Raw genomic sequence first — 144,179 nt, forward strand, 5'->3', positions numbered from 1 at the left:
GTTGCAGTGAAGAGTGAAGCCCTTTACCAACTTTTTGGCGCAATATGTTGGTGATTCCGCATTTTTTGTGATACCACAAACATACTGGGGCATGAAGATCAGTCATCATTAGAAAAGAGTGTCTTTGTCTTAATTAACTTAATTAAGAAACTCTTATATTAAAGTGCTATACACTTCATTTAAGGCATCGCTTAGGAGCTCACGTTCGTGACCAGCCTTGCCTGTGCCAGAGTGTTATTTTATTAGTTGGTTCTGATCCCGCTGTGAAGAAATAATTTGTCTTGTAAGTAAATTGTTGCAGTTTAGTACTTTGGTTCTTGCTGCAAAAGGAGAGTGAGAATAGTGTGTTGCGTGAGCAAAGATTAGCTGTTACATGGCAGTCACTAGGCTATGACGTCTTAACATTGATTTGGTGGCGACTAGTACTATACGCCCTTCAGTGTGACAGTGTTAGCTTGATTGAGGGTAGCAACCATTGTTTGTTTCGATAAAAGAAATGACATGGTGTTTCTGGCCTTTAAAATAATTTGAACTCTTAGCATCAGTGTAATGCACATAACCCTGCCTTTCCTTTTTATCTTTCTGTTCTTAGATGTGTTGTTTTTAATGTTACTACAATAAAATAACTGCTAGTGGATCAATGTTGCAGTCGTAAAACGTTTTGTCAGTCAGAGTGGCATAACTTGATAATAAATTGCCAAGCTTGATAGCTGTTCTGGACTTCACATATACACACACAAGAGGTGATAGCAGCTGTGAAATAGTGCGCACATTAACATTTAACACATATACAGGCTTTTAGTTAAATGCTTCGGGTTGCACACAAAGCAAGAGGAATGTGCACAAACAGCTCTTAGGAAATGCAGAAGCAAAGTGACTGAATGCAGCCCCCCGTTGAATGACAGTTTGCTCTTCTTTCATGCAATATAGGAACGCTCTGCACATTTGCAGCAAGGATTTCCACCTGGAGGAAGAATTGTCAGTACGCTTTAGCGAAATATAAGCTGAAATCACCAGCAGAGAAGCGCTGCAGTGTGCATTTCAGTACTTACTGCTAACCACCTATCTCCAATAATACGGCAGCGGTGCTGCCACCTACGCAGCCCGATCTCGGGACACAATCACATCGACTTGTGTTTATTGTGTGTCCTAGTAATTCATTTTTATGAACCTCCAAAATGTCAAATGAGGCATCTACTATAGACGGCACACAGGACCCTGTGATATGCACAGCAACTGTGCTCTGCATTGGCTGCCTTCTCACTGCAGTGTAGTGGGCAATGTACAGCCACAATAAAAAATTTGGTGACCATAGCACCAGAAAAAACTTAAAATATATTCAAGCACAGGTGTATGGCCTGGAATTGGTTTAATACATTATGTTGGTCAAGCACGTGGTGATACATGCACGCTTTCGGTTTCAGCCGAAATGCTCAGGCTGTGGGGAAAAAAAAAATGTAGCCCCTTTGGTTCCCAAACTTTTAATTGCAACTGTACATGCAGACTACAGTGCTGATTCAGCGCACAACACTATAAAGATACATGCAATACCTTTCTCTGTAGGAGTCATGGATCAGCTTTGGCGCAGGGTTTTCCGTGGTATGTGCACCATGCAGTCTGGACTGATTTGAAAAAGCAGTGCAGATCTATTAGCACTTCCAAACTTATGTGCGAGTTTTGCATGCCACAAGGCCTTAACAGGCACAATAGGGCCATGTCTGCAAACTTAATCTGAACATGGCAAACACAAAGAATTTCCTGTATAAAATCAAACACATTAGGTCACAACCGTGCCCTGTGTACAAAGTGTGGGAAGATATAGCCCACCTATTCTGCACTTGCACGCTATATACACTAGAAAGTAGGGCCCGAATGTCCACGCTTGACATTCACCAACTGTCATCCTCTGAACTAAGAAACTTCCTTGGCCCATCAGCTAGAACTGCCTGTGTATCTCTTGCAATGAAGGCACCATCGTGTTTTCCAAAATACACAGGTCTCAAACAGTTGAGTTTTAGGTGCTGTGTTTTGTTTATGTTGTGTATCAGTTGTGCACTGTGCTCATAATTTCATTTTTAATTCTATTCATCTGGAGCAGCAAGCTAGGCATAGTTCCAGGCAAATATCTCCAGAATAAATTAACTTTCTCTCACTCTCCAGTTTACACAGGGACCTGTTAATGACAGTTTTGTCCGGTATGCATTCTCTATTGCAGGTGCAAAGAAAGTAAGCTAATGGCTTACTCCCATGTCTCCCAACTACTCGGACAACTTGGTCTTCCACTACGCTATGGTCACTTCATTTTTCACCGCTACAGTGGGGGACTGAACCGGATCACTGTTGACGACTATTTCTTTATCAGAGGTGTTCTGAACGTGTGCAGAGGCTTTCATGAAAACCATCAGGTGGATGGGGACAATGTACATGTCGCTGTTAGCTGGCTCGAGTTCTGCCAGCTAACGCTTGCTCTTTCATAAATGATTTATTTTATTTGTTATGTGTGTTTGTTTTTATTTGTACAAGGAAAAAAAATAAAGGAAGTCAGAGTTGGCTTGTGTTTTGCGAGGGTGTGGCTGGATAAAAGTATGCTCCCACTTAGGAGTGACACTGCCCAACCCCCACCTCCCCTCCCTTGCGGATGCGTTTGTTAGCGCTTTCCTAAATGCTGGGTTACCCAGTAGTGCAATTCTCTTTTCCTAGCGACAAGAAAAGGCCACAAGTACTAAACAGGTTTGTCAAAACTGAGGCACGCGACAGCCTACTTCATGTCTGTGTGGCCCGATTACCCCTTGCATGCAGTAATGGCACCAAATTATTTCCCATTCATCAATCCATGTGCGTGCATGATTTTAGCTCCCTATCGATGTGGGGTGTGGTCCAAGAGAAACACTTGAGGCAAGCAATGCAACCCAAAGGATATTGCTGGTGTGTCACTATTCTCTGCGGATACACAGAGGAGTGAAAGAAGACATTATTCTTAGCCGGATGAGTATTACTCAATGACATGATGTATATGTGTATCTGCATACATAAAAAGCCTTTATATGTTTTTATAAATGCCTGCCATTTGTCAACTGCTTATAAGGAACGCATTCGAGAACTAAGTAAACGGTTAAAACAACTTGTTCGGGAGAGCAATTTTGGCGCTATGTTGATCTTAAAGATAAGCGACCACACGTGGATGCGAGCCAAAATAACGATAAACAGGTTGACAGCTTTAGTGGTTTTTTCTTGTCTGTTTTTACGCAACATAACGGTACGGTTCTGCACTTTAGAGATGCGTCCGATAGTTTCCCAATAGAGGATATAGTAATTAGTGAAGAAGGAATTCTTGCTCCTCAACATTAATACAAAGAAATCGCCTTGACCAGATGAATTGCCCAACAAATTTTTATATAGGTGTGCAGAGTGGGTTTCAAAAAATCTTTCCATTATATTTCACTCGTCTATTACTACCGGCTGTTTCCCCAGTCCTTGGAAGCATGCCAAAATCTTGCCCATACACAAAGGCGGCGCAACAGCAGATGCCAACAACTACCGGCCAATTTCCCTCACCAGCGCGTGTTCAAAATTACTGGAGCATATTGTATCAAAACATTTAATTAAATATCTGGATTACCATGTGGTATTATTAAGCCGTCAATGTGGGTTCAGAAGAAAACTCTCCACGACAACTCAACTTACAGAAATTGTACATGACCTCTACCAAACCATCAATTCACGTGGCCAAACCGAGATAGTGTACCTAGACTTTGCAAGAGCGTTTGACAAAGTTTCTCATCCTAAGCTATTACACAAAATAGATGCCATATTTAAAAATCCCACAATCACGAAATGGTTCACGTGTTGCCTTCACTGCAGAGAGCAGTATGTTCAAATTGGAAACTGCCAGTCTGTACCCTCACTTGTATAGTCTGGTGTACCTCAGTGCACGGTACTAGGTCCACTCTTATTTCTCGTATTTGTTAATGATATGCCTAATGACATCACTGTACCGTTGCGCTTGTTTGCCAACGACTGCGTCATTTATAACAAAATTCAATGGAGACAAGACCAAGAACTTAACTCAAATCTACAAAAAATTTAAAAATGGTGCGACGATTGGCAAATGGTCATAAACCCTGAAAAATCAGTGTCTATGTCTATTTCACGTAAAAAACGTACCCTTAGCTACTCGTACTACATTGATGACAACAAACTCGAGAGAACGTTGAAAAACACAAATACTTGGGTTTAACTTTTACATCAGATTTACGCTGGAATACACACACAGAAAATGCGTGCATGAAATCGCTTAGAGCCCTGTGGTCTATGAGGCAGAACCTCAATTGGGCAACCCCTGAAATTAAATGTCTTGCTTACAAAACTCTAGTTAGACCAATTATTGAATATGGTAAAATCGTTTGGGACCCACACACCATAACTAACTGTTCTAAACTTGACCGAATACAGAGGCTAGCTGCCAGGTTTTTGTTTAATACATACTGTCGCATTCATTCTCCAACAGAGTTATGTCAGCTGATCTAGCACCACTTGAGCTCAGAACTAAATACGACAGATTAAGATTCCTCTTCGAAGTTATTCACAATCAAGTAGATATTAAACCAGATGATTATTTTGAGCTTCCTACGAACGCGTCAACGAGGCATCGTCATAGTATGTACATTCCTCCTCCACTCACCCGCAATGATTGCTTCAAGCTCAGTTTCTTTCCTAGGGCGATAAGAGACTGGAATCTGTTACCAGACTCTCTTGTAACCTCTATGTCCTCAACTACCTTTTTGGAAAGTCTTAAAAGCACAATTTTTGTAATAACACATAGTGAATTACCCAATATGTATGCATTTACTTTTACATGTGTGACTCTTATTGTGTCTATGACGATGCGGTGCCAAACTGAATGGTTTCTTTAGTACTTTTTCTTGTATGTTGTAGTTCATACTTTTCCATTCTAAGACAAGCTTTGAGAGTCAAAGCTTGTGACTCGGCCGCATTCTATGTTTCTTCTTGTCGTCTTTATTCTCCACTTCTGTAATAGCCCGATGAGGGCCGACAGTATCAATGAATGAATGAATGAATGAATCTCAACGCGTTTGATTGTTGCCCCAAGCATACTGCAGTCATGGAACTCTCGTCACTGGACAGTAGCTGTAAATTAGCAGGTTGTAGTTGTATTGTGGGGATAAATTATACGGAAATTAAGAAACAGCAGGAGTGTGTGAATAGTGAAAACTTTTGAGTGATCAATCTAACGTAACCCTATTCAAGTTTCAAATCTAACAGCCACTATTTGATTAGTCTTTGGCAATATTTGATTCGGTCTAAAATGTGACATTTCTAGCATTCCTACAAAAGGAGGTTGCATAGCATGCATGGTTAGGCTGTTTTATTGGGATAGAAATTACACACACCACTGGCGCACTAGTGCGGTTGCAGGTGTGGTGGTGCACCTGCTTTTTAGAGTGCCACATATTGAGGAAAATATATTTGCTCAAATCAATAAGTTGATTATCAAGCATGACTGTTAAAGAAAACCTTGCATCTACAGACATTTCTTCCTTGTTTTTAATTCTTTGTTCGCAAGAGGAAAAATAATGGTGCAACAAAAGCACTGGGTCTTCTAGTGTGTAGGTGTGTGTGCACATGCGTGTGTGTGTACACACACATTAAGGGTCCTGCATAATGATCATAACTATAGGATTCAGATGGGGCACATTAAGAGCATTGGCTGTATTCTTGCCCTTCGGTGCCCTTTTGCAAAGCGAAATATCCAAACGATGGTGGCTGTATTCATCACAGAGCAGCATTCTTCGGTGAAACCTGGCAACCGCTTTTCTGGCTGATGCAGTTGGGCTGATGCAGTTGGGCTGATCCGTGGCTGATGCAACATTAAAAAAATCTTGTGGAGTCTACCAGGCACAGCGCAGGTGCTCATCTTTGCGTGTTTCGAAATACTAAATACATGTGTGTTTACCAAACGGAATGAGCAGACGAGCGTTTCTCTTCTGCAACCAAAACGCTGAGCAGACGATCAGGAACACTGCATGATCCATGGTCGGAAATGTGCAAGCTTAGACGGCATTATTGATATATCCTAACAGTTCATATTTATTTTTTGTAAACTAATAATTTCAGTTGTGTTTTGAGAATTTTTTAGGTTATATAGTCAAGAGTGACAAAAGTTTGTCTGGTGAGGTAACACATGATAGAACATGCGGTCACCGACCAAGTCAAAGGGAAACTAAGATGTTTTGGGAGCATACGGGTTCTTTGATCACACCAAAACTGTGCAAGAGCAGCAAGTCATTTTTATGCCAAGATGAGATTTAGGGAACGAGTGTAGACAGCTATAAGATACCCTGCACAGACTGCAGCTGCGGTTACATTGGTGAAACCGGCTTATTTGTGAGAAAAAATATCTCCAACAAAGATTCAGAGCCCTTCCTACCCAAGCCCCCTCAGAGGTTTCGGGGGGGGGGGGGGGGTCAGAGCAATGCCGAAGCCTGCCCCCCCCCCCCCCTTCACCCTCCCTTAAAGTGTCATAACCAGTGTGTTCTGTCACCCACATCATTTCAGGATTCTTTTTGAGTTGCTTCTACCTTTTCACGAATACATGCAAAGTGCCTCGAGCGACCAGTTGCACAGCAATTTTGTGTGTATTCGCGGCCTCCTTTCAAGCTCAGAAAAACACTGGTACATAGCACATATTGATCAGCAGAAGACTGTATGGGGAGTTTTTCGTGTAATTGTAATATTTGAGAACTTGACTTATTTTATTTGTACATACTGCAGTCCTATTGGGCTATTGCAGGAGCGGGTGTGAAAAGCAGAACGACAAATAATAGAGGTAATGTGAACAATACAGACCAAATCAAAATACTAACTACCAATTCAATAGTAACCAAAAATAAGTTTAAAGGAAGAGCACGAGTAGGACCAGGCAAGAAATTCCAATATTCAATTACACAGCGAAAGAAGCTGTCACTAAGAATGTCCGTATGGGCAAAGTAAGGCACGATAATGAGGCGATATTTGAATCTGTCCCAGTGTTTGCTTTGATAGCAGGACTGCTTTTTCGACAGTATATATGCATGTATGAAAAGCAAAAAAGATAATTGCACATGGCATTTATGATGGCATATGCACATTGTCAATGTAATATATCTGTGTCCCGGCGTCAAATACTAAACACCTTCTGGAAATTAACACTTGGGTTGCGTCCTGCCTCTTCATCCCCACCTTACCACACACCATGTAGCCATCACAATGCCACACCTACTACACCAACCGTAAACATATTGCGCATCCTGCTGAACGTTTATTTCACAAAACATGCCTCAAAAAAGAATATGAATGCTACCATAACAAAATAAATTCACAGACATCTGGTTAGAAAGTGTATTTATTAGGCTTAAAATGCAGTGAGATTTGGAGAAACTGATGTACTTTTTGGATAATGGGCCCAGCCACAATAGTAATGACCCTCCGTTCTTTCTGAAGATACCAGTAACCTGCAAAATTCAGCGAATTGCTAATATTTTACACGCTTATACCCTTTTACAATGTAACCTACACGTGAAAAAATAAGGCATATGTCGAGCAGATCGGACATCGAATTCATAATATAAGTTTTTGCTTAATGAATAAAAAACATAGCCCTGCCCAAACAAAACAAGCTAAAAAGTGCCCATACAATGTAACCTTGCAAAAGAAAATAATCAAAAAACGTGGTGGACGTGATTATGAGTTGTACAATTAAACACTGATGGTAGCAGCAACACCGGCTTGGATAGCCAATATTCAGTGCCACAGCCAATTTAAGATGCCGATGCTTCAAGCTCAGTGGCAGGGGTCTCTTGCTCTTCGTCGTTGTAGATGTTCTCAGCCTAAAAAACAAATCATCAAGATAAATTTACATCACAAAGCAGATTATCTTTATGGCTTAAGAATATTCAAAAGGAAGCAGGAGGTATGTACAATGCCGTGTTCCCAGACATTTATTGGTTTTACGTGCACATGCCACTTCTCAATCTTTGGGCTTTGGACTTGTGGAAATGTAATTATGCAAGTGCATTTTTTAAAAATATCTATACATCGAAGACAATGAAAGCAACCAATTCGTGCCCCTACAATGCTAAAAGTGTCCAATCCTTAGGCCTATCCAGCAGAGCTCTCAGCTGTGTACTTAATCATTCCTTTAAAGCAAACTAGCATACATATCGATCATTGACAAGATTTGTGTGAACTTTGCTATGTTGGCTGTTGTATCAACACATTTGAAGCAGAGTAAGCACCTATTCCTTACAAGAAGACACGTAGGGCAGTTATTGTGTGTGATAACTTTAAAAGCTAGGCCAACTATTAGACCTATGCCAAGTTTCACATCATTCTGTTCTTGTGCAGAGCACATGTGCAAAATGTAACAAGTACACGGACACCTGTACACAACAAAAAGATTTTCACTATCTTTACAGCTCAGCAGAGAGCACAGATAAAAACTCAAATTTAATTGAACTGCACTGTTACAGACACTTACCATCTGCCAGACCTGCATGATGTTGTCCTCAGACACTGAACAGATGACCCATGGCTCGTTCGGATTCCAAGAAAAGTCCGATATCTTGGCTGTGTGGCCTCCGTGAATGAACTGCACGTGAAAATCCAAGCCACCAACATTTAGGTATTATGTACGCTACAGTCCATGTCCAATTTTGGGGCTTCCAAGGTGCCTCGGAAGCATTTGAAAGATTGGGTATTGTGAAAAAATGAATGCAAGCTTTTTACTGCCCCGAAGACTCAAATTGCCAGAAGTACGTCCGAAATAGCTCGTAAGGCTCACCAGTACACTTATTGGGAGTATCGGTGCCCATACTGTGACAGGAGACAGCAGGTGCATGCACATAAATTAACACATACTGTGTCCTGCAACAATGGCCTCTTTCCATTATTAGTATGCTTCACCACTGTATATTGAGTATGCTTTACTGCGTAACACCACTGTATTGCGATGAGGCTGACTTCAGGGAACCATGCTTTTCGAACTTCGACGCCATCAGCGAGGATGATGAAGGTGTAGTTGGCACCTATGCCGACAGCAGTGAATCCTTTAAATGAAAAGCACAGCACCACAAATAAATAAATAAACAAACAGCAGGAAGCCTAGTAGCTTGGTAGGCTTAGGTTTTCAAACGGTGGCTATGGCTATCAGCAGATCGGCATGTGAGAACGCTTGGTGGTGAATGTCGAAGCATCTAGGCCTAGCGTTGCCGTAGTGGGTATCGGTGCCAGCAGGGTCAGTGTGCGAGATCAGTGGTTTGAAGTTGCAAGATCATTTGCAAGATCATGCGCCAGTGGTGGCTTCAATTAATGCCGTTTCGGACTTACAACCACGGCAAAAAGTCACAAAAGTGAGACAGAGACAGGTTTCAGCATCTGAAATTTCAGTCCTTATACAGTGCCTCAATGGGATACGTTGCAATGCCGTGAAGGCGTCCGAATTATTGCGCATGTCCAAAAAGTTGGTTATTGACTGTGTATGCTTGTCTATGGCAGATATGCGGGTAATGTTGCGAGATTTTTCAATCCCTAAAGTTGCTTATACCAGGTCTTACACACTTGACTAAAATATTCCTCAGAATTTCGAGAACACATGTCATTAAACAACATTCACAGCGCATGTCTCATCTTAAATCTTCTCCGACTATCAAATGTTAATGAAAGTGCAAAACAATATCAGTGCTCATACCTGAAAGTGATGCAACTTTACTGGCGCGGAATAGCAGCATAGTGGCGCCTGTGCAATGTGATGTCATTACAAGTTTGGCACACCCGCGTACGTCCAGTTCATGTATACAGTGCAGTCCCCTTATAATGATATCAAGAACAAAAAGAAATCCCATCATTAAATCTGATCATCGCTATATGGACTGCGGAAAAAAGCTGCCAAACATACCTTCCTAGCTCCGAGACCAAATTAGTGAACAATAAAATGTTTAATAAAGGGAAAATCAGGCATCCACCTGTTCGTAGCAATTGCTACAAAGGAAACCCATACAGGTTCCTCGAAAGAAAAGCCTTGCAGTTGAACAAAAATTTGTCCTGGGAGGATGTCTGATGTACGAACGGGTGGATGTCTGATTTTCCCTTCATTAATTACTTCTCTTCACCTTGTGGGTTTCCGTAGAACTAGTACGTCAAATAGAATGTTTATTTATACCTCTAAACAGTGTGTCAAATGTTAGACAGACTGAAACAGTCCGAAATCTGCACTTGCTTTCACAGAAGTTTCAGGTTCACAACTGCGGTGTGCGTCGCGTCCAACTGCTACGCGAACGCTGGCGGCTATAATTTAGAGTGCACGAAATCAACGAGCGACTCGATCGACGACGGTGCACTTTGGGTAAGCATCGGAGTCGGTGTTGAACACAGGCCTTTGTCAATCTCGTCGTCACTGCTGCTGCTGTCGTTGCCTCCATTGCACAACACCGCCATCTGTCGCAACAATGATCGCTCTGTAGGAAATTTTTCACAGAACGAGGCAGCGCTATCTGCACTGAGAAACTCCTCCACCGAAGTACCACCTATTTTATCACCACTAGCGATGTACTCCACGAGTTCGGTAATGCAACGGCTTCCAACATATTGGTTTTACAGATGGGAGGTTTCGCCCTGGCACACAAAGCCTGCCTTTTCCATTGATTGGCATGGCCTTCATGATCTTGCCGCTCCCAGCTTCCAGAATCGTCAATATCATCGACTGCACAAGCTCGTACTTAAAGTCTTGCAAAATCTGCAGCTTTGTCTCAAGCGAGGCAGTTTTGTGCTTTGTCTGCACACCTACCTTAAGTTCCGCGCTTACCGAGAAAGAGAGGAAATTCTAGAAAGGGAAGGCAGGCACAACTCGCTTCTTGCCTTCTTTTTCCCCCTCAGATGCTTGCCAGCGACGCGGACGCCAAACAGCTGGCGCCATCTTGTAGCACAATGCGCCAACGAAAGCCATGCTCTCCATGGTTTTCGCAATCGGCTCGCAGGCGGGATGCGCTGCACGGTAATGGCAGCAGACAGGAACTCGCGTAGGCAAACTTTGTGCCCCGTCTCGGTTAAGGGGAACTTGGCAACGTAAATTTAACGATTATGCTGCACGGAAAACGCTGCTAAAAAGGCAGAAGTTAGCTCGTTATATCTGATATGCGGTGAATAACATGTTATATATGGGCTTTTTCTCATAGCCCTAATGCATACGTTGACACTCTTAAGTCGGCTCATCGTTATAACCGATGTGTTATCATATGTGGCATCGTTATAAGTGGATTGTACTGTAGTTAGAACACCGTCCGAGAAGTTCAAGCACAGCGCTAAACCTTGCTATCACAGTCAGTGCTTCACCCTTCAGGCAAAACTGACAATTTGTTGTTGTTTTTCTTTTTTCCATTGAACAAGTCACTTATCATTGTTGGAATGACTAGGATTTGGTCACAAGAAGTACACCCAAAGAAAGAGACATGTTTGGATGAAAATGTTTGCACACATCAGGTCCAAATCAGAAATGTTCGTACTTCATTATCTGAATCCAGGCTTTCCCAAAAAATTTGTGTTCAATCTCAAAATTTTACAACTCAAATGTTCCAGAAATCATGTTTTACTTCACCATAATAGTTAAGCTTCCAAGAAGCCTGCGCTTTCTGACCAGAGTACTAAGACTGCAACAGGAGCAGGGTTTGCACCCAACGGACGTATAGCAAGCAAACAAACCAGGAGCTCTGGAGGGCCATCCTCGGCGTCCTCAGCAGACTGCTCCTCCCCGATCTTGCTGAGGTCCCAGACGTGGAGTCGTCGATCGGTGCCGCTTGAGGCCAAAATGGTCTCATTGTGAGGCGACCACTGCACCTGGAAGATCTCGTCCTTATGTGACTCGAATGAGTGAAGCTTGAGCTTCAGATTCCGCAGATCCCACAGTGCCACCGTCTGTTGAAAAGAGAGTGATTCATCATTTACAGGGTGCCTGCACAACCTTTCTTTTTCCCCCATTGAAGTACATTAGAGCAGGGGCAATACACCAAGTACATTGTTTTTAGCCATTTAAAGCATGAAAAGGCATCAGTTTATAAAATGCAAGAACATCCTGTGCCAGAGTGTGCCAATACTGAGTGACCTGAAAAAAACAGCAACAACGAAAAGCATCATCCCTAAAGTATGTTTCACAAAGTCTAGAAGTAAGGTCCCTCCTTGATGTAATATGGTGGCCCTATGTACACAAAATATTCTATTTCCCATTTAGAAATATATATGTTGTGAAAAAGCTAACCTTACGTTCCTTCTGCACTCTTTAAAGGACACTATTTTGTCAAGTTAAATTATTGATTAATGCTTTAAAACGTCTAAGGTGTCAATGTTATCTCGACAGAGCTTTAGTAAGTGATGAATTAAGGTAAATTTAAGGTAAATGTAGCAAAAAGAAATTATAAAAAATTATGGGGTTTTACGTGCCAAAACCACTTTCTGATTATGAGGCACGCCGTAGTGGAGGACTCCGGAAATTTTGACCACCTGGGGTTCTTTAACGTGCACCTAAATCTAAGTACACGGGTGTTTTCGCATTTCGCCCCCATCGAAATGCGGCCGCCGTGGCCAGGATTCGATCCCGCGACCTGACAATTTGAGACTATTGGGATATTCTAGTGCTATCCTGATGACCTAAATGCCTCATTATGACTGTCATTAGTACTCAACCACTGATAAGATTATTGCATTGGATTATAAGATGAAAAGGAATGCTACTTGTCCATTTCTATTCGATTCTTAGAAAAAAGAACTCATTGAAGTTACCCAACCCTGTGCTGCCTTCGCTCTCATGTTTCGGTAGTTTTGGTATCACAGGGTGCTGAGCATGTTTCGCTGACTTGAAGACCTCGTACTAATAGCAACGAGCAGAGGATGCTTCGTCCATGTCATGTTTCTGATGGCCATGCTTTTCGCATTTTGCGCAAAACATAGTAGGGCTGGCTCTTGGCCGTCATTTCACTCATCGACAGCCAGTAAAGCTGGCATGATGCATACAGCATCACAACGGCTCGTTCATTGCAGGCAATCTGAATTGTACTAGAAGACTGTAACCTCTTCAGCTACGATATTCTCTGTAACTAGGTCCTTTCTCAGCACGAAACAAGTGCTTCGAGGTTTCCGGAATATTTGGCTTTGGAGTCCCTCAAGCTTTTGCCATTGCGTTTGTTAAGCAGCCCCAAAACAACAATGGGGCAGTAAGACACATGGTAGTGGGGGGATCCAGATTAATACGTTTTGACAGCACAGTGTTTCTAAACAAGCACCTAAATATAAGTACACAAGCGCTTTTTGAATTTTGACCACATCGAAATGCAACCATTATGGCCAGGAATTCAACCCACAACCTCATGATCAGCAGTAGAACATCATAGCCACTATAGCCTCTGTGGTGGGTCTGTGAATCTAAAGGAAACCCCATGTGTATCATTGCCATTTGTAACACCCAATGGAAAAATTAATTGGTGCATCACGTTGACACAAGAGGAGAATTATATCTTGATGAAGGCTTATGTGTAAACAACTAGGACTGTCTTTTTTTTTTATTTCTCCCAAACCAATACAGCATGACCTTTGAATAGCAGCAATTATTATTCAGTCGAAAGTTTAAGAACAGTAATTTGCTGTTGTGAGTAGCTGCTTTAGTAGACCCACATTATTTGAAGAACTAGAGATACTTCATATAGTTATAGGATATAGCTGGTACATTCTTGTATTAAACTATTACTGTTGTCCCATCTTGTGTATGCCTATGTACACCTTTGTCCTCACCCATTAAAGGGCCCCTCACCAGGCCCCATAGCAAATTTTGGTTATACGGTGGAAGTTGCTACACGTCCTCTAGGGAGAGTTCTGCAGAAAAAAAAATTTCAAATCGGCTCATTAATAACAGAGAAATATTTCAGTGGCGCGAACCCATGATTTCAGCAGGCGGGCTCCGCTACCAAGCAAGATGCTCTCTCCACTCGCCCTGTCTAGCCTCCGCAAGCAAAATTCCTTCCCTACATTCCCCCATACTGGACCTCGAGGATCGCGTGGCGCACACGTCACAAGCCCCTCTATTTCCTTTTTTTTTTCGGTGCTGCGCACTTCCACTGACCACTTTGTATGTCTTGAAGAGCCGTTCGTGTAGCATTTGACAGCATTCGACAGATGGTAAATGCAATCTTCATTAGCTAGAGTTGGCATACAACACATCGCTGCGGCAAGTTCGGGGTGCGATCATTACACAGGAAAATTAAAAAATCATTTTGACGACAAAATTCAGGGGTGCGATCACTATGCGAGTGCGATTATGCAAGTAAATATGGTACTAAAGTAGAACAAGCAGATCGCAGAGCATAATCGAGCACTGGAGCATGTTAGAAAATTGTGTACTTTCATTGTCCGTGCGTGCAACTGCACAACACGCAGGCAAAAGGGAAGTGTATCTCTCTTTATGCGGTGCGAAGTAAACCAAGAACACACAATCATTAGGCAGGCATTAGACTTTAGGCGTTTTATTAGTTATCTAAACTTTCACTCGTCTACTGAGGCAACAGATGACAGAAATAACAAATAATGCCTTGAAAAATTCTCGAAGTCACATGTCGGTACGAGCGATGTGACAGCAGTGCGATATACGTAGGCGCAATTGTGCGATGTACATCGACTCTCCAGCTCGGAGCGCCATGGCAAGTATCTATGTAATCCTTTGCAAACACGATCGTTAGTGCGCATTGTATGCTCTGCGCTTGTCAGCTCAAAATGGCCACACCTGGTGGGGGGCCCTTTAAGGAAAATAAGGGAAGGGACGGAGAGAAGGTATGCACACTTCTGTTCTATGAAAGACAGTGATTTGCTAGCTGGATGGCAATTAAATGCTACGCTGCAGCTGTCACAAAGTGCTGGCACCTAACTAAACTAACATTCATCAAGGAAGCACACGGCCACACTCCAAGAATCGCATCCTTTCATTTCACAGTGACTGTCAGCTCACTACTCTTTTGACTTGCACACAAGCGTCCTCTTCTTTTCACATTCTGTACACCCTTCAACAAACTTCAGTAGCCACCATTCATTACACGCTGACTTGCTTCCTTCCATAATTTCAATGAAGAAAAAAAAAGGCATGGCCACACGCACCTTGTCAGCTGAGCCTGTAGCCAGAATGAACTCGCTGTAGGGGTTGAAAGAGAGGCAGTTCACCTCAGCTGTGTGCGCATCAACTGTATGGCTTGGCTTGTTTGTGTTGTTTGAGCGGGTGTCCCAGCTGAAAAGACGTGAAAAGACTCAGTACGCATAAGGATACCTCAAATAGTGCAAGATGCTCAACTACTTTCACAGTCACCAGTCTCGTACTGCTCTACCTCACTGCATGGCAGAATGCAATCACGGTCGAGCCAAGACAAATATAATAATCCATTTCATACTTGGCATGCAACAGTGTGGAAGCTGTGCAAGTAGTCTGGCCATAGGAGTTTCACTACATGCAATTTACTGCTTATTTATTATTTATTTTTCAAGTACTGCAGCCCTATCCAGGGCTATTGCTGGAGTGAGATACAAGTACATACAAGCACAAAGGAAAAAGCAAGTACTAAAGCAGAATAAATAAGCAGTACAGTAAACTTAGACACGTGTTGGTATACAGTCAATGACTGAATTTTCGGACGCCCAAATTTTCGGACATGCCTGATATTTCAGACGTCTTCGCGGCACCGCCACGAGCCCCATAGAATCAATGTATAAGGACATCTGAAGTTTCGGACGCTCGAACCCCCCGCCGTCCAATTTTCCGGACTTTTTGACGCGACGGAAGGTCCTTTGGACCCTCGTGCAGCGCCCCTGAGCAGGAAATCGACTTGCAGCCGAAGCATATCACCGCTTTGAACCACAACTAGCCAAATCTAGCCATTACACACCGATTTGGTCTGGCCACGTTAGCTCTGTTCATCGCCGCACTTCCGCTTCCGCCTCCGGCGGAGTTTCCGGAGCGGCGCATGGCGGCGCCATTTCATTTGTTTGCATAGGCCACGTTTTGGCTAGCGTGGTGTGTGGTTGTGCTGTTGTGTCAAGTGTGCTCTGCAACGCTAGGCCTAGGTGCTTCAACGCTCGTCTGCGAACTCCACTGTTCGCAACTTGAGGATTTCGCTTGCCTTCGATGGCCCCCACTCCGTCTTCGTCGTCCTCGCCGATGGCATCGAAGCGCGGAAAGCAGTACCGTCGGTTAACGGTGGAGAAGAAAGCCGCCATTACTAAGCAAGTCGTGAGCGACCCATCGCAGGCTGACGTGAGCAAGGAGTTCGGCATGGAGCAAGGAGTCAGGCTGTGGGGGATTCAGAAGACTCCGATGTTGAAAATAAGGAGCCAATGCCTGCGCCGCCTACAAGCGCAGAGTTGACGCGAGCACTGTTGAATCTTTCATCGGTGTACAGTGCTGACATGACCCTTGCTCAGATCGAGGTGAATATGATCGCATGCAACTGGAACGCCGTCCAAACAACAATCAACAAGTTCTTCAAGTCACTGCAGCAATAAAACCGGCTGCCCGACGATGCACATGTACATAATAAACCGGCAGTCGGCTGCATACAGAGTATTTGAATGCGTTTTTTTATAGCCATTCCACTGATGCTTTGGCAGGGTTTCGGAATCCTGGTACTTAGCCCTTTACCTCTAGATCCGAGAAAAAAAGAAAAATAAAGCGCGTTTTTTGCATGCATTCATTTTTTCGGACTGCCTGACTTTTCGGACGTTTTTACATTCCCTAGAGGGTCCGAAAAATCGGTCGTTGACGTTATTGTACTGAGATGCACAATATCACCAGGGTGCCTCTAAAAATCACATGGTAGCAGTGCAAGAACAGAGCTGGATAACATGCAACAGAATTCGAGAACTCATGGGGAATGTGCATGTTTGAAGTTGAAAGCGAGTGCAAAGAAAGCCTCGAGGTTGTTACTGTGGCATCTTCTAGTTGAAAAAACACTGAGATGTGACACAATCAACAGCAGATAGTTGACAAGATGAATGAACATGGGGGTGTAGCAATTTCATAGAATCAACATGCCTCCTGATGCTTAGTACAGGCAAATTCAAGGAAGTCATGGAGAAAGAAGGGCGAAAATTTCTAACCATAGTGATGACAAATGAAACTAACAGTTGTTTTTTGATCTGCAACACTTTCCACAGAGCCACTTCATATACCACAACTTGCGAATGTAAAGTAACATAATATCTATTATTTATGCAGCTTTGCGATTCCGGTATGCGATGTACTATATTTTGGTCGCTAGTGCTGCACTGGCCGTTAGTAGCAGAAATGAGTCATTCCACTCATTTGGTCTGGTAGATAACTTCAGACCTCTTATTGCGTGACGCAAAAGTATGAGACTTAATGTTATGTCAAATTACATGGTGTGTAGACTACAAGAGAATCTCATTAATACTTTCTGAAAATACAAAAGAAGCAGGGAAAAAACGTACTAACCGAAAAAACATACAATCCAAAATGATTTTAAAATTTGACACTCTACTGTAGTTGACATCTACGTTGTAAAGCACTGCACAAATCATTGCACAATGGCACGAGGCGCGCATCGAGCTGGTAGGGCTTCGGCGGCCCGAAGTGCGCTTTGCTGTATTTCTATTGCGTAGTGTTTTCAGACGGCAATGGGAAACTGAAACGAAATCAAGCTGCTGGGCAACGCCAGATGCTACCAAAATGAAATGCGACTCTCACATCATACCACTTGCGGCAGGAAACAGCGGCACTACCTGCAGCACTACACACTGTAAGAAAGATGGATGAAGACACATTGCAATAGGTTTGGCGGTGATAACTGTGAATGCGGCACGCAATGACCCGGGAGGAGATTTTCTGATACCGGAATAAGAAACTGAGCGCGCACTGGCATTTTCATGTTAAACAGCCGGATGAGAATTGTATGGAAATTGATGTGGCATGCAACTACTGTTCTATACCATGCGTGCCTTGCGCCTTTTTTTTTTTGCTTACATAGGATCTAGCAGCCGGAACACAAATAAGATCGCCATCCACAGCTGGGAACAACTGCACCTTTGGGTTATCACCTATAAAAACCCCACTACGCTTGTAACAGCACCACGCACTGTGAAACAGATAGGCAAAGATGCTTATCACAACCAGATTGGTGGTGATGCGTGTGAATGCGGCGTGCAATGAACCTGGAGAAGATTTGCTGGTACTGGAATAAGAAACTGCGTGTGTGCAAGCATTTTCACATGAGACAGCCGGGCGAGTATTGCGGTGAAGCTGCCACGGCAGGTGGCATATACTGTTCTTGACCGCACACGCCTTGCGCATTTTCTTGTTTACATGGGATCTAGAGGCTGGAAAGCGTAACATACAAACACAGTTTGACGATTTACTGAACGTTGGTGCTGAAAAATCGTGCTTTCCAGGAACGTATGAACCAGTAAAAAATACATGTAACTCTACTGGGTCATTTTTGGGGTTCTCGATCACGAATGTTGGCACTGGGAAATTGTATGTAATGGGATCGTATCAATGAGGCTCTACTGTATATCTTATCTGACACACTACTTTTTGGTCTCGAATGCAACAACAAGAGAAGACTCCCCGGCCTTCAGTGTTGCCTGTTACATGTATGAAATGGAAAATAATGCATAGACATGTACAGTCACCATCCATAATTAGGACATGCTTGATTATTCAGACAGCTTCGCAGCAATGACAATGGCCCGACTTAATGCATAAGGAAGACCAACATTTCAGACACCTTATAGCGTGCTGTGCGATAATTTGGACTCCGACTACACAACCGCGTGCTAATTTGTCAACCAAGTCGAGCAGAAATACTGTATTCGAATATAGGTCAACCATTTTTTTCCAGAAATGCTACCCATAATTAACTATCGACCTATATTCGTGATCAAGGCTAGCAAAGTACTGAGCTAATGGAGTTCCAACGTGGAACAGAGCTGGAGCCGCAAAGGCCAAGTCCACAAACCAAAATCCCCTCCCATGCATGTCGATATCATACGTAAAAGCTGCAGTCGTGCAAATCGCAAATCACCTTATTTACTCCATTCTAATGTGCACCGATTGTAATGCACACCTGTACACTACTGCATACCCGTACAGTACAGTGCTAACTAAATAAACAAGCATGGTGTCACACACGCACAAGCAAAGATGAACACCTCTCACTTGATGACCGCGGAAACTCGCTGTCAAAACACAGGAGTGAGGAAGCGCGGCAGCAGCTGCCTCTCGCTTCAATGCGAACCATAAGTGGCAAAAACACAGTGCGCAGCAGGCTCTGTCCCCGTCGCAGATCGCTTTCAAGATAGGGCCGAGGCACTCGTATCGCCAAAGTGGATTGTCACGAATACGTCCTGCTTCGGTCCACTGTGTTGCTTTGCTGGCGAAAACCATCTGCTTCAGTTTGCGCCAGTCCCACATGCAAGCTTCGGGTACTCCGAACACCCATGATATGGCCTGCTTTCCGTCCATCTCCACACACAATCACTTTCCTTTTAAACGCTTCATCATGATGAACTCGGGAAACGCAGGAAACGGGAAGACAGGCGGTGGACTAACGCCTAAGCACACGTATAACAGCATATGGAGGAAGCTATGGCAGCTAGGCTCAAAGTGGGCACGAGGCGGCCATCTTGAAATGCCGATGGTGATACAGTAACGCAGATTTAGGGTCGTACTTGATTCTAACGTGCCAATAAGAGTGACCAGGAAAATGTCCGGCCTCTTCTAACAACACATTTTTCAAACTCTACATACCTAATGTGTTATTCTTTTTCCTGAGTTTCCCATTATTATTGTGCTACTATCCCTTAACTACTGTTTTGTTAAAGCCAAATATGTCCCACTCACTCTGCAATTCTATTGATTCTATTTTACTTTGTGAAAGTTTCTTGTTCACTGCCCTCTCACGTTCAAAAGCATTCAGTTTGACCTTTGTACAATTTTAACACCACATTACTGTATGTTAGCGCATCTCTTACACTGTATTTTTTGTATATGTATACACATATGGATTCTAATTATTGTACAATCTTTGAGTGTACTCTCCCCCCTTCACAATGCCTCTAGGGGTCTGCAAGGTATGTTTAAATAAATAAATAAATTCCAATGGGTTGAGCCATATGCAAATAATTTTTTTTAAATTTCTTGAACAGCACAATATATGGAGGCCGATCTATATTTGTGCTCAACCTATTTTCGAGTAAATACGGTAGTGACCTTTTGGTTTTGATATGCCGCAAACGCATACTGAAACTAGCGAAGCCTAGCCAATCTATTCGTTGCCGTCCACAGCTAAACCGCAGCCATAAGTCCCAAGTCGTAAAGGCTGCATTTGCAATTGACACAATTTGCTGTGCAAGTTCCATTATGCACATCCAGAGTTTGTTCATTCAAGTGTTAAATAATGACACGGTCCCAAGCAACTTCAAGCAGTTTCAAGTGGTGGACAATGAATGTCGCAAAAGAATGTGCTATCACTCGGCTGTCACAGCGTTGTTGACTTTTGTTCTGTTGTCGGGGGATGAAGATTCAGTGGATGCATGGACGGTACTTTCATCTCTGTGTAGCGACAGCCTGACAATGGTCAAGAGGTGGGCCGCCATTTAGCACTGATGTCTTCCGCTAGACTCTGTTGTGCTTATCATCTACCGTTCACAACCAGCCGATCCCAATTAATGTGGGCAGAGTGTTCCTCTGGCCACTGACTGATGAAGTGCGAAAAGCATGAAAAGCAATAACACAAGAAAAGGTGTCGCTACGAGAAGTGCATGCAGCAAGTTGCGTAATGAGTTGTCTGAACTGTATAAGAGTAAAAAAACTAGAAAGTACTTACATCATCAGTTTCTGGTCATCTGCTACCGATCCAAAAAGGCTCTCGTGGAGAAGGTGCCATGCCACATCCTGAGCACACACACAATGGATAAGAAAGAACCAACCAATATGAGAACAGATTCACTAAAACCCCTCTTCTTAACCAAATCGGAAAAAGCAGACAGCCCACTCACTTCAACAACGGCGGTGTGTCCAGTGAAGATGGTTTTAGCGTCAACCACTTTATTCTCTTTTGGAGTAGCATTGATGTCCCAGAGACAAATGGTCTGAAAAACGAAATGGCACATTGTGCAATACTACTCTTAACGACCTTTTGGTGAATTGCAATTGCACTTTTGAGGCATGAACAGAGCAACATTTTTATTCTCTAGGAACAAGGCCATTCTAGCGGCAGACTGGGGATTGGGAGTGCCGACCACACGTTCCAATGGCCGACCAAGAGCGCCTGTCAGGAAGAGATCCCTCCTGTGGGGTTCCTGAGGCTGCTCTATCAAAATGCATGAAGCATGGAACTTCACCGAGAGATTTAGGAATAGAACTAGCATACGTACTCTGTTGATGCCTTGATCTAGTGGCAGTGCTTGCAATCCAATTCTGCATTTTGAGGCCTATGCTCTGCCGGAAAGAGTTGTAGACACTGCTGTCTGTTGTTATTACTATTTCCTAGCATCCTAGTTGGCTCATTCGGTTGTGCGACTACACCAGAAAAACAGTGGTACTGGGTTTCATCCCAAGACCAGGAAGAATTTTTTTTTTTTTTTTCAAAGTTTATCTTCTGAGGAATTTTAATGGTTTTCCTCTATAACCTCACACTTTCAGGTGCAAACATGTGGCAAAAGTGACCCAAAATGCAATTGGCTACCGCGAATGGGTACTTCCAAGCTTCTTAATTTCTTCCCATTTTTCCGAGGTAAAATTTGTGCACACATAGAACACATAGCACAATAAAGTATTGCATTCAACTCACGTGGTCATCTGAGGCACTCAAGAGGTGGCCATTGAGATTAGGGTTCCAAGAAAGACCGTATCTGTCATGAAAATTACAAAAGAAACTCTGGTTAATATTAGGTGTGAAAATTCACCCACACACGTAAACAAACAAAACAGCACAGTTCTGTACAAATCGCAGAGCAACTCCGACTATAGTTGGAGAACTTAGCGCTTTGATTCTGTGCACGTATTATACAAGGGGGTGCCAAAAAAAAAAAAAGGAATACGTGTTAAAAGACTATGTATTTATCTTTTCTTACAAAACAACCTTATTACCTTCAAAGTACTCTCCATTATCCTTAACACTTTGGTCCAATCTGCGAGTCTTCTTGAAAATATTTTTAATACTTGTCTGTGTTTCGATGGCAATTTGTTTTTTTTTTTCTTCACCTTTTCTACGTCATGAAATCGTAGTCCTTTCGTGTTCATTTGAGGAAAAAAAAAGTCACGCGGAGTGAAGTCAGGTGAGTAAGGGGCGTGGGGCAACAGAGTGCTATATTTTGCCAAGAACTGGGGCACTGAGATGGCTACGTGACCTGGTACGTTGTCGTGGTCGAAAAACCAGTCTCATGAGTGCCACAAATCAGGCTTTTTGTTGCAGACTGTTACATAATCTTTTCAGTACCTCTAAATAAAAAGCTTGATTAACAGTCTGATCTGGTGTAATGAATTCTAAGTGCACTATCCCCCCCCCCCCCCCCAAAAAAAAGAGCATGGTTTTCATATTTGACTTCGTTTAATGTGCTTTCTTTGGGCAACGTGACAATGGCATTATCCACTGGCTTGATTTACGTTTGGTTTTGGGGTAGGAATAGCACCCTGTCTTGTCACCAGTAATAACCTTGGAAAGAAAGTCTGCGTGGCTTCGAAGCTAATCTTTCAAAGCGTGGCATGTTTCTACTCAATCTTTTTGCTGGTCTGTCTGAATTCCAGGCACAAACTTCACAGCAACTCTTTTTCAAATTCACTGAACCGAGCTCCAAAATGGTCCAGATAGGTTCTCCAGCTCTTCAATGGTCCGTCGTCGGTCTTCAAGCACAAGTGCATAAATCTTTTACATTTTCACCCGTTCGTGAAGTTGACGGACATTTAGAACGAATTTGTCCCAAATCAATGCTTTCCTCTTATTTTTTTAAGCAAGAAGGCCACCTGTACACTAGAGTTTTTTTTTCATAGCAAGCACCGTCCTTGTAAGCAGTGTTTACCATCTTAACAGTTTCTGCAGCATTTTTCCCAGGCAAGAAACTAAATTTCATAGCCGCGCGCTGTTCACTCAAATCGGCCATCACGACAAACTAGGAGTGTGCGAAACTACTTTCACACAAAAAACTCACTGTACCCGGAGAAAACCTTGCCGGAAGACGCCACTGGGCGCAACGATCTCAAAACAAGTTGCCCGATGCTTGCCTATTGGAAGAAATGTGTACTACGACAGCTCCGTCCAGCACAGACCTATTCCAGTTTCTTATAGGTGCCCCCGACATCTCATGAGGTAACCTAACACATACATTGAAGTGCCATGCAAGTACCATGTAAAATCTCACGAAAAGATAAGCAGACTGTTTCTTTAGGGTCTGAGGGATCCTTTAAGGGCCCCTCACAAGGCCATACAGCAAATTTTGGTTACACACTGAAAGTTATGTGCCCTATAGGGGGCATTCTACCACAAGAACTTTTCTTAATTAGTTCATTAGTAGCAGAGATAGAAATATTTGAAGCGCCGCAAACCCATGATTTAAGGCGGCAAGCGTAACTGCCAACATAGACACTCTCTCCATTTGCCCCATCTAGCCTCCTCAAGCGAAATTCCTTCACTGTGTTCTCCCATACCTGAGCCAAAGATAACATAACGAATACATCACGGGCATCGCCTTCTTTTTCTCTTTCTCCCTCTTGCATTTTCACTGAGCGTCGCCCTTCCAGCGATGGCCTCATGCGTGACCTGTTGCGTTTGTCTCGTTTGTGCAGCAGATGATGTTGCGTGCTCTGCACGAGAGCAGCTGATAAGCGGTATAAGTCGATCCCACAATCTCGAGCCCTGAGGCAAGCGCGAAAAGATGAAAGAGCATAATCCTGGCGCTGGAACACAGTAGAAAATGACAGTTTCGTTGCATGCATGCAAGATTGCACTACCTGGTAATAAGCAGACGAAACAGAAGTACATTTTGCTTGCTATGGTACGAAGTAAAACGAAAACACACAGACATTCATTCTGTATGTTTTATTATTTCTCTATCATTCACTTATAGAAGCAACAGATTAAACACATAGCTGATGCTGCCTTGAATAATTCTCAAACTCGTATGTCACTATGAGTGGCATCACAGCACTGCCATGTACGAATGCCACTTGCACAATTGACGTCGACTGTCCAGCTAGAAGCACAGCACCCGTGAGAAGGAAAAATAGCATTTGGTTTGAATTTTAAGCTTTTTCTGCGGTGCATAGGGATGCAGTACTTAGCAGACACACTCGTTAGCTTGCATTTTATGTACTGCGCTTGTTGGCTCACAATGGTCAGACCTGGTGAGAGGCCCTTTAAGTGAACTGACCGCAGAAGTGTCGGGCCCACATAGCTGTGAGGACCGCGGCATTTCGTCACAAATGACCGCATGGCACACACTCGCACAAATTGCAACAACCTATCAAGAACAAGTAAAAACTAAACTAAACACGCCTCTGCTCTTGCATAACAGCTTTGTTCGCGATCCCATTACGTGAAATAACATGTGGAGTATCTCTCAGGTGCCGTGCATGAAACCTCTAGAGATTGACAACTAAGCTTCGGAGCACCCACTTTTTTCATTGTGTTCTACAGTCAAAACCTGCAATAATAAAATCACGTGAATAGCAAATTCTCGCAACAAGATATTTTCGTATTCCCGGAGAAAGCCCATAGGATTCAATGCATTTTGTACTTCTCGGCAACGAAATATTGCTTTACTACAATCCCGCATCAACGAAATTGTCCGGAACATAACTCTGCATATTACCTACTCGTGCAAGGCTAGCAGGTTCCAAAATGTGCTAGCATGCTATTGCTTTGCACTAAAGCTGCACCAAATACCACCACATTACACTTGCATGAGTGCTGTCATTTTCGTTTACAAAAATAACGAAGCGCTGGAAGCGATCAAGCTGAAAACACATCATGGCCGCCATTTTGTTCATTGATCGCCCGTTTGAAGCGGCACACGTGTGGCTACCGACATGTGACGGCGGTTTTTGCACACCTAGTTCAGTGTATATCGATAAAAATGCAGCAAGAACAAGGAAATCCCCGTGCCACTGACATGGAATTGTTTATGGCACTTGAGATGGCAGTTGCAGCATGGAGTGCTACGGATTGAGCCGTGAGTGATCATCCGGGAATATGCATTCCTTGCTTCAAGAACGCTGGTTTGGTGCAACCTGACAGATATCGCGTGCGGATTCGACGCTGGACGTAAATTTGCGCTAAAGGTCCGTAATCTCGACCGACTTGCTTTGGGTATACGAGATACGATCACTTTTGCACCCAGCACCAGACGCGTTGGCGTCTAGGGCGTGCGCTGGAGAAACTCTGCTGCATGCGTGGAGCACTGTTGCTCTGCGTCCGGTGCCGAGTTACGCAACAGTGATCGTATATCCGAAAGCAATTGACCCAGAATACTGTTCCACAGCAGTGCTTCCACTGCTGATCGACGCATGCAGCGCACTTTGTACTGTTGGCAATGTGGTTCTATATCCTCGAGCAAGCTTGCCAAAGTAGGCTTATAAAATTTTGACAGTAAAGTTTTATTCTGCGACGCATTACCTCTGAGCCGTCTCATTTCACAACAACAAAATTCTCGCGAAAGCGAATTCTTTCGCATTCCCAGCCATTTTATTATTGTGTGGTTCAACTGTACCTTGAAGCTTACATCAAAGTTGGTCACACATTACCCGAGTTTTGTCAAGGGCGCCGAATGTGCTGGGACACCAAATAGTAGATCAGCGCGTATAGGTGCACCAATACCAAACACAATGGGCGCTCAGGCACACCATGACAAAGAAGGCACAACTAGAAGTACAGGTGTGCTACGAAAGCTGTGCTTGCAGAGGGCTTTTCTACTCGTACAATGCATCTTGCACTGCGTTCCGCTGCATGCAATGTTTCCGCTTGATAAAAAGGAAACACATGTAAAAAGTAACTTCTGGGAAAAAAATATTTGAAAAATTGCAGCCAAGTTGCAAGCACCCGACCCCAGTTACTACCCGACATGCGCCGAAATACCCAACGTCGTTTATGTTGCAGTAGTGCGAGTGAAAAACGAGCAGGAAGCAGGGGCGGGTAGTGGAGATGGTGCTACTTTTAAACACCGAGAGGCTTTAGTTAGGCCTAGCTGCATTTTGCTATCAAGCTTCCTGCTGTTTGGTGCCACATTTTTCATTTAAAGGATTCGCCGCTGCCTGCAATGGCACTAACTCTGCCTTTGTCATCCTCACGATGGCGTCACAAGTGCAAAAAGCACAGCAGGAATCTAATGCATAATGCTGGTTCCCAAAAGCGGTGATTAGGAGTCAAACATACACTCTGTATTGCAATGAAGCATGACAAGAGTGAAAAGGATCCACAGTCACGGGACTTGAAATGTGTCCCTGCACCCACTGTCTCCTATCACAGTACAAGCACCAAGACGCCTAATACTACTACTGACAGGATTCTAAGCTGTTTCGGATGTGGCTGTGGTAATTCGAGCCCTTGATGGCTGTTAAAGGCATGCATTTGTTTCCTTTTTGTTTGGGGGGGGGGGGGGGCTGCCCAATTTTGCAGACGTTTTCACAGTCCCTAGATAGTCCAACAAATGAGATGTTGACTGTATGTTGTATGCTGAGCTGTTAATCAGCATACTGGACGGTACTTTCACTGTTTGTCATGCATAAAACTTCCATGCTCACCCTTCCTTCTGATGACCGCGAAGTCTGAGATCAGGACTACATTCACCGTTGGGATCTGGGAAAAAGAAAGAAAGAAAGATGCATAAAAAAATCAAACAAAACAAGATACACTAATGTCAATATCATTGGGGGAAAAGGCAATGTCATGAGAAAAAGAAACAAAGGTTCAATATAAAAGGTTTATCTACACTCTCGGTAAATTCATTCATCTCTCATTTAAACACATTCAGCTAGATTGTCCATTTAGAAAGTTCCATTTCGGTTCACTAACAACTAAATGGCTCCTTCACAAAAGGGTGAAAACAAGGAAAGGAATGTTCACACTGCATACAATATATTTCTCTAGCAGTCACAGCACAAATACAACGTGTCCTGACAGCAAAACACTTTTGCGCAAGAGGAAGAAAATGAGATAGGGTGCCAGACCAGGCTTTGAGGGGTGCTTAGTGTAGTCGAAGATTAACACATCGCTCGAGGGGGTCTTCGTGGCGATGATGCACGGGTTTTGCGGCATGAAGCGCGCTCTGTTGACCTCCCCCTCGTGGTTGATCTTGATTTCAATATCAATCTTCCCACTGACAGATCCAAAACCACCAAACTCTGAAACAAGGAGACAGAGAAATGCACAATGTTATAACAGAAAGCACTGTTGCACTAACAACTTGCACCTTAAATGGTTCTAATTGCATGCCACTACCAATCTCCTCCCTCAGTGTCAACAGCCATGGGGACTTGTTAACCTCTGCAAACACTTGATGCAAATATGAATTTTCAGAATTTCAGACTTCATTTATTGCTAAAAGTACAGAAAATTACATGTGTGTAGTATACATAAGGATGTCCCATAGTCGAAGACTGTACTGGGACCTCCAAAAACTATGTACAAACACAATACAAACTAGGGAAACCTAGATGTTGACACCATGTGAAGTATGAAGACAACATCCCAGCAAGGTTCGATATTTTCTTTGACAGAAGCTCTACAGGCTTTGCACATAATTAAACACATGCTTGAATGTTTGGCTGCATTCATTCATGTACACAAAATGCGATGCCCAATTTTGCAACAAAATTTTCCAACCATCTAAAACATGCAATATGTTCCATCTTCCAAGCCAAAGCAATGCAATGGGAAGTAATGCAAGAATTACAATTATTTGTTTTTGCACTTTATGCCTGTTGCTACTGTTCCACATAGGGCACACAAGTTTTTGAAAGGCAGCCAGAATGCATGTGATCACTTTTTACTAAGCAATTACTTTAAAGTGCAATTTTCCTAAACTACCATATATTGCCGATCATAAGTCAACGTTTTTGCCATTAAGGGGGGACATGGGGATGAAAGCAAACTTTTTTATTTACCAGCCGATTTTGATGAAATTTTGCACAGGTGTTAATAACATCACATAAACAAAACTGTGAAAATATGGCTGCAATATCTGAAGTACTTTTTTGTTTACAAAATTTTTCTGCTTTCATTTTTGCAAAATGCCTGCACACCTGTATATTGATGGTAGGAGTTCAAGCAAACATTGATAGCACTCCTATATGTATCCTCCACACAGTGACATTCCTGTAATTTTTTTAGCCTAGCAGATTTTTTTTATATTCTCATTCCTTGGTAGCTACTTCAGTTGCATGAAAATCTCGACTGTGAAAACAAAAGATAACAAATTATTGAAGCTACTATTTTGAAAACAAAACATGTCACTGTGTGCAGTGGTGCACAATGAGTGTAACAAAACAAACGGTGTAAAAATATTCATAACAGCGGCTGAGATATTGGCTTTGCAAGTTGACCTTGGTGGTAGAAAAAAGTTTTGAGAAAAAGGTGTTCGAAGTTTTGAGCCATGTTTATTCGAGTAGAAACCACCGGCCTTGTAGGTGCAGGTGTCAGGTTGATCTCTTGGCTTCTTGGATCTTTTATGCTTGCTTTCATGTGCTTTTTGTGCCCTCTTCTTGCTCAAGGCATCTTTCTCAGCCGCTCGACTCGCTTGAGTCCGTCACCACCGAGCATGCTCCTCCCGCCGTAAACCCTATCTTCCGTTCGGTTGCCGGCACAGAACCAAGTGACGCGCGGACAGTGGCGGCGGTCATGTTCAACACCTCCGACAAGATGAATTGTGACTCAAGATGCGACTGTATGGTGCGACCGTTGCTGATGCACGGTTCGTTTTCACGGCCGGCAGACGCACGCGCTTGGACCGCACTTTCGTCGTTCATCTCGGTGACGGCGGTGGCACAATCGGGGTACGTCGCGGAGTATTTACGGGACGTCGCAGGCCCGGAAGCATCGGAAACGGCCGTTATTAGTTCGGTATCATCACCATTGGAGCTCAAGGCTGCAACAGCCTGCGAACTGCCCGGCAATGCGTCGACAGTCTCTCTTGCAAGCTAGCGCGCGGACACATCTCTGCTAGGACTACTTATCGTTCGGATGTTCGGCGGCTTGCGCTTGCGGCTGCCGAAGCGGTGCTTGGTCGCGTATTTCGTCGTCCACGTCCGCCCAGTCATGTTCGAAACCACAAAATGAAATAGAAAACTCAAATCGGAATAAAGCGATGAAGCGGCGGTGTACCTCGAATATCTAACACGTAAACAAAGGCGCAGCAGCCAGCGCGCGAAGAAACGGGAGAAGCAGACGCCGCAGCAGCTCGCTTCCAGACCCGGCCAATGGGGCGGCTCATAGAACGCACGTGACGGAGCAAGCCAATCGGCGGCCGTAACAAGCAGCTCCGCGACCTTCAGACTTTTTATGTTTTTATGCTTGCTCTTCTCTCTCTCAGGAAATGAAAGAGGGGCGTCAAAAGGCGAAGAGGCGCGCTTTTCAACGGTACCAGCATGGCCGCGCCGCGTACTGCCGTTCCGGAGCTAGGGGCGCTCGAAAACCGCGACTTTTCCACCGATTTTCACGAAATTTTCGCTGTATTGCCTGGTGTATATATTTATTTATGGTACTTAGCAGTCGTTTTCAGCGGAAATACTTGGAAAACTTATAGAAAAGGGGTCAGAGATTCGGAATCTGCAACTTTCTAAAAAGTGATTTTTGGGTCGTTTTTCCATAGTTGATCCCCGCGTCCCCCCTTAAATGACTTTCCAAAGTTCGGGGGTCAACCCATAATCAGAGTCGACCTATACGCATAACCGTAAGGTCCAAAGTAGTTTCAATCGAGCTGCAGGCAGTATCACACGCCGTGCGCACACAATTCCACAATAGCTATCAAACACTGTGCGAAAGCGGGCTGCTTAAAAAGAGGAACTTATCTCACAAAATGCCCATAGTTTTTGCTTTCATACAATAGAAACAGTTTGTTGACAAACCATGGGCATCCCACAAAACAGCTAGCAGCGCCGTGTGGGCTGGCAACACTTCACGGGGAACTAAACCACGGGACCAGTCACATGCGCCCACAAATATCTTTGTGTGTTTTTCCACTCTTTGCATGCCTGTTCACCATTTCCGCATTTCGCTTCGCTTGTGAACAGTGGTGTGCGCGATTTGTGTCGCTGCCCACAGATGCAAAGATGCTGCTAGATCATTGGCTGAAAATGAAATAAGTGATTTACGTTCACACGATATTGCGAGTACTGCGAAAAAAACTATGGCATTATGTTTTACAACCACTGCAAGTATTGCTTGACTATCACACCACCACGGGTGAGGTTTTGCAACCATGGGAATGACACAACAACATAGCAAGCATACGCCGTGCCAACAGCCTCGTGCAACTACAAAAGTGACACCACGGCCTCCGAGATTGTACCACATGCAGCCCAATCGCAGAAGTTATGGGAACGCCATCAACAAGCAGAGCAGGCTTAGCAACTGTGGCACATCGACTCCTGTTGATGTGTTGCTATTGGTGCCACCCTATGATTTCATGAGATAGTTAAATGTGGCATTGAGAGCTGTAAAAACTGGAATCGAATGCAACTCTCATTTTGTTTGTATATTGAACTTTCTCGACCGTTAACTTCAGTTTACGTGTGTTATTTATCACAACTTTTTTTTTGCCCTCTGTTCTTTGACACGCTGAGAATAGATCTAAAGCAGAAATGGTGGCTTGAAAAAACTTGCCAGGGCCCCTTAATGATATGCAAGCTTGTGGTTTAGGAAAAGCTACTGTGGTGGCACAAGGCAGGACCAGCTCTAGACAAGACTGCACAGTTTTGTAGCTACATCATCGCAAGGATTTTCACATGCCTGACAAGGTCACCATTTCAATGCAGATACTAATCCTTCCCTCCACTGCTACAATTTCACACCAGGAGAATGAGAACTGTCTTACCTCCTTTCTCGCTATCGTAGTGAGTTGCATCAAATTGAGCATCTTCACTTGGCAATTGTACGCTTGCTATGAGCAGGTGGTTCTGTTCATCAGATCTGATGAGCGGGAGATATTGCATGTAAGTGCAAAAAGTCATTTTCAAGCTTCAAAAATAGTGGCATTCAAGATTCTCGCTAAAGAAGGACAAAAAAGACCTACGTGTGTGTCCCCAGAATGAGCCTGTGGATGCTGTAGTCCCTTCCCTCAGGGCTGAGTAGGAAAAAGAAACAGAGCCTGTTAGCCGCTCTAAGGAAACAATTTCAGGTCTGATAAAATGCACAACATGGCTGCTGAACACGTCCATCCATTATGTAAGCCAGGTAACTGGCACCATCATGCATAGGGTATCAAGCAGCTGAAACAAACAAACCAAGGTGGACATGTGGAGTGACAAAAGTGTTTTTGTCAACTGCTACCAACAGGGAACAAACTACATTATCAAGAAGGCAATGAAGCAGCTAGAGAGTGGAAATTAGGCAGGCATCAGGAAGGCGAAAACAAGCTGTAAGATACCTGAACTGGTGTCAAAATTTCCATGAAAAGACTGAATTGCTGATGTTTTTGCTGACAGGCACTAAAACTGAAGAAGTGTGTTGTTTTCATATTGTTACGTCTCAACACCACCAAGGGTGTTAATTGAACGTATGCCACATGTCAAACCACCGCACCTCCTATCCAGACGTCAACGCGGCGTGGACAATGACTAAAAGCGCTCACTCCACCATTACCTGGAAAACTGAGAAAAGGATGAAAGCGAGGGAACCACAACATATTGAGAAGCGCAGTAATTGAACGTTTGCCACATGTCAAATCACCACACCTCCTATCCAGATGACAACGCAGCATGGGCACTGATAGTTGAAGTGCGCTCACCCCAACATTACCTGGAAACCTGAGCAAAGGATAAAAGGGAGGAAACCCTGACAACGTAGTGAGAAGCGCAGTAATTAGACGAGACAAATCACCACACATCCCTCGGCACTTATCCAGCCGTCAAGACATTGTGTACACCGGCCGTTGCAGGGTTCTATGAAAGGCCCTCAGCCCGCCCTTCACCTGGCAGCCAGAACGAAGAAGAAGGGGGGGTAATGGCAAACAAACTAGGTGTCGCCGGCCTATTTCTTTCCACAGATGCCAAACCAGTTCCTTTGGAGGTGGAGTTACAGCGGGTTATGACGAGCATGTGCGTGGTATTGCCACGCCCATGCTCGACGATGGCGATTTGCTGATGGACAGTCTTCAGAGTCCCTAGTCGACTCACTTAAGGAAGACGACGGCATTAAAACAGACTTTTCGAGAGTGAGGACAGGGTGTCCTGATGTGAACCGAAACGTTTAACTAGCTCCTGCATGGAGTGGACTTTCATACTGGAGCCGTGTAACTAAGCTAAATAAACCCTTTTTCCTTCATTTTCTACAACATGACGCAGTAGTCGATGGGCTTGGTAGATTCCATGCCCTGACCGCCACCCTAGCCGCAACAATATGTACTGCAAAGTATTTGAATCCGCATACCAGGCTGCAGAATTCTTTTTCTCAGATCCTCAGTCCCACAAACTGCGAATTAAAAGACTCACTCACTATTGAAGCAGAGCACATAGGGGCATTATTGTGGTGCAGAATCCAATTCCCCTCTTATGACAAATGTGGTCGCTTCAGGACCTCCATGTAAAAAACTGCACTGTCAGCCTGGCCTTTGGGTACAAAGTGATGGTGTATAATCTTATGCCAGTTAAAAAACACAATCAACATCGCCAATTTTTTTCTTTGTTATTCCGTGCTTTTTTTATGGCCTTGGCTCATGTTTTCCACTCCTTTGTCAGTGACTTAAGCTCGATGCTGTATTAATAAATTTACGTTTCATCATTCGTGAAGTTGCTTTGCAAGGATTTATTGCTGTTGTCTGAAGCTTACAAATCAATGCAATATTCAACATTCACTAGTCACAACTTTTACTCAGGAGTCTGCAGTTTCGGCACCATCTTGGCGCAACCCTTCTTCATTTACAAGTTTTCACTCAAAATCCCGTGAATGGATGACTTTCCTAAATCAAGTGCTTGTGATGTCATTCTAAACATCATTCAACAGTCAACACGCAGACGAGAATCCCACAATTTATGTTTTCATCTTTACACAAGGTCGAGGGATTTCCTGATGTTTTGTCCTTGGGCTCTTCACGGCATTCCAAATGCTGGACACATTAGAACACATTTCTTTCCTTTATGGCATCCTTTCCATGGGCCTGTTAGAACATTTGATGAATCTCTGCACCATTTTTGCTTAATTTCACAAGAAGTTTGACAATGATCCTTTGTTCTATCTGTTCAGTGATCTCTATTTCAACAGATGGGTCGCACAAAAAGTGTACACATAAAATTCTGCTTTGTCAAACAACAGTTCAGCTCATACTATAGGTCAACTGGGTCCTTTTGACTGGAGAAAGCAATACAGCAGCAGTGCTAGACCCTCTTCATCTACTTGGTGACTCACCACAAGAACATTTAGGAAGTCATAGGCTGGCACAATAGGAAGATACTTACTCACCAACATTGGTGCTAGTGAGCGAGTATGCCATCCTATAGCCTAAGTGCAGAAGGACAGAAGCACAACACACTATTTTAAGTAAGCACAAAAACTAATTTGGTGAAATTTTTGAAGGCACCATTGCCTTGAAACAAATACATGCACGATATAATTCAAACAAGCTTTACACCCCTGTTATGGCAAAAGAAATCAGAAGAAATTACAATGAGAAACAGAATCACAGCAGGAATCTCATGTGATGGTTTCATGGTTAGCAATGGCATTCTTGCTGCTGCAAGCTGCAAAAAAGAAAGGCAAAAGGAAAATCCAAACTATTGCCTTCTGCTTGCTTCAGTCATTAATCTGCCCATGTGCAAAAACTTGTTCATGCCACTTACCGAGTCACGTCTGGGAGCCACTGGGCCGTTAGGCTGGGCCACTCCAGCGCGTGCGTCATTACGAGGTCATAGAGAAAAGGAGTGTTCTTCTTCCATATCTTGTACTCCTCATTGATCACTCTCTCTTCAACTGCACACATAGAACACTGTTAGCAACCTCAACTAAGACACCCAAGATGCAACAACAAAATCATGAATGATTGCCCTGGCCTATTCTAATCATGCTTTCACATGTAAATGCCACTTTGCTTATGCGAGTTAATTGAAAGGCATTATCTGAATCACTGCAAAGAGGGTGTAATCAGACGGCACCATTTACAATGGCCCGTCTAGCAATTTTAACAGTGCAGTGCATTTTCAGTGGCACTAACAAATTTCATAAACCTCAACATAACAGGGCAATCGAGTAATGAGCAGTGCACCAGGCCTTTATCAAGACAACAGACTTCTAGTTCAGACATTGTGCTTGCATATGTTCAAAGCATTGAAAGAAATTCTGTGAAGGTGAGAACATTTCTGTGAATGAACAGAACATTTCCCAACATGTACTACGTACTCAACATTTTTTTTTTTTTTTTTCACTAGCCGCACCAAAAAAGCGACACCAAGCGAGTGACAGAAATAAATGAGAGAAAAGGCAGGAAGGTTAACGAGACTAAGTCGTGATGCACATCCGGTTTGCTACCCTGCACTGGGCCACGATATTGTAATGGTGCCTTTTTCCAATGCTAATGCCTTTCGGCGCTTTTCACGTTCATGAGCAGCCGCATTTGATGCTCCACCTGGGGTGGAGTATATCTAGGCCACGATCTAGTGAACTCCAGACCTGCACAGATCTCCCTGCTCCAGCACGCGTGGTCTATTTCGTGCCTTTTGCAGCTAGAGACAGAGCGTACAAGCAGAGTGGCGCTAGTTATAACCTGTTCACTGTCGTCTGCTTCTTCGATCTGTTCAGCGCTCGCGCTGCCATTTCGGCAGGTACAAAGTGCTTGTATTGGTGGTAGATGAATAAATTCACAAATATAAAAAGAAAACAAAAAATTGGTGAATGCTTTACGTTTGAATAGTGAAATTAAAGGAGGAAGAACAGTGCAAGAAAGGTCAGCAACAAGCATAGGCGGCAGCTGCAATGCTAGACGGCATAAATTTCCCTTTCCTAGCCTCCGTAAGAGACTGGCAAAATTGTTTCAAAAGATTCATAGGATAATCTAGCTTTTTTGAGTTGATTACAGATAGCCTAAGGTCATAGATGACATTAGGATTTACTGCTGTGTGCTGCAGTGAAAGGCAGATGAGCTGGTAAACATTTACAAGTAACTCCTGTGCCCGATATGTGCTACGTTGATCGATTCTGTTTCATGTAACAGTGAGCATAGCTTGTTTTTAATGTTGTTGGATGTCTAGCTCAGTAGAAAGCTTGCAAAAGCGATCCCACTGCTTTAAGACATGCTGCACTGCAGGCCTTGTGTCACGGAACTGTTCTCAAACTGCAAAGCTAGCTTTTCTGCATGGTGCAGCGGCAGCACAACAGTGGTACGAAAGACAAGTACGCAGTGAAGCTGTATGCATAATTCTCTTTTTGAACTTACGACGCATTCACGAACAACTTTTAGAAGTTAAAATGAGTAGTAAAGGCTCATTCACACCGGCGACTGACAGTGGTCGCGCGCCCAAGTTGGTCGCAAAGCGACCAGTCACAAATGGTCACCTTTCTCGAAAAGTGACCATTTTGGGCCAGTCGCTCACTGCTTGATTTTCCAGTCGCGCGACTGTGGTCGCAAAACTGATAAACCAATCAGCGACGCACCGGAAGTGATCTTTCATGTGTCTACACCCGGCCTGCTCCCGTGTCGTGGCAAATTCCGCGTAGATTATGAGAGTTCTCGCTGAGAACAATAATCTCCGGAATTGCAAGTTGCAGGTGGCGCTCAGCCGGGCTTGCCAGTGTGAACATCAGCCGCGTTCAGTCGCGCGACCTCCTCAAGTCGCCGGCGTCATTGAGCCTTAATCATTCTGTCCTTGAATGTTATGGAGGTTTCCCGTTTCTGAAGAGGGCAGAAGTGAACTTTACAACATATACAATGAAACTGTTGTGTACTTTACTAACTCTATAAACAATGCGACTTATAGTAATGCGCAAGATCTGTACGGCTTGCTACTGCCTGAAAAAGGCAATAGGAGCGACTACTTAACGCTATTTTAGAGAGCAGCAGACTACACCCACCAACATTTTTCAAGTTCAGGCAGTCAACTTTTGGAGCCGAGTGACCAATGAAAGCCTTGTGACATCGCTGTGACTGTGTTTGCAAAAATCAACTAGGCAAGCATTTCGTCACAACACAACAGCCGCCATACTAATTACAATGCCGCCCCCCTCAACCGTAGAGTAGCAGACGAACATGTTATAAATGCAACACCAACGGCCAACCGTTGAACGAGAGTGGCCGCAAGTGGCTCCCATAGAAGCCGGATATCTGTGCAGGTCTGGAGTTCCAGTAGGTCGTGCTCTTGACCACTCACGAACGCGAAAGGCATTACCATCGGAAAAAGGCATCACTGGGCAACCAAAATGCCGCACTGAAACAACGGAGTAAAATTTCACACGACCTCCATGTATAATTGAGCTGTCCTGCTTAAAACACTAGGAAAACTACGCCACCGCCGAAGTTACGAAGCCGTTACATGACGCAGTGCTACGTTAGAACTCGCAGTGGGGACTACTCCAGTAATACTGAGAACCACCCAGAGAACGTAAACATGAGAGCTAAATAGGAAACTGCCACTCCAGTCGGTTTTATTTGTGACAGATTCAGTAGCATGGATGTTTCAACAATACTAAAACAAGATGAATTTGCAATTAACATAAAAATTACGAAGGCGAATATGCAAGAAACTACGGTATCCCGAGACTGAAGCCACGATAGCTTAAAAGACAAACCACTACGGCCGACTAGGAGACGTGCTAAAGCAATGCACGAAACTGTACACCAACAACGACACGCGCACAATGCCAATTACGCCAGATACACGAAGGATACCTGGACGGCGTAGCCTAACATCTCCCAATGCCTCACAGATGCTGCATAAAACCTGAAACCATTATTTATGGTAATTTTCGAGAGTGCGTATGAAAGTAACCATTCAAATGCCGTACTCTTGGAGGGCAATAGCCTCAAACTTGAGCTACATGGCCTCCGCGCCACCGCCTCGACCAGTCATCTTAAACACACACAGCTCAGCGAGTAGGAGCTTGCAATCAACTCACCGGCGTCCTTGTCTGCCATTTCTGTGCCTCGAGATGCTGCTCAACAAAACAAACTGCGCTACAGTTGCTGATTAATGGTCCTAATTGTACCGACGAGTCCTTTTTTTTGACAAGTTTTCAGTAGGCGCCGGTTTCTTGCAGCGAGACAATGCCGGCTGACATGCGCATACCCTCGCCGACTCGCGCCAAATCCGCCAACCAGTCACAAAATCCCATCCGCGATTGGCTAATTGACGCAATTACCGGCTCATCATACCAGTTAATGTATTTTACGGGAAAATAAAGAAGTTATGTAATGTTATTTTCCTATATTCCGAGTTTGTCTTTGTCATCAATTTTTTGTTAGTACGACAACTACGACTAAAAAGATACAAGTGAATTTTTTACTACGGGCGAATGTCGGTCCCGACTCCGGTGTGGGCATGGTAGACGACGAAGGATGGGTTAGTCGCGCGGTGCTCGTTTTACGTCGTAAAATTCGGAAGGAAGGCTAACTGGTGACCAACTCCATGGCAGGCGAGGTACGACCCGTTCTTTTTGAGTCACCCTCGCAATCTCTGGTACCCTGTAACCTCCCGATAGCATGCGTAGGAGCCGAAATAGCCGGCAGAGACCGGATATCTAGGCCTACTATTTTTGTCATGCCATATGAGTGTTTGGCTCGTAATTGCCGTCAAGCGGTTCCGTTGTAGCTCTACGTATGTCGTTTTGTGATCCCACCTCCGTGAATTAAACGTCGACGCTCGGGCAACCGGTGGTGTGAAATAGAAGCCGAGTGCTCGAGACGTCACTTTTACCGCTTGCGGCGTTTTTATTTTTCGGGTCGAGCGTAACTGGTCGAACGATTCGCCAGATGTCCGGGTCCCCTACTTTTTCAGGGATGCTGACAGCGAGTATTTGATCGCGCATTCGTGCCGTTACAAGCACACAAGCTGTCAACCGCGATGGAGAACCCAGGGCTGAAACTGACCGATGCCGAGCAGCGCTATTTCGGCGAGCTGTTCTCTGCTTACGACGTCGACGGCCAAGAAAAAATATCTGGTTCCAAGGCATCTGAGCTGCTACTGGCAACACAGCTACCAACGGAAACGCTGCAGCAGGTAGGTGTGCATTTTACACCCTTAATTTTTTGTTTATGAGCGTTGTAAACTTTGTGACTGAGAAATACTTCTTTGGTCAATGACCCGCCTCACCGTGTAATCAAGCGATCAAGGCCGGCTATCTCGATACGTTTGTTCTCGTTCTTGCGTGTGGATTATTAACTGAAATGTCTTTCTGCTGGCTGTGCGTGTTTCTTGTTACATTGTAAGGGTACACCCGCGGCTGGCGGTGTCTCGCTGCGCTGTCTCTGACAGCTGTCGACGCAGCGTCAAGTCTTCCGCGGTTTGCATTTACATTCGCTGCCACTTGCCGAGCTGCTCAGCCAGCCGAAGAGTTTCGCGTCAGTAGCTGCTGGCGTCGGGAACATAAGCCTTGGTGCGTATTATGATAGTGTTTTCAGTTGCTTCCAGACTTTAGTTTACCTTTACCGCGCTCATGCCATGATTAACTCGTTCAGCACGGCACCCGCATAATCTGGAGCAATATCGGTGTTCTGTTGTGGTGAAGTAGCGCACTTATATGTGAGGCTCGATATCTTGTAAAAGCAATCTTTTCTTCCTCCTGCTTCGCCATTTTTTTCGTTGTCAAAGGCTCGACGAACATTCATTTGATTACCTAGCATGTTAGTATGAACGAAACGCAGAATCCGCGAGCAGTAAAACCGTACAGCACTATGTCGTTCGCAGGCCGGGAATCCAAATACCAGGCTATGTTCCGAATTTGCGGAGGTATTCAGCCTTTTTTCGAGATACTACGATCCGTAAAATTTTGCTGCCAAACATGAGTTGCGTCTTGCGCATTTGACCAGTCAACCTCGTCACGCGTTTTTGTTGTGAACAGGTGGCACTGAGTTTGATATTTTACTTTCTTTGAAGGAACGTACTTTTCTTATTATTTTGTGCAACTATACAATGCCAACAAATCCGGGCAGCTGAGATCCTAGCATCAAAGCAGTAGTTCACAAGATTGTTAGATTTTGCAGTATCTCGCTTGGGGAGTGCCACAGCAGTGAAAAATTTTCTTCTCGTATGTGCTTTAAGAAATGTTAATGCTTTCAAAGTACAGGCTAGTACAGTACAGGCAAGTATGGTTCTGTAGCAGTGCTTACGAAGTGTCCACTTGTTCTCGCGTAGTTGGCCAGTGCAACTTAATTTTTGTGAGCTGGAGTGTCAAGCTTTGGTAATTTATTGTGCTGGTAAGTGTGCAAGCACAGTGAAGTGGTAGTTTTGTTTTATTTACAAGTGATGCAACCCTGAGAGGATGCTCTCGTATTAGAGGACATGAATGCAGAGACAGGTGCAGTATTGTTTCTGATATGTGCATGCGGAGGGGTTCAATAAAAATAACAGCAGCAATAAGAATCAGGTTACAAGCAATAAACAAGCTTCAAAATACACATAATATATTTGCTGCAAAAGAGGAGTGAAGAAAGGAAAGATCATGAAATAACACTTGACTGTAAAAAAATGAAAGGACTATAGAGAAGTGTGTTTGTTAATCAAGATCATGCAACGCGAGAGAGCAAGGAGACATTCATTGCACTCTTGGTGGCCCAAGGTACAAACATGAATTCCCAGATTGGGAACGCACGTCATTTGATAATACATTGCACAGTTCTACAGAAAACAGGGCACTTGAAAAATGTGACGTGATAAAAATATTCTAGCACATTTAATATGGTTGGTCCTATCTCACAGTGACTGATGGCAAGGGGTTTTCATAGTAATCGATTTTGTTTATGAACATAAAATTGTGGTAATGAAGCCAAGGAAATGTTTCGTATGTTCTTTCACGTGCTGTATCAACAGTAGAAAAGCTGTCGGTCAATAACTGCAATTGTCTAGCTCAGTGCATATGGTAGGTTGGCTTTACTTTTGTCACAGCTAGAAAATACATGATAAAAGTGCACTTCCAAAAGCACTTGGAAGCATTTCAGAACACCTAACATACTTAAGTACAGTTATTTCTTTCCCCTTGAGACTACTAAACACTCCTTCTTCTTTGGCCTCAGACCCATTTGGTTGCATGGTTGGTTCTTCTAGATCTCAGCCAACAAAATGCATAAGAAAAAACAAGATAAAAAAATGTTAATTATGAAATTAAGTTATTGAACTGGAACTATCAAATGTTCATATCTGAAAATATTCTTGAGCACCATTGAATGCTCTCCATAACCTGCTCTTATAAAAGTATGTATTGCATTTTGAAGTTTGTACTGTTTTCATGACTTGTAATTATTTTTGTATGCATTGCTGTGTTTCCCTACCCCTGTGATAGCAGCGGCTGTAGTATTTGAATACAAAAGGGAGGAAAACTAAATAAGCTATCTGGAAAAACATGTTATATCGTTCTAATAGCATCGTGACAGTGCCATACAAAAAGACGATCCATCATGTTTTGACTTTGAAACTGTGTTATGTGGGACCTGTGCAAGTGCTAGTACAATCATAGATATCTAACGCATTGCTAATTTCTTGGTGAAATGGCTTCTGATAGGAACAACCTTATATATTTGAACAGTGCTTCTCCAACTGTGGGTCATCAGCTTTTTTTCTGGGGGTTATGGAGGGCCCACTACATGTATATTCTGCTTGCCAGAACAAAGATGAATGTTCAGTCTTAGTGCCCATACACTTTCAGTGCCGTTTTCCGCACGCGCGCGTGTGTGTGTGCGTGTGTGTGTGCGTGTGTGTGTGTGTGTTTGTGTGTGTGTGTGTGTGTGACTGTACAATTTGGGTTCAGCAAATATGGTTGTATCAAGAAAGCAAGTGCATACTTCTTATTAAAAGACATAATTAAATCAATCCTTGTTAAAAACATAAGCATTTTCGGTAGCTCACCCTGTTGTGCTTATCGTGTTTCGAATAAATTAAAATGTAAATGTATCCCCATGTTTGAAAAACAGCCAAATTTCAGAAGGCTTATAAGGGGTAAGGGAGAGAGTGCCTGTGTGTGGGGGCGGGGGGGGGGGGGGGGAGTTGTATCAAGAGAAGTTTGGTACAACTAAAAGGGGTCACACACTGGAAAACTTTGAAAAACATTGTATTAGAACTATAACTTATTGAGCTAATGTTGCTTCAAGTTTCATATTGTTAGCATTCTGCTTTGCTTTCGATATGTAATGTACTGTAGGCAGCATGGTGCAATAAGGAATGTGGGTCTAGCAATGTATCACTCTGCTTGGAGGGAATATGTTATATTGACTATAGCTTATGCAGACATGCCAAGTTGTGCATTCCTTTTTCATGCATTCATGTGGCACGTCCTATTTTTTGGTCATGATGCAGGCACTGATAAATGTATCTCTGGCCTCTGTGGTGTGGCCTTCTATGTGTGTAACTGATTATAGTAGTAGCTATCAACATACACAATAGCTTGAATATCAAACAGGGGCATATTGTGACTGTGTCATTGGAATGTTCTCTAATCAGCTGTTCTTGGCTGCATTTCTGAAAATAGATAATGTTTGAAATAACAAATTTTGAAGTTCTTCGCTTGTTAGGATGAAATTATTTGAATGTGTACATGAGATTGAGATTGTTGGAATGATTATAAGCTTTAAATATTGCTAGGCAACTCCGTCAACAAAAGATTATAGCTGGCAGCAATGGATGTCTTATGGAAAGGTTCAAATAAGTGATCTTGTGTAATGCCCACGCACACTTTTATATCCACACCTGTAAGCATGGTGTTATAAAGTGTTTCTGCGGTCTTTGAATGAAGAGTAACACATAATTTTTGCACTGGAAGTCAATGAAAAATGAAACAAACTTGCACAGGGGAGGGAGCTTGAACGAAGAATAACTATGTGCAGAGAGAAAAAAAAAGATTGCATAAACAACGAGGTGAAAGGGGCCCTACAACATTATTTTGACTCTAAGTTATTCCTATTCAAAGGATTCTTTGTCCAGTCCCAAGTTCAATGAAAAAATAATTACGGAGATTAGCACATGCAAACAACAGTTATTAGACTTCAAAATTCAAAAGAGAAGCAGATGAAAAGGAAAGTAGTAGTAGAAATCAGTTTGTTTAAATGAAATGAAGGAAGGTAAGGAAGTTACCGATGACTGCATTGTAACTGTCCTACTAAGCTGCTGTCAGCAGTGGGGAGGGAGTTGGGAGGGGTAGACTAGGTTGAAGAAAATTATTTACATAATGTACAGTGGGGTAAAAAAATATAAAATAAGGTGACGGCAACATGAAAAACCACAGGTCACTTGTGCTGTTACTTTGGCGAAGTGTTTGCAAACCCGGCCACACCCACCGGGACTGTTCAGTAAGAAAGAACCCTTGCATTTCACTCGCCTGTGATGTAATAAACTGCTACCAGTAAAAGTAGCGTACACCAGAAGTTTGCAATAGCAAGGTAGCATTGTCCCCACAACAGCTGCCTCAGTTTGCGTTGGGGATGCGTACCTACACTTAAGAAGTTAGGGACTGCGCAGCGAGTCATGGAATGAGAAATGTTGCACGTAACATTTAGAAATAGGAATACGGCAGTGTGGATTAAAAAGCAAATGGGGTTAACCAACATTCCAGTTAAAGAAGTAAAATATGTAGCTGGGCAGGCCATGTAATGCATAGGGCAGATAACTGGTGGTCTATCATAATTGTAGAATGGGTTCCAAGGGTACATAAGTGCAGTCAAGGATGCCACAGAATTGGGTGATGTGAGGAAATTAGGATAGAAGCAGACATAACTTGGAATCGCCTAGCACAAGACAGGGTAATTGGAGATCCCCGGGAGAAACCTCCATCCTGCAGTGATTAAAATAGGCTGATGATGAAGACCTACACTGATCTTAGCGTGTTCCTTTGTGAGAAAGAAGTAGCAGGCAACTGTTGGAAAACCAAGGGTCGCCTTGCCTCGAGTTCACGCAAATGGGGGAAGGGAGTGGGGCAGTGCTTGAGGGGGGTGGAGAGAAACGCTGGGGCATCTGGGAAACTCAAATTTTCTTTGAATTAAGGGGTGGGCGGCGTGTCTCCCCCACCTTTGTCACTATTTCATCCTTCGCATATTTTAATGCCTATTTTTGTGCTTTCAAAACTTCGTCACAGCGAAAAGCCTATCTAGTTGTATCTGCTGCCAAAACACACTGCCTCACTCTACTGAGGTTGGCGAGGAATGCATAATCTAGAGCAAGTAAAATGCTAACTACCCTGACACCAGTGCTCTCATTGCAGTTGAGGCATCATCAAGACCCATGCTGGCCTAACAGCAGTTACAAACCACATGCTCAATCTGCATCGCAGGCCACTTTAAGCAATGGTTGCGACAGTGCTGAGTTTATTGACTGCAGGGCTGCTGTTACCATGACATCTTGTCTGCTCTGACAAAGACAAATCCCCATGTTGAGATTTTGGCTACATGCTGAGGCTTCTCTTGTTTGCCCTTTGTTAATCGAGTCTACATCTTCCTGTGGCTGGCATCTCTTGTTTGGAACAACTTGCAGAGTACTGCAGTGGTGCACTGTTCACAGCTAAGCCTTTAAGCCCTTCCATGTTTTTGATGAGAGCAACTTGTCCATTACAGTTGGGCCTGCATTTTGTTGTTCACATCGGTTTGGTTCGTTGATGATAAATGACAGCACCATACTGTGCTGTATGAACCTACAAACCATACTGTGTTTGTAGTATAACTTTGAAAGGAATTTTAGTGGTATGCATTGATTTCTAATTGAGGCTAGCAGCTGTGACATTGCAAACAGGTGTGACATGTGCATGAAACCTGAAAAAAAGAAACTTTTTTAATGGTGTGGTTGTGTGCTGTTGCAGTTCTAATAATGGTAATTGTTAAATCTCCAATTGCAAAGCATGGTTAGTTCACTAGAGCTGAAATTCGGGCTAGTTGCTTATTCATGCGCTGTGTATGTCTCTTTACATTCATCCCTTGTTTTTTACACACCGGTGTTTGATAATCATGGTTAGTGCATGAATAGAATGTTCTCACCATTTCTGTTGCTTTTCAGGCACTTCTAATGGTGGGAAAGTCCCAAAGAAAACAAAATTGTATGACCAGAGCAATCATTGGTTGGGAGCAAGTGCAGCATGGCAAAATGCGCTTGTAGATTCGAAAGGGAGTCCATTGCAATTTGCCCACAGGTTGTGTCCACTCCTTTGTCATTATGCAAAGAGGGTTCTGAGAGAGCCAGCGTAGTTTGATGTGACGTTTGCCCTTCATGCCTTTTCAACTTAGCATTTGTAAATTTCTCGCCCAGATAACAGAGTTGTGTGGTGCCAAACGCCTGGGCCACTTTGGTCGTCCCCAGTTCTACCTGGCCATGAAACTGATAGCGGCTGCACAGGCTGGCCTTCCTCTCAAGATGGACATCTTCTCTTCGGGTGAGTCAAGTTCTAGGGGTTGCAGTCCAGGTGTTACTTCGGAAGATGGGCCTTCTTTTTATTTCTTTTTGCTGTAGTAGGCTGCCGATGTTCATCACTGTCCTACCAGCAATTTATAGGGAAGTGTATTGGTGAATCATTCATGGGGTGAAAAAGCAGAGATAAGAAGTAAAGATAGGACGAGAGAGCTGGAAGTAATAATCCAACTTCATTTTCTTCTTCTTCTTCTTCTTCTTCTTCTTCTTCTTATTATCTAATTGGGTCAATCTGAGCTGGAACAAGGGGCGGTATTCTGTAGGAGTCCACCTAGTGGACTGTCCATTTCAGCCGCTGCTGATTGGCTGGGGCCGCTCGTCTCCTCCTCGCTCGTACAGCTGCATCCACCCACTTATGACCTTTCTGACGTTTGCAAGTGGCTTCTTGTGATACCCTGCCATCTCCGTGACTTTATCTGCGACGCTTTCCACACAGACTCTCAGTGCACGCATGCCGGCCTCTTCATGACCTATGCTTGACATAGCCTCCGATTTTATTAGCGCAGCATGTATAACTACATCCGAAAGTTCATTCGCTCGTGTGCTCAGTGCCAACGCCGAAAATTACCTCCCAGACAAGCCTACCCGTCACAACTCCTTCCCTGCCCTAGTCGACCCTTTGATCATGTTGGTGTTGATATATATATGGACCGCTACCATCCACTCCAGCAGGCAACTGCTGGATTATTGTTGCAGTGGATCACTTGACCCACTATGCTGAAACAGCCGCTCTGCCGACGGCCACTGCCTGCGACATTGCATCACATCTGTTACATTTCATTCTGTGCCACGGTGCCCCTTGCGAACGTCTGAGCGATAGAGGCCGCACCTTTCTTTCTGATGCTTTGAAGGCACTACTCGACGAATGCCGAATCGTCCACTGCACCAGTACAGCATACCATCCGCAAACTAACGCCATGACTCAATGTATGTTGCCTCTGATCATTAAAGGGACCCTGAAACGATTTTGACGATTTTCTACAAACGTACTGAGTCGTTAGAGTAGGTCCTTTTGATCATTAATTGATGCATCTAAGTGCTCCGCGTAAAGCGTGTAATTTATTATAAGGTTTTAAAAATGCAGATAGCTGCCGATCGCAGCACACTGCTCGGCGGAATTTTAAGCCGCCCCTACCCATATGACGAAAATCACCCGCATGACGTCAGTGGGGCGAGCTATCCAATTGGCTGACCAGGGCGCATGATCGATAATTTTTCCAACTTTATGGTAAACAAATGATGTTTGTAATAGTTGGAATGTTAGTTAATTTGTTTTTAAAAAAAGAAAATAACATAAAGAGAATGCACAAGAAAATTTTCTCAGTACACTTAAGCACTTCCGGCACACAGCAAGTGTCGTCTGCTTGTGTTACAACGTGCTCATCTTTGACGAGAGCCCCGCTGTCAGTGTCGGTCTGTCTTTTCGCGAGCGCTATGATTAGGCTTTGTTGCGTTGTGGACTGCAAACTTAGCGACTGGCAATATGTCAAGCTGCGACATCGTATCCGTCTGCAAGCCAGTAGACGAGCGGACTGGCTGCAGCGCATTGGACTGCCGCTACCCGATGGGCGCCGGCATTTGCGCGATTGCGGCCGTCACTTTACACCAAAAGGTTACTAATACAATAGCGTTTCGCAAGTCCGGTATTAGGGTAAACTCAAGCGCCAGGGGACAGGGCCTGGCCGTGTCCCCTTGCATGTCGTTTCAGGGGATGAACAGAAGCGCAAATGTGAATGGTCTGCACGGTGCAGCCACCTGGTGGCATAGCATAGAGCTCAACCACACACAGTAGCAGTAACAAAATGTATTCTTTGCTGCTGGTGTAAATTTTTCGCAGGAGTGTAATCATTAACACGTTGTTTTTGTAAATTTTTACACTTGGTTAGAGCAATATTAGCTCTTTCTTTGGCTGGTTAAGCTCTATGTCAATGGGTAGCTGGACCGTGGAGACCGATCAGGCAGCTCACGTACTTCTACGCTAAAGTTCCTTCATCAGCTTGAGTTTATGCCTTCACCGTTCCGTCGAAACGTTCAGCTAGTGTGTGATTACCGGAATACCAGACATGTTCGGCGCAACGACAGAATGCTCGCAACGCACGCTGCTTCGATAGCTCTTGCTTGGGGTTGACGGCCAAGCCGCTAGCGGAGACGTTTCGCGCGGGCAGGGGCAGGCTCCAAAGCAATCGGAAGTGGATGATGTGACGTCGCATCGTGACGCAGAACCAGTGAAGGCAGAGCTTAGCCCCGATCACTCGGCGAACGAGTTGAGGAGGAAAAGCATGGCTAGGGAGGAGGGTAACTTGTAATCACTTGTAGCTCCATTAATACGTAACGCTTCACTTAAATTGTGGTGCAAACTTAAGTTGTACCCTATGCGTCTACAAAATTTGTCCGAACCGTTTCAGGGGCCCTTTAAAATTGGGACCAAGTACTCCCTTTCGTGACGTATGCGTACAATACTGTGGTCTATACCTATGATGAGGTGGGCTTGTCATTAGCCAAAAAGCGGAAAAAGCTTGTGGCAAGGTGAGGTCGTCAAAAACAGTGGCCAGAAATATGTGTTGCCAACAGCACTCATCAGTTTCCACTGAAAGAAGACACATTGAAGCCAGGTGACGCAACACCGTAGATGGGGCACCACAACCAGCGCCGCCCCGTTCTGTCACAGCTAAGGACGGGCAGGAGGAATAACAAAGACGACTACCATATTCATAGTATCTACGCTTGTGCTAGGTCTTATTGAAAAATTTCACAGTAATATATTCCCGAGAGACACGATACTCCTCCTAAGGAGTTCTTGAGGCTTAAAAGAAAGGTGATTATGGACCCTTTTATGGGGTACCTTTTATGGGACCCTTTTATGGGCACCACATCAAAACTTGGCTGAGATGTTCACAGCAGTGTATGCTACCTGCAGACTACGTTATTTCACTAAGCCCAAAGGGTGGTTCAGCGCCCCTTTAAGCCAATAAGCACCATTTTTACGTAGCACCCGAGAGTACCCTTGAGCGACCGTTGTGCCATTTTTGGGTACCGAAGTAAAAAGATTCAGCATCATGGTGCACCACTGTGTCACTATGAGAAAGGCAGTATGTTTAAAAAAATGGCCTGCTGGCATTTCATGAGCAGCTGTTAAACCTTGACTTGTACACACATTTCATTCTTTCCATTTCAGGTGTAGAAGTTCCCCTCCCAAGGTTCCATCGGACCACTGACCACGGTGAGTTGAAATAACGTTGACACACAGCAGCTTTCTTTTTTTCTGTCATTGGGGTCCTATCCCTATGGTTAGGTGGCTTGTTGCATGGTGCCAGTGAGTATGATGTGGTATGTTCAAATCCTGGCCATTGTGGCAGCAATTTTGTGAATTCAGTATGTGGAAATGCCAAAATATACTGATATTTTACATTAACAGAAAGGAGAACATAGGCACGGATTAGAGAGTACGCAGGGGTGGCTGATATTCTAGTTGTAATACGGGAAGGAAATGGCATTTTGAAGCCCATGTAATGCCGAAAGCATATAACCAGTGTTCTGTTAGAGTTGCAGAATAGGCACCAAGGGAAGAAAAATGTAGTCGAGGACAGAAGAGAACCTGGTGGCGCCTTGTGCACATGGGACTCTTAACCTATCTTGTCCTCTCTTCTTGGTGCCCAACAAAGAAATCAATTAGAACCACCAGCTTGTGCAGACCTACACTTTAGTACTTCATTTTCCTGACAGCCATGATGGCCGAGAGGCTGCGGGTGGCCTGCTTCTGAGCACAAGGTCAGAGGTTTGATTCTTGGCCACCGCAGTGGCATACTAATGAGGGCGGAATGTGAAAACGCTCGTGCACTAGGATTGGCTAGTTTTTTGCCCATAGCTAGTTTGTTGCTTTAGTACAAAGATACGTACTGCATTTTATCTTTTCTACTCATGCTGTTTCTTGAACTGCTGTACATTGTACTCAGTCCCATGTTATTGATCTGTATTTCATGGCGAGAATGTGGTTACCCATTTTTTATGTGTGTCTGTATTGTTTTTTCTTTGGTCTTCAATTGATTACATAATGTATTCTAAACCTACTCCTTCTTGAGGCCTGGCACTCAGGACGGCAGTAACCAATAAGTAGAATAAACAAAACTGCATAGCTTGATCTGATTTTCACTTTCCTTTGTCGTCTAGCTGGCCACCCAACTCAGCTGCCGCCACCACCATCAAAAAGCCACAACAAGGCAACCAGGCAGCCAAGCCTCAAGGACCTTGAACTGTCACCGCAACATCAGGTGCTTGTTTTGTGTAAAATAGTGGCCTACATGCATGTATGAGTGGGGGAGGGAGGTTGCAACATCAGGCTTAGCACCAGTGGACACCAGTTAAGTGCACTATGCCGAACTCGCAGCTTTGTGCACCCCAGAAATATAGCCTTCCTATAGTGGAACACTGTCTGGCTGCACCTGTCATTGGCCATTACTGGACCTTTATTGCTAATTGTGAAGCTGGCTTTTCTGTGAGGCACTTTTATTTATTTATACTTTTCTCCGAGTATAAAGTTACAATCTAGTGACTCCAGGAAATATTTTTTTTCTATTTCGGCTGCAAACGTTTTAGAAAAGTTCTAGAAAGTAGAAAAACTTCAAAAACTCGTGATGAAGTTGCAATCACTGACCAAATAGAGCTGAAAAACATATATTTCAGGACCCACATGGTTCCTTGTTCACAATTCACGGGTTTTTGGTCACAGTTGGCTGGGACCAAGGAACCTGTACAGGCTCCAAAATGTCTGTTTTTTACCTTGGCTCGGTCAGCGAATGCAGCTTCAGCATCATGTTATCTGACTAGACAAACTTTCGTAGAACCCTTGACTACATCTCATAAGGATTCAAAAACTCGTATATTAAGTTTACAAATTAGCAAAAAATTTGGAGGACGCTTAAGCTTTGCCTTTAAAAGTGGAATGTGATAGCATTGAAAGATCCCTGGATGCTTCTCACGCTTCCTGGAAACTGGCGCGTACGTAACTGTAATGTTTACGGGGAAACGCTGGTGGCGAACGCTATGCACGAATACGGGCTTTCTGGTAGAAACACTGCCTCTTGCATGGGCCGCGATGGATGGCTAGATGGATTTTATGAGCGTCCCTTTTCGAATGGGGCAGTGGGTTGCGCCGCCAAACTCTTGCTATTATACTGCCTAGTGTCCTACCTAGGTTAGAAGAAAAAAAAGATGAATTTCTATGACCAAATTTCTGACCCATAACAAATTTCTGAACTTTGTTTTTGTATGTCTCCGTTTTTTGTCGTTTCCCTGCTTTTCTTCCGCCAATCTTCAGTCGCCTCTTACTAATCTCTATTGCGGACATGTTTACTTTCCCCCTGCTCTCGCTAAACCCAAGGGCTTCAAGGAGGCCAGTGGTGCCTAAATTGATTGCTGGGTAGATATCTTCACATTCTAATAAAACGTGCTCCATTGTTTCCCTAGCTTTACCGCTGCAAGCACATGCTTCTTCTTCCTTCTTATATCTCGCTTTATAGGTGTGTGTTCTAAGGCATCCTGATCTCGCTTCGAAAAGTAATGAGCTTCCCTTCAAGTTATAAATTGTTTCTTTCCTGATTTCGTTTTTCCCTCTTAAGTAGTTACTCATGGCAGGTTTCTTTTCCATTGCCGCCACCCATGAGATTATTTCAGCCTCTCTGACTTTCCGCTTGATGTTCTTTGTTGCTGTGTTGCCCACCATACAGGCCTCATACTTGCTAGTAAGCTTCCTAGTTCCTTTCCTCCACTGTGAATCAGTGTTTTTCTGGTACAGATATCTTAACGCTCTCCCAGCCCATTTACTTTCTTCCGTTTTCCTCAGTCATTCTTCATAATCAATTTTACTGTGAACTTCCCTCACTTCAAAACTTGTCCAGCCCATATCACCCTGCACAGTTTTATTTGTAGTCTTCCCGTGGGTGTCCAATGTGAGGCGTCCCACTGATCTTTGGTTGCCATCGAGTCCTGATTGTACCCCTGATTTAAAGCAAACAACCACATTTCCAAATGTAAGTCCTAGAACCATTACACCTTTCCACATACCTCGGAACACCTTGTACTTATTGTGTCGCCATAGCGCTCTGTGTTTCATTATGGCTGCATTTCTCTTCCCCCTTACTGTTATTATTTTTTCCTGTGTTTCCATGTATATACAGTCAACGACTGAATTTTCGGACGCCCAAATTTTCGGACATGCCTGATATTTCGGACGTCTTCGCGGCACCGTCACGAGCCCCATAGAATCAATGTATAAGGACATCTGAAGTTTCGGACGCTCGAACCCTCCGCCGTCCAATTTTCCGGACTTTTTGACGAACGGAAGGAATTTTTGGCTCCTCGCGCAGCGCCCTTGAGAAGGAAATCCACTTGCAGCCGAAGCATATCACCGCTTTGAAGCACAACTAGCCGAATCTAGTCGTCACACACAGATTTGGTCTGGCCACGCTGGCAATGTTCATCGCCGCACTTCCGCCTCCGGCGGAGTTTCCGGAGCGGCGCCATTTTGTTTGTTTGTTTGCGCAGGCCACATTTTGGCTAGCGTGGTGTGTGGTTGTCTGTTGTGTCAAGTGTGCTCTGCGACGCTAGGCCTAGGTGCTTCGACGCTCGTGAGCGAACTCCACTGTTCGCAACTTCAGGATTTCGCTTGCCTTCAATGGCGCCCACTCCGTCTTCGTCGTCCTCGCCGGTGGCATCGAAGCGCGGAAAGCAGTACCGTCGGACGACGTGATCAACGACCTCCGCTCTGCTGGGGTTTCCATACCCACGGAAATAACTTTTGAACAGTTTATTGACGCTGACAACGAGCTCGATTTCCGCGCAGAACTGACTGACGAGGAAATAGTCCGTCGGGTTTTGGGGGATTCAGAAGACTCCGATGTTGAAAATGAGGAGCCAATGCCTGTGCCACCTACAGGCGCCGAGTTGACGCGAGCACTGTTGACGCTTTCATCGGTGTACAGTGCTGACATGACCCTTGCTCAGATCGAGGCGAATATGATCGCATGCAACCGGAACGCCGTCAAAACAACAATCGGCAAGTTCTTCAAGCCACTGCAGCAATAACACCGGCTGCCCGACGATGCACATGTACATAATAAACCGGCAGTCGGCTGCATACAGAGTTTTTGAACGCCTCTTTTTATAGCCACTTCACTGATGCTGTGGCAGGGTTTCGGAAGCCTGTTACTTCGCCCTTTACCTCTAGATCTGAGAAAAAAATAAAAAGGGTGCGTTTTTTTGCATGCATTCATTTTTTCGTACTGCCTGAATTTTCGGACGTTTTTACGTTCCCTAGAGGGTCCGAAAAATCGGACGTTGACTGTATTGCCTTCGTTTATCCCTATACCATGGTATTTATATTCTTTTACCCGAGGTGTATTTCCTGGCCCTGTATTGCCACTGTCTGTTCACTGTTTTCATTGAATACCATAACACCTGATTTTCTAATGCTAAATTTCTAATCTAAATTCTTGCCTTCCTGTCCACAGATATGATGCATAATGATCACACTCCTAAATTCTGACGTTAAAATTCAATTTCTTTTTCTTTCCCACGTAATAAACGCACCTCGAACTTGCCGCAGCGATATGTCGTGTGCAAAATCGAGCTAATGATGATCGCGCTTACAACTTTGAGTGCTACGCGAACAACTCTTCAAGACATACCAAGCGGTTTGTATGCACCAACCATGTTCTTGAGCAGATGCCCCATCTCATTCCTTACATAACTTTCAGCACTCCCATGAAAAAAAAAAAAACAATGCTACAACCAAACTTGCTTTGGCTTTAATATTTGTAGGCTCTATAATGGTTGTGGTCAACAAAACAACAACAAAAAAAGGCACCTTTCGATTCCTCTCGTCCGCACTCGTGGGCACGCAACAAATCGCAAGTGGAAACGATAGTAGCCATGTTTACACTGATACGTCAGAAGTACGTATACCCTTTTTATACGCTGGCGCTTCTAACACAGCTAAGATATTCGCCCACACTTAGCGGAAATGTGCCATATTAGGATAGTAGTGAAGACAAATGCCTCAGTTTTCGCAGCATGCCCGCCGTGGTTTCTATGTCACTGGCAGCCAAGCGTGCCCATCTGTTTCTGTCCCCTCAAATTGGAAATTGCTACGTTATTGCCGCAAACTTGCCGATATTAATATTATTGTTCACTGATAGGGAAGAAACTGTTTCAATGCATGAAATGTATTCACGAGAAAAAAAAAATCGCATTCGGCGGATTCGGCTTGCTCCACCAGCCGCCATTTTTGTTTTGGTGTCCTGCACTGTTACAGCGTCAGCCGCCTGTTTGTTGAAATGTTATCATCCCGCAGCAAAGGTGGGATGAAAAAATTTTTTTTTTATTTTCGCGGAAAATTTCGCCCGCATAGTGATTGCACTCCTGAATTTGCGTCAATTTTTGTTTACAAAAAAGTGTGATCATTATGCGAGTAAATACAGTATTAGCCAGACGTTGCAAATCACTTTACTTTTTAGCTAGCAACACAATGTCATCCGCATAAAATAAACCTGGAAGCTGCTGCTCTGCTACTGTACCTGCCTGTTTGTATGAGAGATTAAACCCTTTATTTCCTTCTAGTGCCCTCTCCACCTTCACCATGTACATCATAAACAGCAGTGGGGATAACAGGCACCCCTGCCTCAGTCTCTTGTTGATATCAACTTTCTCCTCATCCCTTCCCATTCAACGCAAACGGTATTTTCTAGGTAAATCTTTCTCAAAAGCTGTAAGCAATCGTCGCCTAGGCCTTCCGCTTCCAAAATATCCCACAAGATGTTGCGGTCTAAGTTGTCGTAGGCTACTGCAATGTCTAAAAAGGCCACATACAACGGTCTGATTTCTGCTTTTGATATTTCAATACACTGAGTAAGAACAAACAAGTTATTATCCATACGCCTACCTATTCTGAAGCCGTTCTGAAGTTCTCCCAAAATGCCATTATTCTCTGCCCATGCTTGCAGCTTTAATTTGATTGCCTGTATTGCTAACTTGTATATTACCGATGTAATGGTCAACGGTCTATACTAGTGAATCCTACCTTTTCCCCCTTTACCTTTATAAATTCATTCTACTTTGTCACCAACTGTCTAGTATTTGTTTGGTACAGTCGCCGACCGTTTATTCATACCTCATGGGGGGGGGGACTGCGGAAATGTCCGAAAAAGCAGATTAAGAAAAAAAACATCCTTTATTTCCACGCACTTATTCCGGCTCTGCAGTAGGGTTGAAGCAATCGTGAATGCGCCGTTGCACGCTGTTCCGTTTACGCGCAATCAGATAAGCCTGAATCTCTGAGAGGGTCGTACGGTCACTATAGGCGGCTGAAAGCACAGTCACTGCTTGTACACACTCCACATGCGACGGCAGCGTAGCACATGGTGCGTCATCTTCCAACTCAATCGTTGTCCGGCGGTGCAGCAGAAGCCTGACGAATGATCTCCCCGTCGTTGAGTTGTGGGCATGTCAGTACAGCAGTGTCAGCACCTGTGAAACTGTCAAATGAGACGGTGTCCAGAATCGCAATGCAACCACTGCGCAGGTCTCGGCAGAACATTTTCCACGTCAGTAGGGAGCACATCGGAAGGCGACAAATCCTAGGCCTCCCGGCACCCGCTTGCCGGCATTTCCCAGCGCAGTCTGCGCGGGCACTGTCGGCGCCATTAGACACTTGACGCGATGTTTCCGTATGCTGCGTTGAATCACTGGAACCTCGACACAGCACACAAAGCAAACACCACCATGCCGACACCACTCGCACAAACGAAAAATGGGGCCTACTCGCAGCGTCGTGTGCAAAGGAACGAATCAGCTGCTGGATTGTCTTGACATGGCTTACTAAGCTGAAACCGGAACTGCTGTAGAGCCACTCTATCTAACCAGGCAGAAACGGTGATGATGAGCGGGGATTTGCAGTAGCGCCACTTCGTGGGGCAGCAAGGAGGCTCCGTTCAAAACAAAAATGGCGTTCAGCAAGTCGAACCATGCACCGGTCAGAGTCGGTGCATGGTGCTGTCGATTGAGTTGGCTCAAGGAGTGTCCGAAAAATCAGACGAGAGGTTGCAAGGTGTCTGAACTTTCGGCAGTTGTTATACATTATGGTCTATGGGGAGAATGGCGGTGCCATGAAGCAGAACGAATAGTCAAGCATGTTAGAATTTTTGGAGTCCGAAAAATCAGTCGGCGGTTGTATTGAAATGACAATTCCACGATATCATGTCTGTAAGTAGTAAGTCTTACTTTGTGATTTTTCTACGTATTTTAGCTTGAGAAATTCAGTTTGTTCAGTAACTTCCTTGTGCCACATGGAGGACCTTGGTATGGAGGGTCCGAAAATCTCTTTCCGGAAATGACGTCCGACGCCGGATGTTTAACGCCAGACGTTCTGCTACACGGGGCCCTTAAAGGGCCCCTCCAGGTCTGGCCATTTTGAGCTGAGAAGTGCAAAGCATACATTGCACGATAACGATTGTTTATGCAAAGTATTAAATCGCTATGCGCCACAGAAAGATCTGAAATTTCAAACTGAACGCCGTTTTCCCTTCTCCTCACGGCCGCCACGTTCCAAGCCGGAGGAAGACATACACATGCTAGTGTGCCTGCATACACGTGTTTGTGCTGTGACGTCGTTCGTGGTGACACGTGACTTCGAGAATTATTGAAGGCAACATCTCTTATTTGTGTAATATGTTGCTTGAATAGACGAATTAAAGCTTAGAGAAATAATAAAACACACGAACTGAATGTTTGCATTTTTCTGTTTTCGCACTGCATCAAGAGACATGTACTTCCGTTTCGTCGGTTTGTTCCCACATTGTGCAGTCGCGCTAGCAGCCACTCAAACTAGGTCATTTTCCACCATGTTCCAGTGCGGGATCATGCTCTGTGATCTGGTTGTGTCTGCCTCGGTATTCCTCTAGCACTGACTTATACCACTAGTCAGCTATCCTCCTGTACAGCTCGCAAAATCGTGTGTTGCGCGAAATGAGACAATCACAACTGCTCACACGTGACGCCATCAGCAGAAGTGAGCCGCACCGCAAAAAGGCAAGGAGAAAAAAAGAAATGAAGGCGGGGCCCGTGACGTATATGTCACGCGATCCTCAAGGTCTGGTATGGGAGAATGCAGGGCAAGTGGAGAGAGTGTCTCGCTTGGTAGTGGAGCTCGTCTCTTGAAATCACAGGCTAGCGGCACTGAAATATTTCTATTTCGGCTATTAATGAGGCAATTTGAAAAATTTTTGCGGCACAACGCTCCCTAGAAGACACGCAAGAACTTCCAGCATATAACCAAAATTTGCTATGGGGCCTGGTGAGGGGCCTTTAACCCTGTCGCGTTAAAAACTTTGCAATAAGAAACAATGTCACAGTTCTGTAAACTGCACCTAATAATGCATCTAAAACAGACAAAATTGTAGTATTGTACACCATTTGAAGTACAGCTTAGACCACTTATAATGTAACTGCTTGTAGTGCATAACCAGCTATAATGTGGCCTTTTCTGACTCCCACTTACTCTCTGTAGAACATCTATGTGCTTACCGCTTATAGTGCAGTTGCGCGATACGATATAGCGGTTATAATGTCCCTTATGTGGGAAAATTCTGCACACGCTATTGCGTTTCTCAACAAATTGTGCCAGCCGATAGTAGAGCAGAGCAATAAAGGTGATGTGGAGGAGGAAGAGGAGATGCTGAGCGAACAAGCAAGGAGAGGGGGGGGGAAACGGCTGCAGCATGATGCGGGTGCACGGGGGTTGCGTATCAGCGGTGCGCCGTCCGCACTGAATGTGTGCTTTTGCCACTTTTGTCACTTTTTTTCACTTTTTGGTGGCATTGGCTCTTCAGTTTGTGTGCGTCTGCCGCTATGTGCATCGTCATGAAGTGCTGATATCGCGCTTGCAACCTTGGCTGCTGTCAGTTTAAGCGGTGTTCCACAAATTAGGAGTTTTAGGCTTTATGTCCACATGTGACTCTAGCAACTTATTCTGTAAGCGGTCTATGCTGTAGACCGCTAATTTCAGAGTTCTAGTACTTTACAAAAGCCTTGTAAACTGTTAAAAATTTCATGTAAGCTGGCAATTCATATTCATATCAAATTCATATCAAATTTGTCTGCTTTAGATGCTTTAACAGATGCACTTTACAGAACTGCAACATGTATTTGTTTTTGGTGCAGAGTTGTGTTTTTGTAAACCTAGTGCCTAATTTTCTTTTTCTGTATTAATTTTTGGATTTGTGGAAATTTTTACAAAAAATATTAGGCCTTAAGTTAAAATTCTGCTTTTTAGACCCTCTAAAATTTAAACTTCCTCTCAAGTACAAGAAATTTTATTCGAACTGGTCCAGCGGCCGCCTCATAAAAGCATTTCTGTGTTTTGCAATTTTCAAATAGGAATATTGGAGTCTGCTCTGAACTAAAGCTTCCTCTAAAGGAAATATAGGTCGAGAAAGTCAACAAGAATTTGTTGAGCCTAATGTAATCGGTGTAAACAAAGAAGGTCTTGCCTTCATTTTGGTGCTTTGATTTTGGTTTGTTATGGACTATACCAATTTTGGATTATGCAATTATATTTTGGTCCTGAGAAATTAACAAAATTTTGCTGTTCATTAAGTTTGCTTAGCTGTTCACTGCCTGTTAGTGCAAGTGCATAACAAAGCTTTCTCTATGGTGCAGCCGTATGGCCCAGCTGTGGCTGGCTACCCCCAGGTGCCCCCTAGGGAATCACGGGACTCTTCCCCTGAAGTGCACACGAGCTCCGACAAGACGTGGACCAAATTTAACCAGACAGGTGCGGTTTTTATTTCTGCCCTTGCTTTTCAAAAGCTCTTGGTGGCACCTAGTTTGATGATTGTGAAGATAGCACAATTGCGAAGCAAATAACTGTGGCATGGACTGCTAGAATTTTCAGTGCTACCTCAGGAGCATAAGTATAGAGACCATTAAAAGTTTTGACTATCATATGCCACAGCTGTGCAAAGTAAAATTCTTTCAGTACATTGCATTAGCAATGCGTGCGGACATGGGCTACCCATTTTCTTGCAGCATTTCTAGGCTGTGAAAAAAAAATTTCTTCCATTATCTGTGGTCTCTCAGGCTTGCCCTTGACTTGCTCTTGATTTGAAAACCAAGTATTCAAAATTGCTGAAACGTTAAATATGATGTGAACGTGCAAAACGAATTGAATATATGGCTGGCCGTGCAGGAGCAGATGTGATTCTCTGCGTTAGTTTTATCCAACCCGTGTGCCTAGTTTTAGGCCACTTGACCTGCTCCCGTCATGACGGAATCTAGTGCATAAGGTCAGCTCAGCCACCGGTCAACTGAGCTCTGCGAAAAAGCCAACCTCTCGGTGGCAAGGGGCACAGGTCTGCAAGCAGCAAAGACTTAGTATAGTGCAACACAAAGGAATTAGAGTGATTGTGAAAAAAAGGAGTCCAACTGCAATAAGAAGGCTTTTCTGGGAAATACATATAGGTCCTATGGGCCTATTCACAACAGTAATGTCCATCCACGCACCTTTGCTCTGCCAATGTGTCAGCTGCCTGCCGTGCACTCATCTGGCCCTTCAGTGCAAAGCAGCGCACACCTGTTATTTTAGCATAGAGTGATAGGCATTTCCTGATCGGCATTGCCGCGATTCCTGCACGCATCACACTATGCTAAAAGGGGCTACAGTTTAACCCTTCGATAACAAAATCGGCAGGGAAAGGGAAAAAAGTTTGCTTTCGCAGAAATTTCGTTGTTGGGAAATGAGACCGCACAGACAGTAAATGGAAAATTAAACTTTATTGTCAAAATTTCATTTGCCTGCATTCGCGATTTTTGATCGAGGCTATGGAACTACTTTCAAAGATCCGATCACTTTTGCAAGACTGCATAGCTGACCATCGGATGGATCTGCGTCTGTGTACAATAGCGTTCCGGACGAAAAGTTGACTTGCAAGGCCGCACTCTCGTTCAATTGCTTTCGGGGATATGGTCACATTTGCGAGATTTCGCATAGCTCGGCGCCGACGTGTCAACATCTAGTACAGGCAATGGTGTTGATATAACTTTCGGGAGATTTCACCTAACTTGGCACGAGACACGTTGGCATCTATGGATGACAGAATTGTTGCAGTCATTCTTGCACGATTTTCCATAAACTCGTCGGGCACATCTGCGGGCGACAGCGTTGATCACTGTTTCAAGATCACGGACAGCTCAGCCTCTATGTGCAACAGTGTTCCTCCAGTGCACGCTGTCTCCTATAGATATCAACACATCCTGTGCCAAGTTACGTAAAATCCTGCAAAAGTGATCGTAGCTGTGAAAGTGATCAACTGAGGATACAGCCCCACGGGCAAACCTACGTCCAGCGGCACCAAATCTGCACGCGGTGCCCGTTGGGTAATACTGAAATCAGCGTTCTTGGACAGGACGAAACCAGCACTTTGAAGCAGGGGAGATGTATTCTCTCATCTCAGTCATGGCTGGTGGCATGGCAGCATTGGGTGGGACATGGATTTTTTCGTTCTTGGTGGACTTCGTTTTCACCCGCAAATTATGAACTGCACATGGTATGCCAAACGCCATTGTCACATGTCGGTAGAGGTTGATGACGATGCAGCTGCGCCTGCCTTGCCATTTGAAATGGGAGATTTAAAAAAACAAAAGGGCGACTGTTTTGTACTTCCAGCACTAGCTATCGCTTTCTGTGCTTTGATGTTATTGTCACAAGTGGACTGCGACAATATTTTACTGAATTTAAATGGAGAGCAAATGCATTTGAGCGCTTTTTGTACTCTGCTAGCATCACTCCGGTTCGGGCAAATTTTGTGGATGCAGGATTGCAGTTCGGGAAGTTCTGTTGTAGAGAGATGCAAAATGCATTGAATTCTCTGGGCAGAGATATGAAAATATATTGTTCTAGCGAGAACATTGTCTCGCACTATTGTTATTGCGGGGTTCGACTGTATTTGAAACACACTTCTGTGTGTACTATGTTCAGACCTCGATATAATAAGCCTCAGTTTAACAAAATTCGCGATGTAGTAAACTACAGTGAAACCTCAGTGATACGATCATGGCTGGTACAAATTTCGGGGTGATATGAATTGATACGATTCCCTGTCCGAAGCACGCTGTATACTATGAGCCGCATTTTGGATGTCCCAAATGCTTCCCCATGCTGGTTCGTGTGATACAAATGAGATATCCAGGACCGCCATGACCACTGGCAGCAAAGTCGCAAGGAGGCTGCGCCGAGCACATCGAGGTTGGTTGGCAGAAGGCAGCTGATAACACAGCAGCAACTGCATGCACTGTACTGAATCGAAACGGTCCGGCAAATAAGCGAGCTGTGACGGCCGTGACCGCTGGCAGCAAAGTGCCAAGTAGGCTCCGCCTAGCACACCGAGGCCTGTCGGCAGGCGGACCGTTTCCATGTTCGCAACTCGGGGGAAGACCAGCAGAAGGCAGCCGATAACACAGCGGCAACTGAGCGCACTGTACGAAGTAAAAACGGTTTGGCACTGGCAGTCTCCCACGTATCGCCGCTCATGAGGCTCGCACTGTGCTGTATCCAATGTTCTCGCGGAGCCGGTTTTGTGAAGTTTGCGTATAACTTCCACAATTCACTACTGGTCGACCTGGCAAAGAAGAAAACCCAGAAGGACATCCGGGGCTTCTTCCATCATGGATAAATTTCAAAAAATGAGTTTCTGGCTTTTTAACATGCTAATTTCATTTGTTTCTTGGTGATAGGAATGTTTACGCAACCCCTTGAGATTTGTATCACCTAGGTTTTACTCTATTTTCATTTTGCAATCTTAGTTTCATTGAAAACAGTGTATTTTTACGTGATAAAGAAGCAATTTGTGACAACGAAGTTTTCGGCCATTTTAAGCACTTACTTGGAGCCTGTATGGCCAGTAAATCTAGCAAAATAAGCATAAAAATGTCGGCTGAGTTAAATAATTTCAAGTGTCCTTTCACTGGAAAAGCTTGAGCGGCAAAATCACCGTCAAAGCACGCTCTGGGATGCAGTAGGCAGGAAACACCATGGGTCGCACCACGGAGAAACAGGAGAGCTGATCATTCTTTCTGCGCAAGGATGATGGGGAGGGAGTGAACACGTGGTAACATGATCAAGCATGTGTTGGGGGGGCTGGGGGAGTAGAAACGCACACCTATCTGCCCTCTCTTCCTAGCACACGTAGGCAGGAAACACCATGGGGGCACGGAGAAACAGGAGAGCTCATCATTCTTTCTGCGCAAGGAGGATTGGGAGGGAGTGAACACTTGGTAACATGATCAAGCATGTGTTGGGGGGGCTGGGGGAGTAGAAACGCACACCTATCTGCCCTCTCTTCCTAGCGCACACGTCTTTTCCTCAGGCACATCCATAGGCAGGCGAGGCGCTGTGTCTTGGAGGTAACCTTTCCGCGGCAAGTGCAAAGGCCAAGCCAAGGCAGTTGGTACCATGATGTGCATTGGGTTCCCACACCATGTAGTGTTTGTGGTCGCATAATCTCAAGTTTCTGAGACATGGTGCCAAGCATCCACTGGCGTTGTGACAGCAAGTTCGTGGTCATCAAGTGAGATCTGTTCATGTTTGCCTGAGCACGCGTGACACTGATAAAACTACAAACCTTACGTCGTGAAGTTGTCTCTTTGCTATCGCCATCAATGCTCCGCCTTTCTAGCAAAACTGTGACCTTTTCCTTTTTGCTCAGCACGAATATTTGTATCTTTTTAGTTTTCTTTTTCATTTGTGGGCACCGGCTGTGGGCACTCTTAAGCGCCATCACTCATGGTGTCGAAGATTTACGGTGCCACGCAGTGCAACACATGCAAATCTGAGGCGCCGTGAGCCACATCGATGCATTGCTCTTCATGTGGTCTGCGTTGCACACACTGGCGCTGATTACCGCATTATTATGCCCTGACCTCCTTGCGATTTGCTTACAAGTGCTTACTAACAAGGTACTATCCACCTGGGATGCTCTGGGAACTTGTGAAGTTGGTTCTACTGCTGAAACTTTGATACCTCAAATTAATGAAATTTGCGATTTAACCAAGTTTTACTCTGCAAGTGCAACTTCATAATATTGAGCTTTGATATCGAGGTTTGACTATACATGCCTAGTTGGGGTTATAACCATGTTTTTTTCTTTCTTGTAAATAAGTTGAAAGTACTCTTATCCACTTCCACTCCCGGTGTCGTGTTGATGGTTACATTTGAATCTGTGAAGTGTGCGGTAGAGTTCCTACAGTTACGAAAGCATGTGTCAGTACTCCTTTGAATGATCTTCTCCGTATGGTGCAGGTGATGGGCAGCTAAACTGGAGCCACTTTGAAGAGCACCGGCAGCTACTGGGAAATGAGGAGGACAGCAGCGACCGGCATTCAAGCGACGATGACCACGACGTCTGGAGCATCGCAGACGACCAGCGTGACTACTACACTAACCAGTTTCAGCTCATGCAACCGGACCTGCGGGGGAAGATCACTGGTCAGTGCCCGAACTGAGGGCAATTTTGTCAGTGGTTTCTGCAAGGGTCCTTTGTTCATTTTTGCAGTTAGCAACTTGCATTTGCCGTGCTACCAGTAGGAAAATGTAGAGGCACTGTCAACAGCAAAGTTTCCCCACTCAGTACCAGATGTGTTATCGCACTACTTGAAATGCGAACCACTAACCACTTAGTTATTGCACAGCCTAGCTAACTGAAAATGGGCAGCAGGATTTGCGAACAACTCAATGTGTCGTGAGCCATGTTTGACATCTCATCATCCGATCGTGACTCCTCACGCCCACTTACTAGGCTGTGCAAGAAACATGTCTTCTACCAATGGCATTACAGTTTGTGCCGATTGTACCTATGCTCTGCTCTGTGCATTTATTGGCAACTAACCGTGTTGCAGAGTTTCTTCATTCCTAAACTGTTTCAAGCAATTTAGACACAGTTCGATAAATGCTAAAGCTCAGTGCACGTCACAGCATTTGGGAAGTCCAGGAGATATTGCCTTGCTAGAACATTGCCCACTTCAATTGCAAATACGTACATCAAAAGTTTATGTATGCTTGCTGAAGTGTAATAATTTTTTTATTAGATTTGGTTTTCTTACCAGTCTCTTGAAGTCTTATGACTTCTGAATGTTTTCAGGTGCAGTTGCCAAGGAGTTTTTTGAGAAGTCAAAGCTTCCTGTTCACGAGCTATCCAAAATATGGTAAGTGAATTCCTTGTTGTTGTGAAACACTATTACTTGTGAAGTACTGTCAAGAAATTTCTTGATAGTTTTTGGTCAAATGACAGAGGTGCCTCAGCAACCACAAAAAAAAAAATTCTTTAGTGACAGGCACACTCTAGTGTGCGTGCACAAGATAATTTACAGTAAAAGCTTGTTAATTTGAATTCCGCAGGGATGCTACAAAAATTTAAATTCTATGAAATTCGAACTAATAAAAGTCGCAGAAAAAATACTAGCTCAGTTAAGGCACATATATAATCCATCGTAGCCTGAGCATGCGTGCGCACACACTATGTCACATTGGCAAGAACAACATGTATAGTTCGGCGCACTGGTGCAGCCAACGTGGTCTGACGTGCCCGATTCGAGATGGCTCTTGCTCCATCCGCGTATTTGTCGCACCAACCCACAGTGCATGGCGCTGAGAAAAAAAGTGCCCATGCCGCTTTGCCAACAGTCACTGACAGCCGTTCAAAGCATAGCGTAGGTTGGGTATCATCGTACACATACTCCAAAGAGAGCAGGAGACAGCATTTCGGCTGGTGCACCACAAGCGGCATAATGTGACTGGACGCGCACCAAAAACATCAAACTATAAACACACCTTTGCACCACTGACACTCAATGTAGGAACAAGAGCTGCAATCTAAAATGCACTCGCGAAACGCACCAGAACCTGCTGCGACGTTCGTTTCCATTGTACTTTCATAGCTGCACTGACTGCACACTGCTGAGTTCTACTATACGTATAGGTGGCATCCAAACACGTAACCCAGCAATGCTTTCCTTTGCCTAATAGCCACAAATCTCAAAGGCTAAGCTTTTTGGTACTGCAAACGCCCATAAACGTCATGGCCACCATGTTTTAGGCATTACCTGGTGCCACTTCTTGGCAAAACGTCTCGTAGAGAAAGAGCATAGCCTCCAAGATGTAACATAAAAAAAGAAAGAAAAATGCATAGCCCTGCGTCCGCATCTTTATTTTGAAGGTCCTGACAGCGGGAGAGAACCGACCTGCAACGGAGGCATTGGCCATGCCTGGCCACGTGCAAACACGTCTCTGTCCAATAAGGCCTAAACAAAGGGCCGCAGATTAAAAGAGCAAATCTGCGCAACCCGCGCGGCGACGCCAGCATCGCCAACATGCTCCCACTAGCCTTAGCGCTCTCCCCATCCATGATGCCATGCAGTTCGAATTATCGGTGGCAGTGCGGATTTCAGTGTGAATTAGCAGGATGCGTTACATATTGCTTTCAATACATTGTTGGACGGACCTCGGCAGCTACTTCGAATTATCCAAAATTGCAAATTAATGAGCTTTTACATTATTACATTTAAGATCATATATGTGGCATTAAATTGCACCAATATTGCATAATTGTTTGGTGTAATGATTGGATACATGAAAACCTGCTTATTTGAGTACAGTGGAATCTCAATAAACGTAAATCACTTAAACGGAACTGCCTCTTAAACGGAACACCATTCTCATGGTTGGTTGGTTTTGTATTCATGCAATTGTATTCAGCTTTGTCTCTCAGTAAATGAAATTCCTAATAAGTGGAACCAATTTCCCTGGTCCCTTCAGATTCCGTTTAAAGAGCTCACTGTATTAGCACAAGGAACTTGAGAATGTTTTTCACTTCTAATGTGGCAGCACACTTGCTTACGCTTACGACGTCAAATTAGAAGCACACACATGCAGCCAAACTATTCACGTTGACAAGTAGAATGTGCATTACTTCTGCATTAGTAACCTGCTTTCCAAGTCTGTATGAAGCAAGTGCAAAGTTGCACAGTGCAAGACATCGCTGGTCTCCATATCATAACACCGTTAAATCTCGATAATTCAAATTTGAAGGGGCATGAAAATTTGTTGGAATTAAAAGAAGGACTTGTTTTCGAAGTATTCGTGCACCATAGCACGATGCACAAACAGTGTGAGTTGGAAATATCGCGGTGCGCAAGCGTACAGCTAGTGAGGACCATGAAAGTGCCCATGCAGGCGGGGCTAGCGGCGCCGGTGGATGAGGACCGTCGAAGATGAGGAAGTTCAGAGGGAGGGCGAGGGGAGCGTAGTTGCAAGGAAGGGCGGGAGGGAAGTAAATTTGCTTTCCTACCAGCTTGCTGGATGGCGCTGAGCAGCGGAGTTGCCGAGACCAAGACAGGGCCTCCGCTGTTGCTTCCCTCTGCGTGCTCGCGTGTCTTTTCCTTCATCTGGTGACAGATCGGCGCTGCGTTTACCTTCTTCGTCCTGCGTTCTCAACATGGATCATGTCTTATCAAGATGACGAAGTTGTTGCCACTGATCATAATCCTGTTGGTGTGCTCCCTTCTGTTGCAGCGTCGCCACATTCAAACGAGAATGAGGTACTGGATGTTGCCTTCGCGTCTTTGTATTCAGGGTCAGTCTTGTCGTATAGAATCATATGTGGCGCACTTTCTCCAACAACCTTTCCAGTGGGACATCTCGGTTTACATGCGTCATTGTAAAAAAACAAGCGTGAACAAGACCAACTAAGCCAACCAAAACAAGCACGAGCGAGGGCTGACATGAGCAGATGATAGTGCGAAACAAGCGGTCCGGCTGAACCAGACGAGAGTACGAATAGAGCAGTTGGGCGGGTCTACATGATACCAGTTTCCCGGGCATACATCACTGTAGGGCCCACTCTTGTTCATCTCCTCCACTCGTGGCTCGCTTGCCACCGTGGTGAGCCATTAAAAATCTGCTCCAATGGCGTACGTTTTGCTGCTAGTGTGGCTGTTGCATCATGGCACGGCGCAGAAATGGCCACCTTGCCATTTGAAAGAGGGTAAATGTTCCGCCACAGTTGTTTAGCACACGGCGTTGAGGGGTTTCTCCTAAGCCTTTCCTCTATGGCAGGGTCAGAGCAATGCTGTTTGAAGGCGCTGCCGCCTGATTTGGTCCGCTGTTGAGAGCATCTTCGGAGTGCGGTATGTTTGAATTAACCGTCGCAAATGCTTGAGTGTTAAAATGTCCGTGCGTTTTCGCCCATTGGAATGCGCATAACTTTGACGGCACCACGGCGTCAGTTCAAATAAACCGGAAGTTCGAATTAAGCGTGTTCAAATTAGCGAGATTCGACTGCATTGTTAGCCCCTGCGTAGAATTGTGTGGATTGTGCATGACCGAGAAACCGTGTCTGTATGCAGGCAACTGTCGGATGTAGACAAGGACGGTGCTCTGAGCATCGAGGAGTTCTGCACAGCGATGCACCTGGTGGTGCTGCGGAGGAACAACATAGAGCTTCCGGACACCCTGCCACCTTGTCTGGTCCCTAAGATGCCTCCAAAGGGTGTGGATGGTAAGGCACTGGCCCTACTGTTTTCTTCCATAATACAGTTGCACCTGATTACACAGATCGCATTTGACATGAAGATACATTTGTTATATTTGATGTGTGTTATTAGCTGACATGCTGATGTCAATGAAGAAAAAAGTTTGTTTGGTTTGTGTGAAAAAAATGCAAACGTGGTGCCTCCAGCTGGCCTGGAAAGGATCTTCTGTCGATTTTTATGACCTGTCAGCAGATTACTTGGTTGATACAAGGCAGGTGAACAATGTTCAATTACAAATACAGTCGAACCTCGATATATCGAACAGCGCGGTGATCGCAAAATAGTTCGATATAGCCAGAATTCGATATATAAAATCACGTAGAAAACGCGTCAAAAACTAGCACAAATCAATCAATGAACCAATCGTGGCGCAATAGATACTTACATGAAGCTTCAAACAAAGTATTTATTTTGTTCGCTGAAAGTACTGAAGCAGCGTAGCCTACTTCATATTGGCAACCGCGTGCTTGACCACGGCGTCCTCAACATAGTCCAAACGGTCCAGAAGAGACGGTCCAGTGCCTTCTATTGCGCCGCAGTAGCGGCGTACAACGGCCAAAGCAGCTACAGCCTCAGTTGCAGTCGGGAGCGGGGTAACATCAGCTCTTGCTGGATCAGCCTTGGCAGCGTCTTCGTTTGGCCGCTCAGCAGTCACTTCTGCCGCGATCTCACGTCTGTTAGGGCCGATTTACGCTCGAGCCGCCCATCGCCGCAAGCCGCACCGCACGCTTGCGGTCGCGCGAAAAATTGCACGTATCCAGCACTTGTGCACAAATTACCGTTTACACTGTGTGCACAGTGTATACCTTACACATCGTAAACCGAAATTTGTGCACAAGTGTTTGATACGTGCGATATTTCGCGCGACCGCACGCGTGCGGTGCGGCTTGCGGCGATGGGCGGCTCGAGCAAACTCCGCCACTGTTCCGGTGCTGTCGTCACCGCCAACGAAGTCCTCAATGCACATGCTGTGTGGCTCAGCACCGACAAAGCGCTCCAACTGGCTCCACGGCCGCCTCGATCACGCGCGCACGGCGGGGGCAAGCCGCCGCGTGTGTATGCCGCTACGTTCAAATGGCGCCCTCGGCGCAACCGATGTGGGCAGCTGTCGTACGCAGCCGTACGGAATAGGGTGCCTCGATGTCCTCCTCGCCCGCCGCTCCGGGCGAGGAGGACATCGAGGCACCCTAGTCCGGAAAGTCCGGAACGCCCATCGCGCCGCCGCTATCTTCGAGAGTGTTGCGGAAAGCTCGCCTCCTGTCAACAGAGCGCATTTGGTCTGGGGCGGCGGAGTTCGATATATCCATTTTACATCCGGCCCCGTTCGAAATAAAAAATTAAAAATGCATGCGATTTTCCACGTGATATAGAAAGTGTTCGATATGCGCAATAATTCGAAATATCCGTGTTCGATATATCGAGGTTTGACTGTACATGCTTCACACCGTCGAACCCTTTAACCCATGTATGCCTAAACTTTGACTAGGTAGAAACTTGAAAATATTGCATAAATATTCTTCGGGGCTTCAGAATGTAGAAAGCAATCTGTAACGCATCCCGCTAATTCACACTGAAATCCGCACCACCACCGATAATTCTAACTTCGCGCCATTGTGGTTGGGGAGAGCGCTAGTGTGTGGGAGCACGTGCACGAGCAAAAGCCATGTAGCTTTTCTCCTTCCATTTGCGGCCCTTTGTTTAGGCCTGACTGGAGAGAGATGCGTTTGCGCCTGGCCAGGCATGGCCAATGCCTCTGTTGCAAGTCTGTTCTCTCCCTCTCTGAAGACCTTAAAGATAAAAACATGGACGCGGTGCTATGTGGTTTCGTTTCTTTTTTTCTGTCTCTCTCTCTTTTAATCATGTTACATCTTGGAGGCTATGCTCATACTCTACGAGGTGTTCTGCTGAGAAGCGGCACCAGGTAATGTCTAAAACATGGTGGCCGTGACATTTATCGGCGCTCACAGTACCAAAAAGCATAGCCTTTGAGATTCATGGCTACTACTCAAAGGAAAGATCGCTGGGAGACATGTCTGGACGCCACCTATACGTATAGCGGAACTCAGCAGCGTGCAACCGGTGCAGCTATGAAAATATAATGGAAACCAATGTCGCAGCAGGCTGTGGTGTGTTTCGCGAGCGCATGTTAGAGCACAGCTCTTGTTCCTGCAGTGATCATCGACGGCGCAAAGGCTCGTTCATAGTGCGACATTATCGGCGCACGTCGCTTGCGACTAGTGAAAGTGCCATCCCCTCTAGACTTCGACGCGCAATCTGTCGCCCGCTCTCTTGGGAGCATGTGCAGAAGTATCCCCAACCCACACGCCACTTTGAACGGCTCTCTGTGACTGTCAGCGAAGTGGCATGGGCACCTTTTTTCTCTGCCCGGTGCATTGTGTGTTGGCACAGTCGCCGTTATAAACAAGCAGATGGAGCAAGAGCCATCTTGACATCGGGCACGTCGGACCGAGTTGGCCGCATCCGTTTATGTTGGCTGCACCAGTGCTTAGAGCTACAAACATTGTTGCTTTTGCCAACATGACGTAGCGTGTGCGTGCGCGCGCTCATGCTACATCGCACTATATACGTGCATTAACAGAGCGATCTTTTTCCGACTTTCATTAGTTCGAATTTCGTATAATTCAAGTTAACGAGCTTCTACTGTACCTGCAAAATGCTTTGCATAACCTAGATTCCCACAGTGAATTGGACCTGCTTGATTTCTCACACATTTTTTTATCTTTGAAGATCTTTGTAGTGTGACTGTGGTCGTGTGTCTGTCACTGCCTTGTGGCTGTACCTTCTAGAACTGGTGCTGCACGAAACAGTGTTGGCATGAGTAATAATGTGCTAGCTATCAATGTCACTTCTACAATGTCACAACGTACATCATGGAAAGTTCTGACTTTTTCTTTATTGCACATTGTAGCTGTGGATGCAACTGCCTACCAGGTTCCGCCGCATCCTGTTACCCAGCCGGTGCACATAGCCAGCCCCAAAGGCCACACACCGCCCCCTTCGAAAGAACCTCTCTCGCCACAGAACAAAGAAGTGAGCCTGGGTTTTGTCATCATTTCATCAACAGCGTGTAACGAGAGAACACAGTTTTGCCTTCTGTGATTGCCATGTGTCGTGCCATGTACCAAAAAAGTCTGGAAAGGACTGTATTGACACTTTTAAAGAATTCTTTGGCATACGCAAGGCGAGTACCAGAAAGAAGGTACAGTAGCATGAATAGATTGTTAGTCAACCGTCTGAAGCATTCAATGAGCATGTTTACCTAGGCCACGTAGGTGAAGATCTGGATCGTGAGAATGAAATACCCAGACAGACAAGAATAAAATGGCAGGCAGGCACTCTCGTGGCAGGCACTCTCGTGGCAGGCACTCTCAAGTTATGAATGACAGGTTACTGTTATCCTTGAAAAGAAATGTATGCAATTAGTGCATTGCGTCAGTACTGACATTTTGGGCTCGAACATTGTGCATAGCAGAGGTTTCGGAAACAGCTATGGACTGTGCAACACGCAATGGTATGAAAAAACAGCAGGTGTAAAGGTAAAGGCCAGTTACAACTAAATTTTGAACCGCATAAAAAGCCTAGTTTAAAGGGACACTAAAGCGAAACACTAGATCAGTTTAGACTCATGAAGCATTGTTTGGGAACCCCGCGGGCAATCATTTCAAAAAAATAGTTTGAATATTAGATGAGAAAATTAAGGTCAAAGTATCAGTATTTGAATTTCGCGCCGAAATCCCAGTGCCGGTACGTCAGCGTGACGTCAGGGATTCCAAAGTGTGTTCTCGCATTTGGGCTGCGTTGGCTGAATAAAGGTTCCCGAAACTTGCCATGTTTAATATTTGGTTCCTTTAGAACACAATGTAGCCAATCTGTACCGCTATATATAATTAGTAGGCCCTAGAAGATGCCATCAAAATCCATGACGTCACAGCCCCCAGGTGCGGGAACTTAGGTAGGCGTCGCCACCCGTATTTTTTTCTTGCGCTTTTTCTGGCTTACCAAACGTCTTATCGTTGGTAAGAGTGGTGTTTTTGGTGTTGTAGAACGGTAATTTACTGATGCAGAAGAAATCATTTTTCACTTTAGTGTCCCTTTAAGGTAATGTAATTATAGAGGAGCTTCCGGACAAAATTTGATGTTCAAAATATGAACTTCCCGAAAAGCTTGCAAAAATAGCTGTTTTTAATACTCAAACAAACAAACAAAAAAAAGCAGTGATGACCGCTTGCTGAAAGGGACTCTTAACATAAGTGTAGTTCCTTGTCATAATCCCACAATCTTGGAAGCCACAGTGCTGCATAGCATAGATACCACGGCCACCTCGAGCCCTCTATCCGTGTAAAACGCTCAGGCTACTGCATGCTCCAATTGGTCTCTGTGGTTCTCCAGGCGTGGCTATACGGGCCAGCTTTTAGCACCAGGCACCGGCAGCATGTTGGAACATATCTGAAGTGGCATGCCGGGCCTTGCATCACAGTGACACCACCAGGTGCATGCATTGTCCACTTAGCAGCTATTTTAATGCTGCTAACAAAAAAAAAATTATGCGATTGACAGCTCTGTGGCTTTACCAAGATTGATTCAGTGGTTTATACTACTTGTTTATAACAAATTTAGCCAAAGTGGAATTTAATTGCAGTTAGCCTTTTTGAAAGGCTGGAATAGGGCAGTATGGATTAGAGAGCGGACTCATATTATCGGATGTTGCAGTAGAGACTAAGGAAGAGAAGTGATATTGGGGGTAAGTTGTGCATTGTGTAGAGCTGGTAAGGGCGTATGTCCATTACTGGAACAGGATGGTTGCTAAAAGAGAACACAATTAAGCATGGCAAAGAATGAGGTGGTGTGACCAAATTCGGAAATTTTTGAGCATAGGATGCTGTCAGCTTGTGTAGGACACAGGTTACTGGAAATCGATGGAAAAGAGACCTTTGTTTTGCTGTGAACTTAAAAAAAAGGTTGATGGTGATGTTGAGCATGAGAAGAATAAGCTGAGTAAGGAGGGAACAGACGGAAATACATTCCTGGTCCCGTCATGCTACTGTACATGATGTTTCGTCTGTGCCAACTTAGTGTAGTTTTTTGCTTTGCCTAACTGTCATTACCATTGCATTGTGCACTCTCCCTTTGCTTTTGTGATTCTTGCAACCATGTTGATAAAACGAAGCATGTAACCACTATTGTACAGTTTGGTTATTAACAGATTGTGCTACGTATTGAGTAATAGTTAAGAATTGCCTTTGCGGCCACTGATCGAAAATTTAGGTTGAATGTGCAAGATGACATATAACTTGCATGGTATCCTTGTGCGTAAAACTGAAGTGAAGCAAATGTTTGGAGGTCAAATTGTTTTTGTTTTTTTTTTACATTTATATTGCCAAACTATGGTCCGTAGATTTAATATAACTAGCTCCAGCGGCAAAGCTCCCCGTAGAGCCCATGCATCAAAATCGGTAACCACAAGGGAGCCCCCACATTACTACTACATTGGGCAGGCATGCAGGCGCAGCCGACGAGATGCTATTCAGATGAGGTGTGCAGTCAATGCAATCCTGAGTGCCTCTCAGTATGGTGGCACCACCTAGGTCAGGCACCCTTAAACGCGTAAATTTTTCATATAAATTTTATAAGTAGCCATCAGATCTTTCTGAAAAATATCCAGAATGAGTTTTGCTCATTGTTTATACATACATGCTACATGTAAATATTTGGTTTTGTATAAATTTTTTTACTATTTTTAATGTTACAAGACTGTGAGGTAGCAACATGGCGGCGGTGTTAAGGTTGCCACTTTTGTTGCCCTGCTTTTCCTCCTAAGTTGGTATATAACTCTGCCATTGTCCCGGTGTGATCTCTCTTTTTGAGCTGTATAGCTGTAGTGGCTGTAAGCTTAGCTGCATAAGATCTGTTGTAATTGTAGTGTTATAGCGAAGCGAACCTTGTTAAATTGTTGCCGATGCCTTTTCCATTGCAAGTCTGAACTATTTTAACATTTGCAATCTTTATGCATTGTATTGGTACATCAGGTCAACCATTACTACTAATTGTGCATATTATATCTCGGGCTTCATCAAGGTTGCTAATTTGTAAAAGGGGTGTTAATGACATAGCACAATGACAAACCTTCAGAGCTGCTAAGCAATCAGTGGAACTTGTGTTTCCGCTTAGCAAAATTGATGGTGACAAAAACTGCTCCCACTTCAGATCGAATTGTTCTGATGGCTACGCTCTCTCTACTATATTGGTTGGCAATACAGTAGAATGTCGTTGATGTGATCCCACTACGTACAATTTCCCGGCGCCAGCGTTCCCAATCAATAACACAAAAAGATGACCCAATTGAGTTACGCTTATTTCTTACCGGTTCATATGTTCCCGAAAAACACGATCTCTCAACGCCATCGTTCGCTGCATTGCTAAACTGCAGTCATATGATACGTTTGCCAGCCGCTAGATCCCACATAAACAAGAAGAGGCGTGAGACTTGTGCACTCGAGAACAGTATCCATCCACCCACCCGTGTCATGTGAAAACGTGGGCACGCTCAGTTTCTTGTTCCAGTACCTGCACATCTCCATCCAGGTCATTGCATGCCACGTTCACAGCTATCGCTGCCACCCCTATTGCGATAAGCATCTTCACTTATCTGGTTCACAGTACATAGGGCACAGTGCCATTGGAAGCGTACTGCATGCTTTTAGTAGGCCATAGCCCCAACGCGCTGCCGTCACCTTCTTCAGGAGGCACGATGATGGTGTGATGTTTCACTCCAGTGGCATCCAGCATGGCCCAACAGCTCGATTTCGTTTCGCATTCCCATCGCAGTCTTAAAACGCTGCGCAATAAGAAAACAACACAACTTGGCTCGGGCCAACGAAGCCACCACCAGCCCAACGCACGTCGGCGTCTCGTGCCTCGTGTCGCAACAATTCGCACAATGCTTCGCATTAAGTAGATGTCAACTACAGTTGAGTCTGTCATATTTTTGGGTTACGATGGATGGTACGTTTTCCCGGTTAGTACGTTTTTCTTGTTTTTTTTTTTTTTTTTTCCCTATAACATATGAATGAGGTTCTACTGTAAATAAGAAAATTGGGCTTCACTTTCTCTCGGCTCACCTGAAGCGCTATTTATGAGTGCCTAAAGCTCCCACTTTGTGAGATCGTTGGTTGATTCTGACATTTGTACTCTTGAGACGCTTCGGCATAGAAACAGCTGGAGGTGCGCTGGAGGATTGTCTCCTCTTGGACAGGTTTGACACTGGGAACCAGATGCCACCCTGTCTTCTAGCAGTTTCTTTGTTTCGACTGTCCCAAAATATGCTTGTATTTAACATACATACGCTACGGAATGATTTTCTAAAACTGTCTAGTGTTTTGTTTTCAAGCCTTCAGGCACTAGGTGCTTTAATGCTTGAAATTGCTTTGCCGGACATTGCAAGTCCTTAAAAATCCTCTCCAAAATTGTTTTTTACACAAAAAGGCTGCTATGAACCCTTTTGGTGGGTGTTTGTTTCAGTGTGCTCCAGTGGCTTTCATGTGGACTTCTTAAAGCTTTTGATCAGTGCAATGTATCAGCCTAGCTAAACCTAGCGTGTGCCATTAGCATTCTTTTAACTTGCATCCACGCAGTAGCATTTAGTTTTTATTAACTGCCTTTAACATGCGTGTGTGTGTGTTGGTTAGCATGGCGACAGTGCATTTTTTTTTCCCTTTCCCCCTCCCTCGGCAGTGGACCAAGTTCAGCGACTCCCCTACTAGCACTGTGTCATCTCCCAGCATGAAGCCGGTGAATTTCGATTTCTCCACGGCCTCTGTTGAACAGGTTGCAGCTTCTGTGCTTCTTATTGGCATTTAGAAGGGGTGAGGGGGTGCACTATGCGATACCGCCATCATTTGGTCTGTGCTTGTAGCGTGTGCGCATGCAAATAGTGTGGCAAGCATTGCAAATCATGCATGTTTGTCTCTTTTGTCCTCTTTGTTAAAGCTCTTGCTGTAAACTTGGTTGCTGGTTTGTGAAAGAAAACACACTCATGATCAAACGTTGGCAAAAAACAATAAAAATTAATCTCTTATAGCTCTGCAATGGCTTCAATACATGGCATTGATTGAACAGGCTGTACTACCACATTATTTCAGACAGCAGGCCGAGGCTGCAAAGAGAAAAACAAATTTCATGGCACCATTGATCTCCAAACTTTTGCTCGTGACTGTACATTGAGAACTAATGCGAAAATGATCTGGGGCCTAGTTCATAGGGTTTTTAGTTGGCTCGCCAGATTCTCACTAATAATGTGTTAGTATCAGGATTGGCCAGTGCCTGTTCTTAAGAATAAAGTATAGCTTACGAACTGCTTTGTAGGTACAGGCAACATTTTTTTTTTCTTTTTTAACGAATGTACATTGTCCACATTCTGTAAATTTGACAAAACTTGCTGAAGAATTGAAAATTTTTCATTCATTCTGCAGCAGTACACTTTTCATGATACTGAAGGCAGAAGAAATGTGATGAAACTAAATTTTGAAAGGTCAGAAATTGTTGGCACCTAAAAGTGGTCACTAATTGACAAATTAATAGTAAAACAGGAAGTTAGTCGCTTGCTTTCCATCTTCAGACATCGTATTTTAAGATCTGGTACCCAACCAGCAGTGCCATCAGGACACTGGAAAGCTGCATGGGCTTAACCCTTTGAGGGTCAATGACGTAAATATACGGCGGCGCGAACAAGTCCAAAAATGGTCGATGCCGTATATTTACGGCGCCGTCTGTACATTTTAAAAGGGCGCCAATTTCCTACCTTTTTCTTTTCGGTCATGTGCTGCCACTATGTGGCAATACAGGGAATCTTTTTTTCACGCACCTCCCTCTCTCGGTTTTCGTTGCATGGTTTGCTTTAACGCTAGTTTGCCTCCGCGCATCTATATACTACCGCTCGCGCACGCTAGGGTGGGCAGCGGTTTGGGTTTTGTTCCGCGGGCGGTTTGGGCTTGCACTAGCAAAACTGGGCTATCTCGTTACTAATCGCTCAAAGGGCGACCGCTTGTTTCTCGCTCGTTTAGTGCTCACAGGGGTGCACATAGGAAGGATGCCGCCGTGCATGCGTTTCTGTTGCTCTTTTTTTTTTTTTTTTTTGACACTCGTGAGAACTAATTGCCTCTGGTTGGTGATAAGATGAAGATTAGCGGAAGTTTGTCACACGTTTTGCTTTTTTGACGGGCACACAACCACACAGTTTTCTTGAGTGCGTGCACCTAAGTAGTTCGATTACAGGATGGATGTACATATTAGCGTAAGAGCAGGAACATTCGAGTCTTGCGAAATATTCTCGTGTGCGCATTTTCAAAGCCTTGAACTACGTGTATAACAACGCATCAAATTTTAAATTCTTATAAGTTTATTTACTTCTTTATTGCTGTTATTCATCAATGAAGAGTACATATATATACCAACGCAAAATACTTTTTTCCCACTTTACGGTCACCCTAGAAAAATTACGGCAAATTTTTTTCGAAATAAGTCCCTAAGAAGTGGAATCTGCAATAAAAAAATCGACCCTGGGCGGTCGCATATGGCGAAAGAAATCGACCCTCAAAGGGTTAAAGGAATAACTGCCTTGCAATACAGTTGTAGGTAAGATGGTCTATGAAATTTGACTCCTCAGCACTCCAAATAACAAACATTCAACCAGCAGCCAAGTTTGTCAACTTTTGTGTTTGTTCATTTGGTTTTTATGCCTTTCTTTTGGTACATTGCATCATGCTTTTAAGCATTGCACATACGATGGGCCCTCTCCACGATTGCTCGGTTCACTTTGCCGCGTGGCACTCTCACGCACTCAACTTGATTTGCAGAAGAACACAAATGCTTGGCAGCCATGCATGCTAATGCTAGTGGGTGTTGTCACGGGAACCGTGCGAACATTTTTTCACCCTGTTAAATTTCACTGTGTGCATGCCCGCTGATTTGCCTCTACCGTCATTTGGTTGGCATAACACATTTGCAGGAAAGCAAGCTTAGAACTTTGGGAAGGGTCTGTTTCTGTTAACTAAGCAGCCTATCCTACCTTATTGCTGATTCTTCTTGGGAAGCCTGCTGCATAAATGTGTGGTATATTGGTGCATAAGGCACAGTGGTTTCTCTATTCAAAGGAGTGTTTGCACTTGCATGCCTACTGGTGAAGGGAGCTAGTCATATCAAATTAGCATTTGTTGGGTTAGCATTTGTTGGCAATGCCGCATTATGCATTTGTGTACCGAGGCTGCAGTTCTGTGAAGTGACTGAATATATGAAGTGCCTATGTGCTATGCTATGTGGCCGTGAAGTTGGTTGATTTTGTGGAAGAGAATTTCACACGAAACTTCTTTTTCTTCTTTTGCTGTACTTAAGTAGCTATGACCAGCGCAGCAGAAAAACCTCATAGGGAAGCTCAGTGAAAACCAGGGGCTATGAATGTAAACAGTGTAAACAAAGTGGAGTTCTTATGTCAGCGTCCTCAAAAACATAGAATTTTGGTCGTGAATTTTGCAGAAATGTATGTGCTTTGCATACCTGACCAGCATCATACCCATATTTAAAGGGATACTAAAGAGAAAAATGATTTCTTGGGCATCATTAAATTACCCTTCTTCAACAGCAAAAACACCAATCTTACCTCGATAAGACGCTTAGCAAGCAAGAAAAAGCGCAAAAGCGAAATACAGGTTGCAACGCCTCCTTGAAGTTCCAACACCAGGCCGCTGTGACGTCATGTGACGTCAGGGCCTATTTACTCATTTAGTGGTACAGATTGACTGTGTAGTTTTCTAAAGGAACCAAGTATTCGACATGGCAAGTTTGGGGAACCTTTACTGAGCCAATGCTGCCCAAATACGAAAACATACTTTGGAATCACCAACGTCACACTGACGTTCTGGCGTAGGGTTTTAGGCTCGAAATTCAAATATTGGTGCTTTAACCTTCATTTTCTCATCTAATATTCAAACTATGAGACAATAATACCTGCAGCATTGATGTGGAGGCAGACATGAGTACTGTTGCTGAAGGAAGCATTAAATGTAACTAAATAATGGTGGATTGTAAGCAGACTAATCTTAATAAAGAGCAAATAGCGGACTAAATTATGATTAAATTATTACCGGTAATGTTTGTCATACCAGTTTTTAGTGCCATTTTGTCATTAAACCTGCATATTTTAGCACGAGTTCACAACACCCAGCAAGCAAATGACTCTATTTTGAAAATTGCCTTTTACAGAAAACGCAGTAATATATTATTATGAATAGGGTCCATAGCAGTCAGTTCTGCGTGGCTTAATTTGCTCCCTGTGCCTTTTTAAGAAAATGAGGGAAGGCAGGCATGTTGAAGACCTTTGAAAAAGTGTCGTTCATCAATTGCGTAATGTGTTGATATTTACGTGCCAGCTCTGTTCATTCAGAAGCCCTTCTCAGCTGCCCTTGCAGTTAAGGTGGGTGACCCTGCCCATTCCCTCTCCCTCTCTGGGTGCTTGTGCATGCAGGATCCCAGGATACTGCACCCAGTTGCTCGTCGCGTGTCACCCGACGGGCATGCCCTCCCCTACAATGAGCAGGACAAGGCAGGCCTGTCTGCGGGTATGTACACATTTGCCTTGTGTGGAGTTTGCTTAACCCCACAAAACCTAAGCGTATTTTGCATGAAAGAAAATTTTAAAAACTTCTTGCCTCTATTTCTTGCCATGTGGAGTGTACATCTGTACCAAAAAGAAAACAAAAAAATGTTTTTGAGTCAATAATTAGTATAATTAGTCTTCTGAACTTCCCAATACTGAAAGCTCGCGCTAGCATATAAAAAAAAATGCCATTACTTATTAGGTTTGAGTTAACTCTCCCACACTTAAATAAGAGTTTCAAGGTGTCAAGTTGGGTGTATCAGACATTATACTTAGGCAGTGTATCATTAGGACTGCTAATGTGACATTTTTTTACCTGTCATTTTCTTATGCTGGCTGGAGGTCCACACCATCCTAATCTTAAAAAAGATACTGGCAAGTTCCACATGTTCCAGAAGAAAGTATGAATGACACTCAGTCTTTTTCATGGAGTGCCGCTGGGCATAGAATGCAACACTGGCGATACTGCACGGCCGGGTTTGCTTTGTAGAAAAGGGCTTTCCATAAACGGCATCCGAATCCCGGCTCGACCTCTGCTTGTACGGATCTTTACATTACAGTTGGAATGTAAGTGGGGGGCACGGGTTTTAAGGCTATCTTTTATTGCTTTAGAATCAAATTTAATAAAAGTTGCCATGCTTGTATAGTTTCTTCTCCTGCTTCTAAAAATGAAGTTATATTTTTCTGTAGGTTTATTGTTTCAAGAGACAATTAGACAAAGATTAAACAATGGACGAATAACCACTGTACAAAATTATACATATAGCACATGGATCAATACCAGAAAGCATAAGACATGCAATGATAGAAGCACTTTTATGATTGGGTCATTATTCCTTGTGTTATAACACCCTAAACTCCACTGTTTTGAACACATTCTCAAAGTAGTCTCACAAAAAATTAACTTCAAGAACTTATAGCAAAATTATTTTTAATCTGTTCCCTATATTGTATGCTCCAAACATCTAGCTCCATGCTGCAAAAAGAATAATTCTTGTATCTGTGATAAGTACTGGTGTATCACAGTAAAAAGTTTGCTGGGTGCACGAAATAATTATTTTGTGAAAATGAAGAAAAAAACAAATCACCTAACCTTTAGCTTTAAAATTAATATATTATGGTGGAAATATTAACGCATAAGATAAGACACTTGGCAGATGAAGAAAATAAAAGAAGCAGATTGCAAAAAAATGTTCTACAAATTAATTTTTTTGGTAATTTTTTACCTAAAGACTCCTGTCCCTCCTTAAAGAAACCACCACACGCCACATCCGCACTTTCTGGAAAGACCATGGCGACAGTTGCGCACAATATCACTGTGGGATTTGTGGGTCTGCGCTGAATGAGATTCATCCATGATCGTACGGTTACACATATTTAGGAATGGACTCGAACGTTCTGCAAGCTGGTAGCCACTTTCGAAACTAGCAGCCTGTGTGTTAGTGTTGGCAGTCACCGACGCAGGGGCCGAAGGGAGAGGGCCGGGAACGAAAGCATGTAGCGACTGCGAAGCATCGGAACACTGAGCGGCACGCAAGGAGAGGCGCACATACTTTTTAGGGCATTCGAGAAGAGAGGACAACTGGTTCCAACTGGAAGTCTGTTCTGAAACGCTACACAACAGTAGTCCACCTGGCTTGTTGTCCACGAATGAAAATTGGCCATTTAATTTAAACAGCACATTGTAATCGACACGTGGCCGGGCTTCTTCACACGTGATTCGCTGTACAAGTGGGGTGATGGCGGCACAATACGTATCGGAAATAGTTATGTAAAATATTCACACTGGATATGAAGTATGATGCACGTTCAACTCTATGCAAGTGGTTTAATGACACACTCGAAACCCTCAACAACGAAATTCTCGAGACGACGAAATGTTTTCGTATCCCCGGTGAACGGCCGTAGGATTCAATGCATTTCGTACCTCTCGACGACAAAATGACGCTTTACTACAATTCCACACCAACGAAATTTGCCTGAACGTAACCCCTCATATTACTCACTCGTGCAAGGTTGGCAGGCTCCGAAATGTGCTCAAATGCAATTGCTTTGCACCGAAATTGCATAAAATACCACCACATTACACTTGCAAGGGCACCGCCGTTTTTGTTTACAAAAAACAACCAAGCTCCGAAAGCAATCGCATGCACTGGACATACGTCATGGTCGCCATCTTGTTTGTTGATCACCTGTTTGAAATATGTTGCTGCAACATGCGACGACGGTTTCTGCACACCTAGTGCAGTGTGTAATGTGCACCTCGATCAGAAAAAATGCAGCAAGAATGAGGAAATGCACGTCCCATCGACGTGGAATTGTTTATGGCACTTGAGATGGCGGTTGCAGCATGGAGTGGCACACATCAAGCCGTTATTGAGCAATCGTCCGGGAATACGCATCCCTTGCTTCGAGAATGCCGGTTTTGGTGCCACCTGACAGGTACCATCGCGTGCAGATTTGGCACTGGGCGTAGATTTGCACGCAGGTGCCGTAATCTCGATCGATTGCCTTCGGGTATATGAGATACAATCACTTTCACGCTCAGCACCGGAGGCATCGGCGCCTACGGGTGACAGCGTGCGCTGGAGAAATGCTGCTGCATGCACGGAGCGCTGTTGTTCTGCGTCTGGTGCTGAGTTACGCAAAATCTCACAAAAGTTATCGCATCTCCGAAAACGCATGCGGCGCACTATGTACTGTCGGCAATGCGGTTCCATATTGACACGTACATTTGTATATCATTCCCGGTTGATCGCCTTTCATGTGTTAAATGTTATCGCTCAGCGCAAGACGTGCGTGCATGTATCAAAAGTTTCTTGAATGTGATCGATGGTACTAACCGTTGTCTGTCATCACGGAACCTTGTGTAATCTGATTGTATGCGCAACAAGAATTGTGTAGTGCTTTCTGGATTGGATTGGATTGGATTGGAGAAACTTTATTTATGCCTGCAGTTGGGCGCTCGCGCGCCCCGACGAGGGCCTACGTCATCCTCGAAGTTGCCGTTACTCGGCGCGGGTCTCCGCTCGCCGTTGCCGGCTCGCTGGGTCCGTGCCTTTCGAGCGCCTCGAGGACCTGCTGGACGGCCCAGAGCTGATCGTCTCGGTCGTAGCTCTTTGCGGCTGCCTCGAGCCGCGGTGGGAGTGTTCTTGATTTAGCGTCTTCTGGATATTTAATGCAGACCCACAAGATGTGCGTGTAGTCTGCGGTCTCCCTCCGGCAGACTCTGCACATATCTGTCTGATATGTCTCGGGGTACATGCGATTCATAAGTTTCGGGCTCGGTAGCGATCCGGTCTGGAGCTGTCTCAGTACTACCGCCTCCGCTCGACTCAGTCTCGGGTGCGGGGGTGGAAGAGTCCTGCGAGCCAAGCGGTAGGCCTTCGCGATTTCATTGTAATCCGTCATGCGGTCCTTAGTTCCGAACCACGTCGGACGGTCTGTCGCCGGGGCGCGGTTGGTTAGCGCTGGCGCCGCGGCGTGTGCCATCTCATTATGGTTCTCATTGCGTTCCGACGCGATGCCCGCGTGCGCCGGGAACCACTTGAGTCGTACTTTTCGTTGTCTAGTTTTACCGCTCGCAGTACGCGCTCAGCCTCCCTGCAGATTTGCCCTGTGGCGAAGTTTCGCACCGCCTGTCTTGAGTCACTCAGCACCGTGTGGCAATTTGCGTCGGCGATGGCCAGGGCGATGGCTACCTCCTCCGCTTGTTCCGCTTCGGTGCTTCTCACGCTCGCTGCCGTCCTCGTGGCGCCGGTTGACGCCTCTATGACGACCGCTGCGAAGGCGTTCCGTTGGTATTCGGCCGCGTCCACGTACCGCGCGTGTTCGTCGTTGGCATGCTGGTCGATGAGAGCCTTGGCCCTCGCCGCTCTTCTTCCCTTGTTGAACTCGGGATTCATGTTCTTCTGTATGGGGTCGATTCTGGTCTGGCGTCGGACCTCTTCGGGGACGGGGAGCTTCATCTCCACCTCGTTCGAGCGTCCTATTCCCAGATCGTCCAGTATCTTCCTCCCGGCTTTGGTCATGGACAGCCGCTCCAGTTGAGAGGTCCGTTGCGCTTCGGCTATTTCTTCGAGCGTATTGTGTAGCCTGAGTTGTAACAAGCGGGTCGTGCTTGTGGACTCGAACAGGCCCAGCGCCGTCTTGTACGCTCTTCTGATGAGCACGTTGATCTTGTTTCGTTCGTGTTGCAGCCATCTTTGGTAGGCTGCAACGTACGCGACGTGGCTGATGATGAAAGATTGGACGAACCTAATTAGGCTCTCCTCTCTCATGCCAGCCTTTCGGGAAGTGACTCGTTTGAGGAGTCGAATCGCGTTGGCTGCTTTTGCCTTGAGACGGGTGATGGTTTCGCCGTTCCTTCCGTGCTTTTCGATGACCATGCCTAGGATCCTAATTTTGCCGACCTCGGGGATCACGTTGCCGGATTTGGTCACGATTCTGATTTTTTCGTTTTCGCGTTGTCTGGTCTTGCCTCTGCTGTATTTGGTAGGTGGGAGTATGAGAAGCTCAGATTTGCTCGGCGAACATCTCAGTCCGGTGCCTTCCAGCTGGTCTTCTATTGCGTCGACGGCGGCTTGCAGCGCGCCCTCGATGTGGGCGTCGCTGCCACCGGTCACCCATATCGTGATATCGTCCGCGTAAATGGTGTGCCTGACGTCTTCGATGCGCCCGAGCTTTTCGGCCACTCCGATCATTACCAGGTTGAACAGCATCGGCGAAATGACCGATCCCTGCGGTGTTCCGGTGCTCCCGAGCTTCTTCTCTTGCGTCTGTAGGTCGCCTGCTCGTAGCTCGACGGTCCTGTCCGTGAGGAAGTCCTTGATGTAGTTGTAGGATCTTTCCCCCATGTTGAGCTTGGAGACTTGGGACAGAATCGCCGAGTGTTTCACCTTATCGAAGGCGCTCTGCAGGTCGAGCCCTAGGATGGCTTTGTTGTCGCGGGTGCTGCCACCATCATCGATGATTTGGTGTTTGAGCTGCAGCATCGCGTCCTGCGTGCTGAGATGCTGTCTGAAGCCGATCAAAGTGGCCGGGTACAGCCGGGTGAAGCCGATCAAAGTGGCCGGGTGCTTTCTGGAAGACACCCGGGTGGTAGCAATTGCACTTGAAGCCGACGCACTTGAACTGCTGATAATATTCCGGCGATCGACGGCTGTGTTCGCCGCTATCATTGTGCTTTGAGTGTAATTCGCTTTTGTGGGCCCAGGTTCACCCAATAAAAAGTTAGGTAAGCTATTAACACTTTTGCTGCTGTGTTTTTTCGCCATCACTACTACGTGACAATATCCTCGAGGAAGCTTGGTAAAGTAGGCCGATAGAATTTTGACTGTCAAGTATTGTTCTGCGATGCTTTATACATCTGTGCTGTCTCATTTCTCAACAACTAAATTCTTGCAAAAGCAAATCTTTTCACATTCCCCGCCATTTTGCTATTGCGAGGTTCAGCTGTTTTCATTCCGTCAGCCTTTGAGAAAACTGATGCCAATTCAGTCTACTCGACTGTTGAGTCACCACAGAGGATGAAAAATGTCAGTGCATTTCAAGTAGCATGAGATGACGAATATCTAGGATGTTGCCATCAACATGCCAACCCACTACACAATTTTAACATCTTCATCGCTGTGTTCAGGCAAAGAAAACTGGTTTTTAGCATGACAAACATAGAGATATATTTGCTTCACCCATGTACATTGCGCCACTGTTATCTGCATCTAACCTTGCTAGTTAAACAAAAAATCGGTTTTTCATGTTGGTGCCATACTTTGGGTAATAACAGATCACTGTAAAGTGATTATGTCCCCGAGCTATTCCTAAATAACTTGCAGCTGGCTGAATGTATTTCTCTGTTTCTAATTTCACAACATTTAGTGAAATCAGCGTGATTTTAGTTTCTCGCTTACTTTGGGTCCTGCACTATCATTCGTGACCTTTGACCTGATAAGTTGCGGTGCAAGATTGTGCTCTTGGGTTACTACCTGTAATGGGTGTTCTACTTTATAATGTTTCGTTCACACTTCATTTGACCATGATAGTACATTCCTTGGTTTGTATTTACTTTTGCTTAGGTATTTAACTTTGTAATCCGAGAACGGAATGCTGTCTGCATGGTATACATGGCTTGAAAGTTGTCGTCGTAGTTAAACTTCCATGGCCATTGCACTAGCAGTTACGCTAAATAGAACTAAGAACACAAACCTGGACAAAAGACTTGGACGGTAAAGTACAAAGTAACTCAAGGTGAAACTATGATCAGAACTTTGCTGCCATCGTTTATCAATCACCCTCCTTTCTGGCAAATTTTGTGAATGGTAAGCATCGTAGTCAAGTTCGCTTTCCATTGCGTAACTCTTGTTAGCGTCCATGTTTTGTCTGGCTTAGTTTAACTGTAACTGCTAGTGCAAGGCCTAGCAGTTAACCAAATGAACCATGTGTCAGACTCCAGACAGTGCTGGAGGAGCTACACAAATAGTCCTGCCATAGAGGTCTCACTTCATGCTTTTCACTGTGCAATTGTTCTTGATTTGCAACGTTTTTTACCGAATAATTATTTCATGCATTACAGTTAACACTTGTGGAAAACTTGCTATGTCAAATCACATTGTTTTGTGCCCCTTTGTACTTGCAATATGTGACATATGTACTATGTTTTGGTCACAAGCGCGAGTGGTGCACTCTGGCCGCTTTTCACAAGAACATGTTACTCCGCTCGTCTGGTGGCAAGTAGAATGAAATATGCGGCACCTTTTGTGTAATAATCACATCATATTTTGCGATATGAAAGTGTGCGTTTAATGGTACACCAAATTATGTGACGCATACTGCACCTTTCTTTTCACTTGTGATGCACTATTTCTTTTATAGCGAATGCAAGCAGTGGTAGAATGCTTTGTAATGTTGCTTTCTAGTGCTTTCTAATGATTATAATATCAGCTGATAGTCACTTATTTTTTTTTTTTTTTTTCATTGCAGATGCATGTGGTGATTGCAGGTCTGGAGCAGCACCAAAGAACATAGTGAAAAGGCTTTCTGGTAAGTAGGGATGCAGTTAACCTCATTTAAGTGTGGTTGGAGATGCATTTACTTTATTACAAATTTGTTTGTGCCATGTTGCTTAATTTACGTATGACGGAAACATGGATATGTGCACGATATCAGCTGCATGATAGAAGATACCTCTCGTCAGCCAGCGCTTGAACCTGGGTCTGCCACTTTGGGCCAAGCACTGCGCTGTGAAATTAATCCCACAGATCACAAATTCCCTTGGAAATTGTTGTAGCTGGCTTCAATATTTCAAGCAAGATCTCTGGTGTGGCAAGTTGCTCCGCACTACGCATCTTGGAAGCGCCTATATTTGCACTGGTGAGCTATGTTGCAATCACTGTGTGTCGCCACGGTGTTGCATATTTTAGGGCCACACGAAAATAGATTCAAGTCTCTCCTCATCATTGGTGCATTGAAATTAGAAATGTCTTTGAAAAATTGACTGGTTGGGAGCAAGCCAAGAAATGATGGAAGAAATGCAAGGGCAGGCTATTTGCTTTCTAAGATGTGTGCTTTGCTAAATATTTGCGCAGATCTGGGGGAGTGTTCTTTTTTTTTTTGCTTTTTTTGTCATAGGCGCTTCAACATATCTTATTTATTCGATTATACGGCTAGGACAGTTTGGAGACTCAAGAAAAAGAAAATACGAATGCACATTAATATAAGGCAATATACAGTAGCTGATGGATTATTCACTCATTGAAGGTTTCCCAAAATACTCAGTATGATAAAAAGCCCCCAAAGAAACGAATTTACCAGAACAAAAGAAAAATTTATTTAACAAGTGGTCAAGAAAGCTGGTGAATGCAATGCTCTGGGCTCATGTTTACATGCGATTGGGTGAGTGCATTTGTGCTAATGCAATGCTATCAGGGTAAAGTATGGTTGCAGATTAAATCTAATTTTAATCTGCTAGTCACATGGAGCACTTTACCGCTTTCCCTTAGCAGAACGACCGCGAGTATGCAACTGTCATTGTGGCCCACATAGGCACAGACAGTAAGGCTAATGGATACGAGCAAAAAGAACTTGTAAAAGAAGACAAGAACCTCTCTCGCTGGGTTGTGCAAAACTGAGAGAACACGACAACTTCCTTTAAAAACTTCGACTGTCAGTTTCTTTTTGCCTTGTGGCCTACACTTGTGTGGGCAATCCATTTCACACTTGGGACTGGAATTACAGCCAGTCATATTATGTGTTGACTCGTATTGTGTGTTGACTGTTAAACATACAGTAGAATCCTGAATAGTAAACTAGTTGGGACTGAGCAAAGTGTTTGCCTTGTATATTGGGAGCTTCACTTTAGGAGGAGTTACTCCAAACCCATATTTCAGTCGACAGAATAGCCAGCAGTTCGCATCATTGCATGCTTAAAAACTGCAGTGCTGCAAATCTTGAACTTAACTGGCAGCGGCCGCTGACAGAGAGCTGCTGCTTGTTTTGGGGTGGGTGTCTGAAGCTAACATCAGTTCTACACATGTATAAGTAAGTTTAGTTAATGATGTTGGTTAAAAGAAAAGTTTGCAAAAGGCTGCTGCATTTTTTGGGGTTGTGTCACTAGCTAAAACCCACAGCTCTGACTTCAGGCCGGTGGTTAGTGTGCAAGATCGTCTATGGCTACTAACAGTGCCTCCAAGGCTGCTTGGTGTTTACTATAACTTTTTTTTTTTGACTTGATAGTTGAGTACTTCACGTTTCTTGCCTCCAAAAGTGTACAATATCTTTTGGGAGCAGTGTGTGTTTGTGCTCATTTGTTCAATAATATAAGCAAATTTTTGCTATATTTAGAGTTGACTATTATGCTGTAACAGGGTTCAGCTGTCGGTTGCTAGCATTGGGGCCAAACACTTCAAAATGAGCACACTTCAACAAGAGGTAACTTGTGATGTGTTCTTTGGGGTTAAATTTAGTGGGCCATAATTCGTTTTTCATGTTGTCGCCTTCTTTTTTTGCCTAAAATACTGCCTTTCCTTTTCTTCATTTTGTATGCCATCTAAGGACATTCATTAGCAGAACATGGCAAGGAAGCCTCTTCATGTTATTAAACATTTTCTTTTTTTCTTTTGAAGGCCCTGTTGTGCCTACAGCTCCTCAGCAGACATTGGCTTATGTTGTCACAACTGAAGTCTCGGGAGACAATGCTGCAAAGTAAGTTGACCATCTCTTGCAATGCTTTATGCCATACCTTTTTCTCTTCTGCAGTATTCTCAGAAGCTGTTAACTTGAGCATCGTAGCATGTTGACTGTTTGTTACTGGAAAAATATATATACATACACACACATATATTTATTTACGAACGAGAATTAAGCAATCTTAGGGGCGCGATTTTTATTCGTTTTATGCTAATGTATGTGCTGTTTACTTTGCTTTGTTGAGCAATTTTAGCCTTAGTCTTACAGGGGTATGAGCCATTGCATTTTTTGCTTGCTTACGGGGGGATATGAGCTATGGAGAAGGTCACAGGACTTTTTTTTTTTTTTTTTTTTACAACTCAACTAGACGCTGCATTTCGGTACATTGTATGCATGATTGCAATGAATGTATGCACTGTATGCTTCTTTGCTGATCACTTGTAGCCTATGCATTATGAGAGGGATAACCCATTGCATTTTTTGCTTGCTTAGGGAGGCTATGATCCATTGGTGATGATAGTTTTCGTACTATTAAACCGGGCAACATGTCTCTTTTTTTTTTTTTTTTTTCGAGGCCATTGGTGTATAAGCCACTTAAGGCTTTTGCCTTAACAAACGTAAATGAAAGTTGATGAAAAAAACAGCTGGCCACAGGTGAATTACAAACCCATATCTTCGCATTACGTGTGTGATGCTCTTACCAATTGAGCTACCATGGCGCCATTTTCCGATCCACTTTCTGGGCTATCTATGTTTATCTTTTAGCAAAGAAGAGGAACGCTATCGTGAGCCAGCCTCTCCAACGCTTTTGCTCGTGGAACGCTGCTTATGCTGAGAGTCTGTGCCCTGTTCTGACAGTCGGCCCAAAGGCTGGTGACTGATAAACACCTTTGCAATCTATTAAATGTAACCCTAGGAAGTGCTAGCCAGTGCCACCACTCACGACCCCGTAGGCGGAGGTAGAACATGCTTTCTGCTGCAGGCGTCACGTCTACATGAACTTTTTGGGTGAAGGCCACTGGGCAATAAACCCACACATGCTGCCTGAAGGCATCAAAGCAGCTGCATTCGAGACCCTCGCTATGCAATGTAACATTCCACATCCACCTCCAAGGCCATGTGCGGTGGCACTGGCCAACACTCTCAGGGTTGGTTCTAGTAGATAAACATAAATACCCGGAAAGTAGAGGAGAAAACCCATGAGACTCAGTTTCTCCATGGCCGTGCATTTACATTTTACGCAAAAGACCGTAGCGCCGTCTGTCAGGCGCCGTTTTACTCACTGACGGCAGTAAAGGGCGCTGATGGCATATGCAACGTCACCACTCCCCCTCTCGGGTCGGGGATGGTTGGTTTGAATCGCGCTAAACGTCTGCAGATCCCTCAAATGTGATTTTCTTTCATACTAAGTCTTTTCCTGGCACAAAACAAGCCTGCATGGCTTCTGGAATGGCATTTGAACACTGCACGTACAGTAGTACAGTAGAACCTAGTTCATACGTTTTGGAAAAAACCACAAGAAAAAAAACGTGCTAACCAGGTAACGTACTATCCGAAGTGACTAAATTATTTTGGCAGACTGAACTGTTGTTGACATCTGCATAATGCGAAGTGTCGTGCAGATCGGATCGTTATGGGCGCCGACGCGTGTCCAGCTGGTGGTGCTCCGGCGGCCAAGATGTTTTTGTTGTTTTCTTATTACGTGGTGTTTTGAGAGGGCGATGGTAAACCGAAGCGAAATCGAGCTGGTGGGCAACACCGGATGCCGCTGAAGCGAAACATGATAGCCACATCATGCGGCCTGTGGCAGGGAACGGCGGTGTATTTAGATTATCGCCTACTAAACGCGTGCAGTACACTACCAAAGGCACTATGCACCATGCGCTGTAAGAGATAGGTGAAGATGCTTATCGCAGTAGGTTTGGTGGCGATAGCTGCGAATGCCGCGTGCAACGACCTGGGTGGAGATTTGCTCGTATCGTAATAAAAAACTTTGTGCCGTCGTTTTCACACGTGATGGGCGGCTGTACACTGCTCTCGATCGCACGCTCCTCGCGCCTTTTCTTGTTCGCATGGGATATGGCGGCTGGAACTGCGGCGCGTTTCGGTTACCGCCTGTAAATGCGTGCGCTACGATTCCGACGGCACCACATGCGGTGAAACAGGTGAGCGAAAATGCTTATCGCAATAGGATTGGCGGTGATAGCTGTGAATGCCGCGTGCGACGCGCCTGGAGAAGATGTACTGGTACCGAAATGAGAAATTGAGTGCGCTCCGGCATTTTCACGCCAAACAGGCGGGCGAGTATTGCGGTGAGGCTGCCGCGGCGCACAGCTATATACTTTCCTGGATCGCAGCCGCCTCGCGCATTTTCTTGCTTACATGGGATCTAGCGGCCGGAAAATGTATTGTATGGTCGGAATTTGGCGACGCGTTGGTGCCAGAAAATCATGTGTTCTGGGAACGTATGCACCGGTAATAAATAAGCGTAACTCTATTGGGTCATTTTTTATGTTCTCGATTGTGAACGTTAGCAGCGGGAAAACGTACGTAACGGGAACGTATCAACGAGGTTCTACTGTAGTTTGTGCCGCTATAGAAAGACGATGTGGCGAGAAGAGGAAGATGATGTGGTGTTGACATCGATCAGTGGTATCACCCTGCCCTGTGGTTTCGAGCTATGCATTCTCTCTGTATGTCTATCCCCTGTAAATATCCTTCCCCGTAAAAATATTTGCCTTTTGTGACCAACAGAGCTGCTTAATGATGCAGCTGCCCCACTATAAACCTAAAACCTTACATCCAAACTTCTTTTTAACTGTTTATGCTAACAAGGGATCTGAGACGAAGGTAAGAATTCTTGACTTTAGTTTGGCAAGCACTCTTAGTTACCATATTTCCTGCCCATTTGATTTGCCACTTTAAATAACTTGCACCATCATTCACAAACCTTGGAGAAGGAAAGAAACGGAAATCTACGCATATTCGTAAACACTTTTGCATTGTGTGTTCTGACTGCCCCCTTCCATTGCTGCTATTTGTTGATGCGTAGTGCTGCATCTTTGCGGCCTGAAGCGCATTTTTATCTAAATATTGCCTTTTAGTGAGGGCTTCACGGCAATGCACCAGCATTGCTGTGAAGGCACAGTTGAAGGCAAAGTTTGTGTATGCCGTTTACTGCCATTTTTCTTAATTTTTCTGTGTTTCCTGAAATTTCCTTAATTTTTGGCAAGGATTATAAGTGAAAATACAGTACACATAATTTCCTACTACCTGTTAGGTTACTGGAAAGTTCCAGTTACCCTGTGGCATTTGAAGTGCTGCAAACGATTATTGGCGGGTTTGCTTAAAAGGAACCTCAGGAAATTTCCAGTGGTATTGTAACACCTGGTAGAGGTCACATGCCATGTGGTCTTTCGAAATTTCAGGTACATCTCGAAGACAAGAGCACCCAATCATGGCAGCAACCATCAGTACCTGAAATTAACGTGCATATTTTGTCTATATGGTCCTTCCTTGTTCAAAAAGAGCCTTTTTTTTTTGTTCCTTTGATGAAAACATAGTCACTAATTAAGAGTCTCGTGGTCAATAGCCTTGAATTCTCATTGCAAGGACGGCGAGGAAAACATGTGGCTACCATTTGCAGATTTTTTTTTATTGCATGACTACCATTCACGCAAGCCGGCTGTAGGCTCTGGTATGTAAAAATCGCTGGCTTCCATTACGTTGAGGTAGTACTTGAAGACGCTGAGCAGAAATGGTCGGGAGAGCAGCCCTCATCTGTGCCCATGTGTGTGTATCCAACACAGCTCGTTCTCGGGGGCAACGGGTGCGGTGCCAGTCGGCTCCCAGGGCCAACTGCCGCCCAAGAAGGAGCCCCCTCCGCCGCCACCTCCAAGGCCCAAGCGCAACCACACCCGCAGCTCCTCGCTCGACCTCAACCACCTGGGTGCGTGCGCCCTTTTCAGATGTCTTGAATCATCTCAACACAGTCGGTTATTTCATGTCTCGTTGCCTCGGGAGGTTTCTCTATTAGCCTTAGCTGAGCATTCGCGGTGCACTCCAGTCATAGTGGGGTATCCTAACAAGTTGCACGTAGCAGCTTGGCGGGATTGCCATTGCATACGCGCACGAAGCTCTTGCAGGCAGTGGCAAGTAGAGCGCTAGCCTGGCTCTGCTGCAAAGCCGACTGAGCGCAGTATGCTCCTGCATTCACTTGGCTTCTTTGTTGTTTGCAGTCAAAGTCAGTGCTAGAATAGTGAGTAGAGTGGACCATAAGTGATGCTAGACTGAAGCTGTTTATTGGAACACTTGAAAAACAAAGCAAAAAAAGATGCTTACAGTGGCAAGGAATGATGCAGCATGAGCGCTAACCAACATTTGTATTTGTTGCGTCGTACAATGAATAATCTTGTTGTTTTGTGTATTGTCATAGTTGCCTGGTGTTTTCTGGCAAATCACAGGTATTTACAGTACTTATTTACTGTGCATGCAGTAATGAGTTTAGTTATCACACTATGCAGTAACGAGTTGTACTAGCCCGCGTCTCGATTTCTGGCACCCGTCTCGGCCGTGGCTGCACACGGCTGTAAGTGCGGCTGAGCGCATACACATCCGCACACCCTGCTTTAGAGGTAATCTGCTGCATGTGCAAAAGAGCGGGCATGCCGAGACGGCGTGGCACCATGTAAGCTGTCTTATCGCACGTTTAGTATTAGAGGTTGCGGAATCTCGTGTTTTGGTGACTTGGAGCGATAGCAGATGAAGCAATTGCTCCCTGCTGTCGACGTCTTTTATGATACTGTCGTGCCAGTGTGGGCAATGCTATCAGCTGCGGGGGCAGAGTGCAAACGGAAGCACGGCTGGCTTCACTTAATTCGTGCTGCCAAAAAGGTATTGTCGACGTACGTGGCACGAACCCGCATCATTTGTTGCCGACTCCCAAATTTATCAAAATTAATTTTAAAAATAAAAGTAAATAAGTTTTCTTTTTCAAATGTGCTTTTTTTGATTGCCCAATAATTTGGAAAATTCTGCGGGCCCCTTCCTGTGTAAGAAAAATCGATCGGTAACTGTACTTGCTTGCGTAAAAGGTTGAACTTCCATAAAACAAAATTTCGATATAAGGAAGCAAATCGCCATATTTACTTACTTCGTTATATTAAGGTTTATTAACATACACACAAAAATATGGTATTCACCCTGTATTTGTTTTTCCTAGCAATGAAATACATTGCAACTTTAGCACTGGAAATAATGTTTGAGTTACTTTTTCTTTTAAAATATTTATGGCGGCAACTCTCACATAATGTGCAAGAATTTCATGAATGAAAAAGGTTATTTTCGCTATATATATGCTTCAAATCAGCACACAAGAAATATAAGGCTGTTTTACTTTTTATAAGCCTACTGTGATTGTGTTGTTTCGATCAAAAAATACAGTTAGGTTGTTCCGTGAGGCAAGCATTAATTGCTGTATTATATATGACACAGCATGCTGTTATGTGTTGTTTTGTGGAGTACAGTAAAGATACGTTTTCTCACAAAAGAGTACATCTGGCAGCAAGATTTATTGTTTGCATGAGCTATACATCTTCTAACCATTATTGGTGCAGATTAGTTAAGAAAACAAGAATGCCAGCAGTGTTTACAATAAGGAAGATAGCGTGGAGCCTGCTTGGTGGCAAGTGCTAATAATAATACAGTAAAACCTCGTTAAACCGTACCCACTTAAACAGTAGTTTTGTTTTAAAAGTAGTGAAGTCAAATCCCCGACTCAGTGGCCATTGAACATAATGCGTTTTGTATCCGCATAAACCGTACCAGCTTGCGTGAGTATCGTTTAACACGTAGTGTTTCCACTTATCGTCGCGCAAACACGGCGGTGCGTCCTCTCCATTGGGCAGCCTGGCAGAAGAACAAGCCTTAGAGATCAGAACAACGGCCTCCAAGCGCCCTGTGCGTTTGCGCGTGAAGCCACGTCAACATCATTTCGGTGCCATGCCAGAGAGTGTTGTGGCATCGTGCAAGCGAGAATTCGTGTCATGTCGAAACTTGGATAAAAAGACGCCAGGTGCTCAGCATAGAAGAAAAATTATACATTGTTCATGCTATCGAACGTGACATGAAAAATCGGCGCAGGCACACGATGTGGGTCTGCTGTTGACTACAGTGTGTGGCATTTGGAATGCAAAGAAGTTGCTCGGCAGCGCTGCTGCGACCGCGAAGAGATGTCGACTACAAGGTTCAACTTCTCGCCATCGTTGCCTCTGTGCCGCCTAGCGACAGTGATAAGGACGACACGGAAAGCGACAGCACAGGTGATTCAGGCACGACAGTGGCAGAAGCTGCGCGTTATGTCAGCCTTATGAATGTAATCGTCGCGACGAGAACAGCACCCCGCAATGAAAAGGCGGCCCGCGACTTCTGCAACGCTACCGCGCCTGTGCACAAAGAACATGCAACGCCAACGAGCAATCTGCCGTGTGAGTGTTTGCTGAGAAGAGGGGGCTGGCTGGAAAGCTGGCTCACAGCTTCAAGTTTGAGGCTGCTGTTGTCGCTGCTAGGCCGCGGCGGCATCAAACGAAAATAACAGGTTTATCGCGAAGTAAATAAATACTGCATGTTCTTTCCCCTTTCTTCGCACTCTCTCAGCTTCGTTTTTGACAGGTAAGTGGCCAATGTCGTACTATTTCGGTTAAGCAGTACTACCTTTTAGTATGTACATTTTCCGAGCCCCGGTCAACTACGGTTTAACGAGTTTTCACTGTAGAAGCAACTAATGACTTGGAAGAAGAGGAACATTTTCTTTTGATTTCTGCCAAACTCAAAAGCTGTGCAAAGCAAAAATAAAGCCAAGGTATGTAAATGATTCAGCCTAGATATTGAAAGTACGAATAGTCAAAGATAGCATCATGAAATTTTAATGAAATTTGAAATGTGAAAACTATGCCCCTCCCCCCTCCCCTTTATGTTTGTTATTTTCTTTCTTCATGTTTTCTGCAATTCAAATGTCATTTTGCATAGTCAGAAATATACCCCTATCTGCGTGCTGTATCAATTGTGATACTAGACTATTTTTGCTCTCAAATTTGCAACTGAGAGTTTGAAAAGTGAGGCTGGTTAGGTATATCTGGCCTAGCCAAAGGCTTCATTTTTTCTCATGAAAATAAAAATTCATGCACTAAGGGTTTTGTATAGCACACCTCAAATCACAGCTGCCCTGCAGCATAGTTGCCGATGGTTTCAGCAGCTACGATTACTTTTCTTTTAAAAATAGCCGAACACTGCTTTCGCAATTCCGACATCATGCAAAGCGTGGCCGTTGCAAAGTCAGGGTGGTTACAAAGGCGACTGACGATGGCGCAAGAACCTGATGATAATAGCACCGAGCAGTACCGAATGTGGCGGCTATGGCATATCAAAATTCACTGCAAGGCTGGTAACCGCTCCTAGGCTTCACATATGGGGGTACAATTTAGTGAGAAATTTGCGGTGTGACAGCTATCAATGTGTAAAGCATGTGTTAACATGCACACAAAGAGAATACATTTTCTGCCTCACTTGCATTGCAGGCAAGGCAAACCCACAGGGTTTGGGAGCCCCACCTGCTGTTCCCCCAAGGATCTCTCCAGGAAATGTATGCACACATCGTTGCCGTTTTTTTTATTACTGTACTTGATTCTGAAGCCATGTTTAGACTTTGTTCATAATGTCCACATAATGTTCATTTGTCATATTGCCTGTAGTGGGTGTTAGTGATGCTACGATTGTGAACACTACTGGTCGTTCGCATTTGCTCTTGTCTCACAGTATGGATGACCGGCCAATGATATTACAAGGTTGTCGATCAGCATCTGCACAGTCATGGTAGCCACAAGAAAAAGAATGAGTGCCAACGCAGCGCATACACAAAAAATACCAGGCAAGCAGAAGCACTACACACAGAGCTGCTGCTTGTAAAAAGCTCACACTGCTTCTGCTGAAAAAAGAAAACCAAACCTGTGGCGCTCATTACCCACATATGAATCGCTATGTCCGGATCTGACAAAGTAGGAGGCCTCTCAACAGGTAGTTTGTCTATTGTGAAGGTCATGCTGTTGAAGCTCCATTGAACAAAATAGTTGGGCTTTTTGTGTCTGCTTCCATCGAAATATCTGTGCAATGCGTACATAGTCTGAACATAGCCGGAGATGCAGATAGAACTGGTGGCCTTAATCACATTGTCAACACAGGGCCGTCTTTGTCCTGATTTACTTGTTTTTGACTCTCAGGAACAGGAGAATGAAGACAATGAGGAGGTTGTAAGTGCTCAGGCTTGCAGAGGCTTTTTCACAGCTTACTTTTTGTACCTTTGTTTGATGTTGTGTTTTGCTATGGACTAGGCAAGTGTTGTGACCTGGAATAGATACGTTTTAAAGTTGCAAGCGAATAATACAAATGAGGTAGTAGCATTCTGGTCTTCTGTATTTTGACCCATCAAATTTACTTCTTGTGTTGTGTTGTAACAACATAACCCCCTCCGCCCCCCCCCCCCCCCCCCAAAAGAGGAAGTATTTTGGTTGGGACGTACGTAGACAAATTTCACAGCTCGAAAAATTGGCCCATTGTATTATATTGAAGCTCTTATTATATGTGGGATTTTGCAGTAGATTTATGTGGTAGTCTGGTTATTGTGCTGCAAAGGTACAGTCGCACTAGCGGGAAGACATGCGAAGTATCGTTCACGTACGTTGCTGCGTCGCGGCTCCGGGGTTGATGATCAGTTGAGCCGTACTTGCTGCCTGATTAGCTACTGGATTCTAGCAGTAAAAGTAGCTTTGTCCAAGACACGGCTTCCACCGTAATTGTCTGCCGCAATATGTGGCGCCCGAACTGAATGGCCCGCTCTTCGTCGTCTGCTGGCACGCATTGCACGACAGGATCGCACCAAATTCCACCAATGATCTCAACTGTGGCACGGTTGCGAGCACATGTATCGTGCTTGTCTGAGTCAAATGTGCCCCACTAGTACATGATCAGATGATCATGTACTCAGATGATCGTGCAGCACCACGCGAGGGTGCTAAAAACACCAAGTGCTGTCGGCTGGAAGTGCCAGATTTGATTGGGCATGTCTGCTTCATCTCCTTCTCATCATCTTCATCTGGTGCTCAGCTTCTTTTTTTTTTTTTTCACATGTTTACTGGATGGCGCCAACATCATCTTGTCTTCTTCAAGGATAGCGTGAAGCCTATTAATTGGTAACTCAAACATAAATTTGAGAAAAGCCAAACGAATTCGGTAATAAGAAATGTAAGAGTTGTTTTAGTAGAAAGGAGTAGATAAGTATGAATAGGTAGGAGGAGGAAGAAAAGCTGAGTCTTTCCACTTCACTACTGCCAACTGCAACTTCCACAAACAAATATGACTCACACTTCTCGTCAGGATATTGCTCGCTTGCGAATATAGTCACTTCAACTGCATGAAACAGTTTAAAGACTCACTGGGCACATTTTGCCAACTATCACATCACTGCTTTGCCGTTATGGGCAAAAATTTCATTTTGCTAGTGCGGCTGTCACCTAACACCATAAAGACCAAACACCATTCCATATCAAGGACAATTAAAACAACTTTTTTGCCTCTATTTATGATTGTGAAGTGTACATTTGTTTCAAATATATAATGAAATCTTATTCGAGTGAAATTAGTGATCACTTTTCTGAATTGCCACGCAACTATGTGCTTTGCATTAAGTTTCTGATGCTTAAATCAGCATTTTAAGGTATCAAACTTGGATTATCAAAGCTGATATGTTGAGCTTTGTCGGGTTATCTGTGGGAACATATTAGAAGCTGGTTGGTTGTGATTGTTGCAGCGACTAGTCATGTGTTGGATGGCACGCAATTTTGCACATTCGACCTATATGCGCGGGAAGGCACACACGTGCTGTAATGTGAACATGGGGGTGTTCGCGCTATCGTGCTCCTGATTTCATAGCACTGGTTGTAGCCATTGCTCTAATGCAGTAGTCGTATGCAGTATAGCTCAGCAGGGACGACAGGAGTTGTCATCTACATCTCGTGGTGAAATTGCTATAGTATTTGCTTCCCTTCCAAACGCTGTGCATTGTGACGTGTCAATGAGTTTGTGCACTTGCAGGCTACGAAGAGCTTCACGGGAGATATTCCTCGAGCACTAGACTTTGCAGACTTTGACCAGTTTGCTGAATCGCGCAGCGATGTTGCAAGCGGTCCGGTTCAGCAACTTCAGGTAACAATCTCCTTGTGTCTTGAATGTTTAACCTCAATATGCTCAAAATAGTTGCGATCATGTGACCATGTTTATTTTCTGTTGCAACTAATGCTGATTTAGATTTTCTTTATTGCCTTGTGCACCTTGTCTGCAACTCGGTAGAGATTTAAAGCTTTAGTTATATAGTTAAAGCTCAGCGGTTTTATGGGCCAGCGGGCGAGTGAAGACATCCCTGTGCACGTGCGAATGCGCTGGGGCGACCAGCTTGTTTACGGAGCGGCTCGCTCGCTCCCTGGCTTTGCATTAAGTTTCCGATGCTTAAATGAGCATTTCAAGGTATCGAACTTGGGTTATCAAATCTGATATGTCAAGCTTTATCGGGTTATCTGTGGGAACATGTTAGAAGCTGGTTGGTTGTGGTTGTTACAGCGGAGTATGCGCAGCGGACTAGCGCGTTTGTGAAACAAACATGCCGACCACGCCCTCAAACAGCCGCATGTTGTTGGCGTCGTCTTAAACGCAGTACTGGCTTGCCTACAGACGAAAAAGCCTCGGAGGTGTTTCACCACTGAAGAGGACCTCTGTATCTTGCAACAAGGCCATTTGGCAACGATTTAAGGTGGATGACCGCGATCGAGAACCTGAAGCGAGCGTACTGATATTTTCACTGTAACTTCCAACCTTTTTTGACATGTGCTGCAGCAAAGCACTCTGCTCGATTGAGCGAGGGATCGCTGAGCTAAAACTCTTACCTTTCGTGTGGCGCTCTGCTCCTGTCTCCACTCTCCCATTGTGCCCGCTAGGCCCATAAACCTGCTGAGCCATAACTCTCTATTGTTTGTTCACTATTTTCCTATCACCACTACATCTTATCTTCAGTTTGTAATGCCCTAATACTTATTCTTTTTTCTTATTATTGGACCCCTTGCATAACTCAGAGAGGAGTTCTGGGGTCCTGCCTGTATATAACTTCCTTTGTAAATAATTAATGATGATGATGATTACCGTATCTACTAGAATTTAGGCCAGCCCCGATTCTAAGCCAACCCCTGAAAGTCTGAAGCCAGGAAAAAGAAAAAAACTCAAATGTAGGCCGAGTAAGAAAGTGAGGACAACGTTGACAAAATGAAAACAGCATTTATTGAATATGAATATGCCGTGCTCGTTCTACGTCATCCTCGTTGCGGCGCACGTAAAAAGCATCTCCGGTTGCCTCCTCCAACGACGGACGTGTTTCTTATCAATGCCGAAGTCCCGCCCGGCTTGAACGTTTGACAATGCCTCTGCGGCTAGCACAACTTTTCATTTGGAAGCGGCTTTATAGTGGCATCGCCTGTTTGGTGCCATTGCAATAATTCCATGCCGCACGCCGATAGGACACAGGTCAAAATGGCAACATCGCTCGTTTACTTCAGTTGGCTGCTGGCACGGCTAGTGGCAACTGCAATACTGACTTTTCTAGACGACATTAGCTATACACCACACTTTTCAATTTCAATTCAAAACTGATGTGTTGTTTTATATCCTCAAATGTAAGCAGATGCTAAAAAAACTGTTGGGCTAGATTCCAGTATATACGCTAGTAAAGTGAAGATGCTGGTTGCGTGCGTCTGGTATCTAATCTTATGTCCTTCTTGGCATTGGTATATAGCATTTACAGTCTGTTCAACGACAAAAAAAGTACAGTAAAAGCTTGTTAATTCACAGCTCGTTAATTCGAAATTTCGTATAACTCGAAGTAGCCGCCGCAGTCTGTCCAGCAACGTATTGAAAGCAATATGCGACACACCTCTCTAATTCACACTGAAATCCGCACCGCCACCGATAATTCGAACTCCGCGTTATCTTGTATAGGGAGAGTGCCAGCACGCAAGAGCACGTTGGCGACGCTGGCGTCACCATGCGGGCCATGCAGCGTTGCTTTTTCCATCTGCAGCCCTTTGTTTAGGCTTGAGTGGAGAGAAAGACGTTTGTGCCTGGCCACGCATGGCCAACGCCTATGTTGCAGGTCGCTTCTCTCCCAGCAGCTTCAGTATAAAGAAAGCGTGTGAAGGTGAGCCGGTGAGCGCAGCTCAATCTCGCGTGCTCGAGCGAGGAAGGGGGCACAGATGCGCATACACCCTCTTCTGTCGTGTGCGTGAGGCACAGGGGTGAGGCGGAGTATGGATGGGGGAGGACATTTTTTTCAGGTGGTGGCTTCTGCTTACAGCTGTACCTTGAAAGCGATCAGCGACATGGCCCAAGTGCGCTCGCGTGGGGGCCTCATCTTCAAAGTGATCTGCGATGTGTGCAGAGTGCGCGTACTGCCATTTGCGTTAAGTGAGAGCTGTACGAAGGTCAATTCACGCACTGCCACTACCACGATTCCTCACTCCAACATTTTTCAGCGAATTTCTGCGGTCATCGAGCGAGATGTCTTCATGTTTACCTGTGCGCGCATTACACCGTACTTGTTAATTTAGTTAGTAAGCGAATGTTTACAAGCTTGTAAAGCCTATAAAACTACTATTCTTACTTCATATAGCTATCTACTAATTTGATATCGTAATCGATGCTTCGCTTTTCGGGCGAAACTGCGGCAGTTGTTTTTTTTTCTCCGCACCAGTCGGCGTGACGAATGTGCTGATGGAGTAAGAGCCATCTCGACGTCGGGCACGTTGGACCGCGTTGGCCGCGTCCAGTTATGCTGGCTGCGCCAATGCTTCGAAGTATAGACCTTGTTGTTCACACCAACATGCTGATGCCTTGTCAGACTATATGCGCACCTTAACCGAGTGATTTTTTTTTTCTGACTTTCGTTAGTTCGAATTTTGCATAATTCTCATTTCTGTAGCGTCCCTGCACAATTCAAATTAACAAGCTTTTACTGTAGTACTATACCCACTGCTTACCACTACGCCTCTGCAGTCTTGGCCACTTGCCTGTTCTGGTATTGCAAAAAGTTCAGACCTTGTAAAGCCCTTGATACTCTCGAAGGGGGGTCTTTGGCACGATAAGGAATTACCTCATGAGTCTTTTCTAACGTAAACTGTTTGAATGTGTCTTGTACGAGTGAGCTGTCCCTGCCAAACCTACACAGTCATCTCCCTCCTTTTTGTCATTTGTACTCCACTCACTGCCTTGCTGCAGTGGGGCAATGTGGAGCGATGCCTACATTGCACCACCCATCATGGCGCTAAACATTGGTATCGGCATGGCCTCCAAGATCGATATGTCATGCCACTTCATCTTGGAAGACCATAGCATTAGCACAGTGGTACTGTTCTCCACCACAAAGTGATGCCACTGCCTTATCTGATTTCTCTGGTTTTGGTACTGCGGGTAAGCAGTGCATAATTATGAAGCCTAGAGAAATTTGGCCAATGGGTCGTTGTGATTATCAGTGTGCCATAATTAGTGCAGGAAGTGGCAGGGATGTCGAGCAGTGAAGGGTTAGCAAAAGGTCTTCACAGTGTGAAATTTTAAGCTCCCATCTGCGTGCATTAAAATAATTGGCCGATATGATTGTGCAAATGGGTAGGTTAATTTACCATGTTACTAAAAGTTCTGTAGGATTCTTCAAAGCAAGTTGGTGCTAGCCACTGCAGCATGGCCACAAGGCCTTATGGCAACTTCTGTCATGGTCACAGTGGGCTAACCATATTCATTTTTTGGTAGACACTGTACTCATCCCTATTTCTTTCTTGTATTTATGCTGCTGCAACAACTCCTTTCTTAGTGTTTCTGATCTTGTTGCAATTTATGTAGCCTTGTAAACTGCTGTTCCTTTCTTTCTTTTTCTTTCTTTATACAGTGTAATCCTGTTGATACGTCCCTCGCTGTTGCATTTTCCCAGCTGCTACGTCATGTTTTGGCGGTACCCACCTAAAGCTCATTGACTTCTATGTATTATGTTCCCATTTGATACATCGTCATTCTGTAACATTTCCGCATGTTACATTGCATTCGAATACATCATCACATAAATGTAGCAGTGCAGAGGCAAATTCGGATGTACAAATTGCCAGAAGTATGCGATCGTCAGTCCCGGTAAATGAGGCACAGCGTGGTTGTAGTTCTTGTTGGCTCCGTAGGGTCAGCTTCGCCACGATGCAGATATGTTATGTGGTGAAGCTTTTTAGGAGTTGCTGTAGTCACGAAACATGGTATGTTTTAGGTGCTGTGGCCATGTGAGGCCTTTGTCACTGTTATGTTTTCCCAGCCGTTACGTTTTCTTTAGAGTACAGCCGTTAGGTGCCCATTCCTACGGCGAGCATCGGCAGCCAAGCAAATGAGCCTAGTGAACGATGAAAGTGAGCGCGGAGCGCAGCGGGGCATGAAAAACGCAAGGAGGAAAGCGGCGAGGAGGGTGCAGTGGAACCGTGAGGCGGAAAGCGGAGGAGGGCATGGCGAAAGCGTGAGAAGAAAAGCGTAGTGCAGTGACAACGGCTACAAGATGGCGCTAGAGTATCGCGCATCGTCTGGCGGCGACTGCTGTGAATCGCGCCCGCGCGTCACCCACACACTGGCTCTTGCAATCTCCGGATTAGCAAGGCAGTCGCTCCGCACTTCACTTTTCAATGTGCCGCATGAGACAGATTGCCTGCGGCAGCCAATATATCGTGAAATGAAAACACGTATAGAGCTGCGCTCAAATTTCGCATTAGTGAGTATCATAATTTTCGGTGATTTTCTTTTTTTCTGTGGTCCCTTAAAAAAAACGTATCAACAAGGTTCTCTGCTGTACATATTTTTGTCTAGGTACTTTCATTTGGTAGCTTGATTCAAGGCATCATTGTTTTTTGTTTTTTCCATCAGCCTGGTGCATTTGAGGTCTACAAGAAGCCTTCGGCTGAATACAGTGAGTAGCCACATGTTGCATTAGTTCAGAGCCTTCTAGTGCGACAAACTTCCATAGAAGCAGCCTTCTTTGCTGCAGTTCTAGTATACTTTGTAATATTGTACGACTGATGAGTCTGTCACATTTTGTAAGTTTTCACTCTCTCCTCGCAAGATAAGAAAGTGTGATGCATCTTAGCTTCCCTTCTCTTTTTCAGTGTTGCCATCACCATATTCGTCGGAGTCTGAGTATTCTGATGAGGTACGATCCCCTCTTTCATATTTTTTTTTTTTTTTACTCTTTTAAGTACCGAGACATTATTTATTTTATTGATATGGTGGTCCGAGCACTACAAGCCGTAAAAGAAAGTAGTGGAAAAAATCAGAGTGCCCAAATGAATTTGATTCAATACTTGTTCAATGAACTGGTTTTGATATTGAGAAAAAGGGTGCATCTTGATGGGGTCACACACTGGCTCGCTCTGTCCCTGTAATATTCTGCACTTTGTCATAACGATGACGTCACAGTGTGGACTCCAGTGCTGGAGTTTCAAGACCAACTTTTGTATCAAATTATTGTATCCTATAAGTACAACCTTTTACTATATGTGGTATCCTTTTTTGTGTGAGCACCATGTTGTAGAGTTGCTACAGCTTTGAAAATAGGTGTCAGTACTCCTTTAGCTTTAAATTCAGTTCTAAAGCTTTAGGTTGGGTGATAGGCATTGTTACCTGGAAGATTAGGCTGCAGATGTCATAAGCTTCAAAAGGAAAATATAAGCAGCATGTGGAAATCAATGGCACATTATAATTTGGATTTGGAGCTTTATACACACACACACACACAAGTGGTGAAAGTCACGTGGCAATAAATTCCAAGTTTATTTTAAAATGTAAGCACTGATAAAACGCCATTAGAATTTTTGGAAAGTTATATGCTGAAATATCTCATCTCTCTCTGCAGTGCTTGAACAAGGCCTTCTATGTCACTTTGTGCAGACATATTCAATAAACACACACATGTTTCGGCTCTTTATGCACTCACACAAAGCTTTGCTGTGTATACATTCCAACTTATTGGAGGTGGTGCATTTTTGTAATATGGTGACTCGGTTTTCAGTGCTTCGCTGATTGTTTTCTTGGCGCTGTTTTGCTAGAGATGATCAGGCTATGTATGGTACTTCTCCAGAGTGGTTTTCTGGAAGTGATCCTCATCCTGCATCTCAGGTGTTTTTACAAGCTGTTGCAAAGTGCCAGAGATAAGAATTGAAGAATCATTCTAGTAACGGTCATTTCACTGCTCTGACTCATCGGGAGTAGGATGACACAAAGTGGTGTTTTGTCCATTGAAGCATTTGTACTGCAAGATGACTTCATCGTGCAGTGACACTCCTCGAGTTTGACGGCTGTGTTCAGTGTCATCGGGACGGAAAGCTCATGCCACACACTTCACTGCCTTCTTCAGTAACACTTCTGGTAGCTGCTTGCCATGTGCTCCCCAAACTCCCGGAACATTTCCGAGCGCAGGTCTTGGGCGCTTGTTCCTGCGGTGAGCGTCGGTGGCATAGTTGAGCGAACAAGCACAGCGAAAGATGAATGAGTGAACACAGAGTGGAATATGAAAGACGCAAACCACAAATAGTGGAGAGCAGCCCCTTCAGTGACATGCGTGTGGGAGACTGGGATCATGCAGACCCACCCAACCGCTCATTTCGTGCTATCGTCGTCTGCTCGCGTCAGCTCTCGGTCGCGCTTGATTGGGTTGTTTGGTTTGGTCTCATTCGCGCTCATTTCGATTGTCATGGTTTGTGATTATGATCTGCTTGTATGCGCAAGACAAATTGTGTAGTACTTTCTGGAAGCCACGCGCGGCACCAGGTGTTACACTGAAACCTTCGACGAGTCATGCATAAAAGCCGACGCGCTTGACCCCCAGATCAGATTTTTGCCAATCGCTGACTATGCTACATGTCTCTCTGAATTCTTGGCCTCATTAAATCTCAAAATGAAAACACGTATGGAGCTGCACTGAAAGTTCACATTAGGGAGTATCGTAATTGTCAGTGAATTTTTTTAAACTCTGCAGAGTGATACTTGTAGCAGCGTTCTGCACAAAACCATTTCTAAAGTAACTGTACCTTAGAAACTCCATGTAAAGTGCACCCAACGTCAGATACGTCTGCCTCAGAAAAGGTGTAATTTGAAAATTAGCAAGAAATATCTTTGGTAGTACTATTGTCATCAAACATTCATTTTTCAGCTTCATACTTCAGGATATTTGGGAAAGTGAGAAATTTCAATAATGGCCGGTTGAAAGACACCGCACCTCTTTGCCGAGGCTGCTTTAAGATTCATAAACGTGGATGCCAAACTTTGGCATTGCCTGCATCATTCTGCTTGTCACATGAATAAAATAAACTATTATGCCTTCGCGTAACCTTATTTTAGTAAGTAAATCTGAATATTTTGCATCGCAATTTTTGTTACGAGAGACACCATTAAAAAAAAGGAAGAGGTACTTACTGTTCATTTCATAAGACATTGCAACATTAACTTTCCCACACTTGTGTGTTCACGGGATTGCCACCTCATATCTGTTTGACAAACCGAAGGGAAATTTTCCATATTCTTCTACACTGCTTTCAGTAAAGTTTTCACTCACTCTAGACTGCTTTCTTTAGTTGCAAATTTTATAGTAGAGGCCCTTCAAGTTGGTGTAGACGAATGTGGACAGAATCTGTTCACCTGTGTGTTAATTTTAAGGTATGAAGCATCACTATTTTGAAATTTTGGGTGCTGTGTGGCATAGATGGTTGATTTATTGCACTTGTCACATTTCTTGCCAATCGCACCACCAACTTGCCAATTGCGCCACTGGCAATTTACTCATTAAAAAAATGGTTCTTTTGATGATAGCATTATGTTGCAAATGCTTTTCATTATAGCTTGCAAATTTGTAACCTGTTTTAACACAGATTGTGTGTGCTATATTCTGACTGAGTTTTTTTTCCTTTCCGACTTTCAGTTCCTCGATGACTTGGTAATGAAACCCTAATTTCTTGTGTGTGTGCATGTGTGCTTGCATGTGCATAATGCAGGGTTTGCTATTGACTCAGTATTGCTAATTAACTTATTGGCATCTGTGTGTAGGGTACCAATAAGTTAATGTGTTGTTTAATACATGCGAGCATTTAGTAACGCTGGATGTGTTACCTAAGAACCAAGATTTCATAAGAAGGCTCAATTCAGAGAAGGTAATATTTGCTCATTAATGACCAGTTTCGAGGTGTCCAGCCACATTCAACACACGCTGAACTTATCCCAGCATTCTCATAGTATCGCAAAACCATTTGAAAGATTTGCATGGATGGTAGCGCTGAATTTTTGCCTAGGGACCATTCTAAAAAGTAATGGCATGTACTTTCCCTTAGCCTTAATTTCTTGTCGAATAATCCCTAGTTGCATCTATAGGGAAGGCGCAAAGACTGGTTGATTGTTGCCTGCAACGGCATGATCATTATTATCATTAGCCAATGTCAAGTCCACTACAGGCCAAAGGCCTCTCCCAGGGGCCACTATTATCCCTGTCCTGCATAAGCCAACCACGTCCTATGGCTCCAAATTTCCTAGTTTTCATCGCTATCTGTCTACTGCCGCTACTGTCTAAACTCTACTGCACCTTGGCACCTGTTCTTTTACTTTAATGGACCACTGGTTATGTGTTGGGTGTATTATACAATGGGTTGAGCTCTGCTGGTTTTTACTAATCTTAACAAAAAACAGGCTGTTTTCTGCCTGTGTGTGATCTCTAACCTGTACTGACATCTTTCTACATTTCAGTGTTACATCTATAATATTCGTTGATTTGTCGACATCAGCTTTTGTTCTACCTTTTTTGTCTTCAACAGTGTGCCATGTTCTTGCTTCGGCTCCCTCTTTTAGGACTCTAGTCCAGCTCCCACTGATGACAGTGCAATGCTACTAGTCGACCAGACTGATGACGCCAGCGAGAAAAAGAAACGACGCAAGGCACCGCCAGCCATGGCAGCCACTGAAATGAAGTGAGTCGATAAGCCCCAATTCGTTACTGAGCGAAACTATTTCGGCTCTGCAGTGCACAGGAAATAGCAATTCGAGATAGTGTGTAGGAACATGTGTTTGGGTGTCGGTAGAATGAAAACATGAAACCCTTAGAAGTGAAAGGCGTTGCATTTGCCACTGCCAAGCCTTGTGGCTATGTCTGTTTTGAAAGGCCCTCTTGTTCATGTCCCCCCCCCCCCCCCCCTTCTTTTTTCTTGTATTGCACTTGCATACTCATTTTCGCACATTGAGACCAGGAGTACTGTCTGGAAGTCATTTACGTAAAAATGCACGAGTCTTTCTAAAGGAAAAGCCTACACAACAGAATACAGTCAAACCCTGCAATAACAAAAGCCTGAGACAATGAAATTCTTGCCACAATAAAATACTTTCGTATCTCTTGACAATGAAACATGATTAAACTACAATCGTACATTGACAGAATTTTTTGGAACCTTTTTAGTCCCCATATTGTCAACCTATGCAAGGCTAACAGAGTCCAGAAAGTGCACAAATGTATTTTCTGCCAATTAAAATGCATAAAATACCACCACATTCCAGTAGCTTAGCCACCACCATTGGCTTAAAGCTCGCCACAAATCCAGCAGAGGTTGGACATGTTCATGTAACTGAAGAGTTTGTGCAGTGGTGGTCCAATTGCACCATTTGCGCCATTTTGCTACAATTCGACTTGCCTGCTCCTGGCTGCACCCACTCAAGTGTCATTTGCGCCAACAGTGCAGAAGTGCGGCATTTTCACGTTTTTACGGCACTGCAATGTTTTCAGTAGGGTTATGCAAGCAGCAGCTATACGTACTCGACCACAAATCGATTTGTGAACATTCAAATACAGTCAAAGATTAACTTATTGGACATGACCGAAAATTCGGACGCATTCGCTGCATCGCCACCTACCCAGAGTAAATGTATATGAACGTCTAAAATTTCGGACGCTAAAAACCTTAGCCGTCTGATATTCTGGACTTTTTGATATGACCGCAGGTACGAAACGGCATTAATAGAAGCCTCGAACCGGCGCTCTCGCACGCAGATCCGCTGGCAGCCGTAGCCACAACCGCGGCAACTCTAGGCCTAGCTACTTCGGTGTTAGCTACCAAGCTTGATGTGCGGCGCAGTGTTTTTCATTGAAACGATTCGCCATTGTTAGCAATGGCGCCGACACTGCCTTTGTAATCCTTCAGAAGTACATGTTGCTGGGCTAGTTGGTTCATATCGCTGAGTAGACCATAAATACGATCGTTTGGCACAAACAAGGAAGGACAGAAGGGAAGGAGTTGCTCTCTCTGTTCCCTTCCATCCTCCCTTGTTTTCGCCAAGCGATCATATTTATGTTCTCAGCAATTTGTAATCCTCGCCAATGGCATCGAAGCTCGGAAAGTACGGCGCGTTGCATAATGCCAGTTCTCGAAAGTCAGCTTCGCCTCATTACAGCACTGTTACGCGGTGAAGCATACCAAAAGTGGTAAGGGGCACTGATACGAGCACCGATACGCCTAATAAGGGTACCGGCAGGTCTTTAGAGTTATTTAGAGCTTTAGGTGCATATCTTTGTTAGCTTGCAAAATTTTATTATTTACAAAATTAAGTTCCTTGCCTACCCAAATAAAGATGTTTGCAACATAGCATGCAGTGGGAAGCTTAACTTGTTGCTGTTAGCTTTGTGCTTTGCTTCACTGTTGAACAGCACTTACTGATTGCACAGTAATAACAAGCATCGCCAAGAGGCTGCAGATTACTGCTGTACTACTCTAGGTGTTCCAAAAAGCCCTTTTTTTTCCTGCTCCGTAACTGCCCCAAGATGCTGGTGTGGCTGTTCCTAAACTGCACCAAAATGTTATTTTTTCTGCTCCAAAGCTTGCTCCAAATGCTAAACTGGCTGGACCACCACTGTTTGTGCAACTTCCTTGGTGCATCTACTAGCAACTAAAATATAGTGCGAGAAATACTGGACTACGTGCTGGACATCTGGTCTAGGAAGGTGGCTTTCTAATATTACATTCCCATGCCGCAGGACCATTCCAAACGAGAAGTATGGCTTGCAACAGGCAGTGCGGGCCCACCGCGAGCGGAACAACATGCTCATGCTCCTCAACACCGAGCTGAACCAGGAGTTGGTAGAGGCCACTGAGGAAAGACTCTCACTCGAGCTACAGCTGGAGAACCTCAAGCCCTTCTCTTGCTGATGCAAGCAGCAGCATTTGAAGAGAACGCCCCATCACTCCCATGTCTACACCTTCCCCCTCGGCACTCCTAACACTGCTGGAGGACCGCTCAATTTGTCAGAATCCCTCCCCCCTCTCCTGGTTTTAAAATCCTCTCCTTTTACTTTACTGGAAGGTTAAAAAAAAGGATAACAAATTGAAATTTGGTGTCGAGAAAGAGTGAGAGAGGGCCAGCAAGGTAACAAAAGTTCCGTGGAGCATGTGTTAGCCAATCGCGGTTAAATAAAGCCCGTCGCCACTGCAGCTGGTCACAGCTGTCAATTTGTGCCTGGCAGCAGACCTGGGCGGGTGTTACTGCAGTCTGCTTTCTTTTTTTCTTTTTCCTGTCTTATTACCCCATTGCTTTTTCACCTGTGTTCACTCTTTCTTTTTTCCTTTTTTTTTTTTTTTTTTTTTTTTTTTTTTTTTTTTTATGAAAGGCCAACTGCAACAAAATTTCACTTTGTTTTTCACACGAAATTTTCCTTTGTGTGCCACTTTCACACGAAAGTAGTACAGTGTCGAAGCAATCTTGGCAAAGCTGCAGGGCTGGTAATTGTCTACCATATTATTATTATTATTATTATTATTATTATTATTATTATTATTATTATTAACAACAACCTTTAAATAGCCCCTTAGCTGATGACACAGGGGTTTAGCAAATGCCACAACATGGCCTCCGAGACCTTCGGCATGCTGCAAGTGCTCCCCAATCACTGAGGTGGCACCACACTGGTTCCAAGCGTTGTCTGCCAGCATTGTTTTTGGGAAGCATTTATGGCGTTGTCTGTCTTTCTGGTGTCAAACATTCCAGTTTGCTAACTCTTTGGGGCATCCACTGATGCTTCACTTAGAAAATTGTGCACGGAGGCTGCTTTATATTGGCGCTACTGAAACTGGGCTTTTTAGTCTGCCCATAATTGCATTGCATTTTCCCTTTGAAGAGAAACAGCATGCTCCTGCTAAATAATCTGGCATTTAATCTTTCATTTGTCAGTTCTTGTGAGCGTATAATTTCAAAGGCATTCACGCCACCTCACTGCGTAAAGCTCTGGAGAGGTTTCACTGTTATGCGCATTTCCTGTCGCATAATGCTGGCATTGCTGTGGTTAAAAGAAGCAGAACTGTGTATGTATAATTTATTGTGAGCCAAGTGGCTCACTCTACGGCTGCTTCTGGATTGCAATTGCTTATTTTGTCATGACTTTTGACCTCCTGCTTGGCATAGTGTGGTGCACATCTCTGTATGCAATGTCAGCTTAATGTAAAAAAATATATGTTTGCTGTTTTACATAGCACGAATGCCGTTTTGCCCCTTTCATGTGGGAAAATTTGGTGTCATTTGTAGTCAGTAACATTTGTGTTTAATGTTACCAGGTCTCTCCTGCACGGGTGTACATAAGACAAAAAAAACATTCACAATCGATACATGTGGGGATAACACATTCGAATGTGTTTAATTTGGTGCATCCATTAGAAAAGAAGTACACTAATGAAAAGAAATAAGGATGATGCAAATGATGATCTTCTCATTTTTAAAATGGTGTTTTACTTCCTTGAATACAAAACTGCTGTTCATTTTACCTGGTCATTCACTGATAGATTTCCTCGCATTAATCATGCTCTGCCATTTCAGCCACATTGTTGACAACTTACTGGATCCATGTTGTGCTTGAGTCTTGTTCTAACTTTCAATGTAATATGTACAGTTTGATCACTTATAATACTCTAAAGCTAAGGCTAATCAAAATTTGCATGCATTTTTTTTTTTTTTTTTTCACAGGTGACCTTTGTGTCTTATATTCTGGCACAATGTCACCACCTCGCATAGCAGACATCACTTTTGCCATTTAGCACCCTGTGGAACTTGACATGATTTGAAGTATCAAATGTCATTTACAGAAAACTATGTTAAATGTTCCCACGTGATAGGGGTATTTGGAGAATTAGCTTCACTATCGGTGTTTACGAAGTTACGACTATTAAGCCACATTGAAACCTTTATTCTGACGCAGCACCAGAGCAAAATCATGACTCTGACTAAGCAGAGCCATTGTTCACCAATGCCATTCAAACACCGCTTCAGCGCATAGCTGGGAATGCCAGTGAGAAGAGGTGTGGTGTTCTTAAGGATTGTCACTTGCAGCTACTTCAGAACTGTTGTGCGTTAATTGGTTCAATGCCTTAGGATAATTGTTTCTGCTGCATAGCTAAGAACATAAAAAATTAGGCAAGCAATGTCATGATTTGCAAAAACAGCAAATTTGCCAAGTCTGACCTTGATTCAGCTTTTGTGGATGGTCATGCAAGTACAACTGACTTGCGATGACTTGAATTTGTGGGGACTACAGGCATATTGTCCTTTTAGTTTGAGTCTGGTTGTTCAGAAATGTTTTGAACATATAGTGGGCAAACTATAGTATATAATTGTTTTAATTCACTGAAACAGTAGGTTATTGCAAGTTTGCTTACATATAGTGTACTGCTTTAGCATTTTCATGCCATGTTTGAAACTCAATATGTGCATCTATGCTTGCATGCATGGATGGGCATTCGCCTCCTAAAATGCTTATTTGCGTGGGGCCTGTCTATTTTGTACAAAACATTGCGGTAATGGTGTCCGAGTGCATACGAGTCTTTTCTATCCACTGGGCAACTTTTCGATGGCAGTTGACAGAAGACATGTCGAGTCGTACCAGCCAGTTTGCACTCTTTGTGCGTTTGGCACCCTGTTTACCCAAACCCGAATGCACATCTCTTCTAAAGCACTCCTTGCAAACATTGTACCTGGGACTAGAGATGCATCAAAGTTCAGCAGTGCTTACAGGCTTACAGCAGGCTTACAGGTTTGGCTTGTTCACGTATGGCTACTTTTGTTACCACCTAGTGGCTTTAGGAGGTATGGTTAGGACGAGTTGTCACATTATCTGTCCAAAAACTGAGTCAAGTTCTCTTGCCTCTGTCTTGCTCCCACCCACACGGTGAGCTGAAACCGCTTTTTCATTTCTACACTGGGATTATAATGGATGCGTAGGTGTTTTCTCGACTCATCTGAACAGAGAAAAAATTAATTCAACTCACTTGTGAAAACTAGGTCATGCAAAAGCAAGTGGAATTGTCCAACTTGCACAGCTGCATGAAGAATCTTTAGAATGTGTTGCGGCACACATCAACAAATTGAACCAATATAGTGGGATACCTGTAGCATTCTTCTTGCAAAAAGCCCGAATTGTTTCAGAGAGTACTTGGAAGGCGTAAATTTCAAACCATTCAACGCAAGCTATTACACTTTTTAGCCTTTCTTTCCTGAAATTGGGTTGGATTATGCGACTTGAGTGCTACTTTGACCCAGTATGCAGGCATTGTAATGAGCATGCGGGGGGGGGGGGGGGGGGGGGTTGGAGATAAGGGCATACTCATAACTTGTTGGGTGTACAATGATATCTCATATTACGTAGAACACTTGGATGACAATAAAAGATAGGTAATTCATAACAGTATGATTTGTGCATGATGTAAGCCATTTACATTAAGGATACTGGATTTTGGTGTTATCTTGCTGCTGATATACTCTTCTTCATACCATCTAAATTTGCCACCAATTAATGTTTCGCAATACTTCCCACTAATTTGCCCAGTTTTCTTGTTTTCAGGCTGTCACTGTACTTTGCAGCTGGTGTAGCATTGGGGCGCTTTCACCTAACTTAACTGCCGTTTCCACCTTAAAATCTGGTAAGGTGGAGCAACTGAACTGCAAGTTCTCTGCTCCATTGCCTCTCTTTTTTTAGTAGATGGCAACAGCTGTGCATTAGTCTAATTTGTTCTCCGTCCATGGCTAGGTTTGTAAACGGCAGTAATTGCCTGTGGAATTTCGTTAAACGAGGCAGCTGCCAGAGGCAAATGTTTTACTGGAGAGCTTTAGCCTCTCTGTGTAATATAATCGACTACTGGCATCAGTGAAACCATCATCCGATACAGAGTTCAGCCACAGCGCACAGAGCACTTATTGCAACTTTAGTCTGTGCTACCTAGTGTCTTGCCCAAGTATTAAAATATCGTAGCTCTTCTTTTCTCCTTCGATGAGATCAGTCATGGAACACAAGACTTGAAATGCATTATGGCTGAACAAAGTGCCACAGGATGCCATTTCCTGGCATAGTTGCTGCTGGCTGCCTCTCTGGTGCCCCAGAATTCTTTATTAAACAATAATATGGATACAAGCAAACCAAAACATTCTACTAAATACAGTAGACTTCCAATAATTCGACCCTGACGGGACCGACTAAATTGTTTGAATTATCTGGCTGGTCGTATTAAACGATATGCAGAAATAACGCAAAAACACGCTAATTCATTTGGCAGTATTTGCCTGATCCTAACACGCCCCCGAATCAAACGCGCACACACTTTCGATGTATCCAAAGTAGTAAACTGACGTAGAAATAGTATTAAAGCTCCTTAACAAAACATAAACCTAGTGCGCACACTATCTTTTGTGGGAAAAATTGTTAGCTTCGCCGCACGGTATTTTAAAGTCAGCTTCGCCGCTTTACAGTAACGTTGTGCGGTAAAGCATGCAAACGTTGCGAAGATGGTTTTGATTTCTTGTCCGAGTGCACTGCGCGGGCAATGTTCAGTACAATTTTCTTTTATAGAAAAAAAAGGCAAGCATTAAAATCGGGTAAATACTGTAGTCAAGCTTTGTGAGCTGTGGTTATCGCTTGAAAATCTTCCTAGGGCGCGCCAAAAAATAGGTATTTTCGACGAGAAATGACATGTGCTTAACACATTTCCTATCCCCTAAGCTCTGCCGAGACGGACACTGTTACTAATAGGATCACTATCGGGGTCACCGTATGGGTCAGGCGCATGCGTGCTAACTGGTCAAATTCAAATTATCCTGTGAAGGCCAACTGGTCGGGACCTTCAGCTGGGATCGAAGTGACGGAAGCATGCTGTAGAACATTCTTAAGTCCATTTCTGTGCGAAACCTTGGGCGAGAACAAATTGGGATATGCACAGAAAGTTAAATCTGTTGGCTACATGTGCAAGTCCCCGTATGTTTATTGTATTGGTGATTTGAACAGTTAGTCGTTGGTGACGACGTTGGTGGCTGCTTTGAGTAACATTCATCAATGCTTCACTGCTTCCTTGCCAGACTTAGCCCTGTGTTTTGGAAGACTCTTGTAAGATTATCTCCAGGTGATAAATTTGGTGTTCTTGCTTCTGTGGTCTTAAAAGAATTTGCCAGTTGTTTGCTGTTACAGTTGTGAGAGAGCTTTGCACATCTTGTATAGTCTGACGAGTTGTTTGCATACAGTGTGGCACTTATGCTTTTCGTCTCGGTACAGCTCTTGGTACAATGTTTGTCCTTTGCAGTTCTTTTCGTTCTTGGTCATTGACCCACAAACTGCTCTTGTCTGTTGGATTGGCCACTCCACGTGATGGGTGATGACATATGAGAAGCAGTCGAAGGAAAATAATTGTTACAATAGACAGCCCTTGACGGGTACTCTTACTCTTTCTCTCAGTGTTGAGGCTTGTTACTGGATGAATTTTAAGCATGTTATTTATTGAACATGGGTGTGGCCTATCTTTTTTAATCGAGCATTTTTTTGAGGCTGAAAGTAATCAGCAGTACATTCATTGCCCTGCCGCATTCAGCGTGTGTGGCTTGTCCAGTTGTCCTTGGGCAGTCGTCGAAGCATTTTATGTTCTCATTGAGAGTTTGATACGGATTGTGGGTGTTGTGCCAAGGGTGTTTAGTAGAAGTAAAGCAACATCAGCAGTTCCACGCATGGGGTCTTGCACACTAAGCACAAGTGCAACTTCTGCAACCGTATGAGTTGAAGCTGCCGATTTCGCTGTGTAGTTGATTACAATTGCATTGGTAAAGATGGATGATATCATTTTATTTTTAACAACGGGGTTAAGGCAAGTCTGAATCTGACTCTTCCGTGTGCACCTTTGTACTTTACACCTATCTGCTTTAGTTGCAAGCTGTTGAGGCGTCGAGCTGCTTGTGATCGGTCAGTGCGTAGCACTCGTTTTGTAGCACTGGTTACCCGAAAGCCACAGACATCTGTCGGCTTTGTGCGCCGGGGCCTCCTCACTTTCATTTGGCACCTGTGTACAATGGTAGACCAAGGCGTGCCATGTCGGAACTGTGTTTTTGTCAAGCAGTAAGGTTTTTCCTTGGCCGTGCGCCAGGTCTGGAAATGGGGGCTCCCTAGAGAGAGAGTAGTGATATGTACATAATTTAGTCTTGTACAAAGCAAGGGAAAGTGGAAGAAGAGATAGCAACCCGAGAGCCTCCATCCTGTCTGGCATATATGCAACTGTGTTGATGTGCATATAGGTTGTAAAGTGGTATATATATATATATATACATATGTGTGAATGCGTGTATAAATATTTTCATTCACACATGGCATATGTTGAAATGGCGTGTTATCCCGTTGTCATATCCTTCTGGCAGCTTATCATGCATGCAGGGGCCACCCCCTGCACTTGTAAAGCATCCGGAGGAAAATGTTGGCAGTAGCCGTACGTTTTGGCACTGACACGAAATGTGATGGATCTGGGATTTGAAGAAACAGAAAGCAGACTTGAAGCCAATGCCAAAGTACTTCGAGTCTAATTTTTGATGGCCACTGCCACATTTTCCTCCGGCTGAAAACGGCATCGCGTGAAGCCGTTTTGTGCTTCTTGAGCGGCCAGCCACCCCGAGGAAGTTGTTTTAGAAGCAAATATTTTTCATAGTGTTCATGCAGACACTTGCTCGACGTTGTTTGGAGGTTGTTGCAGGTGTCCAGTGTTTTTGTTTTCTCGAGATTGTCAATGGCCCCGCCATTTTATTTTCTCTCCTTAGCGGGGCTTGATAATTTGAGTGCATTGTTGAGCCTGTCTGTCTGCTAAGAGCGTCTCGGCTGCAGACAGATTGAGTAGTGTGCAAATCTTGTTAGTGTTTCAGGTGAACACCACTACACACCCGCGGATGGTCTTTTCTACACGCCAAAATATATTCGTGCAAAGCTAACGAGAGCCCAGTAATGATCTCTCGCATAAAAAGCAATTGCGATTGTGTCTGTGGTTGTGGAGCCAAGGTGTGGAAATAAAAAAAAAAAAGTTGTTCATGCCCATGCTGCGTTGTTCACTGTGGAACCGTCTTGCACCTCAGGGTTGTGCCAGGCTCCTTTTTATATTTTCAGTGTAGTAATAGGTGTAAATGAAATGTGCTGTGCCTGGTAGTGGTTTATAAGCGATTGTGTCTATCATGGTTTATGGAGGACTGTTGACAAATGTGCCAGAGTTAAATAGTTTTATGTCAAAGCACTGCAGACACCACTGCAAGAAAGTCAAGGTAGGGGGATGCTTTGCGATTATGAATACTCGCTCAAAAATATCCAACGTAATGCAATATTGATTTACTTTACAGTTAATCGTACCACGCTTTCATCATACATAGATGCAGTCACGTGCACCAAACACATAAGCATTATTGATTGCTAGCACTACATGACGGGAAGAAGTTGACGGTCACTTTAGCCTGCACTAAAGAGGATGAAGGCAAAGCCTGCACGCTTGCAAGACATTCATTAAATTACTGTGACATTCTCATTAGAATGCGTTATTTCCTACTGTTTTCTCTTTACTTGTTTTTCTTTTTTTTCGGTCACCTAGACATGGCCACTGGTTCTTTGTGGTTAATGGCACATTAGGACGGTTGTGGCAAATCTGTGAATACCATTTAGAGACGTATGCAGGTTCACTGAATGAATTTTTATTTTAACACTTTATTCGACTAGGGTAGCTATATGAGCTTGTATATATGGTGCCTTGTAATTTCTTGTTGTGCAGGCAGAATGAGAGGAGCACAGAAAGGCAAATTGCACAAACATGCAGCGCTAACTACCCACCATGGTTGCTTAGTGGCTATGGTGTTGGGCTGCTAAGCACTTAATGAGAGCAGCATTCCAGGCAAGTTGGTAATCCATTACTTAAATGATATTGCGCAACACACTTGCGCTACGTGTGTCGTCTTCTCTCACGTCCGTGTCGCTTTTTGCCGCGCAATATCATTTAAGCGCTGCTAAGCACAAGGTCGCAAGATTGAATCCGGGCCATGGCAGCCGCATTCAAATGGGGACAAAGTGCAAAAATGCCTGTTTACTTAGATTTAGGTACACGTTAAAGAACCCCAGGTGGTCTAAATTTCCGGAGCCCCCTTACTACAGATAATCGGCAAGTGGTATTGGCACGTAAAGCCCCATAATTTAAAAATATAGAGCGCTAACTTTCAACAACAGCTTTATTTCCAGTTCTCACAGGCGTACTTCACTCCTCAATACGTCTTAAGACACGTGTACATTGCTCGGCAAATATGAGCAAAACTGAGGTAACCACACGCAGACGCTTCTGGCCACACTGGTCATTTACAAGGGTGTCCGTTCAATGTGAATAGAGATAAACTATTGATAGCGAAATTGATGGTTTACTGGCGCATGCACTTGAATTTTGGTGCCATAAAGCCGGATGACTATTGGATTTTTCGACCCATGAGCCATCTAAGACTGTTGTCCTAATAAGAAAATGTAGGCAGTTTGCACTAGTGGTGCAAGGCTGGGACGCAGCGGAGCTAATTTATTCCGGTTTGCTAAGTATTGCTAGGTTTTGCTACATTTTTCGAGGTTATGCATGGCTTGGCTAGACTCGTACCAAGCGTTGCTAGTTTTTGCTAAGTCTTGCGAGGTTATGCATGACTTAACTATGCTCACAGATTTGCTAAGTTTCGCCAAGTTATTGCGAGGACATACACGGCCAGGCCGGTAAGTCACACAAGCTGAGGCTTGTGTGACTTAAGTCGCACGCATGCAAGCCACAGTATCTGCATCACAATTTATTATGTACAGTGCTTCAGTACCAGTCGTCATGATCGTCGATCCGGTCCTCATCCTCGACGTCCGACCGTCGTCATGGTCGGTGGCGTCGGGGAAGGCTTCGCGAAGTACTAGCAAGGCAGAGCTCTTCTGTTCAAAGTTCCGCACCGAGCTCACCGTGGAGAGATTCACGTCGAACCAGAGCCGGTCACAGACGCGGCAGCTGTGCCCGAACTCTATGCCGAGGAATTCGCGCTGGAAGCGGCCGTTTGCACCTCCCATGGATTTACGGGCTTGGCGTTGGAAGTTCTCGGCGACGCGCAGGCCCGGAACCGATTCCCGGCGACGCCGAGCATTCGCCGGCAGCGTTCGTTGTCTCTGGCCCGAAACTCGGGATCCTCGGCTAGGCGACGGAGTTTGTCCAAGCAAAACTCTTGCCTGGGCTAGTCGGTTCATGCTTGAATGAGTAAAGGCAAGGCGCAAAAGACAAGGACTGAAGGACACAAACGACAGGACCGGCGCCACTCACAACTAAGTTATTTCCGCAATAAGCCTGCCTTATGTAGGTCAGTCAAGCCGAATCACACACGAAACGTTAGAAGTACAATACAGCAATCCATCGACCACACAGGAATCATATCCTTTTGTTTTTGCTTTCCGGTTCTTTCCCGAGAACAAGCACACGCAGCGAATCTTGAAACAATCTAACTTGCCTCCAATACTCGGACTTGAGTATTTTGCATACGCGCTTTGTCGGCGGTATGTCGGCAAGGCGCTATGTGCAGGGTCGTCTATCCTTCGTCGATCGTAGTCCCGCTGAGCCGCGCACCGAGCTTCTTTGTAGGTCACAGACGCGACACTGTGCCCAAGCTCTATGCTCAGAAATTTGCGCTGGAATCGGCCGTTCGCACCCCTCGTGTCTCGGCGTGCTTGACGCTGGAAATTTTCGAGCAGTCGCAGGCCGGGATCGCTTTCTCGGCCACGCCGAGCATTCAGGCGCCGACTCTCACGTTCCCTGGACTGAAACTCGGAATCCTCGACTCTGCGTCGCCTCTTCTCGGCCGCAGCTTCGGTGCGGTGTTCCGGATCAGCTCGGCGGCGACGCATCCCTTCTCGCTTGGCAGTACGGCGCTCTTCCTGGCAAGCCGCCGCTTCTTCGGGCGTCCTGACTTTCTTGGGTCTCTCCAGGACAGCATAACGAAGTAGAGGAGGCGAGAGGCGCGCCGCCGCGCCGGCCCGAGCTTTTACTCGCCTGTGACGTCACGACTCCGCCCTACGCGCGTAGGCTGCGAGGGGGTTGCGTGGCAGGTGGTTGCTCGCAGGTGGTTGCTAGGCAACGTGAGGCGGCGCACAGCTGGGCTGAGTTTTCTGGTAACGCTCCACGGCGGAACGAAAGCCTAAACAGCTCCGCTGTTTAAATGGCAGTGTCGACCAAATGCCAAGCATTCAAGCGTCAGCAAGGTTTCGCGATGTGCCAGAGCTCGGGCAGTTTATAGGGCTACGCGGAGGCGATGGAGCCCGACGCAGCACCCGAGACAACTGCTGCACCGCCGCCGTAACAGCGCACCGACTTGTACCAGGTGTCTCGCAACGCCGGCGCGACGAGGCGAGACCGACGGGAAAAGTACCAACGTTTGTCGGCGCCCGGTGAAATTATGAGATAGTTTAGCCTGACGTATACGGTTCTTTCCGCCCACACCAGTGTAGGCACCACGGTGTGTGCGCTCAACGTTCATGCCGGCAGCGGAATGCGGAGGAACGCTGCCTCCGCGCTGTTGCAGAGCCCATAGAGTGGAGCGTGCGGGTGTGTCCACCGTGTCCACGTGCCTTCGTCGTTTTTGCAGCCGAACGCACAGCGCGCCTCTGAAGGGTTTGTCCGTATAGACTATATTACGGAAGCGTTTAGGCGCCGCCGTCTTGCGCTGTTAACGCTGCTGTTCTCTGTCTTTAACGACTAAGTGTGCGTTACTATACAGTCGATTCGCAAGCATGAATATAGTTGTATAAATGCGTTCAGTGTTTCACGACCATGTTACGTAACTTTACGTCTGATAAAAGATAGAAATTGTTTGTTTAACAGCCCAAGGTGGCGGTGCCCGTGAATCCTACATAAAGTTGTCTATAGTAATGAGACTGCCTGCCGCGCGGCGTTGCAGTCGCCAGCAGTAGCGCGCTCCCCGGAGGCGGGATTTGTGGTGGGGGTACTAATGTTGAATTCCAATGGCGGAGTCGGAGCAAGTTTTTCTGCTCGTTTTGGAGCAAGTTTGTTCCAATGACAGAGTGAGGGCGGGAGTGAAGTGTTCCAATGAGAGAGTCGGAGTGGATTCAGAGCGGGAGTCACTCCGTGGAGCAGAAAAAGATGCTCCGCCAAAATCGGCGGAGTGGACCGGAACTCTGCGTGACGTATTTCCTTTACCACGTTTGTCTGCTGGGAGGCGCCACCGGTCACGACTCGCGAGGAAGCAAAAGCTGCTGCACGCTTGGCGAGATATCCATTCCGCACTTTAAAAAAAAAACAACAGGTGAACGGCGCTGAAGAGACAAGTGACCGGTGCGGCGGTGCTGGGAGCAAACAGCGGAAGGAAACGACAACACGCAAGGTATCCTGGGTAACTCGGCGATAGAAGTTCCGCTTCCGCCTTGCTCCGGCGGCGCAGGTTGTGTTCCACTCGCGGATTTGGAGGCGTTGCTCTACGCCAGAGTCGAGTGCTCGCTCGCGGAGTCCGTCGGCCACTCCGACTCCACCATTGGAATTCAACATAAGCTTCGACACACCGCTGGAGGCGGTCGCGTCCGAGCTCTGACGCAGTGAGGATCCGAAGTGGCGCTAAAGCTGCTTTCGAGTTTTTTTCACGGCAGAAAAGGTGAGAAAAATGGAGCGTTCGTTGGAGCAGCAGTCCGTGATTAAATGTTGCTTTCACCTGGGCAAAACAGTTTCCGAGACGCTTGCCTTAGTTAAGGAGGCTTACAAAGGCTACTTCCTCTCAAGGGCCCAGGTTTTCCAGTGGTTAAGTGAGTTCAAGAACGCATGGGAGATCGTTGAAGACATGGAGCGGTCTGGACGCCCTTCAACGAGTGGTTTGGACGAAAATGTGGCCAAAGTAAATAAAAAAATCTCCTAGACTCCAACCGTCGTTTGAGTATCAGATTAATTGCCGAAGACCTCAACATGTGCAAAACAAGGGATCACAAAATTATTTCTGGAAATTTGAACATGCGGGAGGTTTGTTCGAAATTGGTGCCAAGTGTTATGATGAATAAAAAGAAGGACGAGTTGACGTGTCCCGTGAGATGTTGGTGCAGTTTGAAAGTGAACGGGACTCTCTGGACGGCATAATAACAGGCGACGAATGGGTGTTCCAGTAAGACCCCGAAACCAAGCGCCAAAGTTTGGAGTGGCGCACCACGAAGTCCCCGCGTCCCAAGAAAGCGAGAATGTCGAAGTCCAAGGTAAATACAATATTCATTGTCTTTTTTGGCAAGCAAGTGGTACACAAAGAAGTTGTACCTCCGGGACGAACCGCCAACGCCGTGTTCTACAAAGAAGTCCTTGAGCGCCTTCACAGAGCCGTGAAACGGAAGCTCCCGGAGGTTGCCGATCGCTGGAAGCTCCACCACGACAACGCTCCAGCCCACACCGCCTTCGTCGTGACTGCTATATACCTGGCCCGGATAGGCTTGCATCCTTGCCGCAGCCACCGTACAGCCCCGATGTGAGCCCGGCAGACCTCTTCCTGTTCCCAGAACTCAAGAGAAGCCTGGAAGGTCACCGTTTCAACGATGTTCCCGCCATCCAAGGGGCTGTCACAGCCTCTCTGAAAGAAGCAGTGGCAGCTGACTTCCAGGGAGCTTTTTAAGCGTGGGAATCGCGTTGGCACCGGTGTATCGACGCTCAAGGAGGCTATATTGAAGAATTTTAATAATATGTACCGATTGGTACCAATAAATTATTTTTGCCAGACCCAGTCTCATTACTTTACGGACGAACCCTGTAACCCTATCCACACGCGGACGACGCGGACGCCCCTCGAGTGTCCGTAAATGTCCGTCAGTGTAAAACCACAGGAAACCTGTGATAAAACTATCCTTGCGCTTTTGCAGACGAAACGCGGGGCGTCTTACTTCCCGCTAAACATGGTAGTGTCGTCAGCAAAGTCGTCGTGTGTAAAAGTGAGCCACATTGCCGTGTGTAGGAAGTTCGATCTACAAAAAGCTCAAATTCCGTTGTTTTTAAAGCAATTTTTTGGAAATCGTAAGTAAACCTTTGGAGATAATTGCAGAGACCACTTGCCAAATAATCATATTCGCCCTAGCATGCGTGGGCCTAGACGAAAAGCTGCTGTTCCTTGCTCTTTCTTAATTGGCGCCAGAAGAAACTAGTGGTGGCGACGTTCCCCACTGGCAGATATTGGAACGGCCCCCTTTCTTGCCTTCGTTATGAACTCGGCGTTGAAGGCGGCTGCTGGTGTTCCTTTCCGGGGTCAGGGTCTGGAACGGGACTGGGACCTTAGGCTTCCTCTACTCGGGCGAGTCGGCGGTGGGGCTGCTGCTGTTTCCGTTGAAGGGCTTGCCGTACCCTTTCTTTGTTGGGCGGTTTACGGACTAATCCGCGCAGCTGAGATCGTTCGTCGAATGGGAAAGTTTGCACGTGAGGCGGCAGGGTTCAATTAGGTGTTCAGGGGTTGGATCCTCTCTGTGCCACAGGTGGGGAATCTCCGGGCAGACGTCCGTCCGGTGGCCCGTGCCGAGGCTTATGCTACACAGGCTTGGAGTCTCGGGATATGTAAGTATGTACGCTTCCTTCCGTAATATATCGCTTAGTGGGGCAACTAACCGTACGCCGGCTAAAGTGATGGGGGACAGTGTTATGAGCCCCATCGTCCTGGCGTGGGTAATTTCGTGACTCGACGTGCTGAAATGGTCTAAGAACTCTATAGAAGAGGTTCTTTTGTCCGGTTTCATGATTATTATTCCTGTACACGAATTGTCCGGGGACACCGGGCACTTGCGCATACTTAGTGAGATATACGTCATCGTGCGGAGCTCCTTAGCGATTTGTTCGTCGCTAGTGCTCGCCAGTGCAATGTTCTGCGGGATCTAGACGTAGGTGGAGACTGTTCGGTTTCCGTGCCCTTGCAGGTAGCTAGGCCTCGGTACAAGCCCTGTGTAGAAGTCCTATACTGTTCTCTCTATACAAATGCTGCATAAATACAAAGTACGCAGCCGCGTATATGCAAACATGCGCGCAACGATTCTGCCCAAACAGACGCTGACACTGGCGGAAGAGCTGGCGGGAAGGGAAGGGCGGCTCGCAAATCGCTTGGCACGGGTGAATAGTGTGTGGCAGTGTGCGACAAGAATGCATAGTCGTACTAGCAGTGAATCGCCGAACACAATTTTAGTGGTAAATGCCATTTACGCAACCGCGCATGCGCGAGCATCTAAATATATGTCTAAATAAAATATTAATGTATAAATACATCATCACACTTGAATAAAATCGCGAAGTTGTACGAAAATTGTTATTTGCTCCACTGCGATTTCCACTATTTCATTCATTCATTCATTCATTCATTCATTCATTCATTCATTCATTCATCTTTAGCAGGTGATAGCCGATATCTGACCGGTGAAGGGCATCAAATTCAATTAAAGGAGTTCTTGCAATGCGTTACTGCCGTAACGCGCTCGAAAGGGTTCTGTAAATCAGGCTTTTCCACACTAAGCCTCTATAAGAGGAGAAGCCTGCTGCTTGCCGAATCCTCTGCGTTGTAGTGTAGCGCGCGCGTGTATGGGTGCGTGCGTGCGTTGGTGCATGCGCGCGTTGGGTAGGGGGTACATGCGTGCATGCATGTTTTTATTTTATGATGGGGGTTGATTTTAGGGCAGGAGCACGTGTGAAACATCCGAAGGCCCGTATAGCATCTTGAGCACAAGTTTATGCGTACGATGCCGGCCATCTTTGCGCGCCATATCCCAAATCACGACACATTATAAATAAGGTACATGTCGTAATTATCTCCGTTGTACTTTTTTCCAGACTTGCCTCCTGTATTCTTTTCCCCACAACTCTCTGCTTACTGGAATCCACATGCCGGCCTTAATGGGGCTGCGCAACTGCGGTGTGGCCAGCAGATATTTTAGGGTTATTCTTCCCCTTTCTGTGTTGACAACCACTAAGCAGGCTAAGAAAACTATTGACCACACAACGAAAGGGATGGAGCTGATAATTGTAGGCACAATGCTAAGGTAGAGAAAGACATTAGTAATGATGGCAGGTAAAGGACGTTTAGTTGATATTCTAGTTTAAAAACTACGAAGAATAGGAGAAGGTTACCACATAACCGGTTGTCTATTGCAGTATACAAAACGGGTGTCAAATGAAGAGGAATGCAGAACATTAGGTGAAGTGATTAGAATAGCTAACTTGCAAGCATGCGATGGGTTGGGCTGATGCAAGAATGAATCGGAACAATGTATTTAGATGGTGGCTCAAGGCCTATATGGAAAAACAGGACACGTGTAAATGGTGATTGATGAAAGAGGTAGACATTACAACAGACAAAAAATAGTGCTACTAATGGTGAAAGTTAAGATAGTTATTTGCGGCTATTGTGAAACATGGTTACAGCGTCAGGGAAGTCAATGGAGACAAAAACCCGCTGCGCGTCCTATGCAGTTCGTGTTTACATCTTTATCTTCCCTAGCACTATAACGACGTTTCGTAGTGACATAAAAATTATTATAATAATAGTCCCTCCCGTAATGCCCCTCCAACCTCCCCTCTAGATATTCCTGCCGGTTGAGATGCCGGTTCAACGGCGGAGACTAATGGGAGCGGCCTCTTTACTGACGTGCGCGCGGTAAGGCCGACCGCTAGATGCGTACTCGTAACTGGCCGCAGCTGGACCGCTCGTTTCGTAATATCGTCTGCTAGCGTCAGCTCTCGCTCGCGCTTGTTTAGTATGTTTGGTTTGGTCTCGTTCGCGCTTGTTTAGATTTTCATGGTTTGCGATTGTTTTAGAGCGCAGCTGTCGGCGAGAGGCGGCGGCGGCGTAACCGAGTGAACGAACAATCGGAGAGGAGGGTGCGGCGACGATGACCATGGCCGCGCGGGCCCTGTATGGAAAGTGATCTGCGATTGGAGACAGAGTCGAGCTTCGCCGAGGGCTGATAGCTTCATGTGCGCTGTGTTCTCGCCGCTTAGTTCGCCTTGAAGTGAGAGGCAGCACGAAGGTCAATTCGCTCGCTGCTGCTGCCGCGCGTCCTCACGCCAGCGTTTTGATAGCGAGTGTCCGCGGTCATTCGGTGAGTTTTTTACGTGTTTTCCTGTGCGCGCGTGACACCATGCATGTTAATTTAGTTAGTAAGCGAATGCTTACAAGATTATAAGGCAGATGAATCTGCTATCCTTACTTGGTAAAGTTGTCTAATAATTTGCTATCGCAATCGATGCTTCGCCTTTCGGGTGAAACTGCGACGTTTCTTTAGCACACTGTCGATTATCCAAGAGGAGTGATAACAGGAAGTCGAAGAAGTTTCCTTGGAAAATCGATGCCCGTTACAGCGTCATAGATGGGAAACAAGAAACATCGCCCTGCAAAACATATCAATAGTCTTATGTTAATCTTCAAAGCGGCAAAATAATCTGGCTGATTACATGACATACACAACGATGTAAGATTATTTTCTACTTTGCCTTACGCGATTCAGTTTCGAACGAATTACATATTTGTGGAAATGGTGAATCCTATTTAGCACGAAAGCCTTGCTTGGGTCGCCACATGTGATGTGTTCGTGAAATGCCTAACACGTGGGCAGTTAAAATGAAGCTAACTTCAGCGATCACAAGTTGGCAGGTGTATACTACAGTGCTTGAAAAATCAGTGTACCATGACGTTTGAAATTGGTGTCAGGTATATGGCTTAATCCTAAATTAAAGAAAAATCAAGTAAACACGACGAGACATCCACGAGTCCCGTCGTGGGATTAGCCGGGTGCGCGTTTTATCGCGCTTTGCTGGACCAAATAAAAGTTTATTCACTCACTCACGACGAGACATCATTTCACTTATGAAGGCTTCGATTATGATAGACAATTCTCGAAATTATGGTTGTGAAGAAGCCCAGAAATTGAGCCTTCTCTCTGTCTCTTCACATTTTTCGGTGTAACTGGAGGGGCGCGCTTCGGAAAGATTGACCGCACTTCAGGCGGTCGTCCCAAATTGGAATGTTTTGGAGATGTTTTGATCGCAAGATCTGAATGTGTTTTTCAATCGCGTCACATATTCGTGGCCTCTACCCCGCACAACCAACCTGTTGGTTGGCGCTGTTTGATAAGCAAGAAAATAAAATTTATGTAATAATGTGTTATGTATTTTCCTGTCTAGTCATATTACACGTGCATCGGTATTGAGTACGCATCTTGTAGACGTGTTTGTGAAATAAGGTTTCCTATGCATGGGTACTGTATTGACCAGGCATGTGCTCTACCATCCGAGTGCTCGCGCAATGCTTATTTTGAGGGCTGGTGATCATTTTCACGGCACATATAGGCAGAGGAACCAAACTTCATAAAAGGCTTCTTTTAAAAAAAGTTATGCTGGTGCAACGCACACCTTGGAATCTATGTGAAGCACTGCTTTCCGTGAAAGGGTTATTGAAATGCTAATAAATTTGCCCATTTCATTCCTACATGTTTGGCGTAACGGAAATTGTTGCGTACGCCTCTGCTACCGCGCACCCGCTCTATACACAGTGTGACCGCCGCGGCGATAATCTCAAAGAGGTAGTCGGCATTGGCACGATAGAAGTGTGCAGTCAACCGCAGAGTTTTTACGAAACGCGAGATCTGCGAATAAAAGCTGACTATCTGCGCAGCCTCGCAATGCAGCTTATAGTATTTCGCTATATCGGCCTAACCAGTATGTGTGAACAACATTGCGGTGTTGGGTTTTTACTGACTACTGTTACAGGTTTCTCAGAAATTGAACGTTTTTCTGAGATCCCGTGGTCCGTAAACTTTTGTAGTTGACTGTACGTGCGATTGTGGCCTAATGGCTAGAGCGTCGGGTTGCTGAGGGTACCGTACCCTGCTACCCCCGACCGATATTCGATCCCAGCATCAGGCTCGTAATTCAGTTCTCTCTCTCTCTCTCCTTTTCTTTCTTTCTCTTTTTTCGTATGAGCTATTCGGCAAGACAGCAGCACCCAACGACGGTCAGGAAATTCCGGAAAGGCTCACCAAAAAAGCTTCACTTTAAAACAGAAGGCATTGGAAAAATTACAGGCAGCAACGCGATATAAAGATGACAGGCCACGAGCATGTTCCTCGTGCGAAAAAAAAAATGTATACGTAACATTATTTGTTACGTTATTGAGACTTGAGAAGTACGTTTTTTGGCAGCAAGTTATCGTTTCCCCTACTTTCATTTCGCGTTTATTTATAGTTTTCTGCATTTCAATTTCAACCGCAGTTAATATCCCCCGATGCTTTCCTTGGCTTCATTGTCCATTGTCTGTTGGCTTTATGTGATCATGATTACCAAAATGGAGCTCCTCGGTTTTCCCTTTCCCTCTCGTACATATATATATATATATATATATATATATATATATATATATATATATATATATATATATATATACACGCTCTTCTGAGCTTGCTAAGGATTATGCGTGTTGTTTTTCAGGCCACACGTAGTAGCTACAAACCAATTAAGTAGATTCAACACCCATGCTGAAATCCATGTGAAGCGAAGCTTTAGTTAGAGAGATAGAGAATACACTGAGGATACGGAGATAGTCCTTTGGTCTTTTACTCTTCTCTGCAGAGGGAAATGAAATAGTATTAAAAGAGGGCTATGAGAAGTGATGATGAGGATAGGCAGTAAAAATTCGTTATATACGCACCCTTGTCTGAATCGTCCATTCATATAAGCCCGCGTTAAATTAAAAAGGAAATTCTGAGCGAGCCCTCATGACTCGCTTCGTTAACAGAATCAATGCTCGGTCAAAGGCCCAGTAACATTCTTCATTTCCTTTTTTTTTTTTTTTTGCTCGATTGTCTTACCAATTGGCGCTAACAAATACGTTTTGTGAATACCGGCCATGGCCATCCGTGTTCACAAAAATCTCTTACGTTATAATTGTTAGCATGAGAAAATTCCAGCCAATCCTGATGCTGGACCTATTAACGAAGGCGGCCGGCCAATGGCAGGGAGTGCTTGCGAAACAAGCGTTTCGTGCATTCGGCCTTCGGAATTTATTCGCCAGGAACACGGTCGAGAAGCCAAAGTTTGTTGAATTGGAGAGTAAGGAAGGGCACGACTTTGGACAGCTTTGAAGCTGGCACTCTTTTTTTTTTTTTTTTTTTTAGAATGAAAGGGTTCTTGACTTCGTGTCATAGCTTACCAGGCACATCTACAGATTACTGTTTGAGGTGCAACGTCGGAAAGCGAGCCAACGTCTTCCACGTCGTATAGGAGCGCACAGCCTTTACCCAGCATCGACGCAAAATTGTAAGCAGTCTACCCGTAGCACTCCGTCCCGCACTCCGTCCCACTTGTACGTCTGGGTTGAGTCCGTGAAGACGACGATGGCGGTGACTTGGCAGCTCCCAATATGTTCCAGTACTTCCGTGCAATAGTGTATACACTAGAGCATTATAGTGTCTGGTCGAGAAAACGGGATGGACACCATTTGCACGTCATTATTGTGCGCCATATTTGCCTGCTCGTCGGCGAGCTCATGGCAAAGCTTCTAGGAAGCTATTGTGCTTGAAGGCGTAGAGAGAGAGAGATAGAGAGAGAGAGAGGAGAGAGAGAGATGGCAAAGAGAGGAAAGGCAGGGAGGTCAACCAGACGAGCGTCCGGTTTGCTACCCTACAGTGGGGGAGGGAAAGGGGGAACAGAAAAAGGAAAGCGGGATAGAGGGAACACTGTGTGTGCACGCAGCAAAGCGCCTTGAAATCAGTCAAGTCCATTTAGGATAGTTAGGCAGCCTTCTCCTTTTTTTTTAATTGTGCAATTCCGTAGAGAAAAGAGCCGGTCGCCAGCACGGTTGTAATGGTAGCATGCACAAACCGATTCGTTACATACATGTGTGTTGTCTTTAGCGTGGCGAGCGGCTGCGTAGAAAGGGACTGCCCTCCTCCAAGGGTTGAAACGACGACTGCTGATGGCTGGCCGCACAATGCTACTTCGCATTGAGCTCAGATTTAGAATGTCGGCGGCAGTGGATCGCCATACCCTTGTTATCCACATGCCTCCATAGCGTCACGAAATGAGCCACCAAATTGTCTCCGGGTTTCTGTTTCATTTTTCTTTTTCGTTTTTTTGTTTTTTTTTCTGGCAGTGCAAATTAATGTACGGCCTAATTTTATGTCATTGCACTGGCCGATACCATGCGCTGGCAGGTAGGCAGTCTTTCGCATGACTCCTGCCCGCATTAGTGTGGCTGCATGCATCAGCATTACCGCTTGCCCTCGCCTGTTTCTCACTCGCAAACTTCTTGGGTGATCTCCTCCAAGCGTTCCCGGAACATCGCAGGTGGGGGTAGACCTTCGGAGAGAAGCGAGGCGTCGCACTTTGGAAACCGCGCGAGCCGATATTCGAAAAAAAGGTGCAGCAAGGACGCGAACTTGGAAGAAAAGAGGGAAAGGGTGCGATTGAGGCGAGGGCGCCACCGACGCTTTGTATCAGGGCGGCGCCGTGTTGTCGTCAAGGTGACGGCGTTGTGCGGATTCGGACGTTCCTCGATGGATGGCGCCACTGACGAACGGCATGCCACTGGTGGCGCTACGGCCGTTTGTTGCCGGCTGGATGCCGGCCGCATACTTTGCGATGTGTGCGTGTGTGTTTGCGTTTAGGGCTGTTGCTTTGGCGATGGTGGTCGCTCCCCGATAGCAACCTTCCCCCGCCCACAGCACCGTACTCTTTTTGTTCATTCCCCTCTCTAGTTCTATCTTTCGCTCCCAGGCTTGTTGCTCGTCCTGTTGCAGTCGCGCCGTCGTTTTCTCGGCGCCCGGGCCAAAACTGCTCCACCTCTTCTCCCCTTCCTCTGTGCCCATCGCGGCGCCGTCATTACGTGACGCTGCCCTATAATTAGAGTGTCAGGAACGATATGATGACATGCTTTCTCCCTGTATTTGTTCTGCTTCGGGAAAATTATGCCCACGATAAGGGCTCCTTCCTCTTCAGCAATGTGGCCATCAAATTTGCCCTTCTTGTGCCTTCGTTCTTTTCTTGTCGCTCTATTTTTCTCTTTTTCTTTATTCCTTTGGCGTTTTGTTGCGACTAGAGAGAGCGCTGCGTAGTACAGGAATGACCCTCTCCTTAGCTAACTTCTTTCTGGTTGAACCATCAAGCAACTTGCTTGCATATTTGTTTCTTTTTCTCTGTAGTCGTTGCATTAGAACGTTCTTCTTTCTTTCGTGCAGCCTAGATCGGGAACGCTGCTGGACCATTTTTCGTGGCTAGTTCGCGAACCCTGTCAGCGATTATTACACAAGCGGTCGTGTACGTAGCAACGGACGCTGGATGTTGCCTTTGCGGCAAGCATTAAAGCGTTCGCATGTATTTATGATGCAGATAAGCACACGGACGTGCCCTGCTTTGATTTTAATGGCGGTTGAGGCAAGCGCATCGGTTGCCTCCTGCGCCTGATATGTTCAGGCCTTGCAGTGCTTGATATAATAGAGGCGTACTTCATCGAAGCCTAACTGCGAAAAACAAAGATTGCTTTCCCTGGAATTTGTCTCCTTTACAATGCGCAAACGCGTGCTGCTACAACTAGTACATATTTAACTTCCGCTTCTATTTCTACCTGCAAGTCAGCCTGCCGTGTTTATTTTCTCCAGGTTAGTCAATACTAGTATTGCTTTTCTGAGCACCAAGTGTAGCTCAACATTTCGTCTACATGCTAGTGCGACACTCTCTCTATCGTTGCTGAAATAGGAACTCTACAGATGTCTACTTGCAGCCCTGTGTATCCAGCTAAATCTGTTCATAAAGAAGAGATTTAGAAGAAGAAGGTTTCACCGGAGAATACAAAAAAAGTGCGCGCTGCCTCTCCAAATTATTACGGCATTTTTCTCTGGAAAGAGTGTACACTCCAATTCAAAACGAGCACTTTAGCCAAAGGGGAATGTAGTTGATGACGGGTGTAGAAAAGGTGCATCTCTACTCCTATTACAGTAAGCTTACTTTCTAAAATATGAATACGGTTAAAACAAGCACGTATATTTTAAGTGATAATGTAGTGCATGATGGGTCTATAGGAAGTGTACTTTCAATCTACACTCGTATAGCCATCCTTTACTCTTGAAAAGTTGTATACTCTGTTTCAAAAGGAGCACATATTTGCAAAGTGCGAAAGTAGTTCATGACGTTGAGCCGTAAAAGCCTCAGGCGTTGCATTTTCTTGACTGAACTTCTCAGATATCTGTTCTTTTTTTGTTTTGTTTTTTTCGCGACACCACAGACAATCCCCCAACAGGTAGCTTGAAACGTATTCGTTCCGCTGCCTCCTCCCTCCCTTTCATTCTTCTTTGTTCACGGATGCTGCTTAAGAAATGACAAAGCTTACATATTCAACAAGAATGTGATTATCACATCATGATTATTCCGACAGGGCGTCACTCGTCCGAGGAGACAGGGGAAAAAATAAAACGCAGACACTGCCCTCAGGGGTAACAAGAGTTGGTCGTTGTGTGCGGCGGCGCCACTTTGTTACGTGTGCAAACACCGTGCAGCTCCATTCCGCCACGCCTGTCAACGCTCCCTCCTCTCCGCGAAAATACTCATTCGCTCGTTCGCGCCAAACCGGGCCTGGAGGGGTAAGGGGCAGCACGTGCCCGAGGGGCTGGTGAGAAGGATGGCCGCTGCGGAGCGCTGCATTCGCTTGAGCAGCAGCAGGTTGTTTGTTGCGTGGCGCCATCTATCGACGGAATGACGACACTGAAAAGGGCGCGCTCGCGCACGCACCTCGTTAATCTCGAACGCAGAGGCGAGGAGGCGCGCGCGTGGAGAGGAGGTGAGGCGGGGCACTGGCGCCGCCACTCTCGCAGCCTCTCCTGAGGAACGCGCTCATTGGTCCGCCCAGCTTTGTACTTGCTCGAGGATAACGCGCGGCGGGGAACCCTCGAGTTTCGAGAAAGAATGCGCCCGGGCCTCCGTCATATAGGTGCTGTCTGCTTGTTAGTGCCGTCATTCGTGTGCCGCGTGTCGACTGTGATGGCCCCCGGACGGGTATCATAGCCGAACTCATCAGTGCAAGCGCAGTGAATCGCGACAGTAGTTTGCTCCGAGGCGCGGTCATGGCGACGTCGTCTGCTCCGAGGCGCTCGGCCTCCGCCGCCGTCTGCTGCAGTCCGTGGCGTCGAGCGGCGGCCGTGGCGGCGGTGGTGGTGCTTCTACTCCTGCCCGTGTGCCGCGCGGTCACCGATACCGGACGGATATGCGAACCCATCCGCATCGAAATGTGCAAGGATATCGGATACAACGTTACTGGCATGCCCAACCTGGTCGGCCACGAGCTACAGCAGGACGCGCAACTGCAACTGCAAACCTTCAAACCTCTCGTCCAGTACGGCTGCGCATCTCAGCTCAAGTTCTTCCTCTGCTCCGTGTACGTCCCCATGTGCACTGAGAAGGTGCCCCAACCCATCGGTCCATGCCGGCCGCTGTGCGAAAGCGTGCGCTCCCGGTGTCAACCCGTGCTCCAGGAGTTCGGATTTCCTTGGCCCGCGGCGCTGAACTGTTCCAAGTTCCCGCCACAGAACAACCATCGGCACATGTGCATGGACGGCCCTGCGCCGGACGAAAGTGACCGCTACAGACCGGGACTGCGGCCTAAGCCCCCACGGCTGAACCGAAAGCCGCCGCCTGAGAGGCCCCGGCAGCGCGGACTGTGCGACGCATACCACTACGGCGAACGCTACTTCTACTACATCAACAGCACGCAGCGCTGCGCTCACCTGTGTGATCGAGACATCCTGTTCACGCAGGAGAACAAACGTTTCGCCGAGATCTGGACCACGCTGTGGGCCTGCTTCTGCTTCTTCTCCACTCTCTTCACGCTCATCAGCTTCCTGATAGACCCGAGCCGTTTCCACTACCCGGAGCGCTGCATCATTTACCTGAGCGGCTGCTACAACGTCTACAGCTTGGCGTACTTCGTGCGTTTGCTGCTGGGCCGCTCGACCGTGTCTTGTCACATGGACAGCCAGCACGAGGTGTCCATCCTAATCCAGGAGGGCCTCGACAACATCAACTGCACAGTGGTTTTCATGCTCCTCTACTACTTCGGAATGGCCAGTGCCACTTGGTGGGTCGTTCTGACCGTCACCTGGTTCCTGTCGGCCGGCCTGCGCTGGAGTCACGAGCGCGTCCAGAAGCACATGACCGCTTTCCATTTCTTCGCCTGGGTCTTGCCGGCCGTGCAGACCATCGTCATCCTGGTCATGCGCGTCGTGGACGCCGACGAACTCACGGGCACTTGCTTCGTCGGCAACCAAAACACCGCCGCCCTGCTCGGATTCGTCGTGCTGCCGTCCAGCGTTTACCTCTTCGTCGGCGCCCTGTTTCTCCTCTGGGGATTCATAGTAATGCTGCGAACGCGGGACGCCATCGCGATGGGCCACGCGCCGAAAGCCGACAAGCTGGAACTGATCATGATCCGCGTCGGCATCTTCGCCGTCCTCTACATGATTCCGGCCACCTGCGTCCTGGCGTCGTACATCTACGAGTACACGTACCGCGACGCCTGGCAGGCCGCGTCTTCGGCGCTTAGGCCTAACGTGGAAGTGTTCACGCTCCGCATCTTCATGGCGCTCGTGGTGGGAATCACGACGGGCGTCTGGACCTGGTCGAGCCGCGCGTCGCTCAACGCCTGCCGGCGGCCCACTTCGCCGCAGTACGTGGAGCACAAGCCGCCGCAGCACAAGGTCGTGTTCACCGCCGCGCACGTCTACCAGCAGCAGCAACAACAGAAGCCCATGCTGAAACGAACTGTGTCGGCGGACAAGCAGCAGTACAAGCGTGTGTTCAGGGTGAAAGGCGGTTCTGAAACGACCGTCTGACGGTAGTGGAAACTCGCCGCGAACTGCATCATCCTCGAACAATGAGACATCGTCCTGGCAGTGCACTCTGTTTTTTTTTTTTTTTTCGTTCTCCACATGTGACGTGCCTAGCACACACCATTTGGATTACACATCATCATCACCACGTCGGACTCATCTCTTGCCTGCGCTACGTCGAGAGACTCTGGAACAAGGACAGCAGCTGCGGCGAGAACCCTTCCTTTATTGCATTTAGAACTTGCCGACAAAAGGCTCCCCAGTGAATATCTGCCCATCAGGGTCGCGTGCGATCCTCCCTTGTACATAGTGTAAATAGCCGTCATTTTGTACATACTGTTTCATAGATACATAGCATAACTGCGTTCTAAAAGTCCTCGTAGGGTGCTGAACGCACAGAGCACCCGGGCTGCGCCCGATCCGAGCACGTATTTGTACAGAGCCGTTTAGCTGTGGCGAAATATATGCTGTTTGATATAACTGATGTGTTTCTCCTGTGTTTTCAATCACCGATTATTGCAGTCCCATTTGTGAGCGTGCATAGAAAAGCTCCTCGTCGTCGTTGAAAGCCTTGTAGTTGCTTTCAAGGCGTCATCATATTGCTTGTGCGAACGGTCTCGTCGACTACGGCTGTTTAATTTCTACCACTGATGACAAACATCATGTGTATTATCAAGAGGAGCTCTGCGCTGTGGGTTGATGTTTGTGGTGAGGGAATGAGGACGGACGTAGGCAGTCCGCTACTTCTCGCTGCTTACCCTTCGTAAAGTGGTCGTCCGGTAACATTAACTTTGAAAAAAAAAAGGGGGGGACGTTATAGGACATGTCGCTTTCGGCGGACGTAGACTGTTCAAAGAATGGCGTCATAGAAGCGTAATTCGAACCGATATGCGTGGGAACGTGTTATGCGTTTTTGAATTTCCCGCGTAGGGAGCTGCCCGTGACGTCATAGCCTGCTCCTCTGTCCCTCGACGCCGCACAGCTCGTCGCGCGCTTTCCCTCCCGCATTTTTGCGTTCCTTGTGCGCATAACTCGCTGTGTAGCATTTTTTTTTTTTTATAACAGCTTTCTACAAGTCTGAACGGTGAAGCAATCTGTGGCGTCACGCTGTGTTGGCATACCCGTATACTGTATTCAAGACCTGTGTACCCGTATTGTATTCAAGAAAAGTTTTTTTTTTTTTTCGAGGGTCATTGGTGGCTGAAAAGAAAGCTTGCCGGATTTTCAGACGAAGGAAAACGCTAATCACTTGACGTTTATATATTGAGGATTCCTTTAGCAAACATCTCCCGCTGAAAATATGGAAATTTTTCGCGCAATATTCGCATCACCTTTAGGTAATGCTCACGGCAGTGCTGTTTTTCGCACTCGTTCGTGCCAAGTGGCTTTGCTTTTGCATACAGCCTAACCAACTGTGCATACATCCGCATGACACCGCACCCTGCACCTTCTATATAGATGATTGGCGCCGATGTCATCACGGACGCAGTACTGGAAGATCTCTCTCGCAGTTAAAAGCTAATGCCTTTACCTACTTACCTAGTTTCAGTCAGCACACTGTAAATGTCTGAGAGAGAGTGGGACACAATGTGTGGGGTCTGTTTTGTTAACTGAAAACGATCTATTGAGCGTACTGTTCATTCTTCCAACGTAATGTATGAATGTACCACGAAGATGCATAGCCATGTAAGAATATTTAAATTCAGGGGTTTTACGTGCGAAAGCCGCAATCCGGCACGCCGTAGTGGGGTACTCCGTATTAATTTCCACCATGCAGCTGAGGCTCTTTAACGTGCACCGAATGCACGATACACAAGCGTATTTGCATAACGCCTCTATCGAAATTCTGCTGCTGCGGCTCGAACCCGCGACCTTGAGCTTGGCAGCGCAATGCCATGGACAATGAACTATACCGCGGCGGGTATGCACATCCATTGGCCGAGAGGCAAAATGGCAATTCAGGACTTATTGGCTTGTACTCCTCATCAATACCAATTTATGGCTCTAGTAAAACAGTCTTTACACAACGACCCGAGATGCATATAGTTGTGCAACATATTCAACAAGAAACTCCCCGAGTCATTTCGCAGCTAGAAAGGCAGAAGGTTGTTTCTTCAGAAGTGCACATTGTAATAATGTACGCTGTTGTTAAGTGCAATGCACGCTATTCGGCATAACGACGTCCCTCGCGTACTAGTGACGCCCTTGCTGGACGTAAACTGTACGCACAAATTCGTAGCCTTGTACGCACCCTCAGTGTTGGCCCAGTGGCTAGGGCGTTCTGGTGCAGAGTGCGAGGTCGCGTGTCCCATTCTATCTTCTGCCGGCTTATCTAAAATGGATATGGACGTACAGGACAGAACCTCCATATAACAAATGCTCGATATAACGAAACAAGATGTACAACTCCACGAAAAGTGCTATCCTTCGATAGCGTAGCTCTCGTGAAGCGCTGAAAGCAACTAAATGACCACCACTATTCCTTGCACATCGCAATGAGGTGAAGCTTTGTCGCGTTGCTTTGCCACACTAATATGCCACTGGTCAGCTCTCCCACGCGTGAACTGACCTTCCGATACCATCACGATGGCTCACTGACTGTGACGCTGTGTTGTTGAGCACGAGGTAGCGGATTTGATTCTACGGCCACATTTCTACCGAAGTGGAATGCAAAAACGCTCGTGTATACCGTGATTTGGATGCACAGTAAGGAACCACAGGTGGCGAAATTTATTCCACCGCTTCCATCCACTGCGGTATTCCTCACAATCCACTATGCGGCCCTCGGGTAGTCAAGTCCCCAAACCCGATTTTATTTTGTTCTTGGTAATAACTTCAGGAACAGTACAATCCTTGGTTAACAGAATGGTATCGGCTGCTACTCAGTCAAAATGAGTAAACGAGGTGTGTGTGTGTGTATGGGGGGGGGGGTAATTGGTCTGTTCAGTGAAGTTTGCAGCAGCTACACACAAGGGCAGCTGTCGGTATCACCTAACTTGTTTCGTGTCGTTGCTGGTTTACGACCACTTCTCGTACACCGTGGTGCAGTAAAAAAAAAAAAATTCATAATAACATATTTTAAAAAGCCTGAAGTTCTCGCGAGGAGATGGGAACAGTGACGGACTTAAAACGGACAGCACCGTCGCCGAGTGCGTAAGCACAGCTGCTAGCTGCAGTAGGCTACACCACTATTACCATGCACTCGCCTAACATCCTTTCGCCGAATTTCTAGAAGGCAAACCGTACGCATTTATCTTCATTGTCTTCGCGTATCGTATGTTAATTTCTATCGGGGGAGAACAACGTAACTACGCATTACGACCATAGGAGGAGTATGTATAGGTGATAGACACGTATACTTATCATAGGTTAGTCAGGTAGAGAAACCTAGGTTAGAGAGATAACTTTATTCAATATAGGTTAGAGAGCGATCAAAGCCCCTTCCCACCAGAGGCTCGCTTGCCACTCGCACCGCTGTTGATTCGGCGCTAACGACCAGCTACCGTTTATTTACAGACTGTAGGCTACGTGGCAGCCTACAGACTATGCTGACCTTGATCTTAGAGGGGAGGGACGGCGGTCGTGGATCACATTGCGACGGAATACGTGTTGTGTTAAGATGACTGCTGAAGTGTTGAAGACACGTGCATAAGATAATAACTGCTGAAAAAAAAAAAGAAACAACTAGTAAATAAGTTTCTTTTTTTTTCTGTGCATCTGCACAACCATCGCCTCTGCTAACGCAGTTTACAGTACCGAAGCAATACAGGGGGCTACCAGAGACGCCTTAGTGGAGGGGCTCCAGGGTAATTTATACCACCTGGGCTTCGATAACGTGCGCATAAGTAGAAGTGCACGAAGGTTTTTCTTTTCATTCCGCACTCATTGAAACGCCGCCGCCCCGGCGGGGGGTCGAACCTGCGACTTACTGTTAATCAACAGAGCGTCACACAGCACTGAGCCACCGTGGCTGGCTGGCAAATCACGTGTTTTCCGGTCAGTAACGTTAACACGCAGACTGCGTGTGCAGAGATAGTTCAAAGCTATACGGGACGCAACGGTCAAGCAGAAAGCTCCGAAGATGTATCGTTACCCCTGCCAACTTTAAAATAATGCCGGCCTGTGGACGTTCGTAAGTCAGCTTGTCCTAGAATGGTACTTAGAGAAGAAGAAAATCACTTTCCGAAATGTGTGGTGCAATTTTTTTTTTAATTATGGGGTTTTACGTGCCAAAACCACTTTCTGATTATGAGGCACGCCGTAGTGGAGGACTCCGGAAATTTCGACCACCTGGGGTTCTTTAACGTGCACCTAAATCTAAGTACACGGGTGTTTTCGCATTTCGCCTCCATCGAAATGCGACCGCCGTGGCCGGGATTCGATCCCGCGACCTCGTGCTCAGCAGCCTAACAGCATAGCCACTGGGCAACCACGGCGGGTGATGTGTGGTGCAGGATTAGCCGAAGTGATGTTACGCTTTCTGCTGATTGAACGAATATCTACGGTACTCGGGACACGGCGCTCAGCTTATGGGCAGAACATTGATCCCGTCATGGGTAATGTCATCTGTATACCACAGGAATGCAGGTGGTGTCAGGTATGTAATGTCATCGTGCTGCTCGAAGCAGCACGAACATCCTCGCACATGCTTCACTATTACCTTGCGTTCCTCACACCAGTTTTTCTTTCTTTTTAACTTGATGTGCACTCACACGCACCTGCACATCATCCATACCCTTCCCGTTCTCTCCGCGTATTGCATTTAAAATGAGTGTCTTTCCATTAGAAATTCGTTCACTTTCGTAGCACCTGCGATGAAATCAGCAGGATCAGTACCATCTTGCCCCCTTTATTTTTTTTTTTTATTTGTGCTGCTTTCGTCCTCCCGCCATATATCTCGATTCCGTCCCTCTCCTGCACCCGAGTAGCACGTATCAACGCCATCACACGGGCCGCCGATGTTGGTAGCCCTGAGGTCACGTTAGTGCTCTGACAGGTCAATCATTCTAACAAGAATGATAGCATAAAAAAAGAGGGGGGGGGGGGTGGAAGCCGCTTGTAGCATTTGTACTTTATTCTCTACGTAATAAGCAAGTGAAACATCGGTTGGCTTCGGTGAAATACTCACCGGGCAGAAAAAGGAAACATGGTATGTGTTATTCGAAGCCGGACACTGGGATTGTTGTTGACGGTAAGGTTGTCGCTCGAGCTGAAGAACTTCGGCCATGTTTAGCATAGGCCATTAATTCATTCTTTACAGGTGTTTGAGAGTGCTGCTGGTGCAAAGGGCTCACGGGGCGCCAAAATCCGGTGTCGGCCCACTGCTGCGAGGTCACTGCCTTGAGCTTTGAGGCAAAGTGTCACGTAGGGGACGTGTTCAATAAGGGGCTCTTCCTACATACCTCGGTGTTATGCGGCACCCTGCGCGCGTGCAGTGATTATGTCAAACCTGATCCCTTCATCATATCGCGCGGCCAAGTTGCCGAGCGCTCTCCCGGACTGCATGGGTCGGGGGCGCATCTGCGCACAAAAGACACAAGCCCCGAACAGAATGGAAGGGCGAGGCGGGAGCCCCCGGTCTCTTGTGTGGCTTGTGTACAACCCTTGTGTCTCGGTTCATTTCGCCGCTGTCACGGCGCAGCAGCGCGCGCTCTGTCTCGCAATTTGCAGGAACACGGGGGCCTCGCCGGGGCGACGTGTACACCCTTGGCGGCAACTAATAACAGCCAAACGAAAAGAAAGCAGGCCTAGCTAGCAAAGACCCTTCCTATAAGTTGCTGCTGCTATGCTGCCGCGCATACGCGTGTTCCAGCGACGACGGCGGCCAGGGTAAGGAGGGGGAGGAGGAGGCGAGCGAGCAAGCAGGTGTCCCTTCATTACGGCCCCGTGATGTACAGCCGCACGATTTTCCAGGGCCGCCTTTGCCTTTGAATGATGGCTCCTGCTGCCAGACTTCCACGCCCGGCAGACCTGTTTGTTTTCTGCTCGCGTTCTCCAGACCGCGGTGCGTCTATCTCTCTCTTCTTTTTTTTTTTTCTTTGATTGTTTGTTTGCTTCTTTGTTTCACTTGCCCCGCGCGTCAAGGAGCCAGCACCCTGCCTCCCTGCCCGCGGAAAAGGCGTTTCTGTACTATAGTACTTCGTTTGTTTCTCTGAATGCTCGATTGTTTTGTCCCGTCCCTTTGTTTTGGCGCTTCGGGGTAGCGAACCGGGACTGCTCACGCATAAGCGTTTCGTTACTGGGCCACAGAAGCCGAACCGCGCCTTCGAACCGCTTCTTCCGCCTCCCATAGCTTTTCACTTGTTTCGCCTTGCCTCGTATTTCCGCGCTCGCTTCGGCCGCTGCTTGGATTAAACAATATACGTACTCGTCCTCGCACATTTGGCTTCGGTTTTGTTTCTCCGGCGGCTTTCCGCATGAGTCATTGCGTTACGCGTCAAATAACTCTCGCAGCGTTCATCGCGTTCGGCTAATGATGTGGCAGGTATACCATCTATACCCCCCCTCCCCCTATGCCCTCGACTTCTCTCCGTGAGCGCTCCTCGTACATCCCAGTCAGCAGACGTGCAACGTCAACTATTTTCCTTACGTTCCACCTGTCGAAGGCATTCGCGCCCCTCTCTCTGTCTGTCTATGCTCGTTCGGTCTCCCATTGTTTCTCATCCTGCCATCGCATTCTGTTTCCGCCTCGCGGATATGCAAATGAGGTGCTGCGAAAATTGAGGCGATTGGCCGACGAGTGATACACGCGCGCGAGTCGCGCGTGGCAGTATTTTACCTGCTGCGCATGTAAGCATCTCTTCTCTGAGCCCCTTTCCCTACCCCCTACCCCATCATGTATGCCCTAAATACGTCACCCGAACTTATTTCGCGCTTACGCGGCTGCGAATTGGTTTTGTCAGCCTAGCCCCTCCCCCCACCCTCTCTATTTTTTTTTTCAGTTTGCATGTTCGCCTGTTCAGAGGCTAGCATTCTCGCTATCCTTTTTAGAGTGACACTAAATATCAGCACTAACTTAGGCTTCGACTGGTGAACTATTATTTCTAAGCTCTCCTTTCATTAATTTGACCAGATATATATATATATATATATATATATATATATATATATATATATATATATATATATATATATATATATATATATATATTGATGATAGTAAAGACAGACAGGTCGACCTGAGCTAGTCTGGCCTAGTCTGCTACTCTGCACTGGGGAAGAGAAAGGTGGAGTGAAACTACTGGGATGGATGATGATGATCAGAAAAGTGGCGGGTGCTTAAGTACATTGGACGAAACGCCTTTGATAACCAGCGGTGGAAATTAATGTCAAACTTCTATTTACTCCGCAACGGTGGCTCCGCGGCTGCGGCGATTGGCTACTGAGCGCAAGGTTCGTGGGCCCGATTGCTGGCTGGGCCGGCCGTATTTCGTTGGGGGTGAAATTCAATAACGCTGGTGCAGTTTGACTTAAGGGCGTACCTTAAAGAGCCACAGGTAGTCGAAATTATGCGGAGGACACCACGTCGGCGTCTCTTATAGTCGCAGTGTTCCTTGGGGATGCTAAACCAAATACATACATACATACATACATACATACATACATACATACATACATACATACATACATACATACATACATACATACATACATACATACATACATACATACATACATACATACATACATACATACATACATACATACATACATACATACATACATACATACATACATACATACATACATACATACATACATACATACATACATCAAGCAAATATATGTAACTGATTGGAGGGCGAACGGTCAACGTTTTGATTAACCGCCATGTTAATTTTTTCTTTCTTTTAACATGACGCATCAGGATTCTAAACGTACGAAGATTTTTTTATCTGCTCCTACAAGAACGCTAACCAGCCCTAATAGCTACTGTCATCTACCTTCCTTCAAAACTCGAGCACTCGTCACTTTGAAGACAATTAACGCTTAAGTCCTCCTACCAGCTTGCCAGAAATTTCATCGGACTATATTCGTTCGTAAGGACTGTTTTGTCATTGGCTAGCTGTCTTCGCTAACAATGTGTTCGCAGTCACTACCACCCGGAGGCTGTCCTAACGAAGCGCTCTAACTTATGATGTTCTTTGAACTTAAGTCCATCAACCTTCGGTATACATCCGAATCGTCGTGTTCTTGTAGCTTTCACATTGTCTTTGCACCCGGAACTTTTCGTCATATGAATAATTCACAACTCGATGTGCAAGCTACTCACTTACCCTGTGAATAAACTCACTACCACATATCTGCAAAAAAAGCACAGCTGTGAGGTACACAAGTGTGCATAAAACTATAAGCTTATTTTGTTTCAGAGATAGCAATGCTTTATTATACACATACGCATTATGCAGACGGTAGTACAAGGATCCTTAGCCAGTGGATAGTTACGGATCCATGCAAAACGCAAGCGAGAGAAACAATTAACTGGAATATTCTCCATGGTGCTTCTCAGTCGCTCATCATAGTGTTCTCACTGCAGTATAACAGCAGCGCTTTAGAAACTGCGTTTACATGTTTAACTTTTACTGTTAGCATTTTTTTCATTCACTGCCAGAATGAAGGCCTTTCCCTGTGATTTACAATTACCCGTGTTCTGTGTCGAACGACTCCACCCTATGCCTGCCAATTTCCCAACCCCACTACGCCACCCAATCATTCGCCATCCTTGACCGCGTTTTCCTTCCCTTGCCACCGAGTCTATTACTTAACAGATTATACTACAACCTGCTCCTCGCATTACATGACCTGTCCTCTTCTCAACTATAATACCAGTTACACCCGTTTATTCTTTGATCCATGCATGCCACCGTCTTCCTGTATCTTAACGTTACGCTCATCATTTTTTTTCGTTTCGTCACCTGTTTGCGCGGTCGCTTTCATATTCAACGAAACCTACGTTACCCTCAAATTACGCACCACGGTGCCCCCACGACGCTTGTCAGGCACGTGTCTTACCATCACCTAACGTTAGGTTAAGTTACGTTGCGTTTTGATTCCACATTCATTTAGTAGTTCACTTTTGCTCTGCCCTCTCCAAATTCGAGTCTCTTTCCGAAACCACACTCGGGACTGACGAAGGGCAACTTGCCGACGCTCAAGTATCCACGTATAGTGAAACGGCGGCTCCATAGCGGCAGCTGTTGCCGTCCTAAACAAAGACGGAGATAAACGTTCTTTTTCTGGCTGTCTCGGAGGCATCGGTCTTGATGTATATATATATATGATTTTTTATGACGTTTCAGAACTGGCGAACTCATTAGTACGCGCCGCGTGCGCCACGCAGGCCGCTTTTTTGATTAACAGTCCAGCGCCGCTGCGTGCGTGGATTTTACGAGTTTGCAAGTCCCTTCCTTTTTCTTTCTTTCTTTTTTCCTGGCTGCGCGCGTGTGTTCACGCTTGGGGCCGCGGTCGCTCGGGTGCAAGTGCGAACTATAGGAGAGAGAGAAAGAATTACCCCCGCGCATATACGATACGGAGAATGATAACGCGAGAAACAAACGACCGAGTTCCGGAAATTGCGTGCCGCCTCGCTCGCAGCGGCGGCCGATGCATGTATGCACTGCGCTGTGGTGGCTGTTATATAGTGTGCATACTTGAAGGGTGACATTTTTTCAACGCTTTAACGACTCTGCCCAGACCCGTTTCTTTAAAGGGACTCCTGGGAGAACTGGAATGGCGCGTGTTAAATGGGCCACATGCGTCTGCGAGAGCGCTGTGAGAAAAAAGGAGAACCGTGACGCCACATCGTCAGCTGCGAGTTGAGTTTCCACAAAACAAAACTGCCATACGACGAGAAGAAAAGGGGCGATATAACTGAGTTGCGTTGAATCGGGTCCTATGGCGGAGCGATTGAGAAGCGAAAGCGTAGCTACGCCTCATAAATCGCTCGCGCGTTTTCCCTTCAGATGTCGATGATGGGTTGGTATAAAGCGTTTCGTTCTGATAGTCCGTTACCAGTAGCCTAATATACAGCATAGAAATGCTGACAATGAAACGAGGAGGTGAAGTCTAGATGCAGCCAGCGTTACTGTATGTCGTCGTTAGTTTACGTGATACAACCTCCGTATAGCAAACTTTCGCTATAACAAAATAAGTAAATTTTGCATTTTGCTTTGGTAATATAGCGCACATACGGCAACAAAATGGCTGCACATGTAGCAGAAGATGTGCAGTCTACGTATTTCCATCATTGAGATCGTCTTCTGCCGCGGCCTATATGTAAACGGATGCAAGCGGCCTATGGAAACAACCTCCATATAGTAAATTCCTGACACAACAAAATGAGATATAACTGCATAAAGAGTGCATGTGTATACAATGGGTTAACTCTCTCAAAATGAGGCCTGCAGCGAAAGGACCGCCGCTCTGCCATCGCACTCGCAATGAGGTGAAACGTTATCACGTTGCTGACTCTGCGTCTCACAAGCCGCGCATCTCGGCTTCGGGGGCACATATTATGCAGCGCTCTATGCACACGCCGCGTTGCATTACACACGCGAAGCACGCGC

At 45.3% G+C, this 144,179-nt stretch overlaps 4 protein-coding genes across 8 annotated transcripts in view; 3 read left to right on the forward strand and 1 right to left on the reverse strand.

Moving 5' to 3' along the window:
* Nucleotides 1-2,551, forward strand: part of LOC126523016 (uncharacterized) — an 8,742-nt gene extending 6,191 nt beyond the window's left edge. Inside the window, exon 4 of the mRNA XM_055066665.1 lies at nt 2,216-2,551. The gene's annotated coding sequence lies outside the window, so the exon portion shown is untranslated. The remainder of the gene's footprint in view (nt 1-2,215) is intronic.
* A 4,833-nt stretch (nt 2,552-7,384) lies between these two features.
* Caf1-55 (chromatin assembly factor 1 p55 subunit) lies at nt 7,385-37,537 on the reverse strand. The gene is made up of 13 exons (XM_050171934.2): nt 37,341-37,537; nt 34,076-34,205; nt 31,315-31,365; nt 31,117-31,211; nt 27,254-27,427; nt 26,828-26,882; nt 21,885-21,945; nt 21,091-21,183; nt 20,919-20,986; nt 15,184-15,310; nt 11,752-11,964; nt 8,537-8,647; nt 7,385-7,886 (listed from the first exon to the last, which is right to left on the reverse strand). The coding sequence occupies exons 1-13, from the start codon at nt 37,357-37,359 to the stop codon at nt 7,818-7,820; spliced, it is 1,266 nt and encodes a 421-aa protein (XP_050027891.1). The 5' UTR covers nt 37,360-37,537; the 3' UTR covers nt 7,385-7,817.
* A 167-nt stretch (nt 37,538-37,704) lies between these two features.
* Reps (RALBP1 associated Eps domain containing) lies at nt 37,705-108,919 on the forward strand. Of its 5 annotated transcripts, none has more exons than XM_072288830.1 (23): nt 37,705-37,861; nt 38,219-38,440; nt 44,660-44,783; nt 47,994-48,038; nt 48,986-49,086; nt 57,527-57,641; nt 62,163-62,348; nt 63,001-63,064; nt 66,263-66,414; nt 69,378-69,499; nt 74,201-74,257; nt 77,985-78,078; nt 85,095-85,154; nt 87,236-87,314; nt 91,109-91,248; nt 94,874-94,938; nt 95,573-95,602; nt 97,443-97,553; nt 102,333-102,375; nt 102,572-102,615; nt 105,379-105,393; nt 106,296-106,414; nt 108,466-108,919. In XM_072288830.1, the coding sequence occupies exons 2-23, from the start codon at nt 38,285-38,287 to the stop codon at nt 108,635-108,637; spliced, it is 2,094 nt and encodes a 697-aa protein (XP_072144931.1). In that variant the 5' UTR covers nt 37,705-37,861; nt 38,219-38,284; the 3' UTR covers nt 108,638-108,919. The 5 variants fall into 5 exon arrangements, with proteins under 5 accessions (XP_072144931.1, XP_054922470.1, XP_072144930.1 ...); XM_055066495.2 differs by having other exon boundaries at nt 37,706-37,861; nt 74,201-74,293; XM_072288829.1 differs by lacking the exon at nt 105,379-105,393 and having other exon boundaries at nt 37,706-37,861; nt 74,201-74,293.
* Nucleotides 108,920-131,643: 22,724 nt separating this feature from the next.
* LOC126523075 (frizzled-4-like) lies at nt 131,644-134,098 on the forward strand. Its single transcript, XM_050171933.3, has one exon. It carries the CDS (start codon nt 131,854-131,856, stop codon nt 133,615-133,617), a length of 1,764 nt encoding a protein of 587 aa, XP_050027890.1. The 5' UTR covers nt 131,644-131,853; the 3' UTR covers nt 133,618-134,098.
* The last annotated feature ends 10,081 nt before the right edge of the window (nt 134,099-144,179 follow it).

The sequence above is a fragment of the Dermacentor andersoni genome, chromosome 6 (assembly GCF_023375885.2).
Source record: "Dermacentor andersoni chromosome 6, qqDerAnde1_hic_scaffold, whole genome shotgun sequence".
Lineage (NCBI taxonomy): Eukaryota > Metazoa > Arthropoda > Arachnida > Ixodida > Ixodidae > Dermacentor > Dermacentor andersoni.

Excerpts from the sequence above, each read along its gene's own strand:
- Caf1-55 (XM_050171934.2), bottom strand. Across the intron at positions 27,428-31,116 it reads CTACGATAGCGAGAAAGGAG|AGTTTGGTGGTTTTGGATCT; the intron begins GTAAGACAGTTC and ends TCCTTGTTTCAG. Across the intron at positions 26,883-27,253 it reads TAAGCACCCCTCAAAGCCTG|ATCCCAACGGTGAATGTAGT; the intron begins GTCTGGCACCCT and ends TCTTTTTCCCAG.
- Reps (XM_055066495.2), top strand. The coding sequence starts at position 38,285 with ATGGAGAACCCAGGGCTGAAACTGACCGATGCCGAGCAGCGCTATTTC. Across the intron at positions 74,294-77,984 it reads CCACGGCCTCTGTTGAACAG|GATCCCAGGATACTGCACCC; the intron begins GTTGCAGCTTCT and ends TTGTGCATGCAG. Across the intron at positions 102,376-102,571 it reads GAAGCCTTCGGCTGAATACA|TGTTGCCATCACCATATTCG; the intron begins GTGAGTAGCCAC and ends TCTCTTTTTCAG.
- LOC126523075 (XM_050171933.3), top strand. The coding sequence starts at position 131,854 with ATGGCGACGTCGTCTGCTCCGAGGCGCTCGGCCTCCGCCGCCGTCTGC.